At 34.3% G+C, this 144,179-nt stretch overlaps 7 protein-coding genes, 1 long non-coding RNA gene and 1 pseudogene across 9 annotated transcripts in view; 6 read left to right on the top strand and 3 right to left on the bottom strand.

Moving 5' to 3' along the window:
* The window catches only part of LOC108979176 (heavy metal-associated isoprenylated plant protein 39-like), a 3,460-nt gene extending 1,211 nt beyond the window's left edge, over nt 1–2,249 (top strand). The window contains exon 3 of the mRNA XM_018949782.2: nt 1,798–2,249. Coding sequence (XP_018805327.1) covers nt 1,798–2,159 — 362 coding nt within the window. The 3' untranslated portion in view covers nt 2,160–2,249. The remainder of the gene's footprint in view (nt 1–1,797) is intronic.
* Nucleotides 2,250–12,709: 10,460 nt separating this feature from the next.
* Nucleotides 12,710–22,860, top strand: LOC108979177. The gene is made up of 3 exons (XR_001994170.2): nt 12,710–13,074; nt 20,268–20,458; nt 22,501–22,860. It is a non-coding gene; the product is annotated as an uncharacterized LOC108979177 (long non-coding RNA).
* A 19,716-nt stretch (nt 22,861–42,576) lies between these two features.
* LOC108998101 (1-aminocyclopropane-1-carboxylate synthase 1-like) lies at nt 42,577–46,293 on the bottom strand. Its single transcript, XM_018974547.2, has 4 exons — nt 46,126–46,293; nt 45,884–46,015; nt 45,608–45,768; nt 42,577–43,444 (listed from the first exon to the last, which is right to left on the bottom strand). The coding sequence occupies exons 1-4, from the start codon at nt 46,291–46,293 to the stop codon at nt 42,577–42,579; spliced, it is 1,329 nt and encodes a 442-aa protein (XP_018830092.1).
* Nucleotides 46,294–65,915: 19,622 nt separating this feature from the next.
* On the bottom strand, nt 65,916–71,690 carry LOC108998086. Its single transcript, XM_018974535.2, has 9 exons — nt 71,491–71,690; nt 71,108–71,375; nt 68,989–69,090; nt 68,811–68,893; nt 68,594–68,710; nt 68,227–68,329; nt 67,493–68,147; nt 67,164–67,345; nt 65,916–66,481 (listed from the first exon to the last, which is right to left on the bottom strand). Exons 1-9 carry the CDS (start codon nt 71,607–71,609, stop codon nt 66,359–66,361), a joined length of 1,752 nt encoding a protein of 583 aa, XP_018830080.1. The 5' UTR covers nt 71,610–71,690; the 3' UTR covers nt 65,916–66,358.
* Nucleotides 71,691–85,932: 14,242 nt separating this feature from the next.
* Nucleotides 85,933–101,695, top strand: LOC108998104 (exocyst complex component SEC10b-like). Its single transcript, XM_018974552.2, has 25 exons — nt 85,933–86,078; nt 86,344–86,439; nt 86,598–86,840; nt 86,936–87,010; nt 87,116–87,217; nt 87,334–87,384; nt 87,466–87,571; nt 88,958–89,077; nt 90,279–90,370; nt 91,242–91,410; nt 91,493–91,569; nt 91,676–91,774; nt 91,870–91,960; nt 92,658–92,743; nt 92,864–93,037; nt 95,351–95,404; nt 95,475–95,603; nt 95,734–95,826; nt 95,923–96,069; nt 96,186–96,283; nt 99,157–99,241; nt 99,775–99,833; nt 100,577–100,675; nt 100,754–100,837; nt 101,157–101,695. The coding sequence occupies exons 2-25, from the start codon at nt 86,344–86,346 to the stop codon at nt 101,233–101,235; spliced, it is 2,508 nt and encodes an 835-aa protein (XP_018830097.1). The 5' UTR covers nt 85,933–86,078; the 3' UTR covers nt 101,236–101,695.
* An 11,576-nt stretch (nt 101,696–113,271) lies between these two features.
* On the top strand, nt 113,272–114,998 carry LOC108998106 (WRKY transcription factor 22-like). Its single transcript, XM_018974554.2, has 3 exons — nt 113,272–113,822; nt 114,003–114,113; nt 114,220–114,998. The coding sequence occupies exons 1-3, from the start codon at nt 113,410–113,412 to the stop codon at nt 114,704–114,706; spliced, it is 1,011 nt and encodes a 336-aa protein (XP_018830099.1). The 5' UTR covers nt 113,272–113,409; the 3' UTR covers nt 114,707–114,998.
* Nucleotides 114,999–125,766: 10,768 nt separating this feature from the next.
* Nucleotides 125,767–129,071, bottom strand: LOC108998105 (3-methyl-2-oxobutanoate hydroxymethyltransferase 1, mitochondrial). Its single transcript, XM_035683898.1, has 5 exons — nt 128,585–129,071; nt 128,063–128,269; nt 127,816–127,962; nt 126,419–126,472; nt 125,767–126,328 (listed from the first exon to the last, which is right to left on the bottom strand). The coding sequence occupies exons 1-5, from the start codon at nt 128,996–128,998 to the stop codon at nt 126,065–126,067; spliced, it is 1,086 nt and encodes a 361-aa protein (XP_035539791.1). The 5' UTR covers nt 128,999–129,071; the 3' UTR covers nt 125,767–126,064.
* A 4,262-nt stretch (nt 129,072–133,333) lies between these two features.
* Nucleotides 133,334–136,598, top strand: LOC108998107 (annotated as a pseudogene).
* Nucleotides 136,599–142,595: 5,997 nt separating this feature from the next.
* Nucleotides 142,596–144,179, top strand: part of LOC109004868 (probable WRKY transcription factor 24) — a 2,771-nt gene continuing 1,187 nt past the window's right edge. The window contains exons 1-2 of one of the 2 annotated variants that reach the window (XM_035683709.1): nt 142,596–143,107; nt 143,750–143,975. In XM_035683709.1, the coding sequence (XP_035539602.1) occupies nt 142,650–143,107; nt 143,750–143,816 (525 nt within the window). In that variant the 5' untranslated portion in view covers nt 142,596–142,649 and the 3' untranslated portion in view covers nt 143,817–143,975. Of the gene's footprint in view, nt 143,108–143,749; nt 143,976–144,179 lie in introns of those variants that run through there. The other variant, XM_035683708.1, reaches the window with a different exon arrangement.

The raw sequence follows: 144,179 nt of genomic DNA on the forward strand, positions 1-144,179 counted from the left end.
TAATTATTTTACTTATTCTCCTTCTAAGAATACACTTCTCTTTTTTTATTATTAATTTAATATATAATTAATGTGAAAATTATAAATAGCAAATTTTAATTTTTCAATGTTCATAAAAAGTTTTGGTATAATCCTTTGAAGAGGCAAGGGTCCACTTTTTTTCAAATGTGTAAGCTGTTTATAGAACTTTATTGACAATAAAGATTATAATTGTGACTAAGAGTCTAAAGTACTTGGAAAACTAAATTTAATAAAATTCTTTCTAAATAAAAAATTTCTTAATAAAGATTAAGTTAGGTATTAATTAAAAATATGGTATAAAATCGTAATCAATAATTTTACTTTGTAAAATGATAAGAATTATTTTTAAATAAAAATATAATATAAAAATAAAAATAAATTTATTTAATTTTACCCTTAAAAAAAATATATAGTTCAAAATTTTAATCTTAGGCCCCGAAAGATATTGAGCCGGCCCTGCTTATCATTATCGAGTTCTAATTAATTTTTACGAGTCCCGTACGTAACGTTTTGGTTGGTCCAGTACTTGTAGCTAGCGTGCGTAATTAATTTCTTAAGCATGCAACTTTTTGGCGCGTACGTACGTGCATAACAAATTCGTGCATTTTGTTTTATTTTGTTTTTGTTTTTTTTTTTCATTTGAGGAGGGTTTTTGAAGCAAAACTTTGAATACCGTATTGGAAGTCATATCGATTAAGGTACTGGAACTAAATATTTCAGTATCGATATCGTTTCGTGTATCGTTTTGAAATAATATTTCAGTATCGATACCATTTCGGTATCGATACCGTTTTATATACCGTTTTGAAATAGTTTATACATAGATAAATTATATATATAAGCATTAATTGTATTCTAAAATAACAACAAAATAAGTCATAAACTCTATACTTCTCAATACAAATTTTAAGTTTTAAGTTACAACTAACATAAGTTCTTAAGTTTTGAGTTACAACAAACATCATGTCAAAAAAAAAAAAAAAAGTTACAACAAACATACTTTTTTCCAAATAGTCCTTAGATATTTATTGAAATTGCGAAAATTCCATCCAAACAGGCTGCAGAATATATACAGGGTGAAATATTTGTTTCGGTCGAGAAAACAAATACAGGCCGGTACACCCAATATTTTGGGCAGTACAAAACAGAAGTATTACTTGTACTGGACCAGTAGCCAGTATGGCATATACCTGTCATACCAGCCAGTATAGTACGGTATCAAAAACATTATTTCGAAGTACTCCAAATCTCGATTTTGGAGGTTAGAAGTTATGCCAATAAGACCATGAGCCTTTGGCATTTGTGCAGCTAGCTAGCTACATCATCATCCTTTTAATTTGATTCGAATTTTGTTGTAAAAACCATGTATAATGATAATTTAAACTATTGCTGGAAAAATCATTTCGGCTGGCGAGGTTTAGATGGTACTGCAAATAATTAAGAAATTGTGTACAAATTTATCTTGTTAATTAAAAACTTGAATATTTGTTAGTTGCTAATTAAGGGCCGGCTGTTTTGAAAACACACACACACATGCATATAGCAAGGTTGAATATATATATATATATATATATATATATTTATATAAATATATATTTAATGAACATGCATAGATCACCCTCTCCAATTATCTTATTGAATCAGGTGGTTTAAATAACATATTATGTAGATACTACAACATTTAATACATGTATATAAGTGTCCGTGTAAAGTTGTCTCTCTTCTTTTAATTAAACCATCGGCCAATATAATTCGTTCATATAATTTAATTTGTAGGCATTGATTCCATTGCAATGGACATGAAGGAGAAGAATCTAACTGTGATAGGGACAGTGGATCCAATATATATTGTGAGCAAATTGCGCAAATATTGGCCAATGGCAGATATGATATCTGTTGGACCGGCAAAAGAGCCTGAGAAGAAAGAGGAGGCGAAGAAGGAAGAAGCAAAGGCGGCCGAGGAGGGGAAGAAAGAGGAATCCAAGAAAGAAGAAGAGAAAAAAGATGAAGAGAAGAAGGAAAAGCCTGACCCTGTTTTAGAGCTTGTCAAGGCTTACAGAGCTTATAATCCCCACCTCACCTCATATTACCATGTCCAAAGCATGGAAGAGAATCCGAATGCCTGTGTTATTTGTTAAATAGGCTATCGAATATATGTGTGTGAAAGATGTATAATGATCTCTTCTTGTTTGTGATCATCAATGGTTTAATATTGGAGTTTTGTCAAACCAGTATATATATATATATATATATATATATATAAATAAATAAATAAATATATATATATAATAGGATCAGCGGCTGGCAACTGCCAATTAATTAGGAGCTAGCCATTGTGTATATGTGTAATATATATATATATATATATATATATATATTTATATTTATATATATATAGAGATTGATGCTTGATTGATCTCATGTTTAGACCTTAATCATGCATGTCGCTAGATAGAATATTGGAATTTGGTTTGGACACTAAAATTATTTATTTTATCTTTATCTTTTTCCTAATTTCAAGATGCATGCATGCATATATGGATCTAATTCCTCGATCTATTTATCTTTCCCTGTGCTTTTTGTTCCATATGAAATTGAAACAAATAAATTAGTGATGGAATTTGTGGGTCTCATTCATGACCGATGATGATATGTCTCTTTCGTATGTGGACTGATCAATGCATGGTTATATGCAATATGCTTATTATGGTCCCCGTACGTGGAGTATATAATTATAAATTGGCCGGTCGATCTAATATTGCTGATCTTTAATTGTTAATAAATATTTTTTCTTCAAGAGGTTTATCATGATCATGCTCGTGGCAGAAGTTAATTGGCTAGTAATTAAAATAAACAAAAAATTCCGTAGCTTGCTGGCTGGGGACAATTTCATACTGATCTTATTCGATGCAAGTACTGGACAAGCAGCCTAGCTTCCAATGCGCGCATGATCATGTGGTCCAATCTTTCAGGTTACTATTTGCATGTAGAGTAAACTACGTACAATTAAACCTTTGATTCTCATCATGTGGTACTCGATCCACATGCATGAGGCCGGAGACTCTTGGCCGTTAATTTCCTTAGGATATGTTTAACTGCACACGTGATTAATGTTCTGATATCACAACTAATTCATGATGTGATTAATCAAACAAATATTTTAGACTTTAATTTCTTGATGATGTTGGGCGCGCTGGCACTACAAGCTTGTAGAACACGAACAGCATAATGCGTACGTACAAGCTATTTTGTTAAAAGTGATCATATTTTCAACCGTGCAAGCAAGAACCATGAGTTCTTTCCCCTCCTAATTAATTATAGACCAATACCTGTCCATATATATGCCCAACTTTGGCATATATGCACAAGTCATAGTGAGTAGGACTGATCAAGAGCTGAATATGATTGGAGAGGACACGATCGAGCGCCTCTTACAAGAAAAACAATAAAGCTAGCTGCGCGCATAAAGACACAATTAGAACGACACAGGAAAACTGCTTATTTATTGTTAATTATTTCCTGTTAAAATGATTATTTATTGTCAAAACGAATTTATTCTCGTTTAGAATAGTCAATATTATATATTATCACAAATAATTTTTTTTTGATATGTAAATTGTCACAAATAATTCATCATAAATGCTCATTTTTCTTATATGTAGTGACGTGAAGCTCACGCGTCTCCACAATCATGCATGAGTTTCTTGGCCTCATATATTTAAGCTCTGCCCTACCCCCATTCCATATCGACCGGCATGCGTTTCCTACGTATATGCCAAAATAGCTTTGTCATGTGACATTGGGAAGTTGTCAAAAATCTGACCCATCTAACTCTAGTTGTCCTCGATTCTTTGTTCTTGCTTTCTTCAAGCATTAATATTGATTCAGAGGTAATAAAATGGAAGTGATCAAGATTTCCAACGAAAGCGCCAAAAGATCAAAAGTAGTGCCCCACCCACCTTATTCATTGTGCCTTCCAACTGCGACCTTTGCGATCGATCGGGTGAACCACAATAAATTAACTACCTTTTTTATTGGTCCCCTCCTTGATTTTGTCAAAGAAGATAAGTCCAAACCTGCTGATCCCTCGCTCGATCCTCTTATACCTTTTGATTTTATTTTAATGCGAATCAATCTTAGAAAAAAGAACAGTATAAATTATGCATATATGTATTATATATATATATATATATGTATATATATTATAATATAGAACTCTCATTTGATAACCATATGCAATATATATCATTAAAACTACTTACCTAAATAATATTTTCCTAAAGAGAAACGTTATTAATTCCTCGGCCAGTACCCCATGCATTCTACATGATCAGTACTAGATCAGGAAATGCATGCTAAACAGAAACTGCTATAGCTGGAGAGTTGGAATGCCAATTATCGTATCAAAAGAGATGCTAATATAGCTCATGCACATGTACTAGCTAAAAATGCTCTAGATTGTATGGAGGATATTGTTGAATTGGAGGAATGTCCTCCTAATTGTGTTCTTTCCTTCACTTGATGAAGTATTTCAATAAAGAGTATTTTTTCCTTTGAAAAAAATTAAAAGGAAATGCATGGACTCAATATCCTACATCTTACTACATCATATGTAATTGATCAAAATTAGTGGCCTGAAACCTCGTTTCTTTAATTAATTATATTTGCATGTATGGATATGTATGTGTGTGTGTATATATATATATATATACTATCTTTAGCTTATGGTCCCCGTGGAGTCATGTGATTGTTTGGTCAATTTGGTAATATATTTTGTTTTCTAAGTGCCTGGGGTTCATGCGGGTGACGGAATTTAAGTGGCTAGTAATTAGCTTATATATGGAGTTTTCTGCCCAAAGAATATATCATCACTACAAGAAATAAGGCTTTTTGCGGCAATTTTTTGTCTGTTGGAAATAAAATCGCTGCAAAAAGCCTTTATTGCAGCGATTTTTTACATCGTCACAGTTTTTTTACATCAAGTTGGAAAATGGTCTTTTAAGGCGATTTTTTCACTTTTTACGACAGAGAAATTCGCCACAAATACTAAATTGGTCTTTTGCAGCGACTTGTGACTTTTTGCGACGAACAATTCGCCGGAAAAAGTAACTAATTTTTTACGACGGTTAGTTAATCGATGTGATTGTAAAAGTGGTCATTTGCAGCAATTTTTTATGTTTAAAAATCACTGAAATATATTATTTCCAGCGATTTTAAAATCGTCGCAAAAAATAACTAGAAATACTACTTATTTGCACCGAATTTAAATTTCGCTGCGGAATTCATCATTAAAACTGAACCTGTCGAATGCACTGTAAGTTTTTTTCCGACGATGTTTTGTCGCTGCAAATGAGTATTTGGAGCGAAATTATTTTTGTTGCTAATGACTTTTTTTATTTGCGGCAAGATGTTGGTATTTGCGGCGAGATTAAGACGCCGAAAAAAGATAGTTAAATTAAAATGCCCTCTTGTTCTCCATTCATTTCCCTTCAATCCTTCCCCCCTCCCTCCCCTTCTCTCTCCCACGGTCTTCCTTCTCGAGCAAAACCCACGCCGGTAGGCACAGTCCGTCACCAGCGCCACCACGCCACCACCACCTCACCTCGACGACCACCCCCCCGCCGATCTTTTTCCTCCCCGAATCTGGCCTCACCTCTCTCTCTCTCTCTCTCTCTCGCCGCCACTAGGGGCACCGTTCGCCACCACCCACACGTCAACGCCGTCGCCAGTTCTCTGTCGGAGCCCCCTTCTCCTCCACGCCCAGCCCTGCAGCCCGAGGCCCTCCCTCTCTCCCCAACACCACCGTGCTCCTGCCGAGCCACCACTCCACGCCAAGCAACCACCACGACCACCCCTCTCAACTTCCTCGTTAACAGATTTGGCTTGCCATTTCCCAGTAGACAGTATACTCAATTTATATTCTGTCTTACAATTTTTTTTTTCTTTGATATGGTCTTCCTTGTATAATGTTTCTGTGGGGAATATGTAGGATATGTGGTCCTCCTTGTATAATGTTTGCTTTAAGGATATTGATGAGTGTAATCAGCAGAATGATCTCGGTATGCTACTTTTTAAACCTTTTAGAAATGCATCTTATTTTGTCATATTTCCTAATTTTTCTGAGTGGTGCGTGGAGGACCAAGAAAAAGAGACCCTGGGAAATGGTTTTGTGCATCTATGGTTTCCCATCAAACGTCTCCGCTCTCCAGGTTCCAATTTACATTTTTGTTTCGTTTTCTTTCTTGCTTCTTAATTCTATTGAATATATTTACAAACTATGTTGGGACCGATCATTACAAGACTGAATTCCATTTCATTTGCTTTGGGGATATGCACTTTTTGACTTACTGTACGGATTGTAGTACTATGCTGTTTACAGTTTGCAATTTTTATGTTGCTATGAAGACTTTGTGGCCTCTTAATTAGAAAAAGCCCACAGCCTTCATCTTGAGCTTCCAAACAAAGTGGAGAAAAAGTTAATTTGGCTATTTGCTAGTAATAATTTATAACAATAACCAGCCAAAAAGGACTAGAAAACAGTGTATATGTTGGGAGAAAAAAGACAGAGAACGATGAGCTTACAATATGAGGGAGATGATCCAAGTAATTCGATGTTATGTCATAATCATCAGCATATGTAGCAGAATCATTCTTTGTCAAGCCTTCAAACAAAAGCATAAAAGATGAAATTCCTCCTTGCATAGAGTCCAGCTCCTGCTGGAGCTTCTCCACTTTCCTATTGGATGTCATTGCTTCCCACTGTATCTTTTCAAGCATAGCTTGCTTGTCTGCAAGCTTAATCTATGTGAAAGAAGAGTTGTTAGTAACAACATGAGATGATTCACCCTAAAGAAAATATATATGAGTGTGTTTAGTTTTGCAATAGGATGCTCTTTTTTCCAAATTGAGCATGCATCCACATGTTGACTACATTTAATGACCGAAAACCAGGTTTCTTCTTAAAGGAAAATATATATAAGTAGGAAAAAATTCACATTTAGTCAGAGTTCAATGCATTTGATATTAAAATAATCATAATTCATTCCATACCAAACATAGTCTATGGAAATAATATTCCAAAATTCTTAGATAAACATTGACAATAACTCGTGATATTATATAATGTTGGACTATACTGTAAACATTGACAATAACCCCAAATATCATCGTTGCAAGGTATTTTTTGAAATTGCTATTTTTTTAAGAATCCTTCAGGTATACTGGATATTGATCCTCTAAGCATTAAGGCTAATGAGATTGGTGAATTTACGACCAAGTCAGGCTTAGGCTGAAAGTTGCCGTTGCAAGGTACTTTTTGAGATTGGTGAATTTGTTAAGAACCTTCAGGTATATATACTAGACTTGCCCATGTTGAACTAGTTCAAGCTTAAAATTTGATTAGTCTACTCAAGACTAATTGCAAGTTGATTAAGTTCGTGAATGGAAGACATTAGTGGGAAGTTCTTACTATTACCACACAAAAATGCCAAATATATGGTTAAATCAATCATATAAATTCTGTACATATTTGTGTGTTTGGACAGAGTTTGGTAGTCCATTGTTTTTGTTGTATATATGAGATGTTTAGTGATTAAAGTTAGTTTGAAGTTATACATTTATGTTTGTTCAATGGAAGGTCTTGAATTTGAATTATGTAATATAGAATATGAAAAGGTGATCACCTTTCTGCGAATATTTATTTAGTTTTCATTTAATTAGTAATTACAAAATTGGCCGGGTGGTGGCTTTATAGACTAAATATTAGAAGTAATAACACAAATATGTTGGTATAAAAGATTCATATACTTTAGCTTCATTCTTAAAAGTAATAACACAAAAAGCCTAGTACTATGTTATTCTGAAAAGTATATGTTTATAGATCATATACAAAGATAAATGTTTGGTTGATCACAAACAGAAATTAGAAATAGTTGTCATACAAACTGAAATACATACCTACTTATATATACACCCCTACTCGCATTTGTATATAGTTTGCTGTGATAAATTAATTAATTGATATATATATTATATTGGAACCCAAAATTAATCTCTATATGCAGAAAGAACTTGAGTTCCCCAATGTATAGACTAATGTTTGCCTAAATATTTAGTACAGAAAACTTGTCAATGGCTTAAGGTATTGACAAGTATTATAGCACTTGAAACCCTAAGGGAAATTTTTGCCTCTGCTCAGCTGTTTAATTGACCAGTACTAGAAAGAACTTGAGTTCCCCCAACTAGAAAGAACATAAATATATGAATATTAATTACAAGAATTGATCATATTCGAAATACCCTATAACTAACTTTAAACTAAATGGGTTTTTAATTGAAGTTATGATCTTAAGTATAACGTTTCAATTGAGGACAGTATTGTGCTAATAGATGCAACTTATAAGTTTTTTTCTTGTTTGCATGCATGCTAACACGCAAACAATTAGCTGTACGTACCTCGTCACGGTCCGAATTTTTCTTAGTTTCTTCTACATATGAAAAATGGTCCTTTAATGTTTCTTGGACGTCTTTCAATCATAATAGTAATATATTTCTTGGCGTTATATTATGATGGATACTATATATATCTGCAATGCTCAAACATTCCAGAGTTTAATGTCCTTGATGAGGTTTCTGACATTTCATGTCCTATACTAACGGTTGGTGTTAACTAACTATACATGTGTACATGTACATATGAAAGTGAATGGTCTGCCGGTAAACATTCTTATGATATAAAGCTTTCTTGTTCAGTCGATTATTTCTAGCATGCATGCATCGTCATCATGCTTCTTATGGTGTCTTCATGTAACTACAATTTGAGGTACCTACAAGGGTAAAGACCATTTCCAGCATGAATGCCATTAATGATATGGTTGATTTGTAACACCTGCTATACGAATTGGGAATATGTTAGTTTGTCTTTTTCATGAATGCCATTAATGATAGCATGAGATAAGTTTGGTGATTGCCAAAATAGAAAAAGGCCTACTGATGACACTACATTTGGTTAAGTTTTTGCAAGAGATGTGAAAAGTCGTAAACTATAGGTGTAGTATTATTTCATTTTGGAATTATCGACTGCTAGATAAAAAAATCAGTGGCAGATGAGATTCCTACATTTGGGGCATTGGACTACTCTAAAAAGTGCAGGCTAAATATAAGTTTTTTAGCCTTTCCTACATAGGCATTAAGAATGCCAACTGCCCCTAATAACAGTTAATGAATTAGTTCATCTAAACGTAAAAACTTTTAATAAAATTTGTAAAACAGAAAATCTGATCTACAACCAGGCACTTTGGGAGTTGCATTCTTAAATACCAACTCACATCTTCCTATATCCTAAAGGAAAAGCTTAACATCATGACCTTCAAATAATTGGGTGGTAATATTTCTGTTCACAACATTAATTTATTTGCATACATCTGGATGAAAAATCTGATCTAGGGTTTGTCTACCATTTTCCATTCATATTCTCCTCCAAGGGATTGCTATTATAAGAAGTTTGTTATTTTTTAATAATGAATGTTATGGTTTTCAATGAGACTATGCAAGACTTACACACTCTAATATAGTTAAGATATATTTAAATTTGCTCCTAACTAAAATAACTAGAAATTAACTTTTATGATCTTATAAAAATAGAAAAATATGAAGTTAGTAGTATAAATAAATTTGAAACAGTTATTTATAACTAACTCAATGTGTCAATTATAAATAGCTAGCCTCACCTGAAGTTGGCCTATTTTTTCCTTTTAGGGGTTTAATATATGAAGTATATTAAGGCATAATATACTTGAGTTGGCTTTTCCCCTTTACCAAATTATGATTTGTTCTTATAGTTTGGTACATTTTCCTATAGGATTTTAACTGTGAACTATATTACCGGCTCAATTTTGTCAGTATTGCCTTGCAACAGTTCGATCTTAAGCTTACTCCTGATCTAAATCTATATATAAACACTAAAAACATCAGTATTACACAAAGAAAACCAGGCATTGAAAAGAACATCGGCACTTAGACCGTAAAATTGGGCAGATATAGAAAATTCTGAAGTAAACAGAGGAACATTTTTTTGATAAGTTACATAGGAACATGCACATTTGTTTCGCAAGTTAAACAAAAGTATTGACAAAAAAAAAAAAAAACACAAATTTTGCATGTCCAGTGCTCATGAGAAATAACCATTTCCAACCAAATACATAGTCAAGACTAAACTAATTACATGATTAGATTTCATGGCAAATGACGAATTTTGGAATAAGCACAAAAACGAATTTTAGATTTCATTGAAGGAAGGAAAACAGATAAATTAGCAACGACAGATACCTATACGGTAGTTCCCTTCCCTGGAGCCGCCAACGATTATGCTGGACTGTGGCAAATCTTCAACTTGGGAAACGAAATGGAGGCAGAGAACGAATATTGTAAGGGAAGGAAACGTAGGGATTCGGCTTGTTACTAGCCCAAATGAAGGGAAGTCGATTTTTTCATTTTACTAGCTGAAAATCAAGAACCAACAACGGAAGGGAGAAAATTGTCGAAAAATGGGACAGTGAAAACCCGCTTTCGGTGAACGCGGAGTAGGTGATGCCGTGGGTAAACACTGGTTAGGGTAGCGCAATGCAGGTGCAATATACTCAAGGGTTCGTCGAAGTGCAGAAGGTGGGTGTTGGGGGGAAATGTGTTTGGGGGGAAAATAATTAAGACCCCAAACCTGGGTATCGATTTGGCGCCCAGACAATGTGTTGCGACGAAGTTTAGAGCGTTGGAAAGAAAATTTTTCTACCAGCGACTTTAATCGCCCCTATAGACCATAAACTCGTTGCAATAGCCATGATCAATGGACCCAGTGTACGATTGGTCGTATTTCATTTAAAAACAACCGGCGGTTTTTAACTCGCCGCTAAATAATACTTTTCCCAACGAATTGTTTTGCGGTGACTAATAACTCGCCGGTATAGACAAACTTTCTTGTAGTGTGAATGGAACTTGAATGAATATGTATTGTATAGTATTTTTGGATGGAATAACTAAGTTCTTGGATCTTTGTAATGAACTATAAAGTGAAGCATGGAAGCTCAATTGGAGGCTTACTTTGAGAATTAGATATTAAACTTTTCACTTTTTTGAGAAGATGAAAGGGATGTGTAGAGGACTAATCAGTTCAAGAAAATCTGTAAATATTTTTTTAATATAAATTGGGTTGCTCCATCACTTTCTAGAATGTTGAATTTTTGGTTATGAATATTTGAGATGCTGCTATGCTTTATGCGGTATAGATGTTTCAAAATTAGTTGATGATACTTTGTGGGGTTTGTTCATTTTGTGTTTGCTGCGTGCATCCATACTTTGCATGTTGTGACGTGTTCAATCTATTGCCCTGATTTCATAGTGTAAGTTATAGCATTAAGTTTCCCTTGAATAGTCCAGTTTTATGGTTATATTGTAGATTCCTATAAATGAAACATTTCGAGATTTCAATTATTGTTCATATTGTCTTTGTATTTCAACATAAGAGGCCAAGAACTCCCTTTAGTTGCAACAAGTAAAGGTAACCATGAAAAGGTGAGAATCTAATGACTGCTTAGCTAGTGATGAACCTGCATCTATTCCCAGACCAGACCAAGTTTCACCATGGGAGATAGAGCCCTTTGTGGCTTCTGTTGCCGTGCATTTTTTTATTTTATTTTCCGGAACATCATTTCTAGCGAGTACAATTCGCCGCAAATAATTTTTTTCAAAGAAGACTACTTGCAGCGAGAAGATTATCTGCGGCAAGTAAATATCGCCGCAAATAGTCTTTTACAGCAACAATTACTCGCTGCAAAAGAGACAATCTTATTTGCGGCGATTTTAACTGTTGCAAATAATATGAAGGTATTTGCGGCGATCTTTTGTGTATTCGCGACGATATAAAATGCTGCAAATACTTTTTCACAGTGATAAAGAGCTGAAATATGAACTTTATTTGCAACGTAATTTACAATATTAGCAATGAAAAAAATCGCTGCAAATAAACATTTTTCGCGATGATTTTTGAGTTTCGCTAGTTTAACTTTTAAATGAGTCAACAATTGCGACGAATATCCGACGCAACATAAATCGCTGCTAATAGTTATTTGTAGCGATTTTGAGAGTTATTTGCGGCGATATTTGGTGCCGAGAAAGACCCTGATTCTTGTAATGCATAGTCCGATTGATTGTCACCATTTTGTCCCCATATTTTATGCTCAGAAAAATGATACATCTCTTTTAATTAATTTCTTATATATCTTCATTAATACTTTATATATATATATATATATATATATATATATGTTAGGGTAATACAAGAAAGTAGTGAGTTCTCACTACAGGAAATGTAGGCTATTGCGGCAATTTATTGTTTGTTGGAAATAATTTCGTCGCAATAAATCACTATTCTCGATGATTTCTTGGTCGACGCAGCTTCCAAACCGTGTGTTTTTAGTTTTACTTTTTGCAGCGATTTTAACTACACTTGCAGCGTACAAAAATCGCCCAGAATAAACTTCTAGCTTTTGCAGCACTTTTTATCATAATTGTGGCGTTACAAAGCGACGGAAAAGGTGAAAACCGTGTTGCGACAGACAATTTCGCTGCAATTGCCCTTTTAATGTAAAAGGCGCCAAAACGCAATAAAATCATATTTCCCCCATCATCTATTAACATTCCTCCCGTGCACTCCCAAATCTCGATGTCACCTTCTTCCCCAACTTCTTCTTCTTCATTTCTCTCTACATGCACATTAAGCAAAACCCACTCAAAATTTCTTTGCTACACGGCTTTCCACCAAAATCCACCACTAACAGCGAAGCTACTCCACCCCAGTAGATTTTTGCGTAAGCAAAACCCTCTCATCGTCTTCTTCACTCGCATCAACTGAGGCTATACAAGTTCAAAAAGTGTGATTTTTTAGACACCCTAAGCTGCCGTTCGTCATCATCGTCGACCCTTTTACTGTAGTACTAGTGGGTTATCCAACTCATTTCCATCCCGTTGTCTCCTCCACTTGGGTGGAGTCAATTTTCCAAGGTAAAATACTCTGTTTTTTTACTTCATGTCCTTAATGAAACCATTTAGGTCAAGTAGAAACATGGGTGTTTTGCTCTTTCAATTTGTGCATAAATTGCCTATGTGTTTGTGTATGTCTAATGTAACTGTGGAATTCTTATACTTTATTTTAAAATCAATACAAACAATCATATGTTAGACTAACTAATAAACAAATGGTGTTGATTTTGGAACCGAAAGCATGGGGGAATTCAAAGCAAATCGTCAGTAACAGAATAGTGGTGGCTTTTAACTCATTGACCTACTATTACAATACTGTATGTCTAGTTCAGGCCCATGGCCTCAATGGGGGAGAAAAACAGGGTAATTTGTCAATTAATCTTCTTGCTTTATGCCTCGAATGAATGTGCTTGGGATGCATTTGCAGAGCTTGGCATTCAAAGCAACTTCTTTTTCTTAGTTTTCATTTATAGGTCTAGAATCAATGTTTTTCTCAAGGTAGAATTGATTTTATGCTATTGAAAGTGTCAACTTTGTGGTGATCAGGTTCTATTCTCTTGAACCTTTAAGAAACTCTACTATAACACAATTATAAACTAATGTCACTTGATGTGTTGAAGTCAATTCAGATATTTCGTCGATATAAAACTGATAGAATCGCTAAGGAAGATGAAATGATCAAAGGGAAAAAGGATATTTAGTAGAACTTCCCGAAAGTTAAAAATCATAGTTTAAGCTATCTCTTTCTTTCTTACACTTAAAAGTCTAATATCCAACCGAAATATACATATTGGTAAACATCACTTCGCACAAGAAAAACTAAATTAATGTTCCACCACCCTCAAAGCCACTCGCCGCATAATATGGGAAACACATTGGTTTTGTCTTTGAATATAAATTGTTGTGATTTCAAATGTCTCCTTTTCCACTACCCTAATTTTCAAAGAGCAATTAATTCATTAATTCATGTAATCATAGGTTTGAAACATTCTATTTATATGTCTTTTATGTAGATGTATGTTGGGAGGAACCTATTTTTAATGTTTTTAGTCAAACCTCGTTCTACATGCATGATCTAGCTAGCTAGCATTCAAATGCAGAAAATAATTGTGCTAAATATATATATGTTCCAAGGAGTATTTGGATTATAAAACTAATGTTAAAACCAATGATCTTCTTTTTGGTTATTTATGTTGAGCACATGATAAATATGAAGACAAACAACCTTTTCATCAAATCTTCCCATACAAGGTACCAAACAAACAAGCATGGACCCTTATAATTAAAATAGATGACAAATCCCAATTACTTGTAGTACTTATCATGGGTCATCTTACTTTGTTGTTTATTACTTATAGCATGGATCATCTTCTTAATAATTTATTGCTAATTATTGATCTATATATATATATATCTATGTATATATATATATATATATGTTAAAGGTAATGAGCAAATGGTTTACATGACTAGCTAGGCCTCACCTGTGTTCCCCACCAAATAAGTCTCTAATTTCGTGATTGGCTCATGGGGTGTGGGACCTGCCTAAGGGGGCCACTTGTCAATCTAGGAAGGCACGTGCGGGTACTCATCAAAATGATATATATATATATATATATATATGCAGGCTCTTTTCCATGCTTCTAGCTTTGTTTATTTTATGTATTTTTTTCCTGAATCTTCATGGATAGCAAAAGATAGTATTGACATGTATATATATAGGTATAAAAATTATGAATGACCAGATTTTTATTTAAAAGGTTCTTGTGGAGGTAGCTTGGATTTTTAGCTTTGTTGAATGCATCAATTCAGGTGTTGTAAAAACTGATATGTTCTGGAGGGAGACATTGCAACACTTTTAAATGATAGATGGTCAAACCTGATATATTCACTCTAAGCACTATTGCTTTAATAATTTTATTTTTTTCTCTTCATGGATTGTCAAAGAACATTACAAAATTTCAATTTCTCTTGTTTAGGTAGCTGATTTAATTAGTTGTTTGCCTTAAGCTCTCCCAACTACTGGATTATCAGTATAACATCGATGATGATGATGAGTGTACTGGTGGAGTTGTTGGTGATTTTGACAATAGATTTATCGAGATGATTAGAAGTAAAAGTCTCTTAATTATCAAGTAAGAGCTAGCTAGAAGATCAAGACAAAACAAGAAAAATTCCAACTAGGTTTGAAAATAGATTACACCTAGCTAGCTAGCTTTATTTGGAATCCAAATTCAGATTCCTTTCTTTGAAACCCAGATTTCTAATCAGGGTCAATGATGGTCACTGTCTCTCATTTGGTGAGTTCCATCCAAGTAAAGCAAATACTAAAACTAACAGGGAAAAAAAAAACATATGCGTTAAGGAAAAATGTAAAAGGAAACAATTATAAAAGAGCTTTCCCATTTACCTAATCTGTCGTGGAGTACTTTTAGTTGTTTGAGGAGATGGTTGAGGTTGATGATCATGGCATGACAAAATTGATTAATCGAAGTACCATTGCCTTAGATCTCCTGAATATCTCCCTACAAACAACCATGTTCTGCTGTGTGGATGGACAGTTTATAGCTTAATGTTTTTTTTTTAAAAAAAAAAAAAACACTTTTGAAGATAGGGCATATTGTTATAACAGTCAGTTGGTTGATAAGTCCACACCTTTTGCTTTGGTGTAGTCGCTTGCATTCCTCCTAGAGACGAAAAGAAGAAATGAATAGATATTTAGTTAATATCAAGATATTAAGTGGGTAGAAATCTTCAACCCAAACTGTATGTGCTACAAGTTTGGACATGATTGACACCTACGACAATCATCATAAATACATAGACAAATATTAATTAAGCAAGGTTCTATATATAGCAAAACCACTTGATTCACCTTAGTGAATTCTTGATTTGAGATTAAATCAATTGATACGATCTCTGTCTTGTTTAAATTTAATATTTTGTGCAAGAGCTCTGTCATCTTTTTACCAACTTTTTTGGGCTCAGCAGCTTTGCATTTTCCTGTCACAACCATTACTTTAAGTTTTGAGTTGATGTCTTTGGGTTATTTTTTTGGTTTTTTAAAAAGGTTCTATATAGAGATTTCTTATGAAGTTGCATGCATGGTTTCAAAGTCTTGATATCCTTCATTGTTTAAATGACACAAACACAGATATTTTGCTCAAAATATGATTATTTACCAGCAAGTCACTAATGAATAAGAAAACAGAAATTCTATAACAGAAATCAGTCACTTCAAGAATTTATAAATATTCTTCATTGTATGCAATAAATTTGTTCTCTATGATATCTATGGACCATGGTGAGTTTAATCAAATGCAGAAAAATTTTCTAGCACGAAAGTCACATCTATGTTTGATTAACCATGGTTCCCTTATAACTGTTTTTTCCTTATTCAAGGACAGTGTTAGTCTTTTGAGTTTTTCGAGTACTTCAATGACAAGAATTTTCCTGTATAGTTTATGACCTTTTCTTTAAAGTTTGTGAATAAATCTCAGTGCTTGGGTGCCTTTTTTTTGTATCATCAACGCTTATAATTGTCTTTGATAAAAGTGGCAAAACAAGTGGAGGGGAAGTGGGACTTGTGGGTGGTTTGGCATGGTATCATACTTGGTTGTAGTTGAGATGGAGGGAATTGTGGGTTTTTTTTGGAATCTTTCTTTCCCTTGATTTGTTATCTTTCTTTTGAGATATGATGGGAAACTAGATTCTTGCAAGATGGAGCTTTAACTACCATGCACTAGTTCTTTGTTTTTTAATGAATTGTCATGTTTTTGTCACTTCATTTCCCAATTTGATCCAATTTACATCACAAGGACTTGTAGCTAACAACATGTTGGAGTTTGATTTGGTTATCTTGACTGGTTCTGCATGGTAATCTTGCAGGTTATATATATGTATCTTTCAAATCATATGTCATGCTGAGTTTGATTGTTAATATATATCTATCAAATCATATGTCATGCTAAGTTTGATGCATAGAGTACTTAGTTCATGATGATCATGTTAGGATACAAGATTGTTGTGAAAATTAGGCTGTCTAGCGTCACAGATCATAAATTAATAATAATATATATTAAGCAAGTCTGAAATCCACATGCATGATCACTTCCTTGTGCTAAATCCAGTTTTATTTTTTTCCCACCTCATAAATCCCTATTTACACTTTCTTATCCCTTTGTAGAGAAGTTTTCAAACCCAACCCAACCTGGCGAATTCTCTTAAATATGACTTAACAATTATCCTAAACAGTTCACATGTTTCAATCCAAGTAGTATCCCATATGTAACTAGAACATCGTAAAAACCTGTCATTTCATCATTCACCAAGTTGTAGAAAGAATTTGACGATTCTTCTTTTTATTAGATGAACAAAAGTTGGATGAATTTGGGTGATAGATTTGTATCACCTAAATATGTTGAAGGGGTTAACAATTTCCTCACAATGGCACGAAACCATTCCATGGGAAGTGATCGCATTCAGTGTCCCTACCGTATATGTTGTAATAATCTCTTCTTGCCTATATTTGAGGTGGAGACTCACCTGTTCATAAAATGGATCAATCCAAATTACACCCAGTGGATATTTCATGGGGAGGAGGAAACACTCCCCATCATTGACGACAACACTGATCCCGGGGTTGGAGCTGAAGATAAGTACATTGATGACATGGACTGTATGTTAGATGACATACGGGCAGGCACATTCGGAGATGCTCCTAAAGACAACACTAGATCGCCAACTTAGCCATCAATACCACAGCCCTCCCCAAACTCAACTTTTGACCAACTATTAGAGGATGCTTGACGTCCTATTTTTGACGACTGCACTAAATTTTCAAAGCTCTCATTTGTTGTGAAGTTGTTACACATTAGAACACTCGGTGGGTGGTCAATCAAATCTTTTGATATGCTCATAAGCCTTCTACGGTCTGCCTTTCCTAATGCTAAATTGCCTAGTTCATATGAGGAGGCAAGGTCATTGGAGCGAGGTTTGGGTTTCAAGTACCACAAAATTCATGCATGCCCCAATGACTGTATCTTATTATGGAAGGAAAATGCTAATCCTAATTAGTGCCTTATATGTAAGGATTCGCAGTGGATGCCAAATACACATGGGTCACGAGTGATCCCCCAAAAAGTTCTTCGGCATTTTCTTTGAAGCCAAGATTGCAACGTCTCTTTGTGACAAGCAAGATAGTAGGTGATATGAGATGGCATAAGGAGCAGCGGGTACCCAATGAGACTAGTATAAGACATCCTGCTGACTCTGAGTCCTGGAAGACATTTGATGAAGCCCATTGATGGTTTGGTAGGGATGCTCACAATGTTAGGCTCGGTTGGCAAGCGACGGCTTCAATCCCTTCAACAATCTGGCTAATCCTTATAGCATTTGGCTAGTGATTCTTGTCCCGTTTAGCTTGCCATCGTGGTTATGCATGAAAGACCAATTCTTCATGACATCCCTCATTATCCTTGTGTAACACCCCAATAGAAGGCCCAAACTACATGGCCTATACTCCAAAAGGACTAGTCAATGATACAATTGGAGCCCCATTGGAACCTTATAAAGAGCAAGAACTTATCCTTCCCAAGCAATGTGAGATCCCATACACCACCTACCCTTATCCATATCATATGGGGTATCACAATCTACCCTGATACCATTTGTAACATCCCAATAGAAGGCCCAAACCACATGGCCTATACTCCAAAAGGACTAGTCAATGATACAATTGGAGCCCCATTGGAACCTTATAAAGAGCAAGAATTTCTCATTCCCAAGTAATGTGAGATCTCATACACCACCTACCCTTATCCATATCATATGGGGTATCACACCTTGGCCCAAAATCTATAGGGAATAACATTGATGTTTATTTGCAACCATTAATTGATGAGTTGCTTGAACTTTAGGAACATGGGGTACCTACATATGATGGTTCCACTAAGGAAATGTTCATGTTGCATGTTGTCTTATTGTGGACAATTAATGACTTCTCTGCTTATGTGAATCTTTCTGGGTGGTCAACAAAAGGGAAATTGGCATGTCCCTCTTGCAATGCAAGCACAAATTCCAATTGGTTGAAATATGAAAGAAAACAATGTTATATGAGACATCGACGTCTCTTACAGGTAGGTCACATTTGGCGGATGAGAAAAGGCTTGTTCAACCATAGAGAAGATCATCGCATGCCACCAAATTTGGTCTAAGGAGCGGGTCTCTTAACTCAACTACAAATGCTTGGAGATGTCCAACTTGGAAAATCTTGTGGGAAGAGAAAATGCATTGCAGAAGAGTTGAATTGGACAAAGAAAAACGTCTTCTTCAAGCTACCTTATTAGTCAATACTGCGATTTCGACATAATCTAGATGTTATGCATATTGAGAAGAATGTTTCCGATAGCATATTGGGCACTTTAATGGATATTTCTAGCAAAACAAAAGATAATATAAATTCAAGACATGACCTAGAGATCTTGGGCTTGAGAAAAGAGTTAAATCTTAAGCGTGAAGATGGACGTGTTATAATGCCACATGCATTGTACACATTACATGGAGATGAAAGGAATAAATTCTGTTAGTGGCTTGCTGAGGTTAAATTTTCAGATGGGTTTGCCGCCAATATCACGCATTGTGAATTTGTACGTGATTAAATCTCTGGGCTCAAAAGCCATGACCATCATGTTATCTTGCAACGATTGCTTCCTATCGTTGTTGGGGGGTTCTTAAGGAGCGATATTGCATTGGGTTTGATTGAAATTAACAGTTTCTTCAAAGAGTTGTGCGCCCGAACACTAGATGTGAATCGCTTATCTCAACTTCAACTTGATATCGTCACCATTCTATTTAAATTGGAGATGATATTCCCTCCATCTTTTTTCGATGATATCGGTGGATGTACCCGTTTGAAAGGCATCTCGGCAAAACAGATGGTGGATTGACAAGATATATATATATATATATATATATATATCCAATGGGAGGCTATATGTAAATGTTTTGTGGGAGCAAGCTGGGTTGGGAAAACATATGTTTTGGCCCAAGATAATATCCTTAAATATGGTTGATAATATATACAAACTTTATGAGATGATATTAGGCCTCGCTGGTAATGAGTCGAACATGTAACTATCTAAGCCACTGCCTTCTTTATACTTATGATCAGGTGTAGTGGCATGCTTACCAACATTTGATTGCTTGTTGTACAGTCTAATTGATACATCTATGTACATGGTATGAATGGGAGGGGTCGCCTTACGCCAGAGCCTAATACGTGACCTGGATTTTTGTAATCTTCTTGGACTGCATGTTGTGTCGTGATGAACCAGGTACAAGTTATTGTCTTATGTTTGACCAGAATGGATCCCAAGTGGAAATTCACGGGAGGCTGAATGAGAAGGTGATGTCCTCATTCCCCATAGCGATTTACTTTTAGTATGTACTTCTATCCAAATGCTATGATCTTCTTGTAATTTTTATACATGATATACAAATACAAAATTTTAGCTTCAACAAAAGTATAAATAGGCGTAGTTTAAGTACACAAATAAGTTATGGTATGAGATAGGTGAGGTTCGTTGTATGATCGGTATGTTCGGTTCCCGTTCTTGTCTTTCATTGCACAGGCGACCCCTGTTGCAGGTTTTGCCTATTTTATACTCGTTTAGATTTTAATGATTTTCTTTGGTGAGATTCCATGGGACTGAACATTATTGATTTTTAATGTAATTTACTCGTAGTCTCCACATTTTATATGCTGAGGCTATAAAAGAATTCATGTTTCCTTTCAAGAGTCAAGACTTGGTTCCAAAAACAAGAGCTACAAAAAAGCAACTTCTTGTAGTGACTCCCTTCTAGTTGGCTGCTAATTAATTAGATCTCGGACGCTGGGCTCTCAACCCTGCACCCCTGCAAACCAAATACTAAACCAAAGTCATGAATCTATCATTATTCATATCTCCAGTCCATCTAGAGTAAGTAATAGTTCGAAGTTCACAAATAAATCATTAAGTTTGGAATGAGATAGAGAATTGTCTTTCTTAGTTATCCATGACAAATGGATAAAAAAAAATTACATCCAAAATAAGAAAAAAAAATCTTAAGATCTTTGAAGTTGAAGGCAAAGGAGAAGTTAATGGATTTCTGAAGACAAGTACTAAAACTCTTATCCAAACAAATTAGGATAAGAAAAAGGAAAAACAAGAACAAAATAATTATGGAGGCAAAAACATCTACCTGATTTCATTCAAGTGGGTCCAACTCTAAAGTTAGTCCCATCTTGCTTTACACATGACCAAGACCTTTATATTTAGGTGCCCTATTATTGAAATGTGGGAGGTCAAAATTTTCCTGGTTCAAGTATAGATGGATTGATATACCTTGCTAAAACTTTCCCACATCCCTATAAGAGCATTATGATTAAAATTCTTCATGGTCATCTATTGAGTGCAATAAAATGGATCCCTATTTAGGGATTCTGCAAAAAGTCCTTGCCTAATACTTTAAAAACTCCTTAAAGAATGGTATGGAAATCTCTGGATATTCTAAAAACTGATGCATGCATTTATGTTTACCCCAACCAAGCCAACAGATACTTCATTTCACTAAAATATGTCACTTGTTTCTTGGGTTTTGCTAATTTAACCTTATAGGTGGCTAGCTCCAGAATGCATGGTAACTAGCCCAAAATGAATGCACATTTAACCAGCTTATAGGTAGGTCTATAATATAACCTTTCATGTCCCTTTTTTTAGTGCATATTTTTGGGAAATGCTCATCAGTTACACTGACGCACGCCTAAAAAAGAAAATGATTTAGCAGATAGTGTATGTTATAGTGTTTTCAGATAGTATTCCAAGAGCTGGTTGCCCTGTGATGATCTGTACGAAATTTATACAAAATCTCATTGAATGATTAACATAATTCATTAGTGACATTATGAATAAATCATTTTCAAAAGTTTCTTCCCAAATTTCGTCGATATAATTAGAGATGCTCTATACATGTGAATTAATAATAAGCATGCTAGTTTCTTTTCTATAAAGATGAGAGAATATAACTTGGTATCTGTTATATAGGTATGAATTTTATAAGCCAATTCAATTACATTATAAGTGCTAATTATTAATCGTAAGCTACTTAGAGTACTAATATTTACATTAATTTCTTCTCTCCAACATCAGCAAATGTAGGTTGGTGTTATTATATGTTAGTGCAAAATACATATAAGTAGCAACAGGTGAAAAAACATTGAAGTAGCATCTAGCTTGCTTGTAATATTATATCACAAGTTAGGTTTGGGCTAAGATTCTGGAAGATTAATGTAAAAAAAGATTTTAAATAGTATGGATGATTAAAATTTCTGCTATTGTTCGTGTGCAACTTATGTTACGAAAAATTATCACTTTGGAGATTTCCAACTTGGATTTTTCTTTTGCCCAGCGAATGTAGAAGACAATGTAAACTTGATAGGCATGTTTCGGACAGCTGGATCTTTGCCACTCAATCACCAGGTTATCCACTTGTACGATGTGCGCATGGTTGCGGCGAAGTTACGGATGTTCCACCCACCAATGTTTCATGGCAATATTAACTGGGTTCCCTAGCATTAGTTGTGGATGTTTCTATTTTATGCTTGTAAGAGACATTAGTTGCTCCGATTTGTAGTATTTAATTGCCTTCCATTAATGCACCATATGCCAGTGTATAGTAACCATAAAAGAGCTGATGTATTGCTGTATTAGATGGATGATTGAATTTATATATATATATGCTATTATGGTTACAAGTATTGGATTAAAATATTATTTGGTTTATCATACGATCTATAGTAGTAAATTTGGTAATATTGTTAGTGAGTTGGAGCAGGAAATTAGGTACCCAAAAAAAAAATTATGCATATTGCATGCTGGCCTGGTAGCAGAAATAATAGGCCATTTGCGGCTATTTATAGTTTGCCGAAAATAAGCATTGGATTGAGAAAATTTTGTTTGTCGCGAATATAGTTGGACAAGAAAAACATTGTGTGCCATCATGTTTTTTGCAACTAACATATAATCGCTTCTAATATTCTTTTGCGGCGAACATAGGCGAACTATATTCGCCGCAAAAGCATTTATAAAGGGATTCTATTATTTGCGGCAATTTTAACCGTCGGGAAAAGCGTTAAATACGACAACTTTCGAACACTAGGAAAAAAAGAATCTATTTAAGGCTCTATTTTGTGTATTTTCGACGGTATAAAATCGCTACAGATAGTTTGTCCCAACGATTTTACGCAGAACTCTGAATCTTAGTTGCGGCATTTTTTCATGGTATTAGCAGCAAAAAAAATGCTAAAAATAATGACTTTTTCTGATGATTTTTGTAGTTTGCTGGATTAACTTATAATTGAGGAGATAATAACGACGAACGTGCGGCGTGGTAAAAATCATTGGGAAAAAGTATTTGTAGTTATTTTATGGGTTATTCCCGGCGATTTGTAGCACAGGGAAAGGCTCTGTTTCTTGTAGTGTATATATATATATATCTATATATACACTACAACAAAAGAGGCTTTTTTGGAAGAAACTTTTCGTCTAGAAAAACAACAATTCCGTCCCAAAAAGTATTTTGGGATAACAAAAAAGTTCCAAGGTCGTCTCAATATCACTATCCCAAAATATTTTATGGAACTACAATTTGAATTTCATCACAAATTGAACAAAATTGTTGATAGCGTTCAAACGGAAATTTGGTTTTTTTGGGATGATTAAATTTCATCCTAGATATACAGGCAAACAGTCAAATCTTTTCATTTGCTCATAAAAGTATGTTCGAACACACTGGGTTGAGTGGTCGATCAAAATAAATTCATTCGATCGTATGTTAAATTTAGTGGCCAGCCATACAACTACATATGTTGATTGTTCGATCGAATTTTTATACATTCTAACATGTCACTAGGAGAATATGTTCGAACGTTCAATATAGTCTTGGAGAGCAGATGTAATGCTCGATGTAGTTAAAAAGCATTCAAACGCTTATTACGTTCGAACGGGGAGTTCATTATGTCCGATTTTTGTTCAAACGCAGATTACGAATTACGTTTGAATGTTCTCTGTAACCGTTCAAATGGTTGGACTAACTATATGTTCAAATGGTTGTTGGTCATTTGAATAGAAGTAATTTTTTTATCCAATAATGAAAGACCAAATACACATACATAATTATCTTAAAATTACAATAGAATTTTTATACATTCTAACATGTCACTAGGAGAATACGTTCGAACGTTCAATATAGTTTTGGAGCGCAAATGTAATGCTCGATGTCATTAAAAAGCATTCAAACGCTTATTACGTTCGAACGGGGAGTTCATTATGTCCAATTTTTGTTCAAACGCAAATTATGAATTATGTTCGAATGTTCTCTGTAATCGTTCAAATGGTTGGACTGACTATATGTTCAAACGGTTGTTGGTCATTTGAATAGCAGTAATCTTTTTATCCAATAATGAAAGACCAAATACACATACATAATTATCTTAAAAAATACAATAGAATTTGTCCAATAAACATAAAAAGTAGTCTCATAAATGCAAACTAAATAAAGAAAACTGTTGTAAAATATTTATAAATTAAACAATTGCTTAGAGGGTTGAATTGTTGTAGAAGCATCTGTATTTGGAATTGCATCTCTCTCATGAACTCCTCTTGTTGTTGTTCTTGTTGTTTTAATGGCATCTCCATGTCTACTCATTGTGTCACTTGAGCCTCTAACACATGTTGCTTTGTCCTCAATTTTTCAATCTTAAGCCTCGCTTTCTCTAAAGTTCTAGAAGTGTTGGAAGCATTATTGGATTATGAGAATGAGGTAGAAGAGTTGACGCAATGACCAAAAACCCTCAAATATCCTAAATGTGGACTTAGAACTTTTGTAAAAATATCAACATGACTTGTTGAGAAACTTTGATCAGATGTAGATTTAGCATGCAGGACAACCATTTTTTCATACACATAAGATAAAGAACTAATATTGCCACAAATATACAAATATGTTTAATTAAAACATAGGATAATACTTACATAATTCTCACGAGCGTTGGGATGAGTTCACTCTCCATTACGATCAATAAGTGATGCAGCATATAATTTTGTCAGATTGTAATTAGTATCTGATTCTTATTACAAGACAAATTTTATAGATATAAACTTATTAGAATATAACAATCAACAAACTTGAACAATCCATTATATAAAATAGCATTACCAATCTTTTAGAGAGATGATGAAACGATCTTGAACTTGCATAATGTTGAATCTTCAAGTTTGATATATTTGCTTTGTTTATTGAACTTCGCACTTGCAAATCATTTGTAAATATTAGTAAGAAAAAATTTTAAAAAGTGATACACAAAGCAAGTCATTTACCTTATATGCAGAATCTTTAAACATGTTACAAAAATTTTCCCAATTGGAAGGTCAGACATTCTAAAAATGCCTCGTCCTTGTCATCGAACTTATTGGCAACCCTCTCTCTCGTTCAGATTCTCTCTCTCTCAGTGAAAATTGCAGGCCAACCTTCTCTCTCTCTCTCTAAACAAATCGATAGATGTTGAAAAAATGAGAAGAGGAAGAGAAGGACTCGGTTTATTTTAAGTATGGGCGTGTGTTGTTTTTTTAAAGATTTATGACATATTAAGGCAAAAAAGGTCTTGTAACAAAATATCAGACACGAAATGACATCATTCAACTTAAAACAAATATTATTACAGCGACAAAACTTGTCACCTGCGCGACCTATTTCAAAATCTTGAGTTCGAACGATTTTTAACTTAGTTTAAACACGAAAATTTTATTTAGCGTGAACCTTTTCCCATTGACAATTTAGCTAATTTACTGTTCAAACTTTGGATAAATTGTTGTCCGAACGTTTACACGTTTTTTATGGCTTAGCAGGCAATAAACAATCCCACCACAAGTCAAAAGGGACTAACGCTAAAAATTTTATTCAAACGGTATTTTTCTCATGCCTAATACATTGGAACACCAGAAATAGTGTTCAAACTGTAACATTCGAATGTTTATTTCTTAAGTTATAAATACATATATGGCATATGTAGTTTCACTATATAATACTACATATTATTGTATGGTTCACTATATATAAATAAGTATATCCAAATCATTCGAACGACTTCAAACATATAACAATGTACAAGGGTTGGGGGTATCGTTCCTTTCGAAAGAAAACTTGTATCTCGTTTTGTCTACTCTCTACCAATAGCTTCAACCTGCATCTCAACATTGCCGTCGTCGCCGCCACCAACAACCGCCACTTCAACACCATAGGTACACTACACAATATTTCGGTTGATTTCGTATAGTTTGGGTTTTGGATTTGTACAAAATATATAAATACCCTAGGTCTATGTTTTCCAACAATAGGACACCGTATATGGTCGGAAAACACAGGGCCAGGATGCCTCTTTGTTCATCCCATTCCTCTATACTTGTTATTTGTGGAATAACCAAACGAAACACCAATTCGTTTGTTTAATGGCAACTGAGTTGACTCAACCATTCTCGATTTTTGTAATACCTCGTATTTTAGTATATTTTTATTGAAGATTATTTTTATTAATTCAAAAATTTATTCACTTGTTTTAAAATTGTCGGATTTTTAAATGGTTTATTTTTATGATCTTTAATTTGTGAAAATTAAATTTGATAGGTTTTTTTTAATATTAATTATTGTTATACATTTAAATTGTTCTTCATTTTAAATTAACTTATTGTTGGATTTAATTATTTTAATTTCATTTTATCATTACGTTTAAATTATTTTATTTAACTTGTTGTTTTGAAATCGTTCCCATTGGATCATTTTTGTGACCCAAGATGTGAGGATTGAACCTCATTTCTTTCCCTCCATTTTCTCTTTCCTCTCTTTTTTCTTTTCTTCTTTTCCTTTCTTTCTTTTTCTCTTTCTTCCTCTGCCTTCTCCCGCGCAACACCCCTCTCCCTCTCTCTTCTCGTGCATTTTCTTCCTCTCCACCCAGCCACCGCCGCACGCCGCCGTGCGTGACACCGCCCCTCCTATAAGCTTCCCCATCGGCCGGCGACCACCACCCTTCAATCTTAGCGTCTCTCGCGCCGCCGTTTGTCCCCACGCTCAATGCCAAGCCGCAGCCTTCTCTTCGCTCGCGCGCCGCCATCGCGCCATCTTCGGCCACCATTTCTTCACCACTTCATCATCGACCTCATAGCAACCTAATGCACCCATTCTCAACCCTGATCTACCACCGGTGAAACACATTCTTCTACATTTCTGATTTGGATATTTTTGCACTTCAACCACCTTCTACGCCGCCACCCACGGCCAACCACCACCACCATTGGCTTCACCGACATCCCTAAGCCCTACCCTATCAATCTCGGGTATTCGTTTGTACCCGTTCAAAAGTGGGTCTTTTGAGACCCACTACCACAATGCATTTGGCACTGTTTTGTTGCTGTGTTGTCACTTCTTATAGTTCCGTGATCCTCCAAAAATTATAAAATAGCACTGTAAGTAATTTTCCAAATACATTTTGAGATTTAAATGTATTTTTGTACTAACTCAATTTACTGTGATCTGGTTGGTTTTGCCGGACTGAGTCCAAGGAGTAAGGGGGTCAGATGGATTGGTGGATGAAGTTGTTTGTATGTTTGGGCTGTGTTGAGTGTTGTTGGATGTTGCTTATTGAGATTTTTCATGTACATGTCATATTTGCACGCATGATCATGTTTGTAAAGGAAACTGGGTTTTCGTGTAATTGCATTCATGTTCATGTGTTTATTGAAAATTGAATTTTCATGTGAAAGGATTTTTGGGTGCGTGTGTATCACTACCCCAAGCCGAGATAGGGCATTATCTCAGTGGAGCTCCTCTGGTCACTCGGGAGCGGAATATACTGAGTGACGTCCCCTAGATTGTCGCTAGGCGACAATGGGATCGGACGAGATAGTCTCGTACCGACTCCGTGGCTCCTCTGCTGGCGGGGGCTAGAGGATGCTTGGCCATGAACGCGCTAGGCGCCAAACTGGGCATCGCTTGTTGCGTGGTGGATGCTTGGCCACGAACACGCTTGGGCGCAGAACTGGGCATCGCTACAAAGCCAGGACGTGCGGATAGTCCCTAGGGGAGATCATGGTGCATATGGTAATAATGGATTAATGGACTATTTTCTGGGAAAATAGCATGTGTTAGATATGGATTTTGTGTGAATCATTTTCTAGGAAAATGTTTTACGGATATGTTTGGGTTAAAATGGAATTTTGGCGTGCGTTGGAAAATATTCATTTTCGGGAAAAATGAAGTTTTGGGCATAATGCATATTTCATCATATGCATGCATATTTGTTGGTAGCATTAATGCATTTGTAATCTCGTGATTGTTTGGTTTATACTTACCTGCAGTACCGTTTTTGGTAACGCAGATTTTGATGCAGATGAAGATGAGGGTGAACCTGAGGATTCGGCTCCGCCCTCGGAGTGATTTGGGATCACTCATTTTATTTTGGAACTTGTGTTATATTTTATTTAGGATGACTGTATAACTTTTTAAACTACTTTTACTAATGTTTAAATTGTGTTAACAATTCTAGTACTTTTTAAACTACTTTTACTAATGTTTAAATTGTGTTAACAATTTAAATTGTGTTAAATTATTCGCTGTGTTATTTTTGTATACTGTTGCATGTATACACACTTGGCACTATCGTTGGGATGCGTGACCGTATTATCACCATCCGGGTGTCTCGATTCTTGTGTTTTTGTACATGGGGGTCGGGGGCCCCACAATTTTGATCTAGAAATCATACGAATGCTTTTTGTATCCATTCAAAGATATTTATTTACATATTGAACGTACTAAGAATCCATCCTAACAAGAGGTCCAACATGGCATTTGACCTCTCGTTCGTTACATATGTTACATTCGAAGATATGATTGACCACTTGTGGCCTGTTCAACAATTAAGTTTATGTTCGAACGGTAATGAATATTTTCATTCCGATCGAACAAATTATGACTCGATCGAACAGTGTAAACAAAAAAATTAGTAGTTGAATTAATAATGCAAGATTGTGTATAATATATTTTTTTTTACTTCATACAATTACTTTCTTGCATGTTCTCTTAATAATTATTTTATAACCACAGTTGTTTGTATTATTTTTAAAATATCAGGATCACCCTGGCTTATAGGGGTAGAAAGCGTGACAGGGTAGGTCAATCATCCAACGAGGTTGTCTGAGAGAGAACAGTAGTATTTGAGCGCTAGGTGAAGTTGGAGGACTTTCAGATTCTTCGCTAAGAGGGGCGGTCCCTTGCATTTGTCTTTATAGAGCGTGATTGACAACCAACCATTAGCAAGAAGGATGAAGGGACGGACAGTATCGTCACCTACATTGACATTATATCTGAGTTTTATAGAGAGCTTGGTGGGGCTAGCCAGAATGATGAGGCATACATGATCTCCGTTCTAGGTGTATCCGTGATATTTTCAGTAGAAGCAATCGTCAAGTTCCTTGGTATCCCTTGACTGCCCACTACATATTAGAACGTGGTGCTCAGGGAGTCTACAGCTGAGGGTGATGGTAGGGGTGGCAAATCTTATTAATGGGTCATGTTCATGTTGTGTCAGGTCATATAGATTATAAGATATGGCTCAACCCAAATACGATCTGTTAAACTTATTGGGTCAAGTTTCCAAACCCTAACAATACCCATTAAAATAATGGGATACACGACATGGCCCGTTTTGACCCGTTATGGATTAATTAAAAATAAATCGACACGATACGACCCATTTAGATCGGTTTTAGCATATTTCAAACCGTTTATGTAAATGGGTTGAATTGACCCAAATAATCCATTTGACTTGATTAACATAATTTTACATAAAATTTAAAATACAATATCTCCCAAAAATATAAAACTAACTACATAAGTCCATAATTACAATTCAAACAATAACACCAAAATTACAATCCAGAGGAAGTGTGGGAGGCGATCGTGACTCGTAAGAACTGACTCAATTGAAAACTAAGAGAGTTAGGAAATACGAAATAAGGTTAGGGTATTTTTGTTTTTAGGTTAACAGGATATAATTGTAGTTTTAAGTAAAAAAAAAAATATCAGGTCTAAACGGATCACTAACAGGTTGACCCATTTTGACCCGAATACATTAACATCAAACTCAAACCCACTAGTTTTGTGTCGTGCTCGTATTAGATTAACGGGTTGTGTCACATCTTGACACTCATAGGTAATGGGGAGATGTCTAAGGACGAGTGCACTGATGTATAGATGGGCTAGATAGCCTCCTTGATCATGAGGCTCGACAATTTGTTGTGAGTCCAGATGATCCTCCCTATTATGGGACGAAAAACATCAAACAAGCAGATTTATCATATTTTTTCCAAGATAATGACCTTAATCATCACCAACAATATCAATCATCAGCAGCACAAGACTGAGGTTGGCATGGATCGGCACGGTTTATGAAACGCGTTGCTCGTAGGGAGTCTATCGACCTAGCTAGTCATATCTTTTGTAGGATTCGATAAGAGGCCCACTATATTACAACCGATATCTTGTCTTTTAGGGTCCTGATCACATGATTTTTGTTAGCCATGGGGGGCCAAGAAGATGTTGGTGAGCATGTACGGGAGCCGATTGGGCCGGTCAACTCCTCCACATTGTTGAACAGCAAGGAACACCCCAACAAGAGGCCTCGTGCCCCCACTACAGAAACAGTCTAGATTCAGGGAGATGCACACCGGACAAGGCATAGAGTATCGGGTGAGGCCTCTACACAGGGGGCAACACGCACAGCTATTCATGAGGAGACTACTGACATAATGCGTGCAGAGTTCTACGCACACATAGTTGAGGTGATGGATGTAGTGCGTACAGAGATCTGGAGTGTCAGAGATTACATACATGCAGAGGTTTAGAGAGTATCAGAGATGGTGTACGTACAAATCAGACCTAGAGAGTCATCTCTGATGTATGTAGAGAGATTACTAGTATTGTCACAAAATTGAGTCGAGATGTGCCAGCAACTTACGTGACAGTCTTGACTCAATTAACAAAGGTCGAGAAACACCTAGTAGCAATCGAGAGGGTGGTTAAAGATTTGGGCACATAGTGCCTTGTTATATTTGCACTTTCATAGCTTTTTGTATGGACATTACATTTGTTTTAAAACTAATTTAATCATCTCACCATTGCTTAATTCATATCATTAACCATCACTTCTACTCTATTTATTTGTCCTTATTTTCTCTAATAATTGAGCTTTTTAACATCCATCTATCTTTTCATTATCTAAACTAATTATTGATTTTTATTCTATATATTCTTTAACTATTATTTTTTAATATATATTAAATACTTATCCATAATTAATTAAGGTATTGTTTTGGTATTAAAATAAATTATAATTATGGTCATGTTCGTACGTACTGTAGAAGCCTTTAAACAGATTTTCCACACTCGCCATATTTTCCTTTTGAACGGTTACTATCCATGTTCGAACATTTATATTATTTTGGACAACTTCTTCCGTATCAAAACCAATTGATCGAATGAGATATAAATCAGTTGAACAAAATCTCATTTCCGTTTGAACACTCTAATAAATCGTTTAGATGATAAGCGAGTTTCCCTCCAAATTTATGAACTTATCTTGCCAATTTTTCGTTTGGTCGTAACTAATATCCTTTCGAATGTTTATTTCCTTTATGATCGAATGTTTTAGTACACATTCGAACGGTAATTTTATTGGGAACGTAATTTTTCATCCCTAAATATTCCTGATTACGCTCAAACTATTATGCGGTGGTATAGTATAGTTGAGGGTGTCAATCCACAAGAAGTCGGAAAAAACACTACAAGATGCAAGTTTAAGGAAAAGATTAAATGACAATAAGACAAGAATATGAAAATTCTTCCTAAAGCACATAATTAAAATAAGATTAAGGCACAGATAAAAGGTAAATAAAGTTTTAGGATTCCATCAACCGAATCCAATACTCTGACTTTTTCAACCCAAACTATATACACAATTAAGAATTATAGCACCAAATTCCTAATTGAATGATATGACAGTATATTCATCGTCTTTCTCAAATTTAATTCTGCAACTTATTCTCCCTTTACAAATCACAGTTTTCATATATAAAAATGAATATCAGATCTAAAAATAACACTATGTTCACAAACAATTGTGTAGCAAACGATCACATCAATGACATAAAAAATAATTGTTTAAGTCACAAGCATATATTCATAATCCTATATCTTAACAAAATCAAACCAAGGTAATAGGGTGGCAGATTGGTTAGCCAAGTCTGGAGCTTCAAGCGCAAAATTGGCTTATTTTAATAATTGTAATATGCCACGAATTCTTCAAGAATTGCTCCGTTTGGATTTTTTAGTCCTTCCTTCGTTACGATGTTAGGTCTAGTTTTTTTTTTTTTCTATAGTTTTTTTTATTTTTTATTTTCTAGGCTTGTAATAGAAAAGTTTTTTTGGCTGCAACTTCCTTGGGTTTCTTCTTGGGCCTTGTTTTTGTTTCCACGGTATTCATCCGCTATAAGTGAGGGTTTTATTTCAATAAAGATGGGAGGAGGGTCTCTATTAGACATGTGACCTTCCGCTCTTTAAAAAAAAAAACAAAACAAAACAATAAAAATCAAATCAAATCATAGCAAAATTTAATATAATTGTCTCAAACTTATAAAAATTCAAAATAAATAGAGAATTCAATTCTAGAATCTTAAACAATAAAACTTAATCTATGAATTGAAATAAAGTGAAAATATTTTTACCGATCAATTTTTACCCTATGCTTTATCTAAGATTTAGTTCTTTGTAGAAGAACTAAAAAATAAAAATTATATTTTTCTCTTTTTCAATACTGTGCTGTCCCTCTATGCCATCCTCCAAAAAATTATTATATTTGAAAAAAGTGCTACCCTTTGAAGAGTCTTCCCACGTTGAGAGTCATTGTTGAAGGGTCCTATCCATTGGTTTGAAAAACTTCCTTACATTTTGAAATTGAAGAGTCCTAATTCATCCACCAATCTACCAACCCAATATCCATAATCTTCAAAAATCCTCCTCCAATTTAAATCTCGGCCTTTAAAATCTAGATATTGTCAATGGCTTTGCATCTTTCTTTAATGGGCTATAGCTCTCATTTGACTGGGTTGTGACGGTCTTTTCTTTTATAGATTCTGAAATTAAACATAAAAATGAGTTTAGGAGTATCTCAAAGTAAATAGAAACTAAATTCAAGAATACAAATTAATTCCTATGATTTATATTCACATTTTAACATTCTAGTCTAATAAGTAGGTATTTAAAGTGCAGTACTTTCATACACTCATGATTCATCAATTCCTTTCGAACATAATATTGATTGTTCGAATAGTAAATGACTTTTGTTAGTATTTATGGACGAAATTTAAAATTTGACCCAAAAAGAAGTTTTTTATTGCAGTGATAATATCATCACCAGACAGACCGAACATCATCAAATTTGATCGAGGAATTTCTAGGGTTCTCAATCATGCAACTATATTCCATGCTTGTAATTATACTTTTTTTTCCTTCGTTCTAGTAACTGGGATCATGTAACTAGGCTTGGAAACCATGCATTTAATTTGTACGCAATTTAAAATAATAATGTAGATCCTTGGCTACCTGAAAATGACTTTGGCTTATATATACCCAGGCATGCATGCATGCAAGGTCGACGTTTTAGTGCAGTACAGACAACCCTAATTATAAAAGTTGAGAACCTGCATGCTGCATCCATGCATCACGCCTATTAAGCGTACTCTTTAGTATTCCTTTTATTTTTAAGAAAAGGAGGGCAGCACCTCCGTTTATTCATAAATACCCTCACTAGAGGCTGAGGAATGACCTTGATTACAACTTTACCCCTAATAAAACAATGCTCTCCGGCCCAAAAAACAAAGATTACCACCGAATATAAAGGATAATAAACCATCTATCCATGCGGAAAAAACCACGAAATCTTCCCGAATCAAAACCACTTCCTAAAAACTCAACGACCCGATCATGAACACCCTCTTTTGCTAGAAAATCAACAATCATATTAGCCTCTCTAAAAATATGACAAACTCGAACATTAAGAGAACCAATAAGACACCTTGCTTCTTCCCAAAATTCTACAAATACCAATAATTACAAGAACCCGAAGTAAACCATCTTACAATGACACTTGAATCAAATTCAACAAAAATGTTCCTTAGGCCTAAGTGTTTACACAGCCTCAAACCTTCTACGAACACAAGACATTTAGCCACTGTGTTGGTAGAATGGCCATAAGAATGAGCAAATCCAGCCACCACATTGCCATGATCATCTCGGATAATAGCTCCTCTGCTCGAATCTCCCAGATTTCCGCTAGACCCACCATCAACATTTAATTTGTAACAACCTACAGCAGGCCCAGAACAAGCCACCAAAATCAGCGACTTCCATACCACCGCAACTAATGGACAGTTTAACGTCCTCAACATCTCTCCTTCAATTGGTCCCAGCTTTGTAAATTTCTTCATAGAGCTAGACGTTAGCACCACAAAATTCTTCTCCATACGCACAATACCCCTCTAATCAAACGGCATGTCTTCCATCCGGGAACCACAACGACCTATCCAAAATGATCAAGAAATAAAAATTGGAATAATACCTCAGATCCATCCCACTTGAGAAGAGGATGATGCACGAAGCCACCAACAGTTCATGATCACCCTTTTCCAGTTTCGATTATAAGGTAAAGTAACCCCCATCAGATCAGCAAAATAACCCCACACAAGTCTACGCCCAACTCCATCACACAAGACATGATCCAGAGTCTCAACACAAGGTACCTCACAATAGTTACATTTAGAAGCCATTTGAACCCCAAAGCATCGGACCACATCGTCCACAGGAATAGCCATACGCCAAGCACGCCAACAAAGGAAGGACATTTTCTTTGGGACCACTTTCTACCATAGCCATTTCTTCCATAAACACACTCTCACGCCCTCGAATTACATTCCAAGTTGATTTAGTGCTAAACAAACCATCAATCAAGCCTTTCCGGATTAATTTATCTCGCCCCTCACATAACCGAATAGAAGAATTTGCAACCTGTTCAGCTTGATCCAATGTTACCTGAAACTTCATCATATCCCACCCTAAGGAATTCCACAAATCCCAAACTTGAAGCCCAGGTTCCAATATATGATCCTGTTTATATGCCAAAATACCATTTCCCAATCAATTATCAAACCAAAAACTAACCATTCCTTCATGAATCAGCCACCCAATATTCTGCAAAACAATTGGCAAAACACGCATAATACTTTTCCAAAACCGTGAGCCTTTATCAGTCACCATAACCATTGCCAAATGTGAAGATCCCACATATTTTTGTTTAAAACAATTCGACCATAGAGAATCACCAGAAATCAATTTCCAAGCAAATTTCATCAATAAAGACTTTTGGACCTCCGAAAGATCCCGAATACCCAGCCCACCCTCCTCCACTGGTAAACAAATATTTCTCCACGAAACCGATTACGCCTCTTTCACTCATCACTAGATCCCAATTTGAAACTAGAAAAAATTGATTGAATGCCCTTAAGCACCCCTTTCGGCAAATACATAACTGACATCAAGTGAATCGGCATGCTATTTAAGACATGCTTTATCAATACTATTTTCCCACCAAAAGACAATAACCTACTCTTCCATCCCGCTAGCTTTTTTGAATTGAATCTTGGCCATGAAAAAATCAAACATGTGAATTGTAGCTCTACCCACATGCAAAGGCACCCCCAAGTAAGAGCTCGACCATTCACCCTCCACAAATCCCTTTCTACTGATCAAGAATCTGCTCCGGAAGGCAAGTCTTGTAGTCTGACCTAGCGGGACGACGCTGATCGCCATAGAGAAACCCTAGCGTTGCCCCAATCCCAAGAGAAAATTAGAAGTACGCCACGTCAGCCCCTTTCTTAAGCACCTATAGTCTAGGAGATCCACACCAATTAAGCGTAAGTTGTCCACCATATATATATGACCCATTTTGGCGAAATCCAAAATGCCGACCCCTTTAATTATTATAGTTAGCGACATACTTCACATATTTCTTTGCACAGCATGAACAACATGAGACTGAAAAGAAAAACCAAACTAGCTTTCTTGGTGTTTAAGAGATTAGATCAAGAAAATGAGCCAAATGTGTCATGTGTGTATTTATATATATACATATATATATATATATAACATGTCAAAATTAAGATCTCCTTTTGTCTAGATAAAGACAAGCTTTAATAATAATTTGTAAACGAAAATTGTAAACACTGCTAATTTTTCTCACGGTGATTTTGCACTCCAAACTACTACATGATACTGATCATTTTTTTAATTTTTTTTCTCTCAAATTAGTATGTATAATCCTCAATTTGCAGTACTAGTCTAAACTTCATTTTTTTTACAACTTGTACCATCTAAACTTCATTATTATGATTTTGATCAAGACTGATATTTGTTCGGGTTCTGTCACGTCTTTTTTTGCGATCTAAATCAAATCTAAATGACGATACAAATTACCAATTTGGGATGTAAATTGAATACAATTTGATAGTTAATCATTCGAGCTTGAGTTGCAAACAAAAAGAGTAGGTAAGTAGTGGAAGTAGAACTTAATTAGTTAGGGAATGCAAAATAAAACTTCTCGTTTAATTAAATTAGGATGGTGAGCATTCTGCATGGACAAGTACGTACTACTATATATATCATGTGTGTGTGTTTGTGTGTCATGATCTGTTCAAACTGAAAAACTATTAAGAAGTCACTACAAGGGGAATCACCTTTACCGACGATTCACTTTCGCTGGCAAAACCAACAAAATCGCGACCTTTCACCTATACCAGCGATTTATAAATCGCTGGCAATTCGCCGGTATTAAAGTCCTACTTTTGATCTACTCCAACTGAAGCCAAAAATCACTGGCAATTTTTTTTTTCCCAGCGATTTAGTACTGTCGCTAAAAGAGAAACAATCGCCGGAAATATAATTTCCCAACGATTTTATAAAATTGCCATAATTGACTAAATAGCTTTGAAATAACAATTGCGGCGATAAAAATGCGCTAGTATAGATCTATACCAGCGATTTTAAATCGCTGGGATCTATTCCAACGGCTTAATTAAATCGATGGGAAAAATTTTTGTTGCGAATAGTATTCATCGCAAATGTCCTAAAATGCCGCTAAAAAGTATTTCTGGCGCTATATGATCACCGCAAAATAAATTTTAGTGTACAAAAATATATTTGCGGCGAATTTTGATCGCCGGAAAAGATATTTCAGAAAATTAAAAAAAAAATAAAATTCCTGCTCATGAAGAGTCTTATTCTTGTAGCGTACAAAGATTTGTACAAAGAAGATGTACTAACAAAACAAAGAAGACGTACAAAGATTTGAGCATAGTAAGAAATTTTTCATTCTCTGAAATCTGTTCTTCAGAAGCACTAGATCCTTGCCATCCAATACCTTCAACAGTACCATCTTCTAAATCATTCTGAATATCTGCCAACCTGTGGTTAATACTCTCCTCATAATTACTTTCAGATTGTTCACTAGGTTTATCTAGAACGTCCTGTGCATTGTTTGCTTGAGATTGATTGTTTCTGTTGCCATTAATTTCATTGTCATATGAGGTATCAGATTGGCTGCAGCTTACTTGACCACATACAGAAGTGTCCAATCTAGAGCAAATTTCTTCCCTGATTCCAAGAAACGGCTTCTATAGTGTTATTGAAAAGAAGTAAAACAACCATCCCTACTAAATAATTGGAAATATATACATTTAACAAGCAAAAAATTCTCAGCACAATTCGGCATAAAGTCGCACAGTAACAATAGGATCCAGTAAAGACAACAGTCATAAGATATACAGAATGTAATGACTCTGTATAAGATCATTGTTGACTTAAGATCAAAATCAAAATGGACTGGAAGGTAAACCAAGACACATATAGTATGAGAACAATCACTACAATAGTCCTTGGCAAGTGATAACATATAACTAAATGATATCTGAAAATATGTTAACAGTTACTCATTACACATATACTTTTGCCTTAGAAAAAGCAGAAACAAGAATTAACAGTTTGTATGGGAAAGGAACCTGCAGCATGTGCCTAAAATATGCACTACATAAAATTTAATGATTCTATTTTTACAGGGGAACTTTCAAATGAATTTATGAAAGATAGATACTTTATACTTCACACACATAACTTGGATTAATTTGATTACCACCCTAAACACAAGGAATAAAGGAAAGAAGTCAGGCAAATGCTTTTCTAGATAAACTCCTCTCCTGTGCAAGTGAAGCGTCATAAACTCACGTTTGATTTTTTTTTTTTTCGGTAATCAAGAAATTTTATTCATAAGAATAGGCAAAAGCCTAAGTACACAGGGAGAAACTCATGTTTGATTTTAAGAGAGAGTTTGTACAGAACCTAGCATGATTATCTTCCAGAGGTCATCAAAAAAAGATTGATAGTGGTTTACGCTCTTAAGGCAAGGATTAAAGGGCAGTGCCACTAAGCTGGATGCGAATGTTAACACCTGATCAACAACTAAATTATAAACAAATTTCTAGAGCTAGTACCTGCATGGAATTTGCATCCTGGTGTGTAAACAAGAATATTATCAATATAAACTTCTAGCAGTCTGCAACCATTTTTTTAATGTTTCAACAGAAGTTAACATTGACACAATATAGTAGCAAAAACACAATATATCACATAAAAACAACTGACCGAGCTCTTTGATATGATCATGGTATAAAGAAGTGGTACCTCAGACCAGATACAGTATGTCTTTGTCTCAACAAACCTAGCTCAGTTTCTGCCAGGGAAGCGGGTCTCTCATTCTCTACCAATTGATCATTTCGCAAAAACCTACCTCTAAGTAACGACTACAAAAAATTAATCAAATGGTTGCGTTACATTTTGTATGCAAATTTTCCAATGCTGTAAATTCCAGCATCACAAAAGTAATATAACAGAATTGCACCATAAACAAGCAAAGGAACAGAAAGGTTAAATGCAACTCTATAACAATGAACAAACCTCAATGCAAACTAGCCTTTTGCAAGCATCAACAAATCAAGTTGGCCCACTAATATGACAAAAGAAAAACTTAAAAATAGAAATTATCCATGATCTTCTAATAACTAAGATATTGGTAAATATAGTTGTGCTTTTGTTTTATGAATACATGAAATACACATCAATATCCATCAAAGAAACATAGATTAATATGTCCTTCAGCAATATCACATTGAACAGATTTTTTCTATTGGTAATATCATATTAAACAGAAATATCCACATCATGGATTAATATTTCCCTCAAAGATGTTAACATTTAAATTTGAGATTCACAGCAACAACTAATACTTCAATTCACGCCCCCCCCCCCCTCCACCAGAAACTGCAGAGCCATTAAGGACTGATTCAAAGGCAACTCATTTGACAAGAACAGTACACATTTAATTGCATTTTCCTTGTGAATATTACAAATTACATAGAAAATTTTCTCTGTTCTCAATAATGGCAAACCTACAATTTTGAAAAGGCAATAGCTATTTGGGTTTAATAGTAAAGAACAGTACCTTTCTCTTATGCAAAGTACAATACATAATTTAAGGAAGTATTTTTAAGTCACCAAAGTTAAAAGAGAAAATTGAAGTTTAGTTAATACAAAGGAAACAAAGCAAAAGTTTATTTTTACTTATAAGAAAACCTATAAAATTAACAGCTAATGACCACAAGTAGCAAACATCACCAATTGTTTAATGTACTTTGAACTCTAACAGGTGGGTTTAAACCTATTTATAGATCCTTCTTTCCTTATGATTTTCCACTCAAATACACAAGATGTGAGAAATGGAAGGTGAAACTCACTACCCAAATTCTAGACAGCAGCAGAAATTCAAGAAAACCCCACAATTGACCATTGCATGCTATATTGGACCATTGCATGCTATGCTCATTGTCAATTGACATCACACAGTCACACTTTCTTTTATGATAGCTTCAAATCTGCATGGCTTGGACCAAATCATTGTATAAAATCAACAAAATTAACCAAATCAGTGTATAAGAGCAACAAAATTCAACCAAATCAGTGTATAACATCAAAAAAATTAACCAAATCAGTGTATGCATAACAACAACAAAATTCAACCAAATTAGTGTATGCATAACAACAACAAAATTAACCAAATCAGTGTATAACTTTCAATGAGGAAACCAGGGATCCTTACAGGGCTCGGTTAGAGATCCAGAGGACTCGGTGAGAGAGAGAGAGAGAGGCTCGAAAGGGGTGAGGGAGATGGAGCTGCAGTCTTCTAGGGTTTCGGGGACTGAAGGGACTGGGTGGGGGGAATTCGCAGAGAAGGAAGAGTGAGGGTAGGGGGCTTCGGGCTTCACAGAGAAGGGAGAGTGAGGGTGGGGGGCTTCGGGCTTCGTCTGGGTGAGTGAAGATTGAGGGCTTCGGTGGTCTTCGTCTAGGAGGGGCTGCGCAGAGCAGGGAAACTGGGTGGGGTTCGATCTTCGTCTAGGTGAGTGAGGATTGAGGGCCTCTGTGGTCTTCGCCTGGGAGAGGCTGCGCAGAGAAGGGAGAGTTTCGTTGGGCTTCGTCTGCGTCTAGGAGGGGCTGCGCAGAGAAGGGATGGCTTCGATTTCGTCTGGGAGGTACTTGTACTTGTGAGTGAGGATTGAGGAGTGGCTGTCGAGGTGAGGTGGCGGAGGCGTGGTGGGGCGTTGTGCACGGTGGCGTGGGTTGAGGGAGAAGAGGGATTGGGATTTGGGAAGGCAGAGCGGGAGAGGGAAAGAAATGAGGGAAAATGGTAAGGCAGGTTGTTTAAATTTAATTTCACTTTTTCGGCGATTTTGCTTCACCGCTAATAGTATATAATTTATTAGATATGCTCTTGCGGCAAAAATACGGTGAATATTTTCGTCGCAAACAGTATCTGTTATTCAATTAGCAATGAGATTAAAATCACTCCAAAAAGTAAGAGTAATTTTTTCCCATCAACTGAAAAATTCGATAAGAAAAGCAAGCAGCAACTTAGAAACCGTTGGAAATAATGTTTATTGGTGGTATTTTTGTTGCAACGATATTAAAATCGTTGGCATAGGCCTAAATTTTCTAGAAGACTATTTCCAGCGTTTTTTATTCGTCGCAAAACTAGTTATTATTTGCGGCGATTAAAAATCGCCGCAAAAGATCAAATAGTCGCCGCAAATGAATAAACAGTAATTACAACATCAGATTTCGTATACATTACTTTAAATTTCAGCGACGATAATAAAATCGCCGCAAATAAGGCTTAATTGCAGCGATTTTTTTTACAACGATAGTAAAATCGCTGGAAAATGCATTATTTCTTGTAGTGAGTGTGGTAGCTAGCTAGCTATGTATAAACATCATGGCCATCCAATATTGGCAAGCTAGCTAGCTAGCTAGCTAGTACGTTCGCGCATGAGTTGGAGTTTAATTTCTCTCGAATTAACTCGGTCGCCATGATAGTGAAGATCGATAATATTTTATATATATATATATAATATCATCTAATGCCATCGTGTTTAATTATTGTCATTTAATTACCACAAGGTCCCTAATATAATATACATTCAATTAGTGGAGATAATTTGCTAGCTAGTCCTATATATTTCGAAAATAGTTTGCATGTATTTATGATTAATTAACAATATTTTGCCGACTGAAAACGGATAATTCTCACAGTAGTGATGATCATGATGATGACCTAATAAATATATATATATATATTCATGAAACAGTTTATGGAAATTTTGCATTCAAATCTCAAATATTTCATGATCATTATAATAAATAAACCAAACATAATTAATATTGTACGTCTCTAAAAAACTTACATTATCCGCACCATGTGACCTGAAAAAATTATAAATATATAGCAGCTTAATTTATATACTTCTAACGTACAGCTAGCCACAATATATCAATCAATCAATTATATATATCTTACTATAAGATCAATTAATTTGATCATGAATAATTATATCAAGCTATAAGAAGTACTGTAGGACGTTAATTCTATCAAAGGATCCTCTCCTCCAACTTTTGTTGATCGAAAGTAGAAACGATCCTTTGTTAGAATATCGAAATATAATTCCCATCGCTCAGTCCTTGCAACTCGAACCAGCGGTACTACTGAGATCAGAGAAAGTACTGTATGGGGAGTGAAGGGACATCGTGTGCGGTGAAATAACGTACGTACATCATGTACACTCATATATTGCATCTTTTGAAGGAGAAGCTAAGCTGAAGCTTGTGGTTTCGCAAACGTTTAGTACTGCTGTCTAGCTAGTATTTAATCTGACCGGCAACCTGCACCTTTTAATTTCCTCCAGCTTTTTCTTGACGAACAAATGCATGGAGTCTTTTGAGTGCAACTTCTACTGTGTGATCATCCATATTTGCAAAGCAAACCCTAAACCAACCGGGCTCTGTGCAATGGAAAGAAGAGCCTGGGGAAACATTGAGCTTCACCTCGTTGATGATTACGCGCCACAGCACAATCTCAGCCTCTGCTGTTTGCTCTTTAAGGAGCAGGCGCAAATCCATCCAAACAAAAAGGCCAGCATTGCTTTTTAAGCATGTAATCCCCGCCTGCTCAAGTCCCTTTATGAACATTTCATGCCTCTTCGCGAGCCTCCTCGAACTCTCCTCGAGAAAGTTCCCAACAAACTCCTCGTCCAAAAGCATTGAAGCAAGCAGATGTTGAGTTTGAGAAGAAACCAATCCAAAGCTTGACATTTTGCGGCCACAGCTCACCACTGCATCATTGTAGGAGTAAACTATGCCCACCCTAAAGCCGGGGAGGCCCATGTCCTTGGAGAGGCTATAAACAATGTGAATGAGATCACGGTTGCATATTTCAGATCCCATCTCTTCTATGATCTCAGAAACGCTTATGAAACTTGGAGATTTGAAGACTGTGGCTGCATATATTTCGTCGCAAACTAAATGGATGTTCTTTTCATTCACAAAGCTCACCAGGCTTGTTAATGTCTCTCTGTCTAAAAGGGTTCCCAAAGGGTTTGATGGATTTGCCAGGAGCAAGCCCTTTATCTTGATGTTGTCTTCAATGGCCTTCTCGTATGCTGCTTCTAATGCTGCTTTTGTTATCAGGAAACCATTGGAGCTATCACAGTCAACAGGAAGAATCTGCACCCCAGTTCGCCACCCCATGTCTCGGTCAAATCTGCAACCAAAAAAGAATTGTACGGTGATCAGTAAAATTCATTAAAAAGATGAAACGTTACATTTAGCTTAAGCTTCAAAAGAATTAAATTAAGCCATCTAGATCTAATAATTAATTATCAACATTTACTGCAAGAGAAGTATTATATAATATATTTAGAACATCATGATCATCAGCTTATAAAAGTGCTCTTTTTTGACGACCCACCGACGTGCTATATATTCTTGTATCTATGTCCAATATTCTTTTTGCTGTCCAAATAAGAAACAAAACAAACCGCATTTAAGTTTAGACTTTTTTAGACAATATGGAATGTTGAGGACATGATGACGTACGATGGGTGGAAATTGTCTAAAAATCCAGCTAAGGTAGTTGATTTCATGAATTCTCGTACTGTGATTGCCTTCCTCATCATGTAGGCTTAGAGAAATTTAGTCCAACATCAATTTTAGGTCAACAGCTAGGGTTGAATAAATTAATTAGTTATTATATAGATAAGTGTAAAAGATTATATATAATATATGTGATTTACTTGATCATCATGTACTGTTCTAGTTATAATGACTAATATTAGAGTACTAGCTAGCTAGATATATGATTGACCTACGTACGAGGTTATTGAATCAAACCATGCAATATTGTTTCTGAGTTCCAAATATATAGCAAATTGTCATGTGATGAAACATTTAACATGCAGATTGTAATGAACATGCATATATATATATATATATATATATATGTACATTAATTGAACGCCCTTCTTGTCAGCAAATTAATTGTGTGATGAAAACAAATTTGAACCAAAAACCTTAATTTGGTGCAAAACGGGCCATAATCAAGATCAATTGACCACCTAGCCTCGATTGACAAGGCATATGCAAAATCCCAGTTTGTAATTTATACGTTCAGATCAATATATATATACCACTTGCTCAAGACCATGATCACTTAGATACTTTCGAATTTGAATTCTTCTTACAACTCTTTCAGTTGTATAAGGGCCGGAAACAATGAGCCATAGAGACGAAGCCATGATTATGTATGTAACAAAAATTAAGATGATCACTTAAAAGCATGCATGAGTATATAGAAAGTTTCAAGCTTGAACGTAAAATAAAAAATAAAAAACATTTAGCATGCCAATTGATCTCAATAAAGATAATTAATCATCGTGTTCCTTCTCAATATAGACTGGCAAATAATTTACGCAAAATCCATTATTTATTTTGTTTCAAAATTTTTATCTTAACAATATTAAAAGCAGAAAACGTTTGTTCGATTTATTTTTATTTCGAAACTTAGGATTCGTTTGGTTACGCAGTTCAGATGAGATGTTTTGTTAAAATTTGAATAAAATATTGTTATAATATAATTTTTTAGTATTATTTTTATTTTGAGGTTTAAAAAAATTGAATTGTTATTATATTTTGTGTGGAAGTTTAGAAAAATTGTAATAATGAGATAGTTTTATGTATCCAAACCGAGCCTTAGTCTTAACAATGTTTATGATATAAAGTTTTTGGTTTGTTTATATTGTTCAACTGAAGTTTTTAAAATAAAAGGCAAAAAAAATTACTTATGAAAAGTCATATTATGATATTCAAAACTAATTTAAAAGTACGTAAAACATAATAAATCAAATTAAAAAAAATTGAATTTACATGATGAATCAATAAGCATATATATGATTTATGGAGAATAAAACTCATTTGGGATTCAGAACATTCACATCTAATACTTTTTTATTACAAAAATCTCTTTATTCGTTTTTCGATAGGTTAAGATCAGTCTACAAATTTCTTTAAAAAAGTTTTATTAAAAAATCTTAAAAGTTTTTAAAAAGTTGGAAACCAAGAGATAAAAGAAGCATGTCTTCCACTACTTCTCATATATAGAGGAACCATTGCAATGAACTTTCAGTGTTACACGATTTCTATGAAATCTGAAGCCATCATTAGTATCATATCTCATTGTGTACTGTGTGTGTGTATTAAATTAGTAACTGATATATAGAGTAAAGGAAAAAAATTATATATATATATAGTAGTAGTTTTTTCCCTCTATATATCAAAAACCACGAACACCTTTTTTCTGTTTTTGGACTTAACAATGAAAATGAAACATGAAATCAGTGCAAGAGAGATCAGATCGAGATGTCCTTACGCTGGATAATAAGGTGAGGGTACAAGAAAAGCATCGCCAGGATCAGCCAAACAGAACATGATTAGCTCGTTAGCTCCTGTAGCTCCACCGCTCATGACTATGCGGTCTGGATCAAACTTAACCCTACCACCTCTTACTCTCCCCATAAAGCTCGCCAAGGCCTGAAATTAAGCAGTAAAAATACATGCATGCATGCATGCACACGTCTTATTTTGAAGTTCCATTAATGCTGCTAGCTAGAATTACTACAAAGTTAAGGAATAAGTTTATATATACTTGTCTAAACTCCGGCAAGCCATGGTAATCCTGAAAAATGGCAATATTCTTGAACTCGTCGACTCCTTCAGCTGTGCAGATAGAAGCCTTGGGATTTTTCTTAATCCACTCCTCAATCAAATCAAAGCATATCTGGAACAATATCAAAACGAATTAATTAATAATAAAAACATTCAGTTTGTTTACACTACTTTGAATGAAATAAAAGTAACAAATGGGCGTAGCTTGATGCCAAATTAAACCTGATTTTCTGCAAGACCCATCTGGATGACTCCATTCTTCTTTTTTATGGGGTGATAAGGGTTCTCCTCATATGCTTTCCATCCATCGAAGTAAGGAGAGTTCTCTCCATGTCGCTCATTGGTTGCGATACTAGACAAAAGCTGGCCGGGATTCTTACTCAACTCCATTTTCAGTGTTTTTCCAGAAGCTTAGTACTCCGGAATGGTAGTAACTAGTACGTGCTGAATCGTCTACCTATATATTTAGAGAGAGAGAGAGAGAGAGAGAGAGAGAGAGAGAGAGAGAGAGAGAGAGCAGTGGTAGCTAGCTGTGAGAAACGAACGGAGAGAATATGTGGGTATTTATATATAATAGGCAGTCTGCAGAGGAGTTAATGTATAAATTTGAAATCATCAAGAGAGGGAACGATCGAAAAGAGAAAAGTCATCTTCAAATTATGCTTGGACACCTGAAAATCCCCTTATAACACAGTGTTGGCTTGATTTGGTCAAAATCATGGCTTGCGTGACGTTCCTAATGATCATATCAAGTTCTAATCCCACGTGCTCGATCGGTCTTCAGATACAACCTGAGCCAAACTACCATTTCCCCTTCCATGTGTGCGTGGCCGCCACATACAGCACTGTCTTGTGCCAAATCCTTATGTCGTCAAAGCTCATGTTTCACGGACGGCTAGGTTTGGCAGCCAATTGTATCTCAACTTCTCTCAAACACTCAATATTATTATTATTTATTTTATTATTATTTTTTACATATTTTTTATTATTATTTTTTACATATTTTTTATTATTTTTATTTTATTTTATTTATTTTTTATTATTATTTAATATTCTATTATTATTTTTTTATTACTATTTACAAATATTTTCAATACTTCAATACTTCCTAAATATTCTTACTCAAATTTAGCCGCATGGGCCCCACATACAGCACTGTCTTTGCCAAATCCTTACGTCGTCAAAGCTCATGTTTCACTGGCTCCGACTATGGCTACCAAATTTGAGAAAAGAGATGCTAAGGCTTTGGTTGGATACATAGTCTACATTAGATGAAATGAGATGAACTGTCTTATTAAAAGTTAAATAAAATATTATTATAATATTAATTTTTAATATTATTATTATTTTAAGATTTAAAAATTTATTAAAATATTATTTATTATATTTTATGTAAAAATTTAAAAAAATTATAATGATTATATAAGATGAGATGAAATGAGATGGTTTGATTTTATATAACCAACTCAGCCCTTAAATCAACCGATAAAGTGTCCCGAGGATTGGATTTGTCCCGATGCAAAAAAAATACAATTTTTTTTTTTTACTTCATGATTAAAGAAGTGTTTTTTAATAATTTTGTAAATTTTTATCTTTTTTTAAAATATTTAATAATATAAAAAATGAATGAAAAAATAAATAAAAACGAATAAAAACAAGTACTCGTGCTACATCCTCTGCTGATCAATTGAGAAATGATATTTTCAAAATTTTACTGTGTAAGTTTCGCCTATTCTTTAAAAAAAAAAAAAATAGGTAAATATAAAATGCGAATATCCGGATCTCCTAGAGGTCCCAACCTTTGTTCTATGGTATATTTTATTATTTTCTTGAGTCTTGATTACTTGCAAGTTGTATCAGCTCAGCAGTACTTGTTCTATGCTATATTTTTAAAATACTAGTACTTTTTCATCGTGGTGGGATCCACTTCAATGGCATATATGTTAATAAGGACGATGCCTCTCCCAGCTATCACCAGAGCGAGAGGCAGCATAATTGATTTTTTTTTTTTTTTACAAGTATTTTTTAATATTTTTAAAATAAATTAAAATATTATTAAAAAATATTTCCTTAAACACTAAATAAAAATAAAAATAAAAAAATTCAAACAATAATACCGAGCGGTAAAAACCGATAGTAAGAGTATCATTTTCCTTAAAAGATTACAGAAAAGCAAGGCACTACAACCATCGCTGGAGCTACTGCTAGTTATTTTGGTGTGTTTTTTTTTTTTGCTTTTTTTATATGTGTTTTTTTTACACTTTTTAATTTTTTTTAAATTGACAATATTAATAAAAAATACTTCCTTAATCACGAAATAAAAAACAAAAAAAAAAATGCGAGCGGGATCAGCTGGGAGTAGTGGGACTAGCTTTATTCTTCATGTTAATCATGAGTGCATCAAAAAGTAGACTTGCTACTAGATCTTAGTACTATTTTCTTGTCTAATACTGATTTTAGTCATGTTATGGGATTTTTTGTTTGAGATATCCAATTCATTCCCCTCTCTTGCTATGTTTCATCAATATGAATACTAGTAGAAAAATGTTTATTCTAAGAGTAATTCTATATAATACAATTGTGAAATGTCTAAGCGTTGTGCAATCGTTTTGAAAAAGAATGGAATCTACTATTCAAAAATTATTTTTTTTTCCATGTAGGTCTCCTATTTATTTACTTTTTTCAAAGAGTTTGCACGGCATTTATGCACTCCACGACTGCAAATATCATTCATTTATTTTAAATGAGAAATTTGCAACCAAAATGACTCATTTGTGATGAAAATAACTTCTTTCTTTTTTTTTGTGACCAAAATTTTGATCTAAAATAAACATTTTTCTTATATAGTACTCATGTACATAGTGGTTAGCCGCGGGTTTGGTAATTTTGTTGTTCTAAACAAGGAAGTAGTTATAATCCATATAAAGAAGCCAATTTATGTTTTACTATAGTACGCATGAAGTTTCCAAATTATAAGCAAAACGTGATCCACGCTTTGAAAGATCAATGAGAAAAATATAGGTTTTTGGTGCTGACTTTTGGGGTGTGCTAGCTAAATATAACCGCAAACATTTTGGAAATTGATGCATGCATGACGTAGGGCCGGCCAGTAACCACGTACTTACAATTCTGTCTTCAAGATTTCTACGCGTGCATGCAGGTTGTCAGCTAGCCCAGCAGCTCATGATCAGTACGTATAAAATGATCATCAGGTATTTTATTTATTTATTTTTAAAATATTTTGCTAAATGTAAACATTTAAATGTTGTTTGAGAATGATCGATCCTTCAAACGTTTTGAGACTGTAAAATAATTATATATTTGCCAAATTTTGTAATATTCACATTTTTTTAATAAGATATTCAATAGATAAAATGGCCAATATTCCATTTATGTTAAGAGCATTCACATCCCATTTTTCATAAAATTTTCTATAATTTAGTTAAAAAATACATTTCTTAAAATTGTTTCCTAAATTCTACTCATCTTTCAAAAACATCTTACATATCATTCCTAAATTGTTTCCATTTATGTTCATCACGCGCCATCGGAGAGCCTTTTTCCGACGCCACGCTCGGCTCCTCTGGACTCCTCGACTCCGGGATTTCCAAGATTGACTGCTGACTTTCCTCCCAGAGTGACCAGTGAGATGCACGTGCCACTGCCGACTTTATGTATACTGTTCACTCGTTTTGTTGTCCAGTTTTTATTTTTCTATTTTGTCGTTCAGTTTGTTTGTTTTTTACCCGAGTGTGATGTTGAGCTTTGGATCGGACGCAATCCGGAGCAAGAGCTGTTCGAGAGAGGCGGAAGATGTTACGGCCGGTGGTCGTACGACCAGTGCTCGTGCGTAGGTGCTACCTACGCAATGGAGGCTGTGTGTTTGTGCGTGAAGCTAGGTGCTCGTGTCGTCGAGATTCGACTTGCCGATGCTTGCGGTAGGCGTGACGTCCGGGTTCACGCCATTGCTTGTGGATTTGTAGTTTGGCTATGTGTTTTTATTTGTAGTTTATTTGTTGTTATTTTAGTTAGTATTATAATAGAAATATGCTGTTGGATTTAATATCCATAGCAGTATACCGTACTCTTCCTCCTTGCGAGGACAGAGGGGGTCGTGTAGTTCTGTTCTTACAGAACGCTTTCTCTATTTGGAGAGAATTCTTAGAAGTTAAGACAATGTCCGCCACAAAGGAATTTGTGTGTGGGGAAGCCCCAGAGCTGATGCGTAGTTTGACTTGTAGTTTGGAGTTTCCATGTATAAGTCACATTTGTAACTTCGTTCTATTAATGAAACGAATTTGTTTCCATCAAAAAAAAAAATAATAATATTTCTTTATTCTTTCTTTATTATTTTTTTCTCTCACTTCTATTTACAAACTTAACTACTCAATATGTTTTCTTATATTTTGAACTATTACACTAGTAAATATTTTAAACAAAAATTTAAATTATTATTATTTTGATATGATAATATTTTTAAAATTAATTTTTTCATATTTTCATAATTAATTAAATTATTCTTAAATTATTTTCATAATTAATTAATGGTTTTGGACACAATTAGTTACGCGCGTGTCATGTGTGTGTGTGTATGTATAGATTATGAATAGTAATGAAATAAGTTGTGAATAGTAGTGAGATTTGTAAGTTAAAGTTACTGAATAGTAATGAATAGTAGTGAGATGAGTTGAGATGAGTTGAGATGACTTGCGAATCCAAATATCTCCTAAAGGTTTGCAATTAAATCCAGGTACGTATATAGTTCTGATCATGCTCAATTGGTGATGATCATTATACTCATAATGAGAAAACATTCAACATAAGTACCTCTAACTTGTGTGTGTGTGTGTGTATACCTTCAGTACTAACTAGTTCTCTAGTAGTTCTAGGGCATGCATGTACAAAATGATTTAGCACTAGTTAATTAAGCTATACTTTATATATACAAAACGATCAAATTCTACATAATTAAGTTAAGCTATAGTACTTTATACAACCCTTTTGGATATAATATGTTGTATTTAATGGAAAAATTAAACGAATATTAATGTCCTTGTTAAACTTTTTATAACTTTCCTTTCCAAGTTCTCTATATTGACAAACAAAATGTATATATATATATATATATATATATATATAGTTCAAAGACTTCAAATGGCCAACTCCTTGCATGTGGAAGTTTACAAATATTCTTTTTGTTTTCTTTTTGTTTTCAATGTATAGCTTAGACTTTAAAACCCATTAGCACATTCAATAAATCTTTAAAAGACTAATAACATGAATAGTTAAATGTGAATCTCTATTCAGATCATTCACTCTCAAGATTTAGTATAGACATGTCAAAACGTGATGGGACTAACTTAAGAGAATTAATGATATTTGCAGTCATAGAGTGAAGAAGTGTTGTACGCTCCTTTTAAAAAAATGAAAAAATATATATATATTTATATATATATATATAGGATCCATATAAAAAATCAATTTTTTTATTTTTTAAAAAAAATATGAGGTGGTTACGTACACAACTAATGACCTTATCTACTATTACTCCTAACTTAAAAGACGATCGATCGAGCCACCATCCTTGACTGTACAAATGTATTTACTTAAAAAGCCTTTATTTTAATCAAAATGATGACCCAAAAGCCCAAAAGGTTGATTGAAAAACAGCTGAAAATGATATTAGAGTTCTTAGTGATCATGTATTTATAATGTCGGTGGCCAAGAGACGGAATTTATTATCTCAAAATCATGACTAGTACTTTTTTTCATAGAATGTCGCCAAAGCTTTTCATTTTCCCTAACCAATCTGAATTCATTGCATACTCTTTTATTATTATCATTTGACTATAGAAAAAAAAACAAACATAAAAAGGAAAATTATCGTTTAATTGTCGGATAGATATTTATAAGTAGATTAGACTGGACAATACATATATAAGAAATGGACTTCGCTTCAAGGCCTGCTAACTAGGTTGACCACCAATTGTCAAAGTTGAATTGCTATATAACTAGGTTAGTCTTAACCCTAAAAGTTCTCAGTGATTATAAAGCTAGAGGTCATGATATTTAAAGAATTTTAATTTCTCGAGCATATATATATTATCAAGTAGTATAACCTCGCACCAGCTATATATACATGAATATTTGGGAGTAAAACTATTATCTATAATTATAATTATATGTTATAAATATATATATATTATAGTTAAGGGAGATCATAAACATAATATATGCAAATCCTAATTTATTATTTAATGTTGTCTATGTAGAACTCAAATTAAAAACTTATGAGATTTATAATATATATACATCATGCCTAATTTTAAAAAGTGCATGCTTTTAAGATCACAAATAATTCCAAGATTGATCGATTTGATCCATGATTTTTGTCAAAGAGTATATATCCAATATGCAAGATGTAATAAAGGATACTGCTGAACTTAGCCAGGGTGTTGGTTTAGTTGGACCCGCTTCTGATCTGGCTGTCTTCCATTCATCATACCAAACTTTTTAGAAAAAAGAAAAACTTATATATATAGATATATAAATATATTTATATATCTCTCGAAATCAGATAGTATGTATGTGGTGTTGAAGTCTTGATACGCGTGCAGCTAAATAGCTTAGCTTTCGCGATTAGCTAACTGAAAGACTGGCTAGCTCAAGCAAGCAAGCAAGCAAAACCTATATATCTACAAAATATATAAGAATATTATATATGATATTCTTATGGGCGGATGGAGATGCAGATTATTAATGGTCAATAATATTCCAGCAAATTATCGATAGAAAGTTGCTCAAATCGGCCCTATGAGACCATAGTACTACTTGAGCTAATTAAGAAGTGCATGGATGTACGTACAGATCCTTAATTATGTGGAGGTGGGGATAATTTATCTCAGTACTGCGCGCGCATATATGCATGAGGCCGGGTCGACGGTGCATGCATGCATGCATGGTAACTCGATCGTCAAGCTGATGCATGCAGCTAGCTAGCTAGGGGATCATCAACCTATATAGGGGGAAGGGCACTTGTCTTTTTGTTAATTGGTTTTATGTTTTTTCTTTGGTACGTTTGAGATTTTCACCTAATTTTCTTTTCTTTCTAGAAAAGGCTGATATAAGGTATGGTTTAGATAGAGAGATGCTTAATTTCATCTAATCTCTTTTCATCTCAATATCTAATTAATATTATAAACATAAATACTTTTCAATTTTTAATTTTTTCATCCAATCATTACATAATTATTATAAATTCTTCAAACTTCCAAACAAAACACAAAAAATAATTCAATGTTTTCAAATTCCAAAACAAAAATTATATTAAAAAAATTATATTCTAACAAGATTAAACTTTATAATATTTTTATTCAACTTTTTCTCTCCTTTTCTAAAATCTCATAAAATATTTTAACTCAAACTATTTATTACTGTTCACAAACTATCTCACTACTATTCACATGTTATCTCAACTTAATTATCTTATCTCAACTCATCTTATAAGTAATATATAAGTTTCTCTACTTTGTTTTTACGACGTCCTATAATTTCTTCCTGATTTGAATAGGAGAGTTTTTGCCTTTGTTAATTCTTCCTCGATTGGCTCCTTTCTTCCCTTCTACTCAACGCGATATATATTGAAGCTTAATTAATTAGGAGTAATGCTACTCATCATCTCAACTCTCATTATCCTCCTATCATTTCATAATGTGTCATTAAATGATTAAAGATTATTTATTATATTTCACTTATAAACCTATCATCTAATACCACATCATGGGATGATAGGAGGATGATGGAAGTTAAGATGATGAATAGATTTTTTCATTAATTAAAACCCTTCTTTCGTTCATTTGCAAATGCAAAGTCTCGATCGTGAGTTCGATCGACAAAACTAAGACTTACTTTTGGGTGAAGTCAAATTTAGAGGTGAGCGCCTTAAGATCATATCATGATCATGTGGTTGGAAAACAAAGAACAAAAGAAAAAGAGTTATTATTCAAATTTGGCCAACTTGCTATAGTACTAAGATTGCAATGTACGTTTAATATTATTAGATTTTGGCTTATTGGAGCAATAATATTATGAGAAAGCCTATATCCATTGCACCAAAGGTGGCTCTTGAGACTTGCATGCTAGGATTTGACAGAAAAAAAAATATATATATATATATATATATATATAAATACTGGTTTATTCCTTTCAAATACAATAGTTAGTTGACATAATGCATCAAAGTATAAAATTTATGTACTGTTCATCAAGTCAATTCAAAAATTAGGGGAACTTCAAATAATCCCCTGTCGTGACAAAACCATGCATCTAACAGGTCAATTTTGCCCGACTATTTGATTATCCCACGATTTTTGTTTTCTTTTGGAGTACATTCAAATAGCTAGCTAGCTACTTATATCCACGAATTAAAAAATAAGGAAAGAATCATGAGAAAGATTTTTAAATTCCTCTCTTAAATTTGTATATTGTGAAATAATGAGGTTATATTGTTAATTCATACATTGTTTCAAAACTTAAATTAATTAACATGAACGTGTAAATTTAATTATGTAATTAAATTTTCATATTCCGTCACATGTGAGCCAAACTATGATTAATAACCAGGCCGAGCAAGTGAAATTCTAATTAAAATAAAGATAAATTATAGAGTCAGTATTGGAACTCAAAATCTATATACAAGAGAGAACAACACTACAAGATGTCTAGCTACATATATGTGTGTGCGCGTGCGCATGTATGTGTTCTTATACTCTAAAGTACTATAGTAGTCGAGTTTACAGTTGAAGTTTTATTGATCGAACTATATATTATAAAGTCAAAAAAACTTATCGATCCTGCCCGATAATATGAGATGATCACCTAATTCACATTCACTTAATTGGATCTCGCATGCATGCATTGACTTATAAAAGGTTAATTCTTAAGGTTCAACAGGAGCTTGCCGTAGACTATATATACCTATTTTGGAATACAAAGTGTGATTAATTAGCCTTTTCTTTGGAGTGGTGTAGCCAACTTAATTCAAGATGTATATATTAAGTTATTGGTTGAAGTTGAATACTGTTTCTCCTCCTGCATGCCCCCCCGACCCTAAAATAATAATAATAATAATAATTTGGGAGAAAACACAAGCAGCGCCAAGCAGCTGCCAGCTGGTGACTGCTGCAAATGCAATGAATAAAAGCATTCAAACGTACCAGATTCTTGTCCAAAACAACAACTTTGGTTGAAACAATCTCAGATTCTTCTACTTCCGGCCTGTTTCCATCATGCATGCATGCATGCATTTCCTCGATCGGAAGGGAAACAAATTAAGAAAGCAGTAGTACTAGTAACAGCAAACTGCATATGAAAAAATAAATAACAGCAAATAGTGCAAACCTACCTACGGTTTAAATAAAAATTAAGTGCCAAAATGATTTATTGGAAAATATGATCAGTATAGTACGTACCTAAAGACCGCATGAATGCATTTCTACGTACGTACGTACGAGGGAAAAAGGACAATTTATAACCTCCATGCATGAACCGGTTTATCCGGTGAGTTTTGAGGTAGGTACGTGTAAGTTAACTTCCCGTCCCATCACGAATTAAGGCTGACTGTCGTAAAGGCGTGCGTTCTTTTATCTTTAACCACGAGGTATAATATCTTCTCCATTCTAAGTTGATCACCGACAGGCGACAGCATTTGTTTTTTAAATGATAAATCTGAATCACCGACAGGAATGACCATCGACCAAGGCAGAGTCCGATTCACCTTTTTTTTTTTTTATAGTCTTACATTTTCTTTATTACTATTTATTATCTAATCTTTTTTCTCTTTTATTCTTGAATTTAGATTGAAAATCTCATGAAATGACTTTTTTATATAATTTAAAAGAAAATAAATATAATCAATCATAATTTAATTAAAAATAAATTCAATTTTATAAAAATTCAATTTTAGAAAAAAAATATTAATTTTTATAAAATTAAATTTATTTTTAATTAAATTACATAATTACGTTGGTTAATTGAATTTCTTTTCTTCTACATTATGCAAGAAAATCATGTTCTGTGATTTTTAATCTAAATTCAAATAACAAAAAAAGAAAAAAAAATAATTGGGCAATAAAACAGTAGTAAATAAGGTGTAAGTATATCATTACCCTTTTTTCAATTGACTCTGGGATTCGTTTGGCTACACAAATTAGATAAGAAGAGATAAAATAAAAGTTAAAAATTAAATAAAATATTAGTAAAATATTATATTTTACTATTATTTTTATTTTAAAATTTAAAAAATTTGAATTGTTCATTATATTCTGTATGAGAGTTTGAAAAATTTGTAATGATTATATGAGATGAGATGAAACGAGATGAGACAAGATTTTTTATTCAATCATGATTTAATCTCATCTCATCTCAATAACCAAACCAGGCCTGATTTAGTTATCAAATTTCAATATTGACCTCTGATTTTTTATTCGACAAGTGTAAAATTAGATCCAATCTAACTTCGTTAAAATTGAGCAGAGTAGAATTGGATTTTGGATTTGGGCCGCGAAATTGGACCATATATGTTTTGGGTTTTTTTTAGTTGGCTTTGTTTTAAATTAAGATTCAACCGATTTTTTAACCCCAATTTTTAGGCTGATACAACAGACTCTATACAAAATTCATATTTTGGACCTTTGCAACCAAATAATCAGAATAAACACAAACCACCAACACAACACAACTCCAATAAATACAATCACAATAAAAAAAATATTGTTTCCAAGATAAAAGAAACAAGGAAATAATCAAATATGACTAAATATTGTTGCCTCCAGCTTCTCTCTGTTTGTTCTTTTCTAAGTTGTAGTTGTAAAATGTGAGAAGAGAACAAAATTAATGACAAGAGAAAATAAGAAAACGCCATTGAAAAAATATAACAATATATAAAAATAATAGAGATGAAAAACTTAACTAATGCACCTTAATCCTCATCACGTAATATACTTGCCATATTGGTGATTAATTCTACAATTGAAAAAAATAAACTTATTAGTACAAAAATGAAAAAATAAAAATATATAAGATTAGGTGCATTATTTCAATAATATTACCAAAGCCTAACTTGTAGTTGTCTACATCATCAAGCTGGTTCGAATAATTTTGACTCAGATATATGAGTGTAGGCTTTAACCAATTTTGAGTGCACACAAGATCCTCTACCACTCTAGGAGCCAATGAACTTCGAAACGGATCCAACACGCGGCCTCATGTACTAAATGTTGATTCCAAAGCTACAATGGTGATAGAAATAATTAAGATATCTCTTACCATTTGAGCAATGATTGGGTATTTGCTACAGTCAACCCTCTATCAAATTAATATATCAAATGTCTGTGAGATCCTCAACATTCTCCAATAAATGTTAATTTTCACTTTTTATGAAAGTTTCTCAAAAAGGCCAAAGGGTTAACTTAACAACTGCTCGCTATCAATGTATTACTCTCAGTACGAGTGTGAGAGATAGCTGACCTAAACCCATTAGAGTGCCCACCACTGAACCTATAATATTGGCCATACATCTTGAGGATTTCAACAAATTCTTCAACCTTCTCGGTGCCCAATGTCTGATCAAATCCATATGCTTGAGCAACCAACTTGTAACAAGGATTACGAATAACAACAATAAGAAAGAACCTATCGATTTTGTGAAGATTCATCCAATATTTATCATAATTTGACTTTATTCTATAAGTTGTTGTACTCAAACATGAATCAATACTATCACAAAATGCATTCAAATTTGTATGAACATTAATAAGCTCTTGAAACTACAAATTTGAAGTGACATACAATGATCCAAAACCTTATAATTTAACATTTTAAAACACATGCAGAAACTTCATAAAACTTCTGACATTATCTCAATCCTCAAAATCAAGAGAACCTAAACCATTCTTTCCTAACCCATCCTCAGACAAGTAATGATATAAGTACGGATCATCATCAAGCATAAGTTTGAAGGCTTTTTGATACTTTTCAGACACATCCAACATAAAATAAGTCGAGTTCCAATTAGTAGATATATCAAGACACAAGAAACTAGAATATAGAACTTTTGACCTATTAACACAAGACTTGAAAGTGGCAAGTCTTTGGGGAGACGACTTCACGTACCTAATCAAATTGCAGACCCTTATGATTGAGTAATTAACATCTTTTAACCTATCACTAATAATAAGTTTCAGAATGTGTGCACTACACCTCATGTGTATGAATTCATGATCTCTAACACAAGTTGTACTTCTTATTTCTCTATTTCTCATAAATCAATCATGATAGAGTCATTTAAGATAGCAATCCACCGTGATTGTAAGAATTTTAACAATGCCCCAATTAATCATACACTCCTTTAATGCTCTCCCAATTGTAATCCCTTTGTGATCAATAATCCAAGTAAATGAAATGATTTGTTTATGCAACATCCAACTAAGTACATACTCTAGTACTTACACTTAAATAAAATACTTAGGTACATTTTTGTAAGATACCTAAGTTACATTGATGAAACATCCATAGAACAATTATTCATTAACCATAAATTAAATATTAAATTTTTAATATAGGTCGTTATGTATTAACTGTCATGCTTTATACACATCTATAGAGTATTGACTATTGAGTACTAAGTTAGTAACATCATTAAAATAATTATAATTAATAATTTTATTAATGACTTAATTAGATAATTCAAATTAAAGAATTCACTTAATTTTAATTTTATTATTTTATATGAATTTTATCATTTAATTAACTTTTTAAGAAAAGAAAATGGAATAAAAAAGTTGATGACAATATTAGGGGTGTACAGGAACCGACCAAATCGGTCGCAAACGACATGAACTGACTGCCGGAATCAGGAACTAGTCGAAACCGGTGAAGAATTGGCCGGCGTGCGGCAGATATTTGCTCAAATCGAAGTTGGCCGGTTCAATCCCGATTCGACCCAGTGAAAAACCGCTAAACCGGCCGACCGATTCGGCCATATTTTTTTTTCATTTTATACCTATATAAAAACTACATTGTTTCACTTAAATAAGTGAAATGGCGTCGTTTTGGGCCCCTCAGTTGAAAAAATATAAAGCAAATGGAGCTGTTTGGTCTTAAGCAAACGAAGTCGTTTTTGGATTAGGTTAAGATCGCCCCTCCTTTCTCCCTTCTCATTCTCTGTGCCATTCTCTCAGCTCTCTCTCTCTCTCTCTCTCTCTCTCTCTCATCTCCCTCTCAGCTCTCTCTCTGTCTCTCTGATGCCATCGATCCATTGCCGGTTTCATTGGGTTCCTCTTCCGTTGTCGTCCCTCTCTCCTGCATCCATTTGCGTCGTTTCATCCATTTGCATCATTTCAAGCTCTCATCTCCGATTAGTTTGAGGATTGTTGATGGGTGCTAGGGTTATTTTATTTTTCCTAGAGAAGGTACCAATAGTTTTGTGATAGTGTGATATTTGTTGTGAATATTGTAATTTTGTGAATCTGTGATGATGGAGTTCGAGTTTACATGTAACTTTGTGAATATGTTTCCATGTTTCTCATTCCTCTCTCTCTCTCTCTCTCCCCGCCACCAACGATGCCGGCGAACTGACTAAAAGAAAACCTTCTTCCCCTTCACTGGCCAGTTTTGGTTGAGATAAACATATTTTTAGTGTATCGGTACAATTTCGATTTTGGACCAAAACCACACCAAGACCTTCGGTTTTCACCCCTAGACAATATGGAAAGTGGAAACGAAACCGTTTAGAGTGAAAGTCAAATGGCGCCATTTGGATACCATTCCAGTGCGTCGTCTCAAAATAAAGTTGTTTAAGAAAATAAACAGAGTTGCATGAAACGGCACTGTTTCAACATAAGGGTTATTAAACCCTGGACGACATTACACCCCAAACTCCAACTCCCTTCCCTTTCTCCCTCTTTTCTTCACCCCGAGACCCCCTTCAGCTTTAACAATCAGAGCCCCCTAAACCCTTCTTGTCGTGCTGGTTGGCCGTTTCCGCCACCGATTCACACTAATCGTCACCATTGCAGACTAAGGTGAGCAATTTATATTTTTGAACAGTTGATTTTCATTCTTTTTCAATTATTTAGTATCATCATATTCTATTTTTTTTCATTTTGATAAATTTTTTTATTTTTTCAACATAAGGGTTATTAAACCCTAAACGCCCCGACTCTCGAGTCCCTTCCCTTTCACCTTCTTTTCTTCACCCTGATACCCCTTTCAGCCTTCACAATTAGAGCCCCCAACCCCTTGTTGTCACGTCGGTCAACCATTTCCGCCACTGATTCTAGCTAATCGTCAATGCTATCAACTAAGGTGAGTAATCTATATTTTTTTGAATGATTGATTTTCCTTTTTTCAATTATTTGGTGTCTTCATATTCCATTTTTCATTTTGGTAAATTTTTTTCATTTTTTCAACATAAGGGTTATTAAATCCTAAACATCATTACACCACTAATTTCAACTGATAGTAATTTTGAGAGCATTTTTCTTATTTTAATTATGTATTTCATGTGTGTGCTTACGGCCTCCCTAAGAACAACACACGTTATTTTACTTATTTGCTTTTGCTTACAACCCCTTGCTTAGTATGATTAGTAGCTTATCTTTCCTACTATGAATTATGAATTCATGTTCCAAAATAATATCCTTCCTACACTTGGTTTTCTTTAAAAAAAAAAAATAATAATTGCACTATTATTCTAACTTCCATTATCAAGAGTCATTGGAAGTATTTTTAGCAACCCTAATCAATCAAGCATATCTCTATAGTCATACCAAGTGTATCACCATTGTGATTTTCAACTAAGAAAAAAAGAGGATCACCTTGTGTAGCTTACAATTGTCATAAATGAAATGTGCAGTGAGACACATATAATTGAGTTTTGCACGGATGTCCATGCAGTAAGGTTTTGCAGTAAGGAAAATTTGTTGCCCTTGAATATCACTTCTCAACTTATGTCTTTCTCTCAAATACATAACAATTATTGGCAACTATAATACGAGGTTAAAGAACAAGCATAAATCGTTTAAAACATTTCCCTTCGACAAACCTAAATAGTGACTTATCAAGAATAATAATTTTCGTTAAGACTTGTTTGCAGGCCTTGGCACTAAAGGTTATAGGAACAAGCCCTCGTATTACTTCCTCCATCCTTGGCCTTCCAACCCAATGTAGTTTGGGACTTGTCTATGTTATTAAATGAACATATCTTATATTGATGTTCAATGTTATACTTCATGGATTTTGTACCATTCACCTCCGTATCACATGCATAATCAACACCATAGTAATTACATGCAGCCCTAGGTTATTTGGATGAAATTTTGGTATTCTTGTGAAGTGATCACAAACCATTGACCTAGTTCTACACCCACCACTAGGTCCACTACTACTCAATTTAATACTTATATTGGTGGAACTGGTACAATGTCTTGCCCTTATGTTGAACCTTTAGCATTATCTGTGGTAGAGTCTCTAGGAATTGTTTCTTTTAAAATTCCTATCTAGGAAATAATCAAATAAAAATTAACAAGTAAGCACTGTAAACTGAAAACACAACTGAAAATAAACAAATAGTTAGATTGAAAATAAGGACTAATGTTTGCTTACTGTGATTATTAGCTTATGCATATGTTGAAACTGAAAAAAGGGAATAATTCAGGTCCATAACAGCAGCGCACAAGTTCTCCACTTGATGATGTAACTACTATAGGTAGTAAACTTGAGGATAGTAAGGCATTGAGATTGGCTCAATTTAAGTAACGGTTGCAATTGAAAAACTCTTTGAAAAGCAAGTCAAAAGTTGATAGCCGAAAGTTGTGAGGAAGATGATGGGAAATTTGATATTCTATCTTAGTGGAAGGTTAATTCTATTAGATATCGCGTACTTTTAAAAATCATACGTAATTTTCTTGCAATACTGGTATCTACAGTTGCCTCTGAATCCGCATTTAACAGGCCAGGTCATGTACTTGATCTCAAGTAATTTGTCTCCAACTCTGGTAGAGTGCCTCATTTGTGCACATATATGACTTTGTTCTTCTTCTACTCCAATTAGTCTTATGACTTTAATGGATGATAAGGAAGATTTTGAGAAGTTAGATATGGGTATGTAACAAATTTATTTTATTTTATATTTTTTTATGATTTATTTTTATGTAAATTTATAAAAAAATATATATTTTATTTTTTATGTATAGAACTTGTGGGGTAGCTTGAAAATTCCACGGAGTCGTCGAATACAATGTCTACACCTGTTGAAGATAATTTAGGTGAGAAGAATATCGTACTATACTAGTTATTTTGATTACATGAAAAAATATTAAAATTTGAAACTAAGATACTTGTCATTTGATTGTTATGTTTTTGCAGTAAAATCGTTTAATTGTGTATTATGACTTGTAGAGAGTTGGAGTTGTGGACTCATGGAAACTTGTGGAGAGTTGATCATTATGTTGATTTCCTTTTGGTTATTTGAGTGGTGGTTAGATACATTTCATCTTATTTAGTTGTGGAGTAATTTGTAACATTTTTTTATAAGTAGGTGGTTTATGGCTAGATAGATGCAATAATTTTTATTTATATTTTGTCATTTCCTTTTTTAATTTTTTTTCTTTTATTTGGAGTTTGGATGGTATTGCATTTTTCAATTTCTTTTTCTCTATTGTTTGTTTTTAACATTAATATGATGATTGTTAATTCTCATGGATGAATATGGATAATTTTCTCAACTTGTTTTAGACTATTTTCAAGTACAAAATGTGCAAATAATGTTAAATAGTTGATATTCAAAACTATAAAGATTTTGGATTTGTTTGTATAGTTGGGCTGAAAATACACATTAGAAATGATTTTGGACTTTTTGTATGTTTAACCCATTTTGTATTAGCTCAGACCAATAGATAACAGTCTAGTCCAATCTATAGGGGTAATCGGTCCAATCTCGATCTGGAAAATGGGTGGACCGAAATTTTCGGTTCGATTAAAAAATCCTCCCATATACTAACCGAACCGAACCGATTACACCCATATTAACAAGGGCAGCCCTTAATCTTTTTATTATACTTGTTTGTCCCAAGATTCATCTCCCATTTTCTTCCTTCTCTTTTTGCTTTCACTATCAAGAATTGTTGACCATTGTCCAATGCAGCTTTACCCTTACGACTTATAAAGTAAAGATGGATGTGTTATCTCATGGTCAAAATGCCCTGCCTTTTAGGATGACATTTCCACAACCTTCCACAATGGTAACAAGTAGTTGTAGGTTCAACAAGATCACAATCAGGCACTCTTGTGAATTAATCATATACCTCAAACGTATTTTTGGGGTTTCTACTATCTGGTGGAAGCCGAGGGGGACGGGGAGGTAGAACGAAAGGTAGTGTGAGGGCCTACTAAAGTGTCATGTGGCTCACTAGACTCTTTGGCTATAAGAGCCCTGACAGGTTGTTGTAGATGTGATCCTTCTAAACAAAATAAGGTGGACGTATGAATGTTTTTGTCTTCAACATCCATGAATTAAAAACTAGAACATAACACACAAACAAGATAGCACCATTAAGTATGCAAACAAATCAAGATTAGTCATTTATTGCAAAAACAACTACTTTGGAAAAAACAGTAAATAAGTAATTGTTGAACTTTGAAATTCTACATGTCTCTACCAACAGTCCCAAACTAATTCTTAAACAATACGATCATTTTATTTGTAACTAAAATAGTAAAACCCAAGTTGTAACACCAATTGAGAGTTCTCATTTTTTCTTTGTTATAAATATTACTAAAACACCGAAACTTGTGTAGAATGACCTAATATGTTGAAGACAAATATGTGCTCGAGCTACGGATCTGTATGATTAGTTACAAGCTTGTATTCAACATACACGGATCTGTGCTTTTACATACAAGCCATTCGTGTATAAATATGTGCTCAAGCATATATACAAGCTAACCTAATATAAAATAAATTAACCAAGAAAAAAGATACTAATTTATTCATAGATCTTGTTCAGGCCATTTGACGAAAAAGGTGTTATTGAGAGGAGAGAAATGATGTCGGGAATGCCTAGATGAGAAAGAGTCGACAGAGAGGGACAGTGGTGGTCGACAAGTGAAGGTTGAGGACAACCTGGTTGAGGCAAAAGAAAGGAGTTACAAACGCATCAAGGGGCAAAGGAGAAGAGAGAGGGGAAAGACGGCACTCTGAGGTCACAAGCGCTTAGGGTTATATTTTAGGGCTCCACATCTAAACGACATCGTTTAGATAGAGAAAAACGATGTCGTTTTACTTTAAACGGGCTGGGGCACTTAAACATTTAGCAAAACGATAGTGTTCTCAAATATAAACGATGTCATTTAACTTTAAATGGGTTAGCAATGGATAAAGTTAGCCAAATAACGCCATTTTAATCCTAAATTTGGGCTTGGTTGGGCTTCTGCTGGGCTAGTGATGTTTGGGCTTCGTTTATTTTCTAAACCTTTTTTTCTTTTTTCTTTTTTTGTTAAATCCTATTTTGAGCTTTTTCTTTGATAAACCCTTAATTCTATTTTTTAAATCCTATGTTTAATTTTTAATCTTTCTTTTAACTCAAAGCTTTTTATTTATCAAATTTTTTAATTTTTTTTAAAATTGAATTTAATTATTAGTATTGATTATTAAAAATTTTTAATTTACTAGTGTATTGTATGACTATATCTAATTACTAATTATGTGTTGTTTATAAATATAAACAATTGCTCCATATATAAGATTACATACCGATTTTCTAATTACATATTATTATACTAGACTATTACCTATTGCTCACTATTAGTTATTCAAATATATTATTTATATATTTGATTATGTATGAAAGTAATATTATGATGTGTACATATACTATATTATTAGTCTATATATATCATAGTGTAAGTATATTATTCTATAATAATTAACACACAAGTATAGTGTTAAATGTAAGTATATAAGTTATAGACTTTCAATATGAGTATATATGATCATTATATAGATAATACATATTTTTATAACTATGTATACTAATATCATAGTCAAATGTATAAGTTAAAGGCAAAGGTCAGATGTCAAATGTCGAAGTCGGAGTCAAGAGTCGATCTGAAAACAAATCTGAGTCTAACCAAAAAAACCTCCAAATTCAAGTCTGTTTTATCGGAGTTCCGACTTCGGCAACACTGAATCATTATCGTATTCGAATTTTCAAACTTTTATACAACCCTAAGAGAATGAGTTAACAATAATCCAAGAGTTAAACTTTATCATCTTTAATTAATTTTATTTGATAACATAACATATTTTAAATAATTTCATGTGTTCATCACTTACACGTAAAAATCACTTAAAATGTGTCAAAATTTTTAGAATTCTCAATATTTCTATGTTATTTTCTACATTGCCTCTCAATTTTGTTGAGAGAACCCCACCTCTTATTCTCATCTTTTTCTTCTTTTTAATCTTTTTCCTCGGAATGAAATAACGATAATTTTATTCAAGTTTGTTGCTCTTATGTTACTCGATAGCATAATGAAACATAATTTAATTCATTATGAGAAGCAAGTTCACGTATCAGGCTTTTACCATGTTTAATACAAGCATGATTAGTTATAAGAAATTCTCATAGCTTTTAAAAATTTAGAATTCTTGAAAAGTTTCTTAGAAGTTTTCTTTATTTGAATTTGTGTAAATAGATTTAAAAAACTAAATGAATTGTTTTCTATAAAATAAAAATCTTTGAAATATGTTTAGTATTGAGATTTGTGAAAGTGAGTAAATATATTTAAAAAGCCATTTGGATAAAATTTATGTGAATTATTTCTTAGTTTTTTGTATAACTTGTTTTGGATAAATCAACAACAAATTTTTAATTCATTTTACAGTTTGAATAAAATAGGTTTTAAAATAACTGTGTCCGTGTTACTATTTTGCAAAAATATCAGAGTAGAGATGATCGAAATGATTTGTTTTAAAAAAAAATCTATTCATCATTACTTTTCTCATCATACTATGATGTGGCATTAGATGATAAGTTCATAAATAAAATATAATAAATAATTTTCAATCATCTAATATCACATCATAAAATGATAAGAATTGAGATAACGTGTAGTACTTAGCTCTTATGATGGGGACTCCAAGACAGCCTGGTATCAGCCACTTGACTTTTAGGAAGGCAGTGAAGCACTGAAGCCATCAAATTGAACGCGTCAAACCCACGATGATAGAGAGATGAAACGAACAAAATGGAGTAGAAACATTGCCATTTGCTTCTTTCATAACTTTTCCCTTTTATAAATTTATGGACGGAGCATAGCAAAGGATTTTTGCCTTTTCTTGTTGGCCACAAGAGATCGAAACCAAGACCCCCCAATGTGAAACCTCTGAAAACTTTCACAAATCACCATCAACTCTCCCAAAGAAGTGTTCTATTTGCAAGCAACCTTGCGACTGCAAACTACTTGTTTTGGATCCATATTTGGTTCTCTTTGCTCCTACTGAATTCTCCTTTCCATCCTGCAGAAAAAGGAGAAAGTGTTGACGCAAAATGTGCACAAAAATGTCTATTTTGGCAAACCTGCTTACATCCTATATTAGAGAGATAATCACAAAAAATTGTGGAAACATACATAGACCACCATGCACACCCTAGTTGATGCCTTACGCTTTCATGGGCACAGTTTAGTTTTCATATTTGACAATTCTTCCTCTTAACCGAATCCTTAACCTTCATAAGCAGATTCATTTTCTGTGGTTTCCCTGATCAAACTAGAAGTGGCATAGTGCCCAATCCCATGCTTCCTCGGTGTTCCATTCTCTACTTGCACCTCTACAAATCCTATGAGACCCCCATGCTATGAGACCCCCATGTACACATTCATGTACTAAACCTAAATTATGGTGATCACTGTTGCATAAAGAAAACAATTTGCTTTGTCTAGGTAAGAAATTACGAATTCTCATCTCTGACATTTATCATCGGCTCCACGAGACGATAGTGTAGTTTATAACAATTGTCATTGTCCTCTTCTCTGTATAATGCGTTAACTATCATGTCCTATTGATTCTCAAAACCAATAACAATTCAAGTAGCAAATCCACTTGAGCAGTGACCATCAAACTGACTAATAATGCGAGACTTCCAAAATTGAACCTTCTAGACAAAAGTAATTGAACAAGAGAAATGAACTAAACCCACCAGTGAAGATCTCAGAACCTTGATCTTACCACCCCTCCCATCAGCTCCAATGGCAATCAAATTGCTTGAACTTGAACCTTGCTTCGCTAATGATCCCTTGGTCTGGCTCCGTTTGCACCATTTACCCAAAAACCTGTGTGTTCCATCAGGGCCAAGCAATCCACCAGAAAAACAAATGCCCCCTGAAGGAATTTGTAAGCCATATAAAGAGAGGGAAAAAAATAAGTTTACAAGGTTGGTATCTAATCATTTGATGTTATAGGGAAAATGTGAACTGTTTCATGAGGTCTAGTGGCCCAATGAAAACTGAAATTGCAACATCATAATACCTGGCTCAGAAAGTGGCAGTGGGGATGGAGACTCCCTTCTAATGTTAAGCTTGGGCTCAACTTGCGTAATATCATTAAGAGGCAACATTACATCCTCATCCAGGGTGGCAGGAGTCTTCACCATATCATTATTAATCGAAGTTCTTGAACCTAAATTTTCTTCCATATTATCCTGTCCATGCCATACTGTAGTTTCTTTGTTCATGTCGGAAGGTACCTCTGACCTCAAGGTAGACTTCTGCTCAGTCAATTCTTCAGGAATTGAAGGTCCAAGTGAAGCTGTATTAAATTTTGAAGCATCCTCATCTATCAAGAAGTATTCATCTTTTTCTCTATTAACAGCCATGGTGCTTGAACTCTTTTTAGTATAATTTACATTCATATCATTAGCGAAACTGAAGTTTTCCATTTTCCTGGAACACGATGGATTACCAGTCAAGCCACCCCTCTCATCCGAATTAAGCATGGATGCAGAAAGTTGTCTCTCTTGACCTTGAGATGAAAAATTTTTGGTCGCCCAAGAATTACAATTACAATTACAATTCACAACATTCTCGTTAAACCCATTGATAATAGATTTCTTTGAAGCTTTTAGAGACCTCAAAACTTTGTTCTCTTTTACTTCAAGAGCCGTCTCCAATTCCTGTACCCTTGTCTGATCATTGCAAAGGAAAAAAGTCATATTTGGAACCACCCACGGAATGAAATCATTCTACGGTCTCACATGGACTTACCTTTAGTTTATTCATCTTTTCTTTAGCCTTGTCAAGTTTTCTGCAGAAACGAGCCTCTCCTCTTCCTAGGAGGTTGCATTTGGCCATCAATTCCTTGTAGCTCCTATAAGAAAACGGCAAGCAGAGATTTATAATAGAAAAGAAGGCATAAGTAAGATGATACAATATAATATTTTAGGTAACAGGAGATTATTTGGTTATTACAGATGATTATAATCCAAGCGCAAGGCTTATCAAACTATCTTTCCACCTTTTACGACATTAACTCAATGAATTTAAATTGAGAGAAAAGCACTCAACCAGAACTAGATAAATTTTCTCCACCCATGTACTGAATCATGTTGCAAAAAGACAGTACATAATCTACCTATTACGCATGACCAAGGATTTCCTTAGAATGTCAATGGTATCTTTATTGTTGGCACCATTACCAAAAGAGGCAAGCTTTAAAACTTTCTCTTCATCCAGATCCAGATCAGACACTCTACATTGGGAGCCGTTTGACCATGTTAGCAACAAAAAAAAAAAAAAAAAGCAACCAAATATTTGAGAGATTTGTTTGCAGAAATTGCAAATGCACACACAATTTGAATGCTGCAAGCTCTTTGGCCAGGGCCATGTTCCTTTCTTGAAGCCTTAAGCATTCTAAAGTTGATTTATCAAGATCCTGTGACAGAATTGGCCAAACATTAACCCAGAGGTTAACAAGTAAATTGAAACCGGAAAAGAGAAAAGCATGTAGAACAACAGGTAATACTTCACCTCAGATTTCAGGTGAAGCAGTTGTTGCATAGAAGTTGTTTGTTTCAAGGCTTCCTTCTTCAATGCTGCTTCCTTTTTTGCCTGCTCTTTGCAAGAACACAGCTAAAGAAAAAGAAATATCTTGTAAGAATCATGTGTAAACAGAAAACGGCCACTTCAGATAGTAAAATAAACAAATATATATATATATATATATATATATATATATATATATACACATATAACAGCAAATTCGGATTCAGGTGAACTAAGCAGATAAAATCAAGTAAGCTTGTTAACTTACCTTTCAAGTTACAGAGATTTCTAGAGCCAAATTAGGATTTTTGCTTTAATTTATGGAAAATGCTAGTTTTCCACTAGGTTTGCCCCCTGGGTTTGACCGCTGGTGTATTTTATTTTATTTTGTAATTTTTTTAAATGTTTAAAAAAGTTACTATAATGAATTTGTGTATTTTTTTTAAAAAAAAAATTAAAGAATATTTTTTTTAAAAAAAAGACAGAATGCCTAGCAGTTATGCCCAACAGTAAGTTCTGGGTGGCACAGTAGCATGTTCTTTAATTTATTATTGCCCCTGCTCAAGCATTCAATAGATTTGTATTGAGGCAAGGCACCATGGAGATTCTACTTCTCCATTCTTACCTGCTTTTATGAAACATAATCCTTGACTAAGCTTCTTAAATGAAAATGGAAAATCTCCAAATGGTCCGAGTTTTGAACAAAAAAAAAATGTTCATTAAGTACAAAAATAAAATAGCCCCCAACTTTACCCCTTCTAAACTTACGCATTATGTCAAAAGGAAATTAGAACAAAGGAATAAAATTACCTGCACAATACTCATATTGCTTTACTTGTAGCCTACTCCTACTACTCATGAGCTATCCTACTTTACAAGCAAGTTACTCCTATTTCTTGCAAGTTACTCTTTTTTGTAGGCTACTCTTATTACTTCTAGAATTCCCTTATCGCTTGCAAACCTGATGTGAAGTATCCTACATCAGTCCAATTTTGAAAAGAATTAATCTTCGAGTTATAATAAGAAGTGACTTCATTAAGACGATAAACTCCAAAATGCAATACTCATACAACCCACCAGTATAAGAGAAGAATTCTGTTAAAAATAATTTTACCAAAATGTTTTTTCGATATTTATAAATGCTCAAGTCAACTCATCAGGTTGTTTAGTCATCTAGTCATGCCAATTCTTGCTCTGACAAATGAAATGTGCAAGGATAAAGGTAAAGCAGCATTTTTTTTCGTAAGTGGAAGCTCACCAAGGCAGGCCCTTCAAACCCACCCTGAGGAGTAAACACTGGATATATGACTCTACCTGCCATCACTGTAATCAGGTATTTCAAGTGAACTCCTAGTGCAGAATCGAATCCAAGATGTCCAAGTCTACAACTTATCTAAAGTCTGCCCTTTGACCATTAGGTTGCGCTATAACAGGTGATAGAGGTTAAGCAACATTAAATCAAGATAAATGAAAAAAAAAAAATAACAAATTTCTCTTGATAAATTGCTGAAAGGATTTTTTGAATATTTTTATATGCTCATGCCATACGACATTTAAATGAATTGGGAGGGAAAAAAAAAAAGGTTACTTCCACACTGCTCATATTGTTCTACTTGCAAGTATGCAACCTTCGCCTTTTACATGCAAGCTTATTTTGTTTACTTGCAAACTACTATTATTTGCAAGCTTAGCAAATCCAACATAAAGTGCCCTACATAACATCTTCATCAGTAATTCCCCCAAAGTAAAGATTGACAAAGTTGACCTCGCTGAGCCAAATATACGGAATTTTACATCTTCATTTTCCCTTTTACCACTTTATCTCTCAAGAAGCAAACAGGAAACTGAGAAATCAAAACGAACACTTGCAATTCTCATGATAATCTCGCACAATTTTATTTTATCTTCTGACCTTCAAAATTCTTCAGAAATTAATCGTCTCACCTAGCCGGTGGGAATTCAAAATCACAGCTTGACAAAGAGTGTATTTTTAGGATAAACAAACAACAAATCAACATCTGATCAAAATACCATCCCTAATTTCTTTCATTCTGCCATACCTTATCAGCTACCAAACATAATCACAAAAAGCCCAGTCAATTACCTCCTCATCGACCTCTTTGAGCTTCTTCCCTTGCCGCTCTAAGACCGAAGTAAGTCCCGTAACCTTCGTCACCAATCTGCTAACTTCGCTGCGCAACTCTTCGGGATCTTCCTCGCAATCGATCGGTTTCTGAGTTAGGACAGGATCGTTCGAGTCTCCAACCGACTGAAAATAAAGACGATTGGCATTGTTCGCTGAACAGAGCTGCTTGCACACAGGGCAAGTGCATTTCTTCGTGTTCGAACAGTACTCAAACCACTGTTGCAGACTAGGGTTTCAAGCACGCACAACAAGAAAAACATAATTAATTTCAAATTGAGACTTTTCATTCGATGCGTGTGTGTGTGTGTGTTGGGGAAGGGGGGAGGGGAGGGGGGGAGTACCAGAGCTCGTGGAAGACATGGCCGCATATAGAGATGGCTTGGATGTCTTCAACAATGGGCTTGAGATCTTCGTAACAGATCGAGCAAATGGCCTTGGCAAAGGTGGTGCCACCTGCCATCTCTCTCTCTCTCTCTGCCCTAGTCTTCTTGTCGTCACTTTTACTCCCGTTTTCTCTCGGGAAAATATGGAGCGAACTTTGAAGAATGAGCGGACCGCTTACAAAAATGTTTGGGCGGGAAGACAGGGAAATCGAGCAATATTCGTAAAATCACACTTTTTATTAAGGGTGAAAAAAAGGCTGAACTATAAATCGGATCGGACGGGACTGGATTTGGTTTGGACTAGCATTGGTTTTATTTTTTTTAAAATTGGTTCGGTTCCTATTTTTTTTAATACTAGATATTTTAATTTTTTGTATTGTATAAAATATTTTTTATATTATATATAATTTTTATATGTAATATATAAAACATATAAAATAATTTTGTATTATACAATAAATTATTAATTAATGTAATATTAAATTTTAAAATCATATATCATTACAATCTATTGTATTAATATTTATACTAATTCTATATCATTATATATTATAATATATCACTATAGTCTATAATACAATTATAATATATTACAATATATTACCACTATATTATTATATACTATGATAAACTATATTATATAGTAATATCCAAAAGATCGAACCGAATCGGACCGAAAATGTCGGTTTAAGAGTGTAACTGATACGGTATCGGTTCTTCAAATCTCAAAATTGATATATAATGGTTCAGTTCTAAAATTTATCCAAAATCGGACCAAACCGAATCAGTTATACCCTTACTTTTTAACCTTAAATTATACCACTAAATCTTATTTAAGTAAAAGTATTTCATCTCATCTCATTTTATCATTATAATTTTTTCAAATTTTCACACAAAATATATTAAACAATTCAACTTTTCAAATCTCAAAACAATAGTAATATTAAAAAATAATATTCTACCAATATTTTATTCAATTTTTAAGTTTCATCTAAAACCATATCATCTCATCTCATTATCCAAAACGTACCTAAAACTATTAATTTCGATACTTTAACAACGATACTTAAGTGAGACTATTTTATTATTATTTACAAACAGTTCATTACTATTCACAAATTATTCATTACTTTTTCACTATCATTCATTATTTTTTCATTATTATTTACATATCATTTGAGATAATCTCAGTATCCAAACGTAGCCTTAATCCTCACCTCAATTTGCAGTTTCCATCCTATTTTGTCATTGATTTCAATTTCTCTCATCCTCTATCTACAACTTTTTCTCCTCCTCTCTAAAAAACCCAACACCTCTCCATCTCGCTTGAGGGAGAGCAACTCTCCTACTTTACTTTTCTTATTTCCTTTCTCTTTTATGTTTTTAGAATTTTTTCTCATTTCATATCATTTTTTTCATTGCTAGGTGGGAAAATACAGTGGCAGTATATTCTCTAAAATTTCCAAAGTGAAAATATATGAAAAATTATTAAAGGTTGATGATTTATATGAAAAATAGTTGAAAGGTTTGATCCTCTAGACTTTATTAAGTAAGAAATTTTTATTTAAGATCTTAAGTATATTATTATATGTTTAATGTGACATGAAAATATCTAGATTGTACAAGAAACTTAATAAACTAGATTACATACTAGAATGAAAGATTATCTACTAAAAGATCACTTGATAGATTCTATAAAACAAAAAAAAATTACATATTTCATTACAAAAATAATAATGGATGAATATTATTCCATAAAACTTTATCATCATAAATCTGAAACGTATATCAAGTTGTGTTTTTAGAATTTTATTTTTACACATGAAACAAATGATCGAGATCTGATTTTATATATAGTTATATTTTTTTATTTTTAATCTATTTTTTTATTTTACATAAATGTGTCACACGATAAAAAAGTTGACCCCTTAAAAAAAATTATTGGTTCCACCACTGGGAAAATATTTGATTTATCGTCTTCCAACCACCAAATTCATTCACATGCTACACTATTGAGCTCTCCAAGCGTTGATCTACATGATGGGCTAAAAATTTCCACCATCCAACCAGCATATGTGGCTCGCACAGTGCTCAAGCCATGCGTAAACTCATGCTTAGCCTTGAATATGTGCCTTCAATGCCTACACATGCGGGTATGGTAGATTCATTAACCCTGAATTTTGAAAATGTGGCCGACCACACTTCATTCTTGTTGTTGCATTGAATTTTTTTATTTTTATTTATGGTACAGAGCATTAATTCTGATTAACCACGATAGTTTATTCTTCTTCCTCCATTACTCCTTCCATCAAAGATCCTTCTAGTCCTTTCTTCTTGCATCATGATAAAAGTTTAGGTTCTTTGCTCGTTTCTCAACCTCTCTCAATGGTGAAAATTATCACATGCGGAGTCATTCCATGGTGATGGTACTTAAAACGAAGAATAAAATCAACTTTATTAACAGAATGTTGGCCAAACCACTGGATGAGTCTAATATTTTCTTTCAACCATGGATTAGGTGTAATAATATGGTCCTTTTCAACCGATATTAGGATCAACCATCAAATTTTTTTCCATAGTTTCTTGGTCAATTGTACAACTTCACTTTCCTTATACATAGAAAAATAATAATAGGCACAATTGTTGCATCTAATTTCCCTTTAAATACTTGTATACATTATTTTACAATCAATAAAAGATATTTTCTCATTCATTCAACATGATATCAGAGTCACCCATCTTGGGCATCTGAATTGTTCCTTATTCACATTTTGTTCTTTTCCTTCTTCACATTTGTCTCATGGATGGTGTCTCGGAATCCTCTGCTAATCTTTTACGTCACCATCCATTAGTGATGTTTCTTCTACATATTTTCTTCATTCAGCCGACCGCCTTAGTGATATTTTAGTCTCATCTGTTCTTAATGGAGATAACTATTCCACATGGCGTAGAGCCATGAAGCTGGCTCTTAATACCAATAATAAACTCTTTTTGTTGATGGTACTCTCCAGAAACCTATTGATGATGTTGTAATAGCTCGCCTGTGGGAGAGATGCAATGATATGGTATTTTCTTGGCTCTTCAATAGGATTGACAAATCCCTCATCAATAGTCTTATCTATTGCAATACGCCTCATGAAGTTTGGCTTGATCTTGAGGCTCGTTTTTCTCAAAGTAACAATCCTAAAATATTTTGACTCAAGCATGACATCGCCATACTACGTTAGGACAACATGCCTCTTGCCCACTATTACAACATCATTAAGCAATATTAAGAGGGCATTGTAAACCAAACCTAATTGCACCTGTGGAGCGTCAAAGGAGTTAGTCAATCTCCAAGCATCTGAATGTGTCTTTCAGTTCCTTATGGGATTGAATGATTCATATACTCAAATTAGAAGCCAGATTTTGGCTATGGATCCCTTACTTCTTGTTAGCCTCGTTCATCCCATCATACACCAAGAGGAAACTCAACGTTTTCTTCATCTTCCATTACCCACGCCAGATGTTGTTGCTATGCCTGTTAATCGAACTCAATTTTATTCTACACTTAACATTAAAAGCAAAGGAAAGACCACTATCACTTGTGAGCATTGTGGCAAAACTGGGCACTCCAAGTCCTCTTGTAATCAACTTTTTGGTTTCCTACCCACTGGAATCAAAATCGCAACACTTCACATCACGATATAGTTTGACAACCTGTGGCGCCCCAGGCTTCTGCTAGTCCATCCACTAATTCAATTGACTATGCCATTCTTAGTTTAACTAGTGAGTAGTATTGCCAATTAATGGATTTACTAACACCTCTTTCGGTCAATTTTGTTGGTGCTTCATTTTCTCCTGTTTGTAATTCGACTTTTGTTTCTAAATCTGAGTGGGTCATAAACAATAAAGCATCTGATCACATATATAACTAATCATAATCTATTATTAACTCACATGTTATTAGCCAACTCAGTCCATTTCATTTGCCAACAGGTTATATCGTTCTCGTCACTCATTTTGGCAACATAGTTTATCTCAGTCCATTACAATTCAAAATGTCTTTCTTATTCGTGAATTTAAATTTAATCTCTTGTCTATCAACAAAATTACCAATTAGCTTTGAATTGCGTTGTTATTTTTTTTTCTCCACCTTTTGTATTTTATAGGACCTAACCACTAGGATGTTGATTGGAGTGAGTGAGAAGCGTAACAGACTTTATTACTACAAGCCAGTCTCTCCCATGACCCTTCATGTGAGTTGATCCCTTCAATTCAATACTTGGCACCAACAACTTGTTTATCTATCTCCTTCTTGTTTACATAGTTTTTTATTTTATCTAATTCTAAAGATGTGCTACATTTTGATGTTTGTACTCGATAAAAACATAATCGGCTACCTTTTACTTTGGTTTCAAATAAAAGCACGCTTGCCTTTTATCATATTTATTGTAAGGTGGTTATCAAACACCATCGACAATGGGTACTCATTATTTTCTAACAATTGTTGATAATTTTTTTAGAGTTACTTGGATTTATTTATTGCTCTTTAAATTTGAAACCTTACAATGTCTCACAAATTTATTTGTCATGGTTCCAACCCAATTTCAATGCAAAATTCATCAATTCGTACTAATAATGGCCAAGAGTTTCTATCCCACCTCACTCATAAATATTTTCATGACCAAGGTGTATTACATAAAAAGACTTGTGTTGAAACTCCTCAAACCAATCTACTCATTACTTTTTGCAGTGAGTGCATTCTTATTGCAACCTACTTAATTAATCGCATCCTTTTGCCCAATCTTACTCACATTACTCCATATGAACGTCTTTTTAACGAGGTCCCTTAATATGATCATTTAAATATATTTGGGTGTTTGTGTTACCTCAAACTTTACGTTCTCATGGGGATAAGTTTCAAGCTCAAGTCACTTCTTGTATCTTTCTTGGCTATCTTCTTGGTCACAAAGCATATCGCATGTTCAATTTAGAGACAAAAAAAAATATTCATTTCCCGTGATGTAACTTTTGTTGAGCATGTGTTCCATTTCCATAATGTTTCTCCTCTCAACATTCACTAGGTATAGCCTATCAGTTTATTAATTTGATTTCTTATCGTAAATTCTCTCATCAACATTTTGCTTTTATTTTTTCTTTAACTGATCATTCTGATCCATTTAGCTACTCTCAAGCTATTCAACATTCTCATTGGTGTGATGCCATGGCTTCTGAAATTGAGGCTTTAGAAGCCAACCACACATTAAGGCCTCGTTTGGATAATAAAAGTGTTTCATCTCATCTCATATTATCATTACAACTTTCTCAAGTTCCTACATAAAATATAATAAACAATTCAACTTTTTTAAATTTTAAAATAATAATAATATTAAAAAATAATATTCTAACAATATTTTATTCAACTTTTATCTTAACTCATTTCATCTCAACTCACTATCCAAACGACATCTAGGTCTTCAACCCATCCCCTCTGGTAACAAACCTGTTGTAAATGGGTTCTCAAAACTAAATTTCGTGCAGATGGATCAATTAAAATGCATAAGGCTCGTCTAGTAGCCAAGAACTACACTCAAGTTGAACGCCTCAACTATCATGATACATTTGCCCCTTTGCCAAACTTGTGACTGTTCATTATGTTCTAGCTATGGTTGCAGCTCGCCATTGTCATCTTCACCAATTAGGCATGAACAATGTTTTCCTTCATAGCGAACTTAATGAGGAGGTGTGCATGATCCCTCCACCTGGCTATTGTTGTAAAGAGGAAACTCGAGTTCGTCGTCTTCATAAGTCTACTTATGGGTTGAAATAAGTTTCACGAAATTGGTACTCTAAGCTTTCCTCTATTCTCATTTCTGTATGTTTCACCCAATCACAGGTGAATCACTCCTTGTTTACTCTCAAGACCAATCTTTTACTACTATTATTGTCTATGTTAACGACATTTTGTTGACAGGCAATGATCTCACTACTCGTAATGATATCAAAGTTTTCTTAGCCAACCGTTTCAAGATCAGAGACTTCGGCGCTCTTAAATATTTTCTTGGTTTAGAAGTTGTCCGCTCTCTATATGATTTTTTTTTAATTAGAGAAAGTACACTTTGGACATCCTCTTTCACATTGGCACTTTGGGATCTTGCCCTGCTTCTTTTCTAATGGAGCCTAATTTGAAATTGATTTCATATTATGGTGAACTTCTATCGGATCCTAGTATATTTACCATCGCCTTACTGGTCGTCTTATATACCTCACCATCATTCAGCCTGATATTGTCTTATCCATTAATATTCTCAGTCAATTCATGCAACAACCTCGACAACCTTATTATTAAGCCGCCCTTCATGTTCTTCGATACTTGGAGGCCTCTAGGATATGGAATTTTTTTTCCTTCCACCTGCAAATTTTAGATATATGCCTATTCAAATTCTGATTGGACTAGTTGTCCCACCACTCGACTACGAGGTTCTTCATCAAACTTGGTGAGAGTCCTATATCCTGGCATACCAAGATATAATCCGTTGTCTTTTGTTCTTCTGACGGGGCTGAACACCGTGCTATGGCCAACACCACTGTTGAGTTAGTCTGGTTAAATCTCTTACTTCATGACTTGGTTGTTCTTTATCCTCAGTCCATGCTTCTCCATTGTGATAATCAAGTTGTCTTTCATATAACTCACAATCATGTTTTTCATGAATATACAAAATATATTGAGATTGATTGCTGCTTAGTTCTTGAAAAGTTTTTTGATCGCCTCGTTTCTCCAATCCATGTTTCAGCTACTAACCAACTCGCGGATATCTTCACTGAAGCACTTGGTCGTGAGTTATTTCATCATTTTGTTTGCAAGTTGGGCATTACGAACCTTCATGAGCCAAATTGAAGGGGAGTATTACACCATCAGTATTAGGATCAGCCATCAACTTTCTTTTCATAGTTGCTTGGTCAATTGTACATCTGTACTTTCCTTATACATAGCAGAATAATAGGTACAATTGGTGCGTCTATTTTCCCTTTAAATACTGTGTACATTATTTTACAATCAATGAAAGATATTTTCTCCATTCAACAGCAATGGACCTTGAGATTTCCAATTGCAAAAAGGCCATCAAATCACTAGCTAAAGATCAAGACTATGTAAGTGCATATTTTACAAAGTAAAGGGCTATGGGATGAACTGCTCAATTATCGTCCAATACCCTATTGTTCTTGTGGAGCCTTGAAAACACTCATCGATTACTAGCAACAATAGTATATTTTTTCAATTCTTGAAGGGACTAAATGAGACGTTTGCTCACATTAGGGGCCAGATATTGATTTTTTATCTTTTACCTTCGATTAAAAAAGTGTTTCCCTTATATTTCATGAAGAAAGTCAAAAAGAAATTATTTTGGAAGTTTGGATGTTGATTCTACATTTGTGGCATTAATTGCAAGATCGAGCTCCAAGATTCAAACTCAATCTGGAAAGTCATTCCACCTTGCAGAAAAAAGTCTTGTTTGTAGCCATTGTAATGTTCTTGGGAATACCGTTGCAATGCTACAAACTTTATGCTTTCTCGAATTCCAATTTACCATAGTTCAAGAGAATGAATATCAAATACCTTATTTGCCAATTGCACACAAGCAATGGAAGCAATTGCTTCCACTGCTCAAATCTCAAAAAAATCTAACATTCATCCATTCGTTAACCAAGTAGGTAGTGTTTCACAAGATCATCCTTTTGCTCATATGTCAAGTAATTTGGAATGCCATTTCTTGGCATCTCCTACATAATTTCCTCATTTTGTATTTTCATAAAACACTTCAAAATCTTGGTTTGGCTCTAATTCCAGGATCATCAACATGGAGCAATTGACCATATGGTCTGCTCCATTCCATGTTTAACTTCCATTACAACTGCTACTTGTAAATGTGTCAAATTACTAGCGGGCAATTAATATATGTTTATTACATTGGTGTTGTTTAGATTAGTCCTGATCTCAAACTCACATATGTTCTATACATTCATTCTTTTTCATTCAATCTTATTGTTCAACTTGTTCCATGATGTCTAACATTTCTTAACTCCTTTTGTTTTACTTAAGACCTGTTCAATTGTATAACGATTGGAGTGGGTAGGAAATGAGAAGGCTTATATAATTTGCTACAAAAACCATTATCATCTCAAGTTGAAACGTAATTCAAAACAAAATCTCATGCTTATGGTCTGTAAATGCTATTGACTTCACTATGGTGGATCTCATTTCAAAAGGCATTATACACCAAAAATCATGTATTCAAACACCTCAACTAAATGCCATTGCCCAAGCATAAATACCAACATTAAATGTTGATAGAGCATTAAGATTCCAAGAAAATCTACCTTTGTCTTTTTTAGCAGATTATAGATTAATTGTAACATACAGTATTAATCAAATTCCAAGCTCTCGTCTCTCCAGTAAGTCACCATATGAGTTTCTATTCTCTACAAAACCGTCATATACTTATCTAATTTCCTAGCTTTGATGGTTTATGTTGGCGGTATAGTCCAAGCCAACAATGATTTGCAAATCATTTCTAATCTTACAGTGTTTAATGCGAGTTAAAGGATCTTGGTCCTTTAAAATGTTTTCTGAAGATCCTTTCTCTTATTGCAAATTTGTTGGTCGTGTGCTATATCTTACAATCACAAGACTCAATATTGCTCTTTCAATTTAGATTTTGAGTCAGTTTATGAACTACCCCAAACAACCACATGGGATGCCAAGATAGTAGTCGCTTTGTAACTCTGGTTTCTGCATTTTCTCAAGAAATTCTCTTAGATCATGGAAATAAAAAAGCAACGCACGATTTCTCATAACTTTCCAGAGGTAGAATACAGGTCTATGGCTACTACCTGTTGTGAGTTAGTCTGGCCTCTTGCTTTATTACATGACTTGTAGATTCCTCATTCAACAATTGCCCTTCTGTTTTGTGATAATTATGCCTCGTTTGGTTTGTGAAATGATATAAGATAATTTGTGAATAGTAGTGAAATAATTTGTGAATAATAGTAAAATAGTTTGAATTAAGATATTTTATGGAGTTTTGAGAAAGTAGAGAGAAAAATTGAATAAAAATATTATAAAGTTCCAATATTATTATAATATAAATTTTTAATATAATTTTTGTTTTGAAATTTGAAAAAATTGAATTATTTTTGTGTTTTGTTTAGAAGTTTGGATATTGAGATGAGATACGATGGGATGAAAGACTCTTGCTGTCCAAATCAGGCCAAGTAGTAGGGTTGAGCACTGACCAAGTCGGAGTCTGTATGGCCTACCTCTGACTCCGACTCCAACTTCGAGATGTGCATCCTCCGTTCTGACTTTGACTATGACTTGTCGGAGTGAAGTCGGATTTTAAATTTTTTTTGGGCTTTTTTTAACTTCATATTTGATCTATTTTTTAAAAAAGAATTTTTGCGTGGGCTTTCAATTTTTAATTTTTTCAAAAATTACAATCTAAAAGTAAATAATTCAGTAATCAGTAATTCATAATATATAGTGCATGCATGCTAGCTGTAAAAAAAATTACAATCTAAAAATAAATAATATCCATCATCCACATCCAAATCATCCATACTACTACAAAACATCAATGCCTAAAATCATCCACATCCAAAATAATCCACACCCATCATCCACATCCATCATAATAATTTTTTCTTCCAACTACTACAATAAATATTTTCTAAATTTTCATTTCGACAACAAAAGAAACCTAACAACAACAAAACAAATGTGCCAACCAAATTAAATATTCCCAACAACAATAGCAACAACAAATATTCCTAACAAATGAACCAAAATAAATTAAATGTTCCAAGTGCTATTCCAACTTCCAAGTTGCGTTTGAAAAAAATATGACAAGATTACCAACTAAAAACAATAATAAATTTCAAAACAGACATGAACAAATATGATTAAATGATAAAAATATGAGCTAATACCAACTTCAAGAGAAAAGAGAAAGATCATTTAAATAAAATGTGCATATACCATAAAATTTGTTATAAAATTTCATACTTTAATATTACCCTTCACCTCATTTTCAAACCTCACCATATTTCTTATATATATATGAATAATACTAATATGCTCCCCCATTTTGCCTCCTCATTTTGATTGCTCATGCATTTATTTATTTTTTATATTTTTTTCTTTTACTTACTGATTAAGAAAGTGACTATTAGTATATTGATATATTTTTATACTTTTTAAAAATGTTTAAAAATATGAATAAGAAAAATTAAAAAAATTAAAAAAGAAAATTTTGTCTAGGGGCACGCCTAGCTGTCACTGCTAGGCGGCACCCTAGTAGCACCTATATATATATGTATGTATGCAATACCCCAAAGAATTAAGCATAGGCAAAGTTCACATGAATCAAAGCCTAGCTACTATGGTCACATCATCATGTTTGCCGTCAACACTAGCAATGTACATTAGTTTGTTGCACTTTCCATATTAATTTATGTAATTTATGTTATATGAGGCTGTAGTTATTGAATAGAAAAATTAAAATGGACCATGATGAACAAATCATAGAAGCTATCACATTGAATATGAACAAAAAACCAAATACAAATTACTTTCTATCATAATTGGTACATCATGAGTACAGAAACTAGCATGTGCTAAGAATTCAATTGAAGTCTCCCACATAAATGAATCATAGGAAAGTTTTCTTGATTGTAGGCTCATCACCGGTTAGTGACTAGAAATCAATAAAAATGGGTAACATTTGGTACCAATATTAATCCATTGATTTTCCAGATCATTTTGATTTTTCACAATTTTATCAGTTGTAAACTAACATAAACATAACCAAATAAATAAAACCCAACATATTCATAGCCAAATAAGCACGACTAACATAAACATAGCCCAACACAAACGAAACAATAGATTAGTTTCGCTAGAATTACAACCAATAGATCACTTTCACAGAATCACAAACAATATATCAGTTCCATAGAATCACAACCAATAGATCAATAAAAAAAACTCACTCTTCCTTGCATATTGAGAGAGGGACAAAGAGAGGCGACGGAGACAAAATCCAAGATTCCAAGAGATCCTTGCAGCTTCAAGACCATATAAAATTTTCAGAGAAAATAAGATATCAAGACAAAAGAGACAGAGAGAGATGAGAAGCGACGAGAGAAGAGAGATGTTCATACTTGGTCTCTAAAAGAGAGAGAGATGCAATGGGAGAAGAGACCGAAGAGAGGCGACACCAACCACAAGTTGGGTGAACGTCAACCACGGGCTGAGGTAGTGAGGGTGAGGCTGAGAATCTGAGATCGTGTGGCTACTGGCTAGGGTTATAACTTAGAGAGGGAAAACGAAGACTACGAGTGACGAAGTGAAGTCTAAATGTCAGGGGGTAAGCATAAGGGCCAAAACCACGTAAAATGGCGTAGTTTTAACCTATGAAAATGATGCTATTTTATGTTTAATGTGGGCTTGTGGCGTCGCCGTTTTGACTATGTTTTGGCTCTTTTGGGCTGGCTGGGCTGCAACACTGTAATGTATTTGGGCTCCGAAGGACCTAAATCCTATTTTGGACCCATTTTTTTCCCCTAAACCCTAAACTAAACCCTAAACAGATTTTATTTTTATTTTAGTCATAAATTTCTTTATTTATGATTTTTATAATCTTTTTACCACTAAATTTAATTTTTAGTACTGGTTAGTAATAATTACTATTTAACTAATGTATAATTACATGTTATTATACTATAATATTATATATTATTAAATATTAACACGTTATAATATTTTATACTAATGTTTAACTTATTCCTAATTTCCTATTAGTATTATAAACTTATACTATATTTTTAATTACTTATTATTATATTAGTTTCTAACTTATTTGTAATTTAATTATATACTAGACTTAATATTAAATGTAATTATACATTAGTGCTTCTACATTAGCATTACATGTTATTATAGATTGATTACTATACATTACTATTATATGTTATTATACTTTAATTATTATATATTAGTATTGCATGTTATTATACTTTAGTTATTATATATTAGTATTACATGTTATTATAAATTTATACATTAGTGTTTATACATGATACATTAGTATTAAATGTTATTATACATTAGCATTATATGCTATTATATATTAATGTTCATACATTAGTATTACATGTTATTATACATTGATTATTATACATTACTAGTACATGTTATTATATTTTAGTTATCATACATTAGTATTACATGTTATTATAAATTTATATATTTGTGTTTATACATGATACATTAGTATTAAATGTTATTATACATTAGTTATTATATATTAGTATTACATATTATTATACATTAATAGCTTAGTATTAAATAGTATGGTTTTTTTTTAGAGAAGAGGACAGTACCCTAATTTGATTGATTGCTCTCGCTTATGGCCGAGAAATATCATGGTGACAAGGAGAATACTTGGGACTTAGACATATTCAATAAAAAACCATCCCAAGCATAAAAAACAACTTAATAAAAAATAACCAACCTATACAATAATCTAAACAAATAAAGCAATAAATAAAATAATCAGAATAAATAGTATGATGTTTACATATACTAAACTATTATTAGTCAATTTATATTATAATATAAGTATATTATTTTATAATAATTTGCTCATATTAGTATATTATTGAATTTAACTAACTACATAAGTTATAGTTATATAATATATATGATTAATATATAAAAAATACATATATTTTTATAAAATATGTACAATATCAAAGTTAGAGTCGGAGTCGGAGTCGGTACATGCAAAGTTTTGAATTCTGTTCGGGTGACCGTGTTAATTTTTGGATCGAAATGGTCATTCCAGCCGGAATGACCCAAAACACACTGAAACGATCAGAATTGAATCTGATACGAAATAGTTAGCCACATTGTTCCAGTTACTATTTCGGAAAGGCAAATTCTGGCCGGAATGAAACGATTTTCAAAACTTTGGGTACATTGCCACCTTCGACTTTGACTTTTTTGGAAAAAAAAAAAACTCTGACTCCGACAATTTTGGAAAAAAAAAAAAACTCCGACTCCAACTTATCGGAATCAGAGCGGAGCCGATGCGGAGTTGAATTTTTGAATTTTTGCTCAGCCTTACCAGACAACTCTTCACAAAGCTGCACATCTTGGTTTTCATGTGCATAGTAAACACATAAAAATTAACTTGTCACTTAATATGGGATAATATTCAAGCTGACATAGTCCGAACCCTTAATGTTACCTCTAAGCATCAAGTTGCTTAATTATTTACAAAACCTCTTGATTTTACTCTTTTTCATTCCTTATTAAACAATATGGGTGGGCATTCAGAGAGATAGATTGGCTTTTACTTGAACATATTGTCAGGTTAATAGTTATTCAATTCCTTCCGTTTGTGTGTGTATATATATTCTGTACGTATTCATTCATTTGATTACAAAATTAAATTCTCTAGAAACTTCTACTCTAATTTTTCGAGAAAATCGGGTTATAGTAATAGGTTGCGGTCGTAAGATTACCTCTACTACTCGGTTTCATAAGGTAAATGATTTATATAGATTTAGAGTCTGTAAATCTCCCCCACTCTCTTAAAAATAATTAGCGAAAATCTATGATTCATATAAAAAAATCAATTATTCAAAATAGAGTCTAATTTTTTTTAAAAAGAGTGCACATAATTCACATATAAAGATTGTATTTAACATTACTCAACATTAGATGTTGTTGTTGCACATTGGCCTCTTTAGGAAGAAGAAATAATTGTATTTAGGCCATGTTTGGATATAGAAGACTCTTAACTCATATCATCTCATCATTATAATTTTTTCAAATTCTCGTACAAAATATTATAAACAATTCAAAATTTTTAAATTCTAAAATAATAATAATATTAAAAATAATATTCTAACAATATTTTATTCATTTCATTTAAAATCATTCCATTTTATCTCATCTCACTATCCAAACGAACGCGCCTAAGCTTATAAAATTTTAGACTGAAATTGTGACAATTATGATCAATTTGAAACATGTCCAAGACTCCAAATTAGGGTCAAATCAATTTTCCCTGTAATGCTACATTGATGTCCTGAACATGGATAAGAGAGGTCTTCATTAAACTCTCTAGATAAGTACCATATTTGGAATCAGTTATAAACACTACCTTCTTAAAAGAAAAAAACACCACGCACACAAGGCAAAATAATAATTATGAAAGGAAATTAGCAAGAGAAGTCCAGCTTGCTTTGTCTGGGCATTCTAATACCAATCTTACCCTCCTCATCCATTCATAATACCTTGACCATATGAGGCCTAAAATCGTCTTCTTGGCTATTTAGTCTTCGTTGGTGAACAGTCTTTCGTGTTGTCTCTCTCCTCGCTCGCGCTCTGCCTCTAATCTCTCGATCTAACCCAAAGCAAGAGAGCAGAAGGAATAATCAAACTCTCAGACGCCGCCTCTGTCAGTGCCTCTGTCGCTCATTCGGGCCTACCGGAGGTACGATTTCCTCTAATTTTTGTTTTCTTCTTCTTCTTCAGCGAGATCGGACCAAAAGAAACGTTTATTTGCTTTGGTTTATCTTTCTTGAGATATATGTTTGATTTTTCTCATGAATTCGTCACATTTGTTGCAAGTAATTGAAGTTCAACTTGGCTTTAATTGCATTATTAATGACCTTCAAATGGTTATTTCCAACCGTATTTTTATAGGTATTTCTGACCTTATTTTTTATGCGTTTTATCGGCTAATTTACTTGTTCTAGATGAAGGATAGCAGAGATGGAATTAAGAACGATAAAGTTTCAAAATCTTCACCTGTTAACTCTCTCCCACTCATTCTCGACGTAGATGACTTTAAGGTAATCCTCGAAACGCTTTCTATATAGTTGCGGTAGTGTTTTCTGGCAATTAATTTTTTTATCTAGGTTTTGCTCGTATTACATTTTTTTGTTTGGGTAATTATTATTTTAATTTGCGTAATGAAACTGATATGCATAAATTTGCTTCAAACTGGTAGGGGGATTTTTCATTTGATGCTTTGTTTGGAAACTTGGTGAATGGGCTTCTCCCGTCATTCCAAGATGAAGAAACTGATTTATTAGAAGGGCATAATAGCAGCATCAGTGGAAATGACGCCTTATCAAATGGAAATTTTCGTGGAGATGCAACCAAGTTGGCTGCCCCTTTGTTTCCAGAAGTGGATAAGCTCTTGGGTCTATTCAAGGATTCTTATAAGGAGTTGGTTGATCTTCGGAAACAAGTATGCTTTGGAACCTTTGGTTATGCAACATGGATTATACTAATTTATTGCTCCATTAAGGTTTTCATTTTTTCCTCTTTTCATCCTGGTTGAAGATTGATGGAAGACTATTCAATCTGAAGAAGGAGGTTTCTGTCCAAGATTCTAAGCACCGTAAGACACTTGCTGAGGTTAGCTAACAGAAGAGCATGCATTATCTTCAGTGATAATAAATTTATCAAGTTTGAATTTGAAAATCGAGTTGCATACTATAGATACATCTTTTTTCTTTTCAGCTGGAAAAAGGTGTAGATGGCTTGTTTGATAGCTTTGCTCGGTTGGATTCACGTATTTCAAGCGTTGGACAGACTGCTGCAAAGATAGGAGATCATTTGCAGGTAAACTTTTCCCATGCTTCATTGTCATATGATACTCCCGGTAAATACAATTTTCTGCCATATACATTGCAACTTTCCTGTTTTATGTTTTCATTTATATGAATTTTTCTTGTCAGAGTGCAGATGCTCAGCGAGAAACTGCTAGTCAAACAATAGAACTCATAAAGGTACTGCCAATTGTTCACTTACTTTATGGCATCCTTTGTTTAGAATGTGCTAACTTCTTGTTATTAATTTAATCTGTGCAGTACTTGATGGAGTTTAATGGCAGCCCAGGAGACTTGATGGAACTTTCCCCTCTATTTTCTGATGACAGCCGTGTTGCTGAGGCCGCTTCAATTGCACAAAAATTGCGTAAGATGGCCTTAATTTCACATTAAATTATAATTCATTCATTTTCATGGGCCAGCTTTTTGATTTGTGTAAGCATGATGATGTTTTCTCCAGACTCCTGCTACCAAATTAGTGGGTGGGCCCATTTCAACTAAAGCCAAAATGCTGAGTATTGGTTTGTTATTTGCATCTTTGTCAAAACCTCATGATACTTTTGTGCTTTTTGAGGGGAAGGTCTTTTTGATGAATTATAGAGTTTTTACATGAATTTTAAGGAAAAATGAAGGTTCAGGCAGAAGATTTTATGAATAAACTGAAATAGATGATCTAAACTCTTCCTTTGTTGGGAATAATTGGGGACAGGGCCATGTCCCATTGTTGAAAAGCTGATGTTTTACTTGATTCGTGTGATGGGGAGTCGTTATACGGGTCTGGGGTTTAACAAGGTAAAAGACGTGTTTGCATACTCTCAATGGATGTAATTATGAGTTTGGGAGTAATAACCATGAATCTGAATTTCTGTTTTGGCAAACAAAATGAGATATAATTGTCACATGACAACTTCACAGGGTTCTTTTTTTTTTATTGGTATTGGGTGTCCGTAACAAAATTTTGACTAATCCTGGGGATGCAGAGGCCCTCAGCAAGGAGTTTCATGCAAATGTACCTTGGATAATTCAAGGGAAAATTCCTCTAGTCCGATGGTCTCTAGAAATTGTTTGCACCCAAGAGTTTATACCTTAGACCTGATGGGAGCATACCACCAAGACCAAGACTCTATTTTGATCGAACCACCAAGACCAAGACTCTTAGGCCTGGTTTGGATAGAGAGATGCTTTTATCTCATCCCATCTAATCTCAATATCCAAACACCACAAATACAAATTCTTTTTAATTTCAAATCTTCAACTTTTTCATCTAATCATTACCTAATTATTACAATTTTCTCAAACTTAAAAAAAAATACAAAAAATAATTTAACTTTTTCAAATTCCAAAACAAAAATAATATTATAAAGTTATATTATAACAATATTTTAATTTATAATATTTTTATTCAACTTTTTCTCTCTCCTTTACCAAAACTCCATAAAACATTTTAATTCAAACCATTTCTAACTCATCTCATCTCAGCTCAAATATCTGACTACCATTCACAAACCATTTCAACTCATCTCATCTCAATTTACTATCCAAACCAGGCATTGATTTTATGTCTTATTAGTATGTGGCTTGTCAATGTCGAAGCGTATCTCCACCTCATTTTTCAAGAGGAAGTGCTGCTTCTCCTCCCTTCCTTTCTCAAAATGGTTTAACTTTTCTTTCAATAAGGTGTAATGTTTTGCTGCGAAACCTTTTTGTGCTTTTCACTGCAGTGTAAACAACTTTCAACTTCTCTTGGTTTTAGGGTCATTTGCTGAGGAAGATATTGGAAGACAAGGGATAGGTGTACAGTCAGTTATGGGAAATGCAGCTGCTAGCAGAGGATTGGAAGTTGCGGTTGCTAACCTGCAGGATTATTGTAATGGTAGGGTAAATTTTTATGCAGTGTGGATGTATTCATATATCAATAAAATTATCACAATTTTACGGTGTACTGCATAAGAGTTTTAAGAAGTTCCTTATCTTTAAAATGAAAACTAAATATGTTTTGATTGCTGTCTGATACAAGCCTTTGTTGAAATCTTAGCTGGAAGTTAATCTCATTGGTTTCACTTATGTGTGTGTGTGTGTAATGCCTCTGTTCATATCATGCTGATCCATGTGATGTGGGCACGCTACATGGGTCCAAAGTTTTACTGGGTAAAGACCTGTGTTTGCACGGTCTCTGGGATTCCTCATCTAAATGTATCTGCTCATATCATGTTACCAGTTGTTAGCCTAAACGCCATGAAATATTATTTAGGAAAGGGTGGTTTTGAATTGTTTTGGAACCGTAGATTACTTCTTTGGATATGTAATCCTTGATTTGTGGACAGACATCAGTATCATGTTTTGACCCAAACAATAGGGGTTGGGTTAATCTACTTCCAGAAATCTGGATATGGGGGAACAAGTATGTTTTTGCCTAGATATATATATATATATATATATATATATCTATCTACTTTTGGGTTTGTTTTCACATGCATAAGATCTGTAGATGGTATGGTATAATAATAACTAGAGAAAAGAATTCCAATAAGGATGAATATTTCATTATAATACTGCACTGTTTTAATATATGAAGGTGACCCGTATACTTGGGCTCTTGCCTATTCTTATGATCAATGAAATCTTGTTTACCGATCAAAAAAATATATGAAGGTGAATTGGTTCTAGTTCAAGCGAGTGTTGACAGACTTTTGAGCCTTGTGTATTTAAGCTTCTGTCACTTCCAATCATCGTGTATTCTGAGTTTTTGTATCATTGAGAGGATCACACTTCCTTTGTTGAGTTTTCGTGTCTCAAATTTCATTCTTCTAATGACATAAAAAAGTTCAAGGGAGTGAGTGATATATTCTCTGGTACACTTATAGAGATGTATGTGGAGTAGTAGCAGGGACATGGAAATTCTTTTCCCTCCAATTCAAAGTTGGGGAAGATTGGACCCATTTTAATAATTTATTCTGGGAAAATGCATAATTCTGTAACTCAGGGATTGGGAAACAAAGCATTCCCAGTGAGTCCTTACATGTTGGAGTAATTGTTTTTATCATCTTTCCAGTGATATGTTTATTCTTGTGTAGAACTGGAGAACAGATTGCTGGCTCGGTTTGATGCAGCATCACAGAAAAGAGAATTGTCTACAATGGCAGAATGTGCTAAAATTTTATCTAAGGTAAATATATTTGTCAGATCTTTTTGTTAAGTTAATAATTTTATTAATGGAAAGCTATAAGGGTGGTACCCCAGTACAGGGGAGTATACATGAGATGCATCTAAACATCAAAAGAAAAAGAGTTAGGAAGTCCTGAAAACTAGAAACAGAAGATACGTGAGCCTTCATCCAAAGATAAAGAGAATTAAGAAAAAAAGCCCAAAGATCCTTCATTGTCCTCTCTCAATCCGCGATGCTCCAATCATTAATTTTCCTCCTAATGCACCACCTCAAACATGATAGAACCATCTTCCATAAGGTTGCACTATGCAGATTATTGGTCTATCCTTTCTCGCACGCCAATTCTACGCAAAGGCGTCATTAACTAGCTCTGCCTTCTCTTATCCCGCTTTTTCTTCACGTCTCTCATTTTTATCATTTTGTTATATTCAAAGACGTAGAGAGATTGATTATAGGTCAGTTAGAATAGTTTGTACTTTGAAGGTTGTTATCTAATTTTAGTAGTGAAGTAGTGTTAATATAGATTAGTCTTCTCCATGAAGTGAGAAACTTCTACACCTATGTTAGTATTTATGGTTTTCAGCTTGGATTTGTTATGACAGGTTTTGTTTTGTATTTTCAATACATTATTCGTGGTATGCTGTATATATTGTTGATTGCCTGTTTTCATTATGTTAAATAATTTTATGTGTGGTTCTTGGTTGGTTCATTTTCTGGGATTTCGGTTTGATGCACTCTCATTTTTCAGTAGAGAACTTGGATTACAATGAATATGCTAGCTTAACTGAATCTGGATATTTTATTGAAGTCAGTTTAAGGTTTATTTTCTTCCTTTTCCCTCATATCTGAGTAGTTTACTTTTGCAATGCAGTTTAATAGGGGTACAAGTGCCATGCAACATTATGTGGCAACACGTCCCATGTTTATTGATGTGGAAGTGATGAATGCAGACACAAGGTTGGTTCTTGGGGACCAGGGTGCACAAGCTAGTCCTAGCAATGTTGCCCGTGGGCTTTCTTCATTGTACAAAGAAATTACAGGTTTGAAGGATTGCTACTGATCTTAATGCAAATGAGTGAGTCATTCAACAGATTGGTTATCACTTTATTGTTCTTCTTGTAGATACTGTGCGCAAAGAAGCAGCAACAATTATGGCTGTATTCCCTTCTCCCAATGAAGTTATGTCAATTTTAGTTCAGGTATCCAGGCAGAGCTTTCCCCCTAGTTTCAAGAACATTCTTTTATGTACAAAGACTGTAGTGATTGGTAACTTCATAAATCGAGTAATTTTTTTGTCATATGCAGCGAGTTTTGGAGCAGCGAGTAACTGCTCTCCTGGACAAATTATTAGTGAAGCCATCTCTTGTGAATCTACCTCCTATGGAAGAGGGTGGACTCCTATTAGTAAGTAGAACTACTAGGGCTTTGTTTTTTCTTCTAATGCCATTGCTAGGTTGAACTCGGCTTTATCTAATTTGTACTTAAACTGGTGTCTTCAGTATCTTAGAATGCTAGCAGTGGCATATGAGAAGACACAAGAACTTGCTAGAGACCTGCGAGCTTTGGGATGTGGTGACTTAGATGTTGAGGGTAATGAATTATTTTTGAATTTCTCCTGCAGTTGTGCATTTTAAATTACTTCTTTCTTATCACAAGTTCCCATCTCTATAGAAATGGTGGTTTTGATATCGAATGTTAAAGATATACTTCTTGTGTACTTGGGCTACGTCTATGCACTTTTTAATAAATATTTGATATCTTTCATAACTCAGGATTCCTGCTATGGAATTAAGAAACTTCGATAGCTTTTTGTGGTGAGTTATGTTGCAGTAATTGTGGGGAAATTTGCAGGTGTTCTGAGTTTGGTATGCAAACCTTCTGGTTTGGTGGATACCTGTAACCTGCATTACCTTTTAAAATATACCATGCAGAGTATTCAGTTTTAGCTGGCTCAGTTAATTGATTCATCCAGTGAGGGCTTTCACCTAGGGTTATAATGGTGAAAAATGACGGGGTACAGGTTATTTTCGGTCATATTAAACAAGTTCCTTGGATCTCTTTTATTTTTTTAATGTACGTTTCCAGAAAGTGCTTCATTGTGTAATGTAACATAATCTTGAATTACTAGTTATTAGTTGTATGACAGTGCAAGTACTTTCAAATGAACTTATTTTTAATAAAAAATTTACTTTCAAATGAACTTATTTTTACACAAAAATTTAGTTATTTGATTCATGTACAGTCTCACTTTGATGTCCTAATAGCCACTCTCTCTGTTTTGCTTCAGGACTCACGGAGTCTCTGTTTTCTGCTCACAAGGATGAATATCCTGAACATGAGCAGGCCTCTCTTCGACAACTATATCAAGCAAAGGTTTTATTTAATTTGTATTACTGATCAAAGTTTCCAAGTCTCATCTTGATTTAGTGGAAACAACCCTGTTACATGATTATTTTCTCGATAAGTAAAACCTGCAACATGTATGCTATGCAGATGGAAGAATTGCGTGCTGAAAGTCAGCAGATATCCGATTCAACTGGGACAATTGGGCGCTCAAAAGGAGCTTCGGTAGCATCTTCTCACCAGCAAATATCTGTCACTGTTGTCACAGAGTTCATGCGCTGGAATGAAGAAGCAATTTCCAGATGCACTTTATTTTCATCTCAGGTGATATATGACCTTGCAATTAATATCACATGTAATTAGTGATAATCCCATATGGTGACTCATTTGTGCGTAGGATTCAGGATAAAATACTTGGCTTGGTAGCTTCTAAAATCTTTGAAGAGAAAATAATAAAGCATACAAATGTCTCCAGTTGCTTTGAAAGTTCTCCACTATAGTCGCACCCTTTAATACCCTATGCCCCCTTGAGAAGGTTCCCCCCCCCCCTTCTTTCTTTTTTTGTGGTAATTTAAGAATTTTATATGAATAGGCATAGCCCGAATACACAGGAAGTATACAAGAGGAAATACCTACACACAACGACTAAAAAGATAGAAAAAACTAGATTAACTCCAACACATCATCACCATTCATTACATTAGCCTTAGCCCATAGACATAAAGTTTTAAAGAAAAATTCCCTAATTTCTTCCATCAATCGTTCTCTGTCTTCAAAACATCTCCCATTCCTTTCTAGCCATACTCACCACATCAAGCACGAAGGAATCATTTTCCAAGTGGCTGCAATAGATAGATTCCGCCCAGCATACCTCCAACAAGCTAGTAAATTCACCACTTGCTTTGGCATCACCCAAGAAATCCTTCCAAAAATGACATTCCACAAACTATTACCCACCTCACAATGGAGAAACAAGTGATTAACTGATTCGCCATCTTTCTTGTACATAGAACACCAATCAACAATAACAAAGACCACGCTTTCTTAGATTTTCTGTAGTCAGAATTTTATCATGAGACACCAGCCAAAAGAAGAAAGCTACCTTACTCAGCACTTTAACTTTCCAAATACTTTTCCAGGGGTAATCACATACACCTTGGCAGGTTAAAGCATTATAATAGTAGTGTACTAAGAATCTGAAACTTCTTTCATGAATCCACGACAATTTGTCTACACTTCCTTGCACAATCTTCAACTCATATAATCTGCTGAGAAAATCTGAAATAACATTAATTTCTCAATCATTTACATTTCTCACGAAGTCAACAGTCCATTGAATGCTATTATTCTTTCCCTTTTATCACAGTTTTATTTTCTATTTGTGAAATGAGGCTAGGTGTAATAACCGAAGGAAGGCCCAACCCACATCTGGCCTATACACCAAAAGGACGAGTCAATGTTACAATTGGAGTTTCTTGAAATTCATTATAATGGACAAGAACTCATTTCTGAGTAATGTGGGATTTCATTCATCACCTTCCTATACACAATCCATTCCATCATATAGGTGGCACAACTCAAGTCCCACACTTCTGGTTGGATTTGGCTTTGATACCATTTGTAATCATCCAAGGAAAGCCCAAGCCATATGGGCCCATACTCCAAAATGACCGGTTATTGTTATAACTGGAGCCCCTTGAAATCATTATTAAGGGCCAAAACTTCTCTATCCCAAGCATTGCGGGATCCCCCATTTACTACCTTCTTATACTCAATCCAATCCAGGATATTACATTGTACATTTTCCACGTTCTGTTGATTTAACTGAAATTTTGGATAATTCAATGGTTTTTCCAAGTGTCCAATCAAGAGAATGAAATCAAAAGACCGTTATGAATAAAAAAGGAAGTAGAAATAGTGGATGGGTGGAAAGATAGCATAATTGAAGCTAAGGTAATAGGAATAGTGGTTTGAAACCAGCGAACAAATTAGTGGTTCTCTTCGCAACCTTTACCAGTTGTTTGTCTCAGCAAGTGGATGGGATCTTCTCCACTAATTTATTTTTATATTTTGGTAATTTCCACACATCCGGAATGGGTCTAAACCCGCAACTTCACCCTCCATCCCATTCATAATGGGGAGGAGGAGATGCAATTTAAGCTAGATCAAATTTTGCGAGACTTTTTTCTACTTGTGATTGGTGTTAATCCACATCTCCATACTGCGAGGCTAGGCAAGTTAGCGTCTGAGCTGATAATAGATGTCTTTAGGCTAAGATCAGATTAGGATGCTGCATAATAATAGTTATAATAATTTTTACTTAATTATAAAAAAATATTATAACTACCATTATTATTTGGCATTCTAATAATAGTAATAACAATAATAATAACTATAAAAATAAATCCAACGTACAATGATGTGCCATGCGTCATGACACAGAATGCTTGGGAATTAAATGTTCTCTAGGGTTTGATATTTTACTTATATAAAAAATGTTCTCTAGGGTTTGATTCCCATAAAAATTGAGCTGAACACTTTAAAACAAACAAAAGTAAAAAATTACGAACGAACTTTTTTGGATTTAAAGTTTCATATATTTCTCCAGTTTTCTAATTAGATTTTAACATGTTACAGCCTGCTACTCTTGCAACCAATGTAAAAGCGGTTTTCACTTGCCTACTTGATCATGTAAGTTGTTAAATGACGTGAGGTATTCACTGGATTTATGTCATGGGTATTCAGAATTTCCCTTCTGCAGGTTAGTCAATACATCACGGAAGGGCTTGAGCGGGCAAGAGAAAGCCTGACTGAAGCTGCTAATTTGAGGGAAAGGTTTGTGCTGGGCACAAGTGTTAGTAGAAGGGTGGCTGCTGCAGCTGCATCTGCTGTAATTCCCTGATCACACTACCCATTTGTGCATTCCAAACTGTGTGTGCATAGTGAGCTGTATTTGGAAATTATTCTGTCTAAAGTGGAATATAGTTAACCCAGCATAAGAGTGGTTGGTGGATGTGTAGGCAGAAGCTGCTGCTGCTGCTGGTGAAAGCAGTTTCAGATCTTTCATGGTTGCTGTACAACGTTGTGGTAGTAGTGTGGCTATAGTTCAGCAAGTATGTTGGGTTATGTTATTTAATTGCTGTTAAGTATTGTGCACAATATAAGGGAGTGATATAATTGAAAACTAATGATTTGAACATTACCCGCAGTATTTTGCGAATTCTATTTCTCGCCTACTGCTGCCCGTAGATGGTGCACATGCTGCTTCATGTGAAGAAATGGCAACTGCTATGTCCAGTGCAGAGACTGCTGCTTATAAAGGGCTTCAACAATGCATCGAAACTGTGATGGCTGAGGTCATTTACTGACCATGTAAAATCATTTATATAGATTCAATTGCAAAGTAGCAAGTAACTAGGCAGAAGTCCTTGATGAATGGATCACTTGATGATGGGATCCTCCTACTTTGCAGGTAGAGCGACTGCTTTCATCTGAACAAAAGGCAACGGATTTCCGGTCACCTGATGATGGAATTGCTCCTGATCATCGACCTACAAATGCATGCACGAGGTATATACTTCCGAAAAACATGGAACTTGTATTCTAAATTAAGGTTTCTGGAAATGGCATGGATGGGAGTAATTTTTTCTCTATTATTCAAATAGTGGATATTTTCATTTAATTTTTTAGGATGGAAATTTGGCTTATTGTGCCCCAAATAGAATGGGTCTTCCTTGTCGATGCGGTTTTGGGGAGGGGACGGGTTTATATCTCACCCTTTTTAGATTGTACATTTTTATAGAGTTGCTAATACTTCAAAAATATGCCCATGTTGATTAGGGCTTCCTTTTCATTTTCACCCCCTTCTCTTTTTTCGCTCTCTCAAGTTAATTGCCAATAGTTGTAGGAAAGGAGTTTGTGGTGCAACCTCATTGTCCATGGCATTGAGGTTTTCTTCGTCCTTGTCTTATTTTCTCTACCAAGCCACTGAACCTTCATCCCTCTTGATAATGTGGTTTGGAACACTAGAGATTGGCAGGACTTGTAAATGATCTAGGGAAAGTGCTAGTCACATCTATATATAATTCCAAAAAGATTAGCCAATTTGTAGCTTCGTGAGAACCACTTATATAGCCCAGTTTCACCCAGGAAGTTGTCAATATGAGACTTAGCACCTATGACTACCTTTCTAACTTTTTTTTTTTCAATAATAAGTAGAACTTTCATTAAAAACTTGATACCTTTATAACTATTTTTGTAAGGAATCTTTATTGAAAAGCACAAAAGGTACAACCCAAGTTAGGCAAGTAGGAACCATCTTTCACACTGCTTTGATTTGCGGCCTGCCACCTAACCCACTCTAGGAAAAAAGATCTACAATTCTTTTGGGCATGACCTGCAAATCCAACCTGGTTAAAATAGTCACTCCATTATGCATTTGCAATCTTGCAATGAAGTAACAGATGATCAATTCTACCTGTATAATTTACCCACTCCACGTGAGTTATCCTTTTTCTTAATGTGGGACTCAGGTGTTGCAAATTTCCGGTTAAATCTCTGATATTTTCATGTCATATAGTGTTCCAGTTTCACATGGTCGGTCTTACTAGGTACCGTTGATACTGTAAGTAAGAACCCATAGAAAAGTTGCATCTATTCTATAACCCCCAAAAAAATCTGGTCAATTTGAAGCTTCTTGGAATCACTTAGGGCAGGTTTGGGACCTCAAACAAAATACAAAATTCTCATCTCATCTCATCTCATCATTACACATTTTTCAAATCCCCATACAAAATATAATAAATAATTCAACTTTTTTAAATCCCAATACACATTTTTCAAATCCCAAAACAATAATAATATTAAAACTTAATATTTTAAACTTCAAAACGAAACACAAAATTCTCATCTCACCCCCCAAACCTACCCTTAGTCCAGTTTCACCTAGTAAGTAGCCAATGTGGGACTTAGCACCTGCCACTACCTTTATAACTTACCAAAGTATCCAATGTGGGACCTAGCCGTATAAGTACCTTTATAACTTACCCACTCTATGAGAGTTATTCCTTTTTTCCATGACAGACTGGGATATTACAATGTGGGACTTGGAGCTTTTGTCCTGCATAGGTGAGGGTTTTGGCTCCCAGAGGTTAAGTGGGATTACGTGGAGTTGTTTATGCAGAGGCTAAGGATACAGTGAAGTTCATTTTCTATGTGGGAGAGAGAGAGTAGAAATCAGGGTTTTGAGCGGGAGATTTGCTTTAGTTGAATTGGGAAGGAGAAAACCACTGGTTAGGGCTGAACTGAGCCTTGTTCAATGTCAGTTGAATTGATGCCATGATCAATAGAGAAATGTTGGGCAGAGATACAGTTGTGGCGGCGACAGTGTGTGATGGGGGGGGGGGGGGGGGGGGTGGGGATTGGGGACAAGTCACTTCGTTAGATCTAGGGCTGTAAATGAACCAGTTTGTTTGGTAACCTGCTCAGTATTTGCTTCGTTGAAATTGAATCGAACTCGACTCGTGAAAAAAAAAGCTTATTTGTGAAAATAGATACCTGCTTGATTTGTAAATGACACATACTCGACAAAACTTGACTCGACTCGGTTAAGGCTCATTAAGGCCTGCTCGTTTATACTCGAGTCGACTCATTAGCTCGACTCGATTAAAACTCATATATTGATAAATATATACATACATACATACACCTATGTATATATACATATATATATATATGTATTAGCTAATAATATAAGCATACTACTTTTATAATTAAATATATAATATGTAATCCAATTACTTATGTCTATATAGTGAATATACTTCATAGGTATATTTTATAATTTGTATAATAATTAGTTGATAAAATTTAATAATTTCATATACTAATTTGTGAGAATCATATATGAAATAGATATATGTTATCATATTAAATGTATGTATTAATAATATATGTAAGCATATAATATATTGTTATTTTGGATAAATATCAACTTGTTAGATATTAATTATTTATAAATTTTTGAAAATTTTATAATTCAATAGAGGTTCTACTTGTTAGTTGTATAAATTCAATATTAGACTTTTATTTTTTTTATTTAATTTATTAATTATTAAATCTTATTCAAAAAATGAAAAAATAAACAATTCAAGCTCGAGCTCGAGCTCGGCTTGACTCGAATTCGTTTGTGGGACGAGCTCGAGTATTTTGAGTTGAGCCGAGCTCGGCAAGCCAAAGACTGGCTCGGCTCGGCTTGATTACAGCCCTAGAAGTTAGATCCCAGAAGTGAGCTTGTTTTTACTTTTTCCCTTATTATGCTTGTCATTTGGTGATGACTCCATTTTATGCAACTCTGGGCCTCCATCTGTTATAGAAATTAAATAAATACATTTGATTGCCACGATGTTCTGGAATTGACTAATTTTTCCTTTTCTCGTGGCTAGAGTGGTGGCATATCTTTCCCGTGTGCTTGAGTCTGCATTCACTGCACTTGATGGTCTCAACAGACAAGCGTTCCTAAGTGAATTGGTAAAATTTTTCATGAAATTGCCCTTGATTTATATGAATCCATGACTTCAGTCCCCTGATTCTCTTTTCAATTTATGCTGGTCTGGGGTAATTGTGTTCAAATTGAGTTCAAGCATGCATCTGGTGAAGTAAATATGTGTGATTTGCGTGGTAGTATGTGAAGAAGTTGTGACAGATGTAAAATCAGATAATTTTGTGATAATTTTTTTTTTATAAGTAATTTTGTGATAATATTGTTGTTCCATGATGAATAAATATACTGAGTTTAGATATAAATGTTATGTTGCCTTGGATACGGAAAAGAATGAATGCTTTCAGCTTTACATTTCTTCACAGCGTGTACCAATGCAGATTTAAGGCAAAGTATCCATCTTGTTGGTCAATTTTCAGTAGTCTTTATTTTGGGATTTATTATATTCATTTTCTTTTTTTTTTGGGGGGGGGATAGATAGCAAAATTTGAAGTGGTAATATGATGGAGTATTATTTTCATTCATATTTGAATTGGATGCTTTATTTGTTTATTTGTCTTAGGGAATCCGCTTGCATAAAGGGCTGCTTAATCATTGGCAGAAATTCACTTTTAATCCCAGGTAACTGGCCTGGCCCTGATGTTTTATACCCTGTTGTATTTGAAAGATGTCCATGACATGGCAAGTTTTAGTTTGCATTCAGATTATAAACTGCAGCTTCCTTTTACGAGGGAGAGAGTTGTGTATGACATGGCAAATTGTTGTTTGCGTTCTGATTATAAACTGCAGCTCCCTTACGTTTTTTTTCTCTTTCTTTTTTATAAGTATAAACTGTAGCTTCTTTTCACGAGGGAAATTACTTCTTTTAGTTTATTGTATGCGGATGTTGGAAGAAGTTTAGTCCTTTATGTAGTCATACTTGAAATACTTGATTATCTAAAAAGGATGAAAACCTTTTTCAACACGAAGAAAAAAATAATCGAAATGGAAGTATTAACTTTTAAAACAAATTATAACAAGTAACAATTCTCTCTCTCTCTCGGTATATTTTTACCGTTCTCTTGTCAGTTATATGATAATCTCCGTGGAAGTTGTAGTGACTCAGATATGCGATTTTATTTTTGATATCTTATTATGTGGGTTGCTTTCTAGTCTGTCTTCTTCTAATCTCCCAAGAATTTGATGTTGTTAATGTTTTCCTTTGTGGACTATTTTGTTTAGTGAGCTATGCAAGTTCTTGTGGTTTTTGTTGCATTCTTTCTATATAAACTTGTCGTTTCTTGTTCTCATTGGAACTTAATGGAATAATTTGAGATATCTTGTCCTTGCGTTATTTATTTATTTTTTATTTTTACTTTTTGCAGTGGAGGACTGCGACTGAAGCGTGATATAACTGAGTATGGAGAATTTGTCCGCAGTTTCAATGCTCCTTCTGTTGATGAAAAATTTGAATTGTTGGGCATGTAAGCTACTAAGTTTTGCTAGATTTTCAATTTTATTTTATTTTGTGTCTCAACGTATTGATGAAATTTTGGATTCAGCATGGCCAATGTCTTCATTGTTGCTCCTGAAAGCCTCTCAACTCTGTTTGAGGGTAGCCCCGGTATACGGAAAGATGCACAAAGGTAATTAGTGAGAACATGTTGGATCACATTTTTGTATGACATATATCCACCGAAAATGCATTAAGAATAATATTATATATTTCTATAAGAATAATGAATTTCTCTTCATGAAATACCAAGGATGGTTTACTAATGGTGAAAAAGTAGAGTTTTTTTTTTCCTTCTTCCAACAAGCACATCCAGGAAGGAAATGCATTCACGTCCACACATTTAACAAGAACAAGTTTTACACATTCAAATTTATTTTTTGTTTTAACTTTGTGATGTTCTTTACATCAGAGGTTCCTGTGTTTAAATTTTGATTTATCTGCCATATTAGGTTCATCCAACTTAGAGAAGACTACAAGAGTGCAAAACTTGCAGCCAGACTTAGTTCCTTGTGGCCAAGCTCTAGTTGATACGGATGTGGGATGCCAACTTATAGATGGCCTCCAAAACAAATTTCCTTGAATACTTCACATCGAGCTGTTACTAAGCGAAGGGAACTGACTTCTCAAGTTGTATTGATTTGGCGGCAGCAAGACCGAGTTTGAAAACCAGTTGAAGATTACATTATTGACATGGCTGGTGACCTCATCCTTTTTGACAGAAAAATTGGGTACAATAGAATTCTTGCTTTGCCCCCTTTCTTTGGAGTGTATATTTTTTAAGCTATGAATAGGAGACCATTAGCTTTGTATTCTTTAAGCTTCAGGTTACAGACTAGCTTCAATTGCTTGCATGTGACGGTTCAGAAACAGGAAATTTCATGTCATATGTGTGCCCCTTGTAAATGATCTTTCGGGTATGAATAATGAAAAAAACCCAAGTAGTGTCGCCCATATATTACCTAAAAAAGTACCAGTGGTTTAGTGCATATATGCGGCTCCAATACAATTTGTTACAGAGTAATGCTAGATACAAGTTTCAAATAGACAAGTTTCATACAAGCCTTTTGTAAAACAATGGGTCCCACTAATAAATAATAGTTTCTTTTTACACTTTTTTAAGGTGGGGTTTAATTTTTTATAAGGGCTTGTAAGGGGCTTGTCTATTTGGGTTTGTATAAATCATTTCTCTGTTACAATGTGATTTTTTTTTTCCTGCTTTTCTCTTGGCACGGCTTGTTTGTGCTTGAAATTATCTGGTATGTTGCTCCTGGGGGAAGTTTCTCAGCCAATATTCTGAAAATGGGATATCTCATCTTCTGAAAATGCAGTCAATCTGCAAGAATTGTAGAAATAAGGAAGATTTGCTGCACATGCCTATCAATTTTATTTTTGGGAAATACTTTAGAGACAAAGGGATTTACAAAACTGATGTGGTTTGATATCGTATGTCAAATTGTAAAGCTACTTTTATTATAAAATAGATATAACGGATCTCATTAAATCACATCAGTTTGTGAGTTTATTTTTGTGTAATCTATTTGTATATATAGCAGTTCTTTTTATTTTTTCCTTGAAAAATTAGATTTGTAAGCTTTTGAATCATTATCCTTTTATCATCCCCAAACATGGTTTCAGATGACATTTCTCTATCTTCCATACTTCTTTTTTTTTTTTTTTTTAATATTTATAGAAAAAGAAATTTCATACTTGTTAGAAGTGGACATTCCCGTTTGACTGCAGAAAAGGGGAGATTACCTCTACAAGCCCGCAGAATTCTTCGTGACGAAATTGAAGTTATATGATCGGCTGCAATTCAATTTCGCTCACAATTCTTGTAGATATTCACCTTTTACAGAACATAAAAATTGAATTATTGTGAGTATACAAAAAGGCAACAAAAGTCTCTACTCTTCAATGATGGAGAACGCACAAAAGAAGGTCCAAAATGCACGTATATGTCTACTTCTATCTGCTTCATGGATCACATATGGGGGAGAGGGACGACGAAACACTCGGAAGTTTAGCCATTTGACATGGACACATGGATTATGCCTGTAATTGTGGTGGGTGGCGTCCTATTTTTAGCTAGTGTGGCATCTTTCTTTCTCCCAGTCCCACTAGAAAGTGCTCTCTCTCTCTCTCTCTCTCTCTCTCTCGATGAGATTGGATTGAAAGAGAGACATTGGTTGATGAAATATAGTGGGTGGTGGGTTGCTTGTAGATTGCCATATTTTCTGATGGCCAAGGCATCCTAATCACTTGCATGTCCTCGTGTTGTGCCAAACCCACCATAATTTCTCTCCAAGAAGAGGCCACTTCATCATCTCTCTCTCTCTCTCTCTCTCTCTGCATAAATTTTTTTATGAATAGCAAGATCATACACGAGTGCCCAGACGTTGAAGACCCTACAAATACCACTATATATTTCGTGGGGTTCACCATCCCACATCTTTTTCACACATCTCAATCGACCCACAAACAAGCCTAGAGGCAATAACAGGCTTGTTTTGTTCCATCCCAAATCCCTTAACTAGAAACAGTTTTCGAAAAGGGGTTGTGCTGTTTGTGTAAATGTTTGACTCAACCCAGTTGGAAACTGAACTAAATCTCTCAAACAATTGGTTCATATACTATGGGGCTATCACATGTAAAAAAAATCAAAAGATCTCCACCAACCAACCGACCAACAAATCAAAACCCAATCCAATACCAAAAGTGCATGACAACTCTCTATCAACCACAAATCACAATACGTTACAAAGTGCAGAGAAAATGAATAGAAAAAGCGTTTGAATATGGCGGTTTGTTCCATAGGCTGTGGATTTTGGAAATACTCATTTCTTCAACGACATTTTTAGATGCATCATCGGTACTAAGAAGGATATTTAGGACTGGTTTTGCATTCAATTCAATCAATTCATTCGCAAACACATGTACACACAAAAACAACATGGACGTACGTTTCATTTTATCTTGAACAAATTTTCTTTGTATATCTATTTATGGACACGCCTAACAATGGTCGGGAGCTTCCCTTCCCTTTTGAATTCAAAGGAAAAAAAAAATATAAACATATTGGAGACAGTATACATTGATATGTTTCATATTCTTTTAGTAAACAGGGAGCTCCTTTGAGAGCTATTACTGTGCCATGTTGTTATCATTTGGCTGCATGGAGGACTTCATGAGTAATAATCGAAGATAACCGAATTTTTGTTGTTTGGTAGGATATTTCTTTTAGTTAAATCTCATCTTTTGTTTAAGTGTGGAGTCGGGATTTAAATTCTAGATCTTTACTCTGATACCACGTGACAAATTATCTACAAAGTTTAAACTGATAGTAAGAGCTAGATTTTACCATTTGCATTTATGTCGTAACACATAAAACATAACACAATTAGAGGCATATATATTCAAAAAATGAAAAATAATAGATCGAATCCTTGTTGAGAATGCACACGATATATTTGGTCTTTTGCCTTTGCCTCCAATGATGGTACTTCCCCCCGCCGGGAATTGACTCATTTTTCATTGGATCAAGTCAAAATCAAACTAGATGACTATTATTTGGTATCATCACAGTTAAAATCTTTAGCCTCTCTCCTCTTTATTTTTTCGCTAATTGTTTTTATTTTCACTAATTGATTTCCAACAGGTAGTTAAGATTGGTATCATTAGAATTACTTATTCCACATCTTAAAGAACCCTTTTTTCAAAACCAAAAACAAAAAAGAAAAAGAAAGAAATTCCAAAAAATTGCAATCAATATGTTTGGAATCTCATAATGAGATGAATAATAATTACAATGCTCATAACATGCAGAACAAGCACTACTTATAATGTCCATTATGAAACATATTTCTTGCTTAATCATTTGAATTTGTTGTGGAAATTAGGGCAACCTTATATGTGTTTGTTGTAATCTTCAAGTATGTGATTACCAACTCTTAATTTTTTTTCTTTTTTTTTTGGTACTGTAGCATGCATTTAGCATGCTTTCATTTGACATTAGTTATTATTTGAATCGGTCTACTTTACCGTTCAGAATAGTCTGTTCTAATTGACCGACAGTTACTTTTTGTAATTATTTTTTTGTAATTTTTTTATTTATATTTTTTTAATATATTTAAATAATTTTAAAAAATAAAAAAATATATTACTATATTTAAAATCACTTTCTTAATCATCAAATAAAAAAAAAAATTATGAGCACTCAAGTAGAGCGGTTAAGTAGAGTGGGCAACAAGCTTTTTCCTTATTATTTTAAGAATACTTTCAACTGCTACATTACTGACAGCAACTTCTGCCTCTATCCAAGAACATTATTTTCAAGATATTTTATTCTAATCACAATAAACTACAACTTGATGGAAGGAATACCAATTCTTCAATCCACAAAGCCTCACTTCCATAGGCAATCAAAAGTCTATCATGCCCTGGAAACTTACATTTTGTCCTTATCTGTTTGTCTTCGTGCTTTTATTGAAATGGTTTTGTCATATACATCAAATACTATTCATCTTCACATCTCACATCTGATAATTTTTTTTTTTTTACAAAATATAGGATGTGCGATAATGAAATAAATAGTAACTGATAAGAAGAATGATTCTTATTAAAAATTAAAGTTGGCATATTCTTTTATAAAAAGGAAGTTTAGTGACTAATTTTGTAGTATAATTTATTCTAAAATTACTATTTATTTTAAAAGTTTAAACTGAAGAAAAGATGTAGATTTTATTATTTATTATATATCTTAACACTCTCCTTTATGTGTGAACCAGACATCTCCTCAATAGATGACTCAATATGTGAAATATTTATTTAAATGAGATAAAATGTAGAATTAAGATTTGAACTCAAGATCTCTACTTTGATACCATATAAAATCATCATTTATTTCAAAAATTTAATCTGATAGGAAGATATAGATTTTATTATTTATTTTATATTTTGACATCTACAACATACAAGGTAATAAACTTCAAGTTTTCTTATCTGTTGTTATATTTCTAATGAGATTTTATGTTGAAACTCATGAATTAATCCCTTTTAATAATAATTTGACTATAAGTGCTTGCAACTCTTCTTGTTATAACAGCATTATGTTGGGAATTTAGACCTCCTAAATTCACCCCCTAGGATCCACCCTTTGGTGAAATATGAAAAAAAACAGAGAAATAATAACAACACAAGAATTTACGTGGAAACTCCCAAAATAGGAGAAAAAACCACCAGACCCAGAGAAGAAAATACACTATGTGAAAAATTATTACAATCACACAATTTTTCTCCTCACTCCAAATGACACCCACAAAGCTTCCCCACTAGTAAAACTTTAACTCTCACCTCTTTCCTTTTTACAAGAAAAGACTAAAAGAGGAAATTTACTAGAGTCACAAGTTACTAAATAAGCTTATGATTTGGTGTACCTAACTAAGAGGGTAAGCCTCCCTTTTATAGGCCATGGGGCCTCCTTCTCTTTTTTCTCCCACCGATGTGGGATTCACAAAGGAGCAAACCCATCAATCTCCACCTTGCGACTTTGGCTGATCCCACAGCCACGCTCCACCGCAATGAAGATCTTCATAGCTTCTGCTATCATGCTCCACCATAAAAGCATACCCACTCAGAATAAACCAATTCCAAGCATTTCAATTTCGGCACATGTCGAAAATAACCTTGCTGAAAAATTATGGTGCAACTTCCACGTTTGGCTTTCCTAGAAGTTCATCAGCCATCGACATAAATTTCCACCACACACCCTTCATTAATGCCAAACCAATGCTTGTGTGCAAATTTGTGGACCAGCTAACATTAACACATCCTCTATCATGACAACTTTGGGAATTAATGGCATGCCATGAGGATGTACATGTCCCTTTAACAGACATCGTCTTCCATGGAGAGGGACACAACGTTAGTTTCATTATCAGTATCTCCATTTACTGACTTGGAGCCACTTGCCGAACCTGCTCCTGCTCTTGGACAATTTTTCTTGACGTGCCCAGATTGTCCACACCCCCAGCAGACTACTTTCATCTTCATGGAGTTCTTCTTCTTCCCATTACCAGCTACTACCAATGCTAAGTTCACAGGTGGACCATTTCTTCCACCACCTAGTCTTCTCTCTTCAGAAAAGAGTTTACTGGTAACCTCTGAAAAAATTATTTTCTCCTTCCCATGTATCAAAATAGGCTTCATATGCTCATAGGAAGATGGAAGAGACCAGATGAGCCTCAAGGCTTGATCCTCATCATCAATTTTAACTCCAATAGATTCTAGCTCAGAGACAATACCATTGAGAACACTTAAATGATCTGAAATAGTCGTACCTTCACTCATATGCAGTGTATGAAACTGCTCCTTTAGGTACACCCGATTTGAGACGCCCTTTGTCTGATACAACTCTTCTAGCTTTTCCCAGAGTTCCTTTGCCGTAGATATTCCATGTATATTTGCAAGAACATTCTTGGCCAAGCACAGACGTATCGCACTTGCTGCTCTCAAATTCAGATCTTCCCAATCTTCATCGCTCATTACAGATCTGCTCTTTGTTTGATCAGTCACGCTAGTATCACTGCTGACTTCAGGGGTTGGTCTGCCTTTCAATGCCTTGTGTAATCCTGATTGAATCAAAACATCCTTGACTTGAACTTGCCACAAGCCAAAATTGATTCTCCCATCAAATTTCTCCACCTCATATCTGATAGAATTTGAAATCTTACTTCCTGACATTGCCTCGATGAATTTTACCGTAAAAATGAATAGTACTCACTAAGTAAGTTCTCAGGAAAGATTATAATCTTTCCTAGACAGAACTTCAAGGTTCCCAGGAAAGATTGGAGGGTCACACTGGACCACTTAAATACCAATCTCCTAGACAGAACCTCCTTAGACTGTACGTATCCACACTACCACACCAAAGCTCCACCCACCAAAAAGAACCTAGTGGCTCTGATACCACTTGTTGGGAATTTAGACCTCCTAAATTCACCCCCTAGGATCCACCTTTTGGTGAAATATGAAGAAAAACAGAGAAATAATAACAACACAAGAATTTACGTGGAAACTCCCAAAATAGGAGAAAAAACCACCAGACCCAGAGAAGAAAATACACTATGTGAAAAATTATTACAATCACACAATTTATCTCCTCACTCCAAATGACACCCACAAAGCTTCCCCACTAGTAAAACTTTAACTCTCACCTCTTTCCTTTTTACAAGAAAAGACTAAAAGAGGAAATTTACTAGAGTCACAAGTTACTAAATAAGCTTATGATTTGGTGTACCTAACTAAGAGGGTAAGCCTCCCTTTTATAGGCCATGGGGCCTCCTTCTCTTTTTTCTCCCACCGATGTGGGATTCACAAAGGAGCAAACCCATCACATTACATGAATCGAATCTAAGTTTTATATCAACGTATGCTTATAAAAAAAAAAAATAATAATTTGAGTGGAATTAAGTAAAAGAAACGAAAATGATATGTATACAATTATTTTTATATAATTATGTTTTAAATTATGAGTATTTTTATAAAATGATTTATAAAAATAATATCTTTTTACTGAAATACCTTTAAATTAAAATATAATTATATAAAAAAATATAAAATAATTGGAGGTATATATATATCATTAATATTTACGAAGAAATACATATACATTAAGCATGCCGGCCGATGGAGCAAATTGCTGGATAGGAGGAGAGCTCAACATCAAAGGACCACGTAGGTGTGTATGGGGTTGTCAACCCAAACCAAACTGCAGACTTGCACCCATGTAATTTCAGTGACTCGGTGGCCCCACACTCTTCTACTTCAAAGCCTCGTGCCGCCCACCTATGACCGTAAATAAATAAGATTGTTCGATAGTATGGGTACGCTCGGTTAAATTTAAATCGAACTTGACTTGTAAAAAAAAAATTCATTCGTGAAAGTAAATACTCGCTTAAATTGTAAATGATACATACCGACAAAACTCGACTCGACTTGACTAAAACTCGTTAAGTCCCACTCGTTTATGCTCGAATCGACTTGTTAGTTCGACTCGATTAAAACTCATTCATATATTGATAAATATATATATACACCTATCTATATATACATATACATATATATGTATTAACTAATAATAAAAACATACCACTTTTATAATTAAACATATAATATGTAATCTAATTACTTATGTCTATATAGTGAATATACTTAATAAGTATATTTTATAATTTGTATAATAATTAATCAATAAAATTTTATAATTCAATAGATGTTCTACTTGTTAGTTGTATAAATTCAATATTAGATTTTTATTTTTTTAACTTATTAATTATTAAATCTTATTCAAAAAATAAAAAAATAAACAATTTGATCTTGAGCTCTAGTTCGGTTCGACTCGAACTCGTTTGTGGGACGAACTCGACCTCGAGTTGAAAATTTACCTTATCGAGTCGAGCTCGAACAAACAATAAAAAAAATCTCAAGCTCGGGTTTGAACTCGAGTATTTTGAGTCGAGCTGAGCTCGGTAAGCCAAAAACCCACTCGGCTCGATTAGAGCCCTCGGCCCACCCAGATGTATTCAAGCTTATAAGTACTTGTTCTATGCTTACTCTTTTTTAGGAGGAAGTTTTTAGCTAGAAAGAAATTATATGAAAATAAATTTATAAATTGATGTGACTTATAAATGTGTTATATTATATTATAAAATTATTTTTATTGTAACGTAAATCTAACGTATCATATAAAATCATGTCTACTTATAGATTTACTTTTAATTATGAGATCTCTTATATCTGTAACACTTCTCTCATTTTAATACCAAAATAATCTTACATCTCGCTTGACATTTACAAGAAAAAAAATAGGTTGGGTTGTTTTTTTAGGCTTTATATAGTTATAAACATCACTTACTATGTTATTTGCAAATCGACTTGTTAACACACCACTTCTTATAAATGCAGATGTAATAAACTTTTAAATGCAAATATTTTTAAATTTAAAATAAGACATTTAGACTACAACATCAATGATATGTTTGGTATGTTAATAAACGGACTTGTAAATGAATAACGATTCTTCAACTCATAAACATGTTATATCAATAAATTAGGATATATGTGTTATTGGCTTATATATAAATAAATATATATATATATATATATATATATCTCTCTTTATACTTAAAAGAGACTATAGATATATGAACGAACAATATTTTATGTTTGACACTTTTGTTTTCCATCAATGTCCTTGCGCAAAAATTCTCATTTTTTCAAGTAAAGCTGCTGCCTTTTGTTTTTTACTTTTATATTTTGCAACCCATGTGCTTCATCTATTTGAGCCTCTCTTGAGTTATACTGCAAAATATTTTACTGGTAGGCATCTAAAAATGTCGAATTGGTAAAATGTGCACAAAGGGATTGAATGGGTCCTTCATTTGTTTGTAAAGACGTTGCTTTTCCATTTTTGGTCTGTTAATGTTGTGTATTTATTGGCCTAAAAAAAATAGAAACTAGAAAAAAAATAAAAATAAAGAATAGAATATCAATTAAAGATGTGTTGTGCATGTGAAGAAACATTGCCCAATTAAATTACAAATTATAAAATTAAGCATAAATCATACTATTAACCAATTTAATTTACAACTCGGATTAATGCCTCTTAACCTTTTTTTCTATCTAAAACCAATATTAATGTCTTGAAATAATTGAAATATATTGATTCTAGATGTATAAAATATGCAATGATTTAGCTCAATCAATACTTCATGAGATTGAGAGTTTTGGATTTGAGTCATAGGTTAGTTAAACTTATTGCTGTTTGAATTAGTAGTTTTTAACTGGAATGAGCTATATTATCCTCGTAAACCATATCATTAAATTTTCTTCTTCTACACTGGATGTTTATATTTTTGAATAATTTATTTTATAATAATACAGGTCAACCATGTCTTGCACGTAATGTGTGCAGTGTATATATATAATATATATATATATATATATGAAGTCATGTAACTTTTTTGGTATTAATGCAAAATCATAGGCCATGGTGGAATATTGGATTATTTTGAATGAAACAATAGGATTCATACACCGAGGAAAGAGTACTGTGAATAATCTAAAGTCGCAAGCCACGTGAGGCGATGCTGGTAACTCAAGTATTTTGTAGTCACTTGCGCGCGCATATATAAAATTCAAATTTTGTTAAGTACATTTTGTTACTTACAACATTCATTTTATTAATTTTCTTTTAAAATTTAAAATTTAAATTTTGAATTTTATGATTTTCAACGTATCAGTAATTGACATGTAGAGAAATAAGTTTTTTACAAATTTTTTTAAAGTACATTTAGCATTTTTCATATATATATATATATATATATATATTTCTTCTTCTTATGTTATAAAAATGGTAATATTTCATATTCTCGTTTTTAAAATAAATAAATAAAATAGATGACACAAGACACAATATTATTAATATATAGCCAAATTTGAGTGAAATGTATAAAGTGCTCAATTTTTATAGTTTGAAGATTAATATGTTAATTTTGATTGGGTACAATATAAGCATATAATTCCAATAATTAGAGGTGTAAAGTGTCTTTATCCTTAAAATATATAACAATTTTCTCTCAAAAAAATTAAAAAGATAGAATTTTTTTTTTCTCTCTTTATATTGTGGTAACGGCCATATATATAAATATATTCCAATATATATATATATATATATATATAAATATATATTTATAAATCTGTTAAATGAAGAGGGATTGATTTCTTTCCCAAATGGGTTTGATTTTAGTGGAATTAATTGAGGGATTCCCATGTTAGGTTAGGGTTACTTCAAAACCTTATAAATATATTTGATTGATATAGATTTTGATTCTTTGAATAATTTGTTGCCAATAAAATCTTTTGGCAAATGCAAGTTGCTAGGAGATAATTGTCTTTTCCTAATCGAATGGTTAATTTCAACTTGATTGACAACTATTTTGAAATCTTTATATAACGTTATTTCTTGAATTATTGACAATAAGGAAATTTTTAGTAGGGATTAACCAAATATTTTTTTTCCTTTATAATAATACAATAAAATTGGTAACATTTTCTCATTCATAATCATAGTTGCTGATGTATTATAGTTTAAATGGTTTTTTATATGAGCATTGCTACTCTGCTACTCATATCTGCCTGCTGCAAGTTACCGCTAAGCCAAAATCAGTTTTTCATTTTTTTTTCCATATTTTTTTATTGTTTAAAAATATTTTTAAAAAATATAAAAAAATATTAATACACTAATAGTCACTTCCTTAACTATTAAGTAAAGAAAAGAATTAAAATAAAAATTAAAATACATTAGGTGTTAAAATAAGGTGTCAAAGTATAATTATTCTTATTTTATTAACTAATTAAATAAAAAAATTATTTAAATTAAACATATCAATTGATGTCATTGGAGATGTCAAAATTTAAAATAATAGTAATTAATAGTAAAAATAGGTATAAAATATAAACAATGAGTTTGGGCTCGTTTGGATAGAGAAATCATCTCACCTTATCTTATCTCATTATTATAACTTTATCAAATTTTCACATAAAATATAATAAATAATTCAATTTTTTTAAGTCTTAAAATAAAAATAATATTAAAAAAATAATATTAACAATATTTTATTCAACTTATTTAAAATCATCTCATCTCATCCTGACTATCCAAACGAACCTTGAATATTATCATTTTTATATGGATACAGCTTGAAATTAAAAAAAAAAAAGTGGATACAAATTTATGCAAGAAACTTCAATCTATACCATATTTATGGGATCAAAATTCAAAACCTTTTATATAGTCTATGTATACTCGAAATAAACACATTTTAAAATTATCATAAAATAAATAAATTAAACACATATAGAAACTTAAACGGAAATGGAATGTAACTGATTGGCTCCAAAATTGATTCAAAATGAGATATAATAGTATTCAATTATTATTATTATTTTTTTTTTTTGTGAACCCATAATCGAACCAATCATTTCGTGTGAAAAACTCAACATTAATACCTAACTAATTACGACATCATTTGAAAAGAAAAGGAAAGTAAAAAAAAAAAAAAATGATTCGAGCACGTTGGAAGCCGCTCGTGAGGGCACGTAGTCTTCTACTTACCAGTGAATTACCACCCACAAAGTCAAGAATCTTATGATTTTGATGAGGGCACCCTCTCTATCATCTTCTTCTCTCTCTGTCGGTAAAAATCACAAGACAGCAGAGACAGGAGGTTGAAAGAGCATGTGGGACAAATTTTACTCGTAAAAGTCCAGAAGAGCCCCCAAACACCCACCGTCCCTTTTGACAATTTTCACAAGTCAACCCCTAAGCCGGTTTTTTAAATGTTTAAGAAAGAAGAAGAAATCATTTTAAAGATAAGCTAGCATGCATAGAGGTGCCAAATTGCCTCTTCTCTCTCTCTCTCTCTCTCTCTCTAGCCCTTGTGACAATCAACGCTCACTTTTTCTTTACTCTCTCTCTATATATACATGTCTTTGTGTGATTCTTCCCCCCACATTTCCCTCTTGTCGTCTTTTCTTTCTTTCCTTATCTCTCCCCACTAAAAGTCAGCGCCTTGTTTTCTCTCTCTTCCCTTAAACAGTGGTAGCAGAGACAAAGGTACAGATTCACCAGAATTTGTCTAGGCTATGGAAGAAGATTGGGATCTGCAAGCTGTTGTCAGAGGCTGTGCCTCCACCAGCGCTACCTCCTCCTCCTCCTCCTCCTCCACCACCACCACTGCTGCTTCTTTTTTGGGAAGTTTTCATTCTGATTCTTGGATTTCTTCTTTTGGTGGTGAAGATGTAGGCAGGCTTTTCTCATTCCCAGATCCTTTTGAAGCAACGCATGTTTCTGAGGAATTGCATGAACTTTACAAGCCTTTCTTCCCCAAATCCCAGCCTCTCTCTCCACAAACCTCACCCATCTCACCCTTGATCTCTTCCCTTTCCGCTTTCTCTGCATCATCCAAGGCCAAAACACAGCAGCAGCAGCAGCAACAACAACAACAGCCTAAGCAGTCTCAAGCATGTTCTGGGACCAATCCTCGGTCCAAAAGAAGGTAATTTAGCCCTATTTTGATATTAATCAGGAAAAAAAAAAGAACAGAGATTTGTGACAAAAATCTCATTTTTCAATTCAATACCTGCTGCTTTCTGATTGGCACTAATCTATGAACTCCCATTTTGTAAAATATGCTATCTGGTTGATAATCTCTAGATCACTTTCCTATATATTTCAGGAAGAACTTGCTTAAGAAAGTTTGCCAAGTACCGGCAGAGGGTCTTTCTTCAGACATCTGGGCTTGGCGTAAATATGGTCAAAAACCCATCAAAGGTTCTCCATATCCGAGGTTGGTGTCTCAAATCTCCCTCATATTTTTCACAAAGTTCGTCGTTAGAAATTTTAATTATGATAAGTCTGACTTAATTTGTTACTCTTTTCCCTTTGAATAATAGGGGCTATTACAGATGTAGCAGCTCGAAGGGATGCTTGGCCCGGAAACAAGTGGAGAGGAACAGATCCGACCCAGGAATGTTTATAGTCACGTACACAGCTGAGCACAACCACCCTGCCCCTACGCACCGAAACTCACTCGCCGGATCCACTCGCCAGAAGCCCTTGACGACCCAAACTGTCACAGCCGGGGAGTCCAAAAAACCCAACTCAGCCAAGCCCTATTCGCCGGCAAACTCCATGGAGGACGAGCTTGCTTTGCCCCAGAGTACAACCACCGACAGCAAGGAAGATAGCAGAGAAGAGAGAGAAGATATAGTGGAGGAGGAGGAAGAAGACGACGAGTTTGGGATCTCGGATGTGGCTCTCAGCGATGATTTCTTCGTGGGTTTGGAGGGGATAGTCGGTCCGGAAGCCGGAGACTACTTCTCCGATAACTTGCCGGCGACCTTTGTGCTTCCCAACTGGGTGACCAACAATGCAGGTTGACTTTGGGGAATGTCAAAATGTGACATGGATTATGCTTTTTGGTTTTTGTCTTCTCTTTATGAACACTTTTTCTAGATATAGAGTTCTATTTTGTTAAAAGTCTTAGTGGAATCTTAAAATTTTAGTGATCAGTTCAGTATAGTTAGGGAAAAAAGGTGTCATTTCTGTGTCACTGATCATGAGAGACTGGAATGAAGAAAAGTAGTGAGGTAGAGAAATCACTGCTTGTCTTTTGTTTTAGTGAGGCCAAAGTAATATTCATCATTAATTGATTCTCTCTGTTCACCTTTCTTGTGTGGTTGATCATTGAGTATTCATGAATAGTTCTTGATTCTTTAGCAATTTGCAGCTGAGTTAGAATATTACTAAATTTGATTCCCATGCAACCATATTGCCATCTTGAATGATTTCATCATGAGAAGTTCTTAAGAGTAAGAGAGATACGATGTTTTGCATCATTAATTTTAGAAGAATGTTATGCATCAGTTACTATTTATTTTCATACTCTATACCTATAGCTGATGAGAATAATTTTTCTTAATTTTACTATCTTCCATCACATTGATGATAAAATGCAGAATGAAGAGTACTATTTTTCGGTTTGCATTTCATGTCCCTCATCCAGATCTGAAAGTAGATTTTATTGCCATTCACTAGTATTAATCTTTGCCCCCAAGTTTGACAATTAATTGGATGTTCCTATGATAACTATATATGAAACATTGATTTTAGTATATGTACTTTCTCATATGTAGATTATTTTATTGCCTTAGGCCTTGTTTGGATAAAGAGTTGATCTCAATTTATCTTATTTCATTATTACAATTTTTTCAAACTTTCAAACAAGATATAATAAACAATTCAATTTTTTCAAATCTCAAAACAAAAATACTATTAAAAAATTATATTCTAACAATATTTTATTCAACTTTCAATTCTCATCTCATTTCAACTCAACTCACTATCTAAACCTCTTCTAAACCCGCATTAATTTGAAGTTTTTCTACATTGCATCTTCTATATATAATGGGGTTTGTTCTTGTAGATCTGCTTGGACATTTTTTTTTAAATGAGATCTTGCTGGTCTCGTTTGTTTTCACAACTTCTCACAACTCATCTCATTTAATTATTACAACTTTTTCAAATTTCAACGCAAAATAAAGTAAACAATTCATCTTTTTCAAATCTCAAAACAAAAATAATATTAAAAATATATATTATAATAATATTTTATTCAACTTTTAACTTTAATCTCAACTCATATCATCTCATCTGTGAAAAAAAAGAGGCCAATTAAGCTATTTATTCAAGTATTTAGCCCGAAAGAAAGGTGTACTTCATTTTTATTTGAGTCTTTCTGTTTTGGGGTCATTTTCAGCATAATGGAAAACAAAAAGAAAAAAAGTGAAATTTAGGGAATATTGAGAATGATGGATTCTAACGTTACATCAAAGTGGGAATGAAAGAGAGAAGGAATAATTCGTTTTGTTTGAAGTGCCTCAACCGTTGTTCATGTAAACAAATTGTGAACATGATGTTGTACTTTAAGGTTTCCACTAAACTCTAAGCACACTAGCATAAGCAAGCATGCATCTACCGGTTATGTTTGGTAACAGGAGCGTACCCAATCCTTCAAAGTCCAAGGATGTATGTTAAAGCCTTCTCAAATTAATCAAGCTTTTACTCTTTTTCCCCCCCTTTATTTCAGCCTCACCATTAGATGGTGGTACGTACGTTCTTAATTTGGCCTTTAATGAAGTGGTTTCATATCTTATTTTAAAAAAAACTATATATAAATAAAAGAATTAAGTCTAATCCATATATATGTGTTAACGGCCTTTGCACTTGTAATTTCCAGCTTTTTTATATATAATTTTAGTAGAATTGATTTCCAATTCCTGATGAAATTCTTTTAAACTTTTTGAAATATGTCACTTTTTAAAATTTCCATATATATACAAATGTGTATATTTTGAAATTCCCTATACGTTTATTCGGGTTTTCATTAAGGGAAGTTATGTAAAATCGATATTATTTTTAAGAGTAATGTTAGATACAATCATATGTGTGTAAACCCTCACACTTCATTTGAAAAAAAAAAGTGGAGTCCATCATTAAAAAAATAATTTTTTTCATGTGGGTTACAGATTTACCCATTTTTTTTCAAAAGGAGTGTGCGAGATTTGCACACTCTAAAACTACAAATATTATTTCTCTTTTTTTTAGGGGGGTTTAGCCAATGCGGGTGTGGCCTAGATTCACGCCACATGGTTGAGAACTTGAGGCACCCTCAATAAGATGAAGGCAATGGCCCATCCCAATGCAAGGTTGCCTCGAATCCACTCTCATGTAGGACTACATATTCGTCCAAAATCAAAATCAAAATCCAACAAATGATGAATCTCTTAATTTTGAAACAAGTCTACACCAAGAAACTCAGGATCTTTGCTTGAAACAAAGATCTTTCTGTAGAAGAGAAGAAGATAGAACAAGGATATTTGGTTTCTGTAATAAGAGAAAAAAAAAAAAGAACAGAGAAAGAAAAGAAAGAAGTTTCAAGGAACAAAGAAAGATTGTGACTTGCAATGAGCTCTAAAACCCGAATAACCATGCCATAAAACATCATCGCACCTCTTTGGAGTAAGGATAAACAACAATAGGATCAAGATTTCCGCAAGAAGAAGAGCGAAGATTGATGGTGGAAGCGGCAAGCATCAACGCCACGAGTAGGATGACTAAAAGAAGAAAAAAGGAAGAAAAATAAAACAGGAGAAAAAAAGGGGAAGTCATGTGTACGTTTGTTTGAAAGGAGAAATAGAAAAAGTGGGGCGCTGAATTAGGGTTTAGATTTTAAAAAATATGTTTATATATGTAGGGATTTAGGGTTATAACTTGGGCAAGGTGGGTCGAGAAACGGGCTCCCATTCTTATGCAAGTCTCATGCACTTTTTTTGAGAAAAGTGGATAAATTTGTGATCTACATGAAAAAGCTCACTTTTTAATAGTACGTTCTACTTTTTTTTTTTTAAATGAAATACAAGAGACTTGTACGTTTTATGACTATATCTCGCATTACTCATTTTGCAATTCTATTACTGTTGGTGTGACACAAATTTCCAATTTTGACCATAAAAACGTAAAACCCATAAATTAAATGAGTGTTTGACCATGATTTTGTTGGATTTACCAAGTATTGTGGTTTTTCTTTTCTTCTTTGAAAGGAATGTTCGTATCAAAAAAAATATTAATGCCATAGAAGACGTACCTCAAGAGTAGAGTTTGCATGCACCATCTGTTTTTTGTTTGTTTGTTTATTTGTTTGTTTGTTTTCCTTAATATTTGGAGAGCAAGAATTGGGATCATTGGAGATTTAATCCAAGGTATCCTATTAGACTGAAAGATCTCCTTGGAAACCTATCCTTCCTCATACTCAGACATGTAACTATCTAATTACAAGTATTGCCTATGATAACATTAGCCTAAGCAACATTGTCAAGCGCATGTAACTTAATTTCCAAATCTGCCCACTCTTGCCGTAGGCAAAATAAGCACTCTTTTTTGTTTTGGGTGAGGGTTCCTTTATCCTCTTTTACCCCCTTAAGAAAATTACATTTTATTCCTTCAAAACATCACTATTTTGTAACATCACCACCAAAACACTCAAATTATACTTTACACCCCCAAACCATTACTATTTTGTGAGGTTTATCATTTGGTTGTCGGTGGAATTCTCATTTTATTTATGCATCTTCATTTTTAACATCCTTTTTTTACACATGTATAAGTTATCAAGAAATATTATTAGAGCCGAGTTCAAATGCCGGGTATGTAATCCGATTGAGAAAAAAATTTAGATAGTAAATTGAGATGAGATGATAAGATGAAATGAAAATAAAATAAAATATTAATTTAAACAAAAAAAGAAATATTATTAGACAGTTTGAGAGTATAGAAAAAATGATAAGATGAAAATATTACATATTTGTACTTATATAAAACTATATAATAACTATTCGTGATAAAGAATTCGATCTACTAGAAAATTATCCCCAATCGTGATGATTTTGGATAGCTATCCCCAACCTAATTTCTTCAAATCTAACACATTCTTTGAATCCTTCTTCTCCTTGTCATGATGCTTTTGCTATGCAAAAGGAATAAGAATTATAATAGAATGGTTGGTTCCGCAACCACTCTCTCATCATGTGGTGGACATGGAATCAATCATTTTGGTCGATGAAATGAAATGACACATGCACCCGTTTCTGAAAATCTACCCTAGTTGACTTTACTTCTGCCTTTATCACAGAAAACAAAATAAAATCTACTTCTCTTTTTTTCAGTGAACTGTCAACACCATTTGCTAATGATTACAAATGTCAACCATTATTGGGAATGTGTAAAAAATTCTTTCACTCCGAAAATAAAATATTACCAAACATCTTATTTGAATTGAATGATCACATGTGTCCTTTGCATGATATGTCAAAACGAAAAAAGAAATAAAAATTCTTGTTGGGAATTGGGCCAAGTTCACTTTGAATGTAAGCGCAAGGAACAAGCTAGGCAAGATGAACAATTGCATGGACCACCTAGCGAGCAAAGGGCAAGCAGACTAAGCATATGGCAACCAACAGATCAGCTAGGTGAGATTCAGTGATAAACTTGAGGTGCAAAGTCGAATAAATGAAGGAAAATGTATTAAATCTGAAAATATATATGTTTTAGAGGAATAATATTGAAAGTAAAAGAGTACCCAACCCCGCCCCGAACTTATAGATTTTATTATATAAATATATATTTATACTATATATATATAGTTACAATATTTATTATTTTTATTATATATAAATATAGTAATATATATTAAGTAGAACTTTTACTTAATATTTTGTGTAAGTTATAATGTAGTAGGATGATCCTTTTATAGATTGTCAAGGCAATACAAGAGTCCCACATTGCTTAAGTGTGAGACTTGTATTGTAAAGACAATCTATAAAATGGTCACCCTACTACACTACAATTTATATAAAATATACACTAACAAATTTAAAAATTACATAACTTTTAAATTTTAGTCATATTTACAATTTAGGTCTAAAAATGTGTTTTTTATTACTTTTAGATCTAGGAATAATTTTTCGGCATAGTTGACTGTAGTCCATTATTGAAGTGGATGGGGTCGGGACGGATTAGGAGTTCGCCCCGCCCCCGGGATGCGGGGGTGGTGATGATGAAAACCCCACCCTTGGCCCATGCGGGGCTAGGGGAGGGGGCTACCCCGCACCGTATGGTGCAAGTAGCACCCCTAACATAATGTGACACGATCAGTTACTGCGTGATGCTGAACCACTATCACCTAATGGCAAAGAATTGATTGTGCAGCCTAACATTTAATGCAATTGATGATGTGATTTGCATTTGTTTAGATACAAGAAATCTCTCAACTTATCTCATCTAATTATTATAATTTTTCTAAACTCCCAAGCAAAATATAATAAACAATTCAACTTTTACAAATTTCAAAACAAAATAATATTAAAAAATAATATTCTAATAATATTTTATTTAACTTTTATCTCATCTCAACTTATTATCCAAACCTCCCTTTAACTCAAACCATTTCTAATTCATATCATCCCATCTCAACTCAAATATTTCACTAATATTTACAAACCATCTCTAATGTTTCCACTTGAGAACGTCACAACAAGGGATGTTTCTCGAAGCATATATGCAATCTTGGTATAACCTAAAGGGGAAAGAAGTAGAGGATTCAAAAGGCACTTCTTCTTAGGCTAGTTTGCACACTTAAAATATTTCAGAATATCTGTAAATAATAGTGAAGTGATTTTTGAATAGTAGTAAAATAATTTAAGTTTAGATGTTGTATTGAATTTTGAAAAATGAGAGAGAGAAAGTTGAATAAAAATATTATAAAGTTAAAAAATTATTTAAATATAATTTCTTAATATAATTTTTATTTTGAAATTTGAAAAAGTTATATTGTTTTTATGTTTTGTTTGGGAGTTTGAAAAAATTGTAATGATAAGATAATGATTAGATAAAAAAGTTAAAAGTTTAAAATTAAAAAGTGTGTTGCATTTGGCCAGTTGAGAATGAAATATTGATAATATTTTAGAAATTAGAATACTTATCTTCCCAAACAAGTCCTTGCTAAGCAACATTATTGAAGCTTTTAAACTTAAGCTTCGAAATTCTCTCCCGCCCGCCATCCCTACATAACTAGTTTTGGCTGCACTTTTCTTCCAGGCATACGAAGAGTATGAGGTAGTGGCCTTAGCAGTAGGATACCTACAGCGACTACCCAAAGGTTTAAACGATTAGTAGAGACCTGAGTATAAATACTTAAATGGTATGTGATTTGGCCTTTAGACTGCATATTACTCAGTTACTTTTAAAATTGAATTTTTTATTATTATTATACTCTCAACTTCGACCGTTTAAAGATGTGTTTAGTTGTTGAAATCAACTAAATTCATCTCAAATCAATCACCGATGGAATCTACTATTTTTTCAAATTTCCACAAAAAAGTTAAACACATCTCAATCTCATACATTCAAACACATATTAATAGGACCAACAAAACATTACTATTCACAGATCAACTCAGATCATCTGAGATCAAATGGGTGTAAATATCAGTCCGGTCTAGTTCGGTTCAGTCCGAGGTGGATCAAAAATTTCGGTCCACCATCTTTCGAGATCGGACCAGACCGATTACCCCTAAGGACCATACCGGACCGTTAACTATCAGTCCAGCCGGTCCAATCGGTGCAATTTGGTCTGATTTGGTCCATATGAGCTAGGAACATTTTTCCTCTTTTCTTTTTTTGGTAGATAAATTAATACAAAAAATAAACTAAATTAGTAAAATCATAATTAAGTGAGCTTTTTAATGTTATGTAACTAGCTCATTAAGGAAATAATTAATTATAATTATATTTATGATGTTAATAGTTACTAACTTAGTACTTTAGTAGAGTATTTATCTACACATAATAACATATATTATTATATGATTTATTATATGATATATTAGTTAATTGATAGCATATATTGTTTTACATTTTATATGATCAATGTTGATAGATTAGAGAAAATTACATAACTAGCTTATACAACTATTATATAAATAATATATTATATATTTAAAATATTTAAACATTTTCTATGTAAGTGATTTGGCCGGTTTCGGTCCAGTTCGGCTAAAAAAAAAATGATACCTCTGGACCAGACCGAAAATCGAATTTTGGATATACCATGGACGAAGACCGAGTAGGGTTGAATTTGGTTAAATCCGGACGGAAATTTTTTTACCCTTAGAGATCACCTCAACATCCAAACGCAATCTAATATTTTCGATATAGATTCATTAGACCCACTAATGAAACCCTGCCACGTGGCTCATAAGCCACACTATTGGCACTAAAAATGTGCCATTTGTGCTAGTCGAGTCATTCAATTATATGAACTCCATTAGGAAAGTTAACCGTATATAGGTTAAAATTAAAAAACACGTTAAAAGAGAATGACCAATTGTTCGATACAAGGACAAGTAAGAGAGGATTTCTTGTCTACTAGCCACCCTTACGATGCATCCATCGTATGGTTGGCTAGTAGACAACCTTGCCACTAAATTAGGAGTTTTAACTTTGAGAGAACTAAATTAATATAACAGTAATATGTGTGATATATATATATATATATATAAGAAAATACTCTAGTCACAAAGTGATTATAAGAAAAAAATCTCACAAATTGACATGGTTTGATGTGATTTATCAGATTGTAAAATTACTTTTATTATAAAGTAGATCTAACGGATCATTTGAAACCACGTCAGTTTGCGAGATTATTTTTGTATAATTTCTTTGTGGATGTAGTAGTCATATATATATATATAGGGTAATGCTACTATGTCCTCTCAATTTGCCCACTTGGTGTGATCTTTAGTGCAAATCACACCTTTTTTGTTGTTTTTTATTTCAAACATTTTTAAAATATGTTTAAACATTTTTAAAAAATAAAAAAAATACTAATACACTAATAGTCACTTCTTTAATCGGTGAAAACTAAACAAGGAACCCCTTTCAACTATTCAAATGGAAGAGAACGAAAGAGGGGGCTTTAGGGCACAGATAGGTCCGCCAATCCATACAGGCAGCACAACAGTGGGATTTGTTAGTGAAAACTAAAGATAAACAATAATTAGTATAAGGGTTAATTAATTATAAAATTAATATTGGGACTTTCACATTTTATAAGTCAAACTTCCTTCTAGTTTTCTACGGAAAAATTAAAGAAAAATATGTGATTGTCAAGTATTAATTTTATAAAAGTTGAAACTTAAACTTTAATTTATAAAAATTTGAAATCAAAGTATTGATTTTACAATTAACCTAGTAAAAACTATCTAGTTGTGTAGTAATGATGGGTGTTAACGCCGTGTTTTGTATGCCCGGACAAGATTCTAGTAACTCGGGTCACAATCTTCACCTGCAAACACGAAGCCGAAGTTGGGCTCGGGGTGGTTTGGGAAACTTCCGATGCTTAAGTCAGTCTCTTATGTAGGGAGTAATAGTCTATTACTAATTGAGTTCAGAGAAAGTTTTTAATACCTGAGACATAGCTTTTATATAAGGTTATAGGGGGGACATTATGTACCCTGTGTCAGGGTTCAGCCATCCCCCCCGCAGTTGCTTTAGCCTAGATATTTAATGCAATGTGGCGTCTAAGGTAAGACTTTCAATGCAACGTGGCTTCCAGAGGGTGTCCTGGCAGTGGGTGAGCGACACGATCATTCTGGTCCCCTTCGTTAGAGAATGGAGGGCTGTCTGCATCCTCCATTCACTTGCCGATATAGGTCCTTTAAAGCTTAGTATTATAGGAGATGTCAGAGTCGACGTATCCCCTTTGTCCCCCTTCATTTGGTTTCCTGCGTGATGCACCATTCTTCACCTGATGCAACTAGAGGTCGGGCCCTTTAGGCAATTCTAGGTCTGCTGGAAGGTAAGGCCTGGGTTGACACATGTCTCATTATTTTGCCCAAGCCCAACTAGCATGGGCTGGGTGGGGAATATCCCTCCCAATGGGAATCGAGAGAATCCTTAGTGAAATAGTGAATAGCACTTGGTAAGAATGATAGTAAGGCTTCGTTTAGTTACTAAACATCTCTCAACTCATATCAATTCATCATTACAATTTTTTCAAATCTCAATATAAAATATAATAAATAATTCAATTTTTTTAAATTCTAAAATAATAATAATAATAAAAAATAATATTCTAATAATATTTTATCATCTTAACTCAACTCAACTCAACTCACTTCAACATCCAAACGCAACCTAACACTAAGGCATGGTAATGATGCCCTACGTTTTATTTCTTTACTACTCAGCTCATGTGGCTCTATTTTATTTGTTTCTTCTGACTTCTTGCATTTCAATATCAGCTGAGATTCAAAATCACAAGTAGACCCATTTTCCCTTCGCACCCACCCAAGCCGACGCTCTCCCCTCCGCACCCAAAAGCCATCATCAACAGCGACGAAACAAGATGGGTCACTATCGCCGACGAACGATGAAACGACAAAGCCAAAGATTTGGAGCACCAAGGCCGGCAATGGTTGTTCCATGGAACAACAACAAGAACAAAAACTACGGAAAGAAAAAAAATGAAATTTTATTAATTGGGACTTGGATTAGGAATTTCAGAGCCTTGTTCCATCTGGGTCCAATCCCAAATGAGTGAATTCCTCTTCTTCAGCTCTGAATCTAGGAGCCTTGCCTACCAAAGAGCAAAGGTCCGAACATTGAAATTGTTTTTTGAATCTGGGTCAGTATGATTTCGTGCAAAATCAACCAACTAAGCAAAATGGGTTTGGTCCTAAGTGGTTGATTTCTTATATCGAGGATTTAGAAAAACTGATGAAATGAGTTTGGTCCTAAATGACGTATTTCTGAACCAAATTTGGGTAATTCATGAGACTAGGCACATGATGGAATCAGAATCCGGTTTGAATCTGGGCGTTTGCGATATTTCCTTTTCTTGATTGTTTTGAGGAATAAGAAGAATGGGTTAAGTGAGGGTTGCGAAAGGCATTGATTGAATGGAATGTGTAAAGAGGTGGGGGCATTGAGGAGGTTTCTTCTTCACCTCCTTCCCAGAGAGAGAGGCTCCATCGGTGGCTTTAGGGCAAGAGGGGGGAGCTCAGAGACGGGACATGCTCTTCAAGAGTGCAAAAGGCAGAAGGAAAAAAGAAAAAAGAAAAAACCACGTGGGCGCTGATTAATAGAGTAGTAAGGGTATTATTATCCATATATGAAACTATTTAAAACGTGTCATGTCAACCATTCTAAATGAAAACTATAAGATCTAAGATGAAAAGTAATATTACTTTAAAAAAAAAATAATTCATGAAGAAACAAATAAGGCACCCAACTGGATTAGTTGGATTCTTCAGAATATCTATGAATACAAATAAAATAGTTTAAATTAAAATGTTTTATTTGATTTTAAGAAATGAAATAAAACACTGAATAAAAATATTAAAAAGTTAAAAAATTATATTTTTAATATTATTTTTATTTAAAAATTTTAAAAAAATTGTAATGAATAGGTAATTATTAAATAAAAAAATATTTTATTTTAAGTAATGTTTGAAAAGAAAAATCTGAAAACATACTTGACAGTTGTCTTCCCAACCAAACCCTAAGTCCTGATCTTTCCCCCAGAACATGTACCTAAACGGAGCCATGGCCCAAAATAAGCAAAGAGATGAATATATAAAACTGACATGTCAAAATAAATCTTTTTTACTGAGAATGAAATCTGATATGTTCTTCAAATCACAAACATGACAAAGAAAAAGAGAAACAGATGAAATGCTAGTCTTAAAAAGTAATGCGAATCCCACAAAAAAAAAAGGTACAAACTACCAGCAGCCTTTAAGTACCATATATGATATAAATGACATTAATCGACTCTTTATTCTCAACCATTTAAAAGAAAGGAAAAAAAGAAAGAAAAAAGAGGCCTATGAAAATTGAATCTATTACCTATATAAAAGCTGAAGCAATGTCTTCACAAAAGAATGCATCACGTCATCAATCATTTTCATAAATTCTATTACTTACTCATTCTTTTGTATCAGAAACCTTTTGGTTTCTTTACCTTTTCCCTCTTGCTGGAAAAAACAGTCCTGTGATATAAACTTTTCAGTTTCTCAACCTATTATCCTCTTATTAAAAAAATTCCTCTCCTTTTAAGATAATTGAACAAAAAAACACTCCAGTTTCCTCCTTTGGTGCTTGACTAAATTGTATAATAAATCAATCGCTTGCTGTGCTTCCATCACCAGAGGACTCAGCCCTACCAATCTTCTCAGCCGCTTCAGCTGCTGCAGAGGCTGCATTGTCCAAACCTAACTTCTGCAACTCATTCAAAAAACCATTAACATCACTGGGACTTATTTTGTAAGGGCTGTGGACAGGACCGGGAAAAGAACGATTGGTCACTTCTTCCTTGTACTCCAATAATGCTTTGTTGATGACATCTCCAACACCTGCATACTGCTTACAGAACTTTGGAGTAACCTGCAAAATTAGAAGTCGCGCATGACCGGAACGTGAGAATCAAATAGACAGGAGGAAGAATTTAGTTAAAGTTGCAGTTCTGTAGCCAACCTTGGCATGATGGGGGTGCTGAAGCATTCCAAGCAAATCATGGTAAACAAGAACCTGCATCCACAATGAAGTTTCATTTTAGTGAAAACAAAGTAGGAAAGTTACAACAATATTATTTCCAAAAAGAACTTAGATTTGGGAAATTATGCAATGCCCAACATGATGTGCACTATCAAAACAGGAGGCTAGGTTGCTTCTACCCCAAGCTTGGTAATTTCACAATACAGTGAACTAGAGACCATAATATCAAAAGAAACCAAACTTAGCAAATCATCAGAGTCTGAATTAAGACGAGAAGGGAACCAATTGGAGCATGTAACAATCGAATGCCCAAGTTTTGGCCACTGCAGAAAAGTTTGCAGCACAGCAGCCATCAAAAGATGCTGCTGTTTGGACCTTCTCAAGGAATCCTTGTTTAGGACTTTAAGACCATAGTTCCAAACACACGGTCATCCTTCCAATGACTCAAATTATCCAAGTGTTATACACTCTTAGGACTTGCAACAAAATAAACTCCGTTAACACAAGGCTGGAATTATAGCACATGGTATATGAGTAGCATTGTCGACATATTATTTCAATGTGATCGTGAGAGAATAATTTTTTTTATTATTAAAAAAAAATAAAGAAACAAGTCTAACATAGGAAATCAGATTTGACACTATCTTTAGAAGCATGTATAGGACCCAAACACTAGAAAAATGCCCAAGAATAGAGCAAGGACTGAGTTTGTTTTGGGTTTACTAAAAAGTGTTCAGTAGTGAGGTTAGGGAAACAAGGTTAGATGATCATACCCTTGACGTTTAGATGTTATGCTTTTCTCAAAATGATTTTCAAGTTATATACTATGTTACCGTCCTTTCGTGTAAGCCACTTGTAAAGTCTGCAAACGCTTTAATTATGCTATGCGATTTGCATGCTCATGCCATGAAAGCTATAGAAAGGATGCTGAAAGGTGTGTGGTACGAACCTGGGTCAAGGAATGTGTATGGGATGGTGTTTGGGTGAATTGGTGGAATAGATATTGAGTTGATGAGCTATGATTGCAAATATAAAAGAAAAAATAAGGTAGAGATAATTAGAGCTATCTCAAGAACTCACAAGCGTTGATGGACAGAAGTCTTCTCTATTCTTCATTATTCAAGCCAAGCCAAACCAAACCATATTTGATATCTTTCTCACATAAACAGCAATAATCAGAAAATTCAAGCTAGAAAAACACACGCATATCAATATCTATACTAAAAGACTATATTTAGACTACATCTTGGAAAAGAAACTTACTCAATTAGCCTATCATCCATCCAACAACAAAATGAATCCCATACAGAGACATATCCAGCATATATATACCAGCAAAGAGTTAATCAGTTATAGAGCTCCATAGATGGTCTCACCTGTCCGCTGCAAAAAGGTCCAGCGCCAATACCAATTGTAGGAATCCGAAGAGCTGATGTAGCCGCAGCAGCCACTGGTGGAGGTACGCATTCCAAAACAACAGAAAAACACCCTGATTCCTGCAAAGCCAGAGCAGTCTCCACAACCTGTACAGAACAATCTCTCAACATCACAACAAAATGCACAAAAGAGCGCACTCAAGCGTCCACATACAAATAAGTTACAGAGAGAGAGAGAGAGAGAGACCTTGACAGCAGAGGCAACACTCTTTCCCTGAGGCCTGAATCCCCCAAGAACGCTAATGGCCTGAGGGGTGAGTCCCACATGCCCCATCACTGCAATTCCAGCTTCAACAATAGCTTTTGCCGCGGTGATTCTCGAGGGTGACCCTCCTTCCAATTTTATCGCATCCATTCCTCCTTCCTTTAAAACCCTCACCGCCGTATCAACTGCCTGTTCATAATTGAAACTGCAACAACAATCACCAATCATTGCACAATTAAAAGGGAAACCGCCAATCAAAATCGTTAAGCGATTCCCCTCATCGTTTCTTTAACTTTTGATAACTATTTATGTCTCGACAATAATGGACAAAACATCAACGGCACTATCACTATGGTAGAACGTTCTAAAGAAAACGAAGAGAACTAAACATGTCCTTATACCCTTACGTATTCCTTACTCTCAGCAACCAAAACCGAAGGAATAACATCTTGAAAAACAAAAATCCTTAAAATGATCTGATTAAATAGATTGATTCACCATTACCTGACTGGTGCTGGATTCGTAGGTCCCAAACGGCAAGTCCCCGACGAGGAGGGGCCGTTTAGCGCCACGAGCCACGGCGCGGTAATGGACAAGCATCTCGTCGATGGAGATAGGGAGGGTGGTGTCGTGACCGTGGACGACCATGGCGGCAGAATCGCCGACGAGACACACGTCGATGCCGGCGGTGTCAAGGTGCACCGCGGACGGGTAATCGTAGGCAGTGACGACCGTTATGGGTTGGCCCTTGCGGTGCTTTTGCCTTAAGTGGGTCAGAGTGACTCTTTGGTTGGGATTCTGGGGCTTTGGACCGCCATAGACGGTGTTCTCGGGGACATTGCTCATGCAGCGGAGGAAAACGGAATGGGATCTCAGGGCGGACTTAGTTCTAGAGAGGGCGGAGAAGAAGACAGCCATGCTTGTTCTGTTAGATGGGGAAGCAGAAGGAAGATGATTTGTGTGCACGCGGGAGAAGAGGGATGGAAAATGATTTATTCACCATATTTTTCGTAACATATTTTAGATTAAATGAAAAGTAATTTTATAAAAATAATATTATCTTATAAAAATATATTTATCTTATAATATTATTATAAAATATTTTATAAAAATGTAATTAACTTTGGCCTTTTGAATGATTGAGGAGGCAGGCCTTTTGGGTGCGCCGCCTACGCAAATTCCAACTTGGGTAAAAGACAAGAAGCTTTCCATTTCATTTTGTGTGCCGATGTTATCCCACGCGCTCCTGACTGAACTCAACTCCTGGATGGATACGGTGCCATCCCCAATGTCGTTTTTCAGTTTAGATAAAAAAATATTTGTATAAATCTATTTAAAATTTATATTTAGTATTATTTGTTTAAAAAAAATATTAAATATATTTTTAAAAAATTTATCTCTCCATATATCATTATTAATAAGCATTCCTTAATTCTATGCCAAATGGCTTTCATAATCAGTGTAGACTCTTCCAACTGTACTTCCTTGTTTAACTTCTTACACATTCTCTCCCATAACTGCAGAAATCTTCACATGTATTGGACCATTTCTAAATTGAGCTTCATGTTCCTGCCCAAACATCAGATGAGGTTGTGTAGCTCCAAAGTACATGAATGGTAGTTTCTTTTTCACACTGACAAATAGGACAAAGAGGACTGTATTTGAGATCTTCCTTCTAAACAGATTTGATCTACTTGGAAGATTATTACTTCCAGCCCTCTACAGAAAATGCTTTGCTGTCCCTGGTGCATTTAAAAGCACATCTTTTTCCATCTCTCATTCATGTCACGACCTCTAGATGATTCAACTTCCAACCCTTGTCCTTTGGTTTGAGCTACATGGTATGCACTTCGAACTAAGAATCTACCGGTTTTGCTAAAACCCTAGATCATATTATCCTTCACTCCCATCTTACTAATAGGAATACTACAGATCAAATTTGCTTCTTCCTTTTCAAAGTGTGCTTTTATCAAGTTTTCATTCCATCTTCTAGTCTCTTCACTCCCCTAGAACTTGTTTCCTTCCTATTCACTTCACTATCGAAATTTTCTCTTGGTTCCTTGTTCTTTCCAAAATAGAATTATGGTTCACGGCCCATCTCCGTCGTTGGACTCAACCTTGCACTATAGCAGCCACCACCTTTCCAAGCCTTCCAATGATCGTCATTCGCGTCTCCTCTCAGTTCTTTAGTGGCTAGATTTGTGATGTAAACAGAATTACTTCGTCTCCCTATAAGCTTTGCTCAAAGCCATGAACCAAATTGATTTGCATGCTCTGCCACCATTGCTCTCTGATTGTCCCTTAGCGGACAAGCCTATGCATCGTGTAAAACTTGACCACATTTGAAACATAATTTGGGTAATTTTTTATATTTCAACGATACCCTGATTCTGGTTCCATTAACATCGATTGTTCACCCTTTCATAATTGGCTTTGTGAGATCAATCACAACTTTTACTTGGAGAAAATTCCCCCACCCCAGACCATCTTATTTCACATCCACCTCTTCCACTTTGCCGATAGATATTTGATCCCCACTCTCTCGATTCATGCACACAAGTGGAAAATTATGAAGTTGTATCCACATCGAGGCACAATCAAAACTCATCTTCCTTGGCTGTGTAAACCCATCAAATGGCTTGATGATAAAGAAGCTATTATAAAAAAAAACCATGGCCTACCTTCCTCAACTCTTTGTTTTTCTGCATGAATTATAGATGTAATGATAAAAACATTTAGCCCCAGCTCCTGGAAAGTAGTTGGTTTACTGAGCCTCCACAGTTTCGCCATTCTGGATGATATAACAACTTTACTAATAAGATGTTTTGTACCCACCTTGCCGACCAAACATCATTCTCCTTTCCTCTATACCTCCTCCATGGTCCCTCCATCTAACTCAATTGATATGTTTTCTTCCTCCGTTAACCTCAGTTGACCCCAAAGTTCTTATTTCCCTTCCATTCTTTTACCTCCTTCCCTCCTTGGAATGAATCACTAAACTCTCCAGAAAAACCTCAAAGGACACACTCACACCTCCTCTATTCTCTCGGGAGAGAAAATAGAGAGGAGACTTTTTTTTTTCCTTACGAGATCACTATCATGCGGTAGATCTGACACTTGTTTAGTGTTTGTTATGTAGGTAGATGTTAGAATAAACTCGTGTAAGATGAAAAATATCATTGCTCATGTATTAAACATAGGTTATATGGGAATAAGTAAGGGGAGGAACTCCAACAAATACCCCATCATAATTAATGCAAATTACGTATAGCCATTAGCCAAAAGTACTTGACCACAAAAGAGAGATAAAATAAAAACAGGATATAAGATCGTTCAAACGATTCCTGCCCATTCAAGCCACCATTTATTATTTTTTAGTAGTCCAACTTGTGGACTATGATAATTGGGTTGCGCTTCTCTGATCTTTTGAAGGATCGACAACAGATGAGTGAAATGAGGGTGGCGCATGTAGTATTCTTGACATTAGAAGGTAGTAGATCAAGCTAGCATTGGACAAAAAGCATAAAAAACTAAAACAAATAAATACTAGATGTGGTATGGACATGGGGAAGGAGAAAATAGATCAAGCGTTCACCATTTGTCCAAACCTCTATGCATCGACTCTCTTCTATGTAGATTTAATATCGACATCGTTTTCTCTACCTTCAGCACAATATTTGGGCTCTTTATTTCATAGTCTAGTGCTTTTTTCACGAAAGTTGCAACAAGGCAGTCTGTGAGATAATTGAGAGGAGAATTGCATCATGAAATTAAACAAAAAACAAAATATCCAAGTATCTTCAAGAATAAAACATTATGTTCAAAGTTGGCAAACGGAATTGAAAAGGTATGTAAATATTAACATTGGCATGAGTCATTTTAAAAAGAAAAATGATAGTTGCAGTCGTGAGTGCATAAGCGTTGCATAATCACTTTGAAAAAAGTGAATAAATATGAGATTTACATATAAAAAATTAATTTTTTAATAGTAGACCATATTTTTTTTTTAAAGCGACTGTATGACGCTTGCGCATTCCATAACTGTATGTAGCATTACTCACACTGCTCATTCAAAACTGAACTTGAAATTCATATGACAAGTTATAGAGACAAGACAGTTTGAAGTAGAACTAATAATCAAAAAGTTTGCTAGAGAACATGCAACAAAGATTTGCACGCATCAACTGTAATAATCAAATGCAATTTCCCAACCTCAGTGAGTTTTATTGAATTGTAAAAGGAATAAATAACTCAATCAAATGATGTAAGGCTTCATGAAGTGCTTCTTTAAGAGTTAAACTTCCATTTTCCATATTTTGAGAAAAAAACATCTCTTGTTTTTCATTCCCGTTGTTTACATAAGAATGGATACTATGGTTTGCATTTCGAACATGTATGAACACAATCTCTATAGGATAATTTCCGTCTTGAGAGTTATTTGGTGCTTTTATATGATATCTGCGATTCCATTAATTTATTCCATTAGGTTAGCTATATATTATGTATTATCAACAATTTCCTTTTCATGATTCAACCTATGCATCCGGTATTTACACACTCTACTTCTTTATTTGGGGAAGGAGAAGGTTTTGGATTGCACGGCAATGAAGCCTATGATGGAGGCAACCAAGCTGGTATAAACCATACATTTTTTTTTTGCAATTATAATTTCTTTAATATTTGAAATGAAGATGAATTGAAACAAAAATATGAGTTGAATATCAAAGAAGAAAATTTGAAATGCTTAAAATATTAAAAATAATAATTTTTATTTATTGGGTGAAGTTATGTTAATGTCAAATGGTATGTTCTATAGGAGGAATTATTGATCGATATTTCAAGTCACGTGTCGAGTTCTAATTGGTTGACATGCGTTATTTATGTCATTAGTGAATCTAATGAGAACTGGAGGGAGAAAACTAATTATATAAATCTTAAACTTAAAAGAATAAAAAAAATCTTAAAACTCAAAAGAGCTTAAGAAACGAAACGTAGAGAAAAATCATGAACTTGGAGACATACTCGAGTCATTATTCTAGATGACAACTTTCGTTAGTGTTAATGGGCCAAGCCCATTATATGGAGTATAACAAAGAAAACCCACGTTTAAATTATCCAGAGGAAACTCACCCTCACCCTCACTCTCACTCTCACCCATCGCCATGGTTGGTCACTGCTAAAACCTCCACCTCCTCCTCCTCGTTCGCTATATTGCCATTACTCAATTAAGTTGGTTTTAGGGCATTCAAGCAGCTTGGATCGGGAATGCAGAGATCTTTGATGCCGTTGGCTCGGCCGCTCGTGAAAGCGGGTGGGTTCTGCACGAAACTCGAGAAAATCTTAGCTTCCGTACTATTCGAGCGCTTGCCTGTTGTCATCCCAAAGATCGACCCTGTCGTTTACGCATTTTAGGAGTTCTCGTATGTCCTTTTGTTTTTTGTTATTTTCATCTCATGTTCTTAGTTTTTGAGCTAAAAGAATTTCATCTTTGGACGATTTGAACCGAGCTTTTACTGTAATGAGAAACTAAATTTCTTTTAATCGGTAATTAATAAACTGTAATGAGAACTTTATACCACTACATGGCCATAAGTTCGGCTTGTTTTGCTTCGTTTCTTCTGTTTCTGAGATAACAAACAGAGGTTTAGGTCAGAAAAATGGGGGATAAATGCTTGGTAGTGAGTGTATGTGATAAGTTAGACTATCAGAGCCATTTTTTTAAGCATCTCTTATTGTAAAAAAACTCATGCTACGGTAGCTCATATTGGGATTTGCTTTTGCTTCTCTTGGGTTTAGGTTTCGGTGGCGACAGCAATATCGACGCAGATATCCAGATGAACTTTTAGATAAGTCTAATTCTAGGTAAGATATCCAGACGTAGTGGTTTGTTAAGTTGTTTTCGGTTTCACATATTTTTCATGGTTTTTCATTAGTTTTTCCAATAGGGAAAGCATTAATATCTTCTTGTTTTTTTTTTTTTTTGAAAGTGGGAAAACATTAATATCTTTTGTTAAGTTGAAAGTATGAATCAAGTACATTTTTTACTTGCTTTGTTAACATTAGAAAGCATGTGAATGTGGCTCAAAATATTTAGCCTGTTACTTTGTCTTGGTAAGAACTCATCTAAGATTTTTCGGTAAGTCGTAATTATACTTGCACTCTCTGTACATCACCCCATCCCTCCACTCTTCCTTCTCACTCAAACACATATGGATGTGGATAGAATTTATTTCTTTAACAACTTTATGCGTGACAATGAATTCCATGATCAGGGGTAGAGGCGACTATCAAATGGATTATGAACCTGCTCCACGGATCACCAAAGCTGATAAAAGGAACGATCTGAAGTATGAAGCAGATTTCTATGTATTTTTTCATTCCATTTTTTCTGAGTAGAAGAAAAAGAGAATTTATTGCAGTTGAAACAATTGAACTGCTCTGAAGTTTTGTGACTTTTTATATTCACTTTAAAGATAACATGGTTTTTTTCCTCCCCGTTTTTCTTGGAAGTTCCTGGATATATGGTTGAATCTTGTCTGCTAATATTAACTAGTTTTCAGAAGTGATCGTGGTTAATATTTTGTATGATTTTAATTGGCCTTTTATTCTATCTCACTCCTTTTCGTTTAGGTTAACACTGGATAAATCTGTTTATTTGCAATTTCATTTGTTTTCATTTTATAAAGACTATTGTTTGGGGGGGGGGGGGGGAAATTAATTTATGAAATTTCCAGTTAGAGCATTGACATTGGTTTCATCAAAAGCCTAGCCAAATGTAAAATATGATGAATTTTATCAAAAGAGAGCTGCATTGGATTAGCCAAAGAGATAAATGTGAAACTTTGAGTTATAGTAAATATATAGGTTTCTTCAAATTTGAAGGGGTACTGTTCACTCATCAAATCTATTTTTTATTCACTTTTCATCTCCAATGGTCTTTTTTATTCACATTTAATCTCTAACTGTCTTGTAATAATAATGTAAGAATCAAATTAAATTATTAATTAACATATGATTAGTGTAATTATAAAATATGAAAAATAAATAAAATATTATTATTAAAAAAATAATATTATATTAGTATTTTGATGAATTCAATAGTTAATTTAATGTGGAGTTATGGATAAAGAAGTTTTAGATATATGAAAAATATATACTTTTCATCAAAATTTGAAGATGAATTTGATGAATCCAATACTAGTGCTCTTAGAAGTATTATCGGTCCAGTGAGGATGAAGTACTTGAGGGTATATAAACATATGGAATTTCCAGTTAAAAGTACTGTTGATCTAGGGAGGATGACATAGAGATGGACACCTAGATCTCTGAGATTAGACAATACATGGGCAAGAGGTCTGCCTTTTTTCCTAATGCTACATATTTCTATCGAGAAATACTTTAGCCATAAAGGGATTACACAAAAGTAAACTCACAAATTGACGTGGCTTAATATTGTATGTTAGATTGTAATATTACTTTTGTTGTAAAATAGATTAAACGGATCACATGAAGACACATCAATTTGTGAGTTTACTTTTGTGAAAACTTTGTGTTTGTAGCACTTCTCATTTTTGTCAAGATTGGAGCATGGTTTTTCTATGAGATAGTCGGTGTTCATATCTATATGTGATTGTGGAAAACTGTGTACACGTTTAAAGGAAAATTCACTTGACGCATAAGGATGGTGTTGAGAGCAACAACCAATCTCTTTCGGGTTGACTTTAAAGTTAGCTTGTCCAATTCCCCCTCCCCCTATTACTACTGAAGGAATTTCTAAAGACCATTTATATTACTAAATTATCTAGTAGTGAAATTCAATGTGGCTAATGCAAACTTCTTCAAGAAAAGTAATTGACTCTTTTTGTGCTTTAGGTTGTTACAAAGAGCACTAGACAAAAGGCTTTATCTCCTTCTCTATGTCAAAGCATTTGGAACTCCTAGTGGGAAGCCTGTCTGACATTTTCCTGAAAAAGTTCACGACTCTGAGAAAACATTGCGCAAGGTGAGTTGTGATTTTTTTGCCTGCTCCTTCTCTTATTCTTACCTTGTTAACTCTTTGAGTTTTGCAGTGTGCAGAGTCTGCATTAGCATCTGTGATTGGAGACCTTTCCCGCACATATTTTGTTGGAAATGCTCCAATGGGTCATATGGTTATCCAGCCGACAGAGCATGAATCGGACTCTTCATCTTACAAGGTACATTAAACTGATAATTAGTTTTGGTTTGCTCTGGCGTGTCCCAATGATGGCATAAATTGGCAAGTCATGTGGATTACTGAATAATAGTAATGGTGACATCTGTTTATATCTTAAGCTCTCGCCTTTTCCCTTTGTTAGCGATTCTTTTTCAAGTCCCAAGTGGTTGCAACGAACAAGTTCGACATTGGGGAGTGTGAGGATTTTGTTTGGGTGACCAAGGATGAACTATTGGAGTATTTTCCCGAGCAAGCTGAATTCCTCAACAAGATTATTATCAGCTGATGCAACAATCATATTTAGTTTTCCAATCCACACATAGGCTGTCTTTAGACAATATTGATGGTCAATATGAATTTGTTTTAGCATTAAAATTCTTTTTTGCAATACAGGCTCACATAGGATTAGGCTGCAGGATGCAGCTGAGATTTGCTAGCGCAACAAATGGGTTCGGCACTTAAAATCTTGGATCCTTTATTGATTCAAGTTGGACGCATGAACACTATTGTTCCTATGTGCTGTTTTTGTATGTACTCTACTCTTCTCTATTGCAATAAAGAGAGATCCTCACCAGTTTTGGTCTTGCTGAATAAAAGTTATGGTTTCAAATTGATTTGGAGACACCCTATACAATGTTAAGATGATAGGATTTTGATTTGCATTGCAAAACAATTTAATTTTAAACTTATCTTATAAATCAAATTCCATTGTATCAGCATGTAAAAATGCTTCTTTCACACCGACTTGTAAGATAGACTTATATTGAAACATGTGGTTTCATTATGGCCCTTGTCTATTAGCCTCTTTCTGACATTATGTAGCAATTGTTAAATTGGTCTATCAACAATTCCTATTAGGAAAATGATTTGTACGGTTTAGGGGTGTATGAATTCCGTGCAGTCATTTAAGAAAAAAATATGACCCGTATAAAAAGTTAAATTCCTCATGGTGTAAGGCAAACTTTGATGAGTGGGCTACAAGCCCATGTAGGTGACCTAATTACTAATTAGGACTGACTACAGAAAGAACAATAAAAGAACGTGGGGCCATCAAAGTGTGAAATTGTAGGACAAGTACTTCAAGTGAGGAGAGACGAGGAAGGCATACATATGTAAAAAGATTATGTACAGTACAAAGTGAGTTTAGTATCTATATAGGATATAATAATAACATTGCTGATATCCTTTGAAAATAAGATTGAATACTCAGGATAATTGAGCACATCATTATATTGGTGTCGAGATTATATATATAAGATGTTAATACTTCATAATTGGAATATTCATTTGTAAAGACTTTTAAAATCATTATCACGAAGTAGGAATGCCGACCCCCGACTTCGACTGGAGTCAGAGGTCAAAATGTCCGCCGACTCTGATCGGAGTTTAGAGCTCGAAGGTAGCTTAAAACTATTCATTGTATATGTGGGGATCCACATGGCAACAACTTTAATCAAAACTTCTCTTCCCCCTTAAGACAACAATCTCTCTTTCTACGTACTTGAAGGTTCTTTCACACCTTGTGTTTTAGCTCAGAGAAGACTTGTTGTTTTCCACATCCAAACATAGGGGGAAGTCCAAGATACTTATTATATTGTTGAAATCTTTCAACCCCCCAAAAACATATGATCTCCTTCTGAAGAGCAGTACTTAAACATTTCTACTAAAAATCATAGAGGTTTTCCCTCTATTAACTTTCTAACTTGAGGCTTTCTCATTAGTTTCCAATAGCTGCTGAATTTTTAGGTTTTCTTGCATATTAGCTCGACAGAAAAACACACTATCATCCGCAAACAATAAATGGTTAATCCTCGGTGCAACTCTGCAAATTTTGACACCTTTTATTTGTCTAGCTGCAACAATACTGTTTAACAAGTAGATCTCACCTTCACTACACTACAAGAACAAATATGAAGATAACAGGTCACCTTGCCTCAACCCCCTTGATGGAATAATTGGACCAAGCGCTCCCCATTAACCAGCACAAAGAATGAGACAAATTTAACACAAAGCATAATTAGATCCATCCATATGGCCTGAAAGCCTAATTTTAACATCATAGTCTCCAAAAATTTCCAATTAACTCTATCGTAGACTTTGCTCATATCAAGTTTAAGAGACATATACTCTACTTTTCCTTTCCTCTTTTGCTTTAGAAATGAATAAGTTTATAGGCCACCAAAATATTATTAGTTATGAGATGACCTTGTACAAAGGCACTTTGGGAGCTAGAGATCACATTAGACAGAACATCTTTTAGTCTATTAACAATAACTTTAGAAATCAATTTATAACTCACATTGCACAGACTAATAGGTTTGTAATCACCAAATGTTTCAAGCTTTTGCTTCTTTGGAATGAGGGTAAGATACGTATGGTTAAGAGGGGAAGGGAACATACCAAAATTTAAAGCATTGAGTATTGCATATGTCACATCTCTTCCCATGATATGTCAGTACTTTTGATAGAAAATTGGTGTCATACCATATGGGCTAAGGGCCTTTATGGGGTTCATTTGATGAAGAGCCATGCACACTTCTTCTTCAGTAAAAGCCTTAGTGAGTTACTCATTCATCTCACATGTGACTTTTGTAGGTAACCCATCCAAAAACTCCATGTCCCCCCTCCTTTCAGTTGTAGTAAAAAGATCTTTGAAGCAGTCCATAATCACTTTGTCTCTTCCCTCCTCAGACTGCCATACCCTGTCAATGTCCTTTACCCTAGTGATTGCATTCTTCTTTCGTCTTTGAGAGGATTTATGGTGGAAGAACTTAGTATTCTAATCCCCTTCTCTAAGCCAATGAGCTTTTGATCTCTGTCTCCACATAATATCTTCTCTTTCCAACCAAATTTGCATCTCTGCCCGAGCTTCTCTATGTGCTTTTAATCCTGATATAACTAGGGTCATTATTTTGAAGTTGCTGAATATTATTCCTGGCTTGCTGGATCTTTGTTTGTACTTGCCCAAAAGATATTCTATTCCAATTATGTAACTTCTCATTGCATATTACTTTTTTCCTCATCACTTCCTGCATATCTAGATTACCAAACACCCTCCCATGCTTTAGATATAACTTTCTCACACTTTACAGATTCTATCCACAAGGCCTCGAACCTAAAAGGTTTAGGTCCCCTTCCCATACCGTTGCTCTCATTAACATGTAAAATAATAAGGATATGATCAGTATGATGTAGTCTCATGAATCACTATGAGAGTGTGGAATTGATTCTTCCAATCCAGATTCGCTAAAAATCTATCTAATCTCTCACTGATAGTCTGATGACTTCCCCTCCTATTGCACCAGGTAAATTTAATCCCTGTATAACCTATATCTTGTAGTTCACAATCATCAAGAACTACTCTAAATTCTCTCATCTGGTTTTCAGGTCTAGCCCTTCCCCCCAATTTCTCCTAGTGACAAAAATTTCATTAAAATCTCCACACACTAACCAAGCCTGAGTACCACTCCCTCTTAGTGATCTGAGTAAGCTCCACGTCTCATGTCTTTTCTGAGCCTCTGGATGCCCATAGATCCTTGTGAGAAACCATTCCTTATTACTATCCCCACTAGCTATCACATTTGCATGAATATGATATCTAGAAAAATTTAGAATAGATAGCACAACATTTTTCTTCCACAAGTGCAATTCCCCCACTCTTGCTTGCACAGTCAATTGCCATGCAACACTCAAAACCCAATCGAAACTTCAACCTTTCCATCCTTCTAGCTAACAATTTTGTTTCTAATAGAAAAAGTACATCAAGACCTTCCTTCTTAACTAAATCAAGAAGGGCACGAATTTTCTATGGGTTCTCAAGACCACGGAAATTCCAATTCATTAGTTTCATTGTGATCGGCGAGGCTGGAACCCAGCCATCACCGATAGCACTTGATTTGATTCCAACTCACAGATTCCCACTTTAGGCAAGTGGGATATTGTGGATGGAGCTTCCCCCTCACCACTTCTGGTTTTCTTGTGAACAACATCATCAATCGGATCATCCTCATCAATATGCGACATTTTCTTTCCAGTTACTATTGGAAACAAACAAGAGGGCTTACCTGAGGCTCTAGCTCATTTCTTCCATCTCCCATGAGCATTTGTGTTGTCCTTCTGGGCAGTTGATCATTGGAGACCAACTTGTTCATCTCCCAAGAGTTTTTTCATTTTTCTTTTAGGTCATCAGGCCCTGTAACAGGCCTTGTCTCAGCTTCACAAGTTGGCCCACTAGGAGTTGGCCCATGCACCTCAGGCCCCAAACTCTCCAATGCTTCATCAGTAACAAAATCATCGTGCTCCTTATTAATCAGGATTTATTTTGTAGCCGTTACCCCACCCCCCCCACCCAGTCTCTCCCCTATTTCCTCTTGGGTATCCTTTCCTTGATTACGTCTATCTTTTGTGTGTCTCATTATTTCTAATATTTCTCCAATTACTGCTCCTTCCTTAGATTGTTTGCCCAGTCCACTAATTGCCCCACCTCCCGCGGTTTCACCAATCTTAGCAAAAGTTTTCAAATTCGACGTCTACCTCTACTTTATGCACGTAACCATGTCCCAAATTGTTCTGGCATCATCAATGGTCTCCTTTGCTGTTTACAACCATTAACATCATGAACCATACAACCACATTTGAAGCAAATCTTGAGCAGATTTTCATATTTAATAGGCACCCATATTCTTGAACCGTTGATAATAATTGTTTTCCCCTAGCAAGTGGTTTTTTAAGATCTAAGAGAACTTTCACCCTTAGAAAACTTCCCCAGCCCATGCCTTCCTACCCACATCCACCTTTTCGACTCTACCAATGGAATTGCCTATTTTTTCACCACAACTTCGGTTCATTCCCGTGAAAGGCAAATTGCGCAATTGAACCCACATCAATTCTTGGTCAAAACTCGTCTTGCATGGTTGAGTTAGTCCATCAAACGGTTTAAGAACGAGAAAACTGTTATAAGAAAACCAAGGCCGCCCCTCTTCAACTCTTTGTTTATCTGCATGTGTGGTGAAGATGATAATAAACACATTCTATCCAACTCCTTTGAAAATAGCTGGTTTGCTCAATCTCCACACTTTCGCTATAGTGGACTCAAGAATCGTCTTCCCAATCTGTCTTTCAATACAAATTTTCCCAATCAACTGGAGATCACCTTTCCTCTGAACATCTTTTATCTCTTCCCTGCCAATGTCAATAGCTGCATCTTCCTCTTTAGTAAGATTCATATGGCCCCACATTTCCTCCAACTTTTCCATTGTACCACATATTCCACTCTTGAACCATATATCTCCAGAGACTCACTCTTAAACATATTCACTTTGTTAAGGACTTCTACCCCACCTCTATCTCCAGGAGAGAGAACCTAGAGAGAGGACTATATTTATGAAAAATATATAAGAATTTTAAAAGTTGCTTAAATGCTAACTCGCTCCTTAAAGAAAATTCTAGGATCCACCTCTGATTATACCTGACCTTTGTTTGATTGATGAAAAACCCTATTTATTGTTATTTTAATTATCATTATTTTACCATTTCTAACATGACATTAAATGAATAAAAAAAATAATTTCTCAATTACTTGATATCACATAAAAAAACTATCAAAATATGATAAATAAAAGGACAATGAATAAGATTTCACTTGATGCTTGATGTCAACAAATGGGAGGCACGTAGTTTGAAAAAAAATAGAGAGAAAAAGGAGAGATGAAGGTACTTTAGATGGTCTGAGGAGGTCAGAAGTGGACGATCTTCAAACATAGGAAAACATTCAGTACTAGTACTACCTAATCAAGCAAACTTGTGTGGCTTTATGAACATCATCGTGTGTATTTATTCCACAATTAATTAACAAATCATCAAATTAGCATATTAGCATATTAGACTTTAGTACGACATTTAATATCAAACGTGTCCTAAATACATAGCTTGTTATGTTCTCCTAATTCATCTTATCCCGAGAGAGAGAGAGAGAGAGAGAGAGAGAGAGAGAGAGAGATGCAAATGCATGGCATCGGTGATAACGATATGCATGAAAGGGCACGTCTCCAGCTTTCACTTGTAGCCGTAGGGGCAGGTGAACTGAAGTAGTTGAAATGTAGTTGGGTTAACCTCGATTAATTGAAGATATAGCTAGCTGGTCGCTAGAGAATTATACACACAGAGATGATCAGAACCCTCCAGCTTCCAACCTTAAATGCCTCTCTCCTCTCTCTCTCTCTCTCTCTCTCTCTCTCTCTGACTTTTGTGGGTCAGTCCAACTCCCTTCTCACCATCCAATATCTATAATTTCTCTTTATAAATTACTTCCTTTCTCCAACCTTTCCATTTCCACCATCGCCATATATTCTCTATCTGGAACGACGTACTTCATCAATGGAAGGCCAAGATCAACCATCATCCCCACCACGACCAACGCCAGGACTGTTTCCAACCCAAAGTCCTCCTTTCCTCTTCAGTACACCCTCACTCATCCCTTCCTCCTTCTCATCCTCATTAATGCACCCTCCTTTAGACCCTCATCATGACCAAGTTCTTGATCCAGAAATATTCGACTGGGTCAGCCAGCTTCTCTCTGGAGTTGATCAAGATCAAGCTGTGTTCACTGAAAATATCAAGCCAATGAGGGAAAGTGCTTCCTCAATAATGGCTGAAAATGGGGATGTGGAAGAAAAGGGTGATTACAAGGATAAGAGAAAAGTTGGTAGGATGAAAAAAGCTGCAACACGACCTAAGTTCGCGTTTCAGACTCGGAGTACGGACGATATTCTCGATGATGGGTACCGGTGGAGAAAATATGGACAGAAAGCTGTGAAGAATAGCATTTATCCCAGGTCTGCAAATTAAAGATCATTCTCATACCCATTTTTTTTTTTTTTTTTTTACGTTGCATGCATGCATGCAATATGCATGGCTGAATTATTTATAAAATCTATATATAGCTACCACTTCATATTAACTTTGTTAATTTTTCAATATGTTTCTTTGTATTATCACATAATTCTATATATAATCAATATCCAAACAAATAATATATACGAAAATTAATATATGCAAAAAATAGAATATTACATATTAACAAAAATAAGTTAATAATTTTGACATATTAAGTGGTCAGATGATCATATCAGTAACACCCCTACAATAACAAAGGTATAAAACTAAACACTTACAAAATTTGAAAACAGAAGTTCAGTATATATCATCTTTGATCTTGAAAATAGGATTTATTCGGACTATACAGTTGATTGCAGATTTCGTGGTCTGACCCACAATTGACATGATGTTTTTTTCTGTATCTTATCGATTCAACCCGTTTTGATTCGAACTCAATTATATTAAATTTAAATCCGTTTATTTCATGTTGTGCTTGCATTTGATTTGTAGGTCGTGTCACATATTACCACTCTTAGTACGTACTAGGATTTTCCTCTCCACATTTTGCTATATCTCATGTACATGCTTTTTGATTGTAGACATCATGGTATGGGAAAACCATCAAGTAAATTTTCTTTCTTTGACTTTTGGTCATCGGACAATTAATCGTGCTAGCCAAAGCCTTTCATTGGAGATGAGATATATGATCTTTGCCTTCCCTCTTATCCCACCCCCTCCGACTCAACTTAATTGAATTGATAGGTGCTAGGAGCTACGAGCCTTGGAAGAAGCAATGTCTCAAGCAGTCATTCTTCATCTCCTTTGGGTTTGTTGAATTAGGGATTTCATTCCTCTTCTACTTGAGAGGGGATTTTCTGAGTTCATGGAGAGAAAGAGAGAGAGAGAGAGAGAGAGAGAGAGAGATGTTTTGCTGCAAGTATGTGCAACTATATTTTTATAGGGCTTTGAGTGGATCGTACATAATTTATTACTATTTATATGAATTTTTCAAGTAGCATTAGATGCTGA

Source organism: Juglans regia, chromosome 12, assembly GCF_001411555.2.
Source record: "Juglans regia cultivar Chandler chromosome 12, Walnut 2.0, whole genome shotgun sequence".
Taxonomy (NCBI): domain Eukaryota; kingdom Viridiplantae; phylum Streptophyta; class Magnoliopsida; order Fagales; family Juglandaceae; genus Juglans; species Juglans regia.

Bases quoted from the DNA above. Each gene is read 5' to 3' on its own strand.
- LOC108998101 (XM_018974547.2), bottom strand. From the start codon at position 46,293: ATGGAGTTGAGTAAGAATCCCGGCCAGCTTTTGTCTAGTATCGCAACC. The intron at 46,016-46,125 runs GTTTAATTTGGC...ATATTGTTCCAG, and splicing joins TGGGTCTTGCAGAAAATCAG to ATATGCTTTGATTTGATTGA. The intron at 45,769-45,883 runs GTATATATAAAC...GCTTAATTTCAG, and splicing joins GCTTGCCGGAGTTTAGACAA to GCCTTGGCGAGCTTTATGGG.
- LOC108998086 (XM_018974535.2), bottom strand. From the start codon at position 71,609: ATGGCAGGTGGCACCACCTTTGCCAAGGCCATTTGCTCGATCTGTTAC. The intron at 71,376-71,490 runs GTACTCCCCCCC...TTGAAACCCTAG, and splicing joins CATGTCTTCCACGAGCTCTG to TCTGCAACAGTGGTTTGAGT. The intron at 69,091-71,107 runs GTAATTGACTGG...CTTTTTCTTTAG, and splicing joins TCAAAGAGGTCGATGAGGAG to CTGTGTTCTTGCAAAGAGCA.
- LOC108998104 (XM_018974552.2), top strand. From the start codon at position 86,344: ATGAAGGATAGCAGAGATGGAATTAAGAACGATAAAGTTTCAAAATCT. The intron at 91,775-91,869 runs GTAAGTAGAACT...TGGTGTCTTCAG, and splicing joins AAGAGGGTGGACTCCTATTA to TATCTTAGAATGCTAGCAGT. The intron at 93,038-95,350 runs GTGATATATGAC...AACATGTTACAG, and splicing joins GCACTTTATTTTCATCTCAG to CCTGCTACTCTTGCAACCAA.
- LOC108998106 (XM_018974554.2), top strand. From the start codon at position 113,410: ATGGAAGAAGATTGGGATCTGCAAGCTGTTGTCAGAGGCTGTGCCTCC. The intron at 113,823-114,002 runs GTAATTTAGCCC...TATATATTTCAG, and splicing joins AATCCTCGGTCCAAAAGAAG to GAAGAACTTGCTTAAGAAAG. The intron at 114,114-114,219 runs GTTGGTGTCTCA...TTTGAATAATAG, and splicing joins AAAGGTTCTCCATATCCGAG to GGGCTATTACAGATGTAGCA.
- LOC108998105 (XM_035683898.1), bottom strand. From the start codon at position 128,998: ATGGCTGTCTTCTTCTCCGCCCTCTCTAGAACTAAGTCCGCCCTGAGA. The intron at 128,270-128,584 runs GTAATGGTGAAT...AATTATGAACAG, and splicing joins ACGAATCCAGCACCAGTCAG to GCAGTTGATACGGCGGTGAG. The intron at 126,473-127,815 runs GTGAGACCATCT...TTGTGGATGCAG, and splicing joins GACCTTTTTGCAGCGGACAG to GTTCTTGTTTACCATGATTT.